We start from the raw sequence: 104,811 nt of genomic DNA, 5'->3' as shown, positions 1-104,811 counted from the left end.
TGTTCCCTCTGCCTTCTTTATCCACCCCACCCTCTATGGATGCTGTGTTTGCTTGTTGCTTGGTTTGTTTGTTTTACTGTATTGCTAACCCATTTAATGAAAATGTTTACATCATTTCCGCTTAGATGACTAGTTGGCTAATAGAATTATCTATTAAACACAAAACATAATGGGAAAATAAGGTTTGTGATTCAGTTTGACCATGAAATATTGACCAAGATTATTCTAAATTTCTATGTTTAAGGCAAAGAAAGGTTTAGTTCTCAAACAGGACATAGATTCCCTTCTCCCAGGTTTGTAGTTTAAAGAACTTAACAAATCCCACCACCCCACCCTGCCACACACACAGTGACTTATTTCCATCCCAGATCACAGCTACTCAGTGTTAGCCAGGAAGGATAATATAAAAGTACAACCCTCTGAATTTCTCATCATTGAATGGGAACAGAAGCAACTCAGCCTTCTTGCTTGGTATTCCTGGTGGCCTGATGAGACATAATTAGTGTAGAATATTAGATAGGGCAGAAGAGTGGGTGGCTTGCCAATCAAGTTTACTATGGACACAGTAGATGTGGCCACTTTTGACAGTGCTATGAGGAATTGAGCAATGACATTCACTGAACGCTATTAGACTATGGAGACCTAGTCAGTCACCAGTTTAGGCCTCTGCCCTTCACAAAGTGGCAGGGAGAGATGCACTAGCCACGGCTAATAACTCAAGTAAGCCGGAGGCTCTGGCCAGTGGGTAACCATTTACAGGGCTTTGTTTTTTCTTTAATTCATCAGGCCATATGCTGCCAGGCTTTCATGCAAATAGACAAAATTATAAGTAATAAAAAAGAACCAACTGTTTTAGGGATCAGCTATTTTCTGTCCTCAGTGCTATCCATGTGAGAGACCAGTTAATGAAATGGAGCTCTTGGACTCCCAGCGACACCCACCTAAAGGGATGGATGCTTCAAAAGCCAAGCCTCGTTCACACCATGTTAAACCTCTGCCCTGGAGTACAACTGTGCCAAGTGTCTATTTGGCTGGGAAGCAGGGATCCTAGCCCTCCAGCTGGCCCAGACACCGGGCACGAGGCTCAAGTGTTCCCTGCAGCTGAGGCCCATTGTCCACTGATGTGAGAAGAGATAAGGTGTTACCGTTCATTTAGGCAGGGTTAAGTTGAGGCTCATGGGTTTTCCAAATTCATACTCTTCGAATAATCACCTTTAGAACCAGAAAGGACTGGTTAATGCAATTTCCAGTTCTAAAGCTTTAAGGAAAATAGCAATCATGGGCTTTTTAGAAACCTCCAACTCTTTAATAGCAAAGACTGCAAGAAAATTTCTTCCCTGAAACACTTGCATTTAAAACTAAAATATTGTTAAACTTTTGAATAATTTCTGCTATCTCTTTCCTTATTACCAAGTCTCCTAGTCTGTACAAATAGAGAGTTTCACACCCTTGATAGAATTCACACATTTGTTCCCATTTTAAAGTAGTAAGCCTCCAATCAAAAAAAAAAAAAAAAAAAAAAAAAAAAAAAAAACTCTAAAAACTAAAAACAAAGCTGGCCAACTGAATTCATATCTGTGTGTTTATTTAAATTTGAGCCATTCTAGAGATAGTATGCTACCATTCATTTACACCTCTATTAGGTCACTATGAGACAATAATTTACACCTTTTTAGAGATGATTCAAAACCGGTTGTAGTCAATTAGTGTGCGACATGTTGCAGTTCGAGAATTGTCAAAATAAAGGTATCACAGAAACACATTCAGATGCACGTAGGTGTCCTGTGGCAAAGGGAGGGTGTGGCGAAGACAGCCAAGGCCTGCAGACTCGGGCAGTGCACTTTCCATGTTGTCCACTCCGTCCACCATGCCACGAAACCTTAGTGTCTTACTGGTTTGCTTTGCCCTACTGGCTGATTGTAAGCTAACCAGGTCTCTGGTGTCGAGAATGGTCACTGAAACCGCCAGGCACATATAATCCATGTGCTCCACCAAAAGGATGATTCCAGTGGAGAACATTTATTTTAGTACATAGAGGAAATGAATGTTCCCAAAGAAAAGGAATTCACATTGTAGATAAAATAGAGACAGAATATATTACTAAGTCTTAGGGACTCCCACAACTAGAAGTAGTGGCTTCCAATGTTCCAATGTTCATGATTCCGTGTTCCAAATCCATTGAAATTTTCTTCTAATATGCAAGTAAGCAATAGCTTGGCTGGAAAGTGGGCTTCCTCAATGATATCTACTGCATAGGGTCTTACAGCAAGTGGACCACCTTTCCAATTTAAAGCTAAGAAAAATAAAATTCAGACTGACTCAAACTTGAATGAATGTGAAAAACAGAAATATTACACTTAGTTCATCAGGATAAGACAAAAATTTCAGACATTTTTCATGTTATGGGAAATCACACAAGCAAGGGGTGGAAGAACAAACAGGCAATAATATCTTGTGGTGCTGGGCACTTCAAAGTCTAGTACTTTTGACACCTAGAACTTACAATTTGCATTTAATGGGGTAAACATCATTCTATTTTAGGAAAATACATGCCAATAAAAGGCAAGTTTATTTACATGGTGCAAACTAGTTACTATTGTCTGCTCAAAGTACAAAGTAGTTTGTGAAACAGCACTAAAAACGTAAGCACATGCACAACATATTAGTAAAACCCTAGTCATCATGTAGACTATTAAAGTTATATATAAATATCGTTACTCTGATACATATGAAGCAAAGTTCTTACATCTTAATTATTTCATCATTTCATATATTCTTATTGGACATTGGCAATATTGTGCTTGGGGTTTTGGGCTCTGAGATAGGCTCTTCTGTATCCCTTTTCATAAGCTAAGGATGGCCTTGAACTTGTGATTATGCCTCCTCCACTTCCAGAGTGTTGGCATTGTGGCCCCAAGCCTACATACCTAGGACAAGTGATTCTTTGGACAGAACCCACAATTTTGTACATGCTAGGAGGCACTCTAGCAACTGAACTATATCTCCAGCCCCAGAATTATTATTTCACATCTTAATTTACATTAATTTTCAACAGATACCTATGAACATTAAAATTATATCGTGAAATTCTATAATACATAGTTATGCAAAGTTATGTATTAAAGGGCCAGTGTAATATTTTAAACTATGTATATATTATACAATGTTTGAATGTGGTTAACTATTCCTCTTAAGTTATTGATCATTGCTTTATAATGTTGACTTTCAAAGTCTTCAGGTCACTTTTAATCTTGAGTCTCTCTACTAGCCCTCATTTTAAATCTGGAGTCACCCTACTAGTCCCTACTTAACTTCAGTCCAAGTATGATGCTGATCAATCCCCTCATCTGCCTCCATACTGCTATTGCTAGCCTCTGCCAACACCATTCTACTCTCGGTTTCTGAGACTGGCTTTAGTAAATTTCACATATTGCTGAGATTGGGTGGAACCCATCTCTCTGTACCTGGCTTACTTCACTATTTCTATCTCTGCTCCCATCTGTATTGTGGTGCTGATAAAATTTTACCTATTCTAATGACTGAATAGTATTCCACTGCAAGAATTCCACATTGTCTCTATCCATTCATCAACTGATAGATACAAACTGTAAACAGAACTGCAGTGGAAACTGTGTTGCAGATATGTCTCTGAAGCACTGATTTTGTTTCCTTTAGCTGTGTATCTCCACAAACAAGCATTACAGAGCCGTCAGATACTTAAACTACTGCCACAATCCAGGGAAGTTGTGAAGAAACTGACTCAGCCATTATTCTCTAGGAATTCTTCATATGACTACACATATGACTGCATTCATCCCCATACCCACTGAAATGGAGAACTTACATGGGGACCGAAGGAAGCATGCCCCTCTGTCCCTCTGCCCCTTTGCAGATAGTCTCTCTGCAGTGTGTCATTCACACATGTCTTCCTCTCAAAATGTTGCATTAGCACACTCTCGGCCATTTCAGTTCCCAGTGTTGGAGCATTGTCTGGCTGGCTTATCTTTTTCCTTTCTAAGGATACTCCAAAAAGGCACATGTGAGTAGTTACAACAGAACAATTTGCTTCCAGCATAAACGTAAATGTAATGTGTTTGAAGTATTACAGGCAGTCAGAGGCAATAGAAACAGGAAGATGCTCTGGGTATCTGAACTGTTTTATCAAACAGAACATCTGTCCCACTATGGTAAAGAAATTCATAGCTTATAGCCAACACCACTAATATGTGAGTCAAGTTCAAGTCCCTAACACAAATGATTTTACCTTGGGATTTCCAATGGCCTGCTCACAGCTCCACTCTAGTCTGTAAAATCGCATGGTTCAGAAGCACATCACGACCCTGACTTCTAGAAGAAGCATGGATAATTAATTAGGCCAAGGGACTCTATTATTTTGACACTCAGCTGCACCGAACTAAGTTAACAGGCAGAGGCCATGTGAGGTGCCACACTGTTCCCACTGATAAGTGTTTATTCTTTCTACACTCACACTCTTGTCTTCCATGGGCTTGACTTCAGTGACCAGTCACTGGCCTGACATTCCATCAGCCCTCGGGTTTTTGTTTGTTTTTCCTTAACTGGGAAAGCTATTTCTACTCATTCTCAGTGGTGGTGCTCTGATATGGTGGGAAAGGAGCTAGAAAGAAAATATTAGCAGGAAAGAGACAAGATACAGAGCTGACACGTTTCATGCCCAAGGATGCTCAGTGGGTGTAGGAAGAAGGACAATGTTGACTGAAGGTAGAGTAGATGCTCACTCTACCCTGGTTTTCAGAACTGCGGTTGACGGACCCTGATGAGCTGGCTATCCGACAGCTCCATTTTAGGGAAGAAAGAAAAACATTTTTTTTCCTTGATCTCTGCTTTCTTATTCATTGATTTATATATTCTCATTTTGATACACTGAAAAGAATCAAGTTAGAACTTCTGTTGTCAGGAGTGATTAGTAACGGCATGCATAGTTCAACCTTCACTAGTGAAATAATGATTGTTTAAATAACTCATAAGCATGAAACCTGCAGAACAATGAACCATATTGGGGACAAACTCCCTAGAGAGCATCTTTTTCAGATGTTTGATGCTATCAGAATTTTAGAGAAAAATCATAAACACAGCACTGGGGCCATTTGCAACTTAAATACAGAATCGGGTAGTTGGAGTCATATTTGGAAAATATTCAAAATCCCTTTCTTACAAAACTAGAAGTAGAAATAAAAGAAAAATCTGGTCACTTCAATATTTTCTATTTATTCTTTGCCAGGACAGCTAATAACTCATTATATGAGAGAACATTTCTGTAGTTATGTAGAAAAAGCTCATCCTAAATTATGGTCTGTCTAAATTATGCTAAAATAATTCATTTTTGAAAATGTCATTTTACTGATTAGATAACACACCTAATTGTATGGACTCTACTTCCACATAGAAAATGCGTCTTTCACATCTCTACATGGTCCCACTTACTCCTCAATTTCCTTATAATTATAGGAATATGTATATTCCTATTTGTACAAATAGATAAATACATAAATAAATAGAATTACTTCAAGATGCTCCACTCAAAGAAAAGCACCAGCTTTGTCCTGCTGAGTGTGGAACACCACCACTGCAATTATCCCATGATTTTCTCTGATCTTTTTAAGGCGACTGCCCAAGACACCGCTCTAGGGTCTGTCTTGCTGATTAACTCTGTCGTTTATTGGAAAGCCGCAGGCTTCTCCCTGTCAGGTCAGGTTTCTGTACAGATAAGTCATGTGTTGAAAGCACACTGAAAGCCACCTAACAGATGTCCAGAAAACCTAAAATATAGAGGTCGGTTTCTAAAGCATCCTTGGAATGAAATCATTTACTGGGACAGTCTCAAGGGCCCATTGAGGAAAGCAAACTTCCTACAGTTATCGCAGAGCTGACTGAGTTTGTCAGAGCTGGAAATATCAAATTATTTCAACTGTATGAATGGAAGAATACTTATGACAGAGGGCTGAGTTTATAAGACAACAGAAACCACTTGACATGATGTCATAGAAAGATTCATTTGAGAAGGTCACCAGTCACTCAAGATTTCACTTATTGGCTTAGAGCATAAGAGTACAGTCAGCAAAACTATAGACATCACCAGCAGATGGTAACAGAGAATACCGAAAGGACTATGAAGCAAGGATGGGTGCCTAGGCGAGCTTCATTTGATGAATATTATTAGGGCCTGCCCTTGGTTATAAAAAGAAAACTCACTGTAGATTGAGATGTAGACATTTTTTCCCACATTAACTTTCTTGCATTTTGAAGCAAGATTACTGGTTGAGATGATCTGAAACACTCCTTTTTCCCCCTCAGATTCACATTTTCGTAGTTAGATATGCTTGGGAAAAATCAGTGTACATAGAATGTTGTACCTTGATTTGCATCTTCTTATGGACTTTCATTATTGTTGAAAATTAACAAAAATAAGCCCTGATTATTTATTTACAGATCACCTGGGAAACGTTAATGTTGGCCTCCTCTTGCCTGGGATAAGAACGTCTAGTCTCCAGCACCTGTGTCAGCACTGCAGCCAACTGATGCTCCGAGAGTAGACCCTTCACTGCTCTCTGTGTCTTCCAGGCTTTGACCTTGATCCTATCAATCTGTCAGCACATCCTCTCGGAGCCCTGTGATCCTTCAACCTGCTTCTTTCTGCCACTGTTGTTGTTTTGAAGACACATTCCCAGTTAGATCCCCAAATGTTGTATTCTGAATCAGGTTTCAGATTCTATCCAGTTCCCCTCTTTAACTTGCTCAGATTTACCTTCTTTCTCCTTTTAATAAAATTCGGTGATTTCCATTGGCTGGTGTTATCTGTAGAGCAAAAGTGCTGGTATCCTCCAGTACTTTTCAAGCTTTACTTTGAGCCACTTGAACACTGTGTTTTACAGTTGCTTTTCTGTACAGTTGAATGGATCAGACCTTGTATTAGCTATTAAGCTTCTAGTTGATGCTCAAGTTCTTCAGGCAGACCCAGTATGTCATGGTATCCACTTGCTCTAAGCTCATCCAACTCAGACACCATGCATGGTTTAAGTTTCTATCTCCAATGAACCTAAGACTGCTAAGCATATCACAATACTTAATAAATTCTTATGAAATGCAGAATGGGTAAATATGTTATTGATATACCCTGGCATTTAGAAATTTCTAGCTAGAACAGACTATTTTTAGACTTCCACAATCAACTATTGTTTTTAACTAAGACTGAATTGGGGACAGATATCACATTGTCTTCTCAAAGAATTATATATGCCCTTTGTGTGCACAGAAAAATAGACACTGAATATAAATAGTAAATAAAAAATCAATAAATACAAGAGTTGACTGATTAAATCACTAAAAAAAAAAAAAAAAAGTGGTGCCTTGAGTATAGCCTGTACATGCGGTACCACATTTTGGAATAGGAAACCTCAAGTCCAGTGAAGGAAGACAGAGAGGATAGGAATATTCAAATGAACAACCAGGAAAATGACCTTTTGTAGACACAGACGCAGTCTAATGAGAAAAGTGCTTCAGTTAGTGGAAATGCCAAGCCAGGGGTTGATATGCTTGGGAATAAACCCAGCATTATCACAGGGGTAGGCAGATGGCACACGTTCCCTTAATTCAAAGCTTCACTTTTGTAAATAACAATGGAAATTGAACAACTGGCACATTCCGAGATTTGCAGGCTATATTAAGAGTTCTCAGAAAAACGAACCTTCTCAGCCATTTCTGTCTTTGGAACATTTAAATATACACTACCCTGAAGGACTATTGACTCATGGTTCCCACTCATGTTATATAGATCTGTTCCAACAGGCTGGAGCCAGCAAGAAGAACCTTATGTGGATGGATACATACATACATACATACATACATACATAGAAACATAGATAGATACATAGATAGATATAGAGGTGATACAGAGATAGACATGTGACATAGATTTGTTCCCATGAAGGCTGTAGCCAGCAGGAGAGACCTTATCTAAATATCTCTATATAGACATCTAAATATGAATATCTCTAACAAATATCTACATAGATAAATAGATTGATAGAGACATCTAGGTAGATATAGATATATATGTGCTAAGTGTAGAGTGATGCATATTAAATGAGTGAATAATTTTAGTAGGTCTTGGATGGCATATAACCAGGTTCCAGATACAGCTCTGGAGTTGAGGAGAGGAAAAAAAAGGATGGGCCAGGAAACAGAAGTTGAGATACAGCACATGAAGGGATTCTCAGGCTAGTGACAGAAAGCTACACAACAGCTATAGAGTTAATTTTTCAATGTTTCCCTTGCTTTGTTCCTTTATAAGGTAAACTAGCTTTGCATTCTGCCATTGGCAGCCTCTTTAAAATACTATCGTGAAAGTAGGTGAAAACTGGGTTGTTCCTGAAGCTTTCGCAACCATTTCACCAAGTACCGAGTCTGTAACCAGATTACTAATAAGTAAGCTAGATGCAAATACTTTACAACAGATGCAGTAAGCTTTTAACTACATTATATTTGTCAGGAAAGTTACAAAGGCATACACATTCTATTTACAGAGAGTCATATACATATGAACAGCACAGGTAACTATATGGTTTGAAATAGACTGTCGATGTGATGATGTCTCGGGCTCATGTTTAATCTATTAACTACCTACCTATTATATAATTACTGAGAGAATTATGCTTTGATTCTGCTCAAAGCAGGGACTCCTGCAGGAGCCTAAGAGCTTCTTATGTGTAGAGTATTTAAAACAGAATGAAATTAGCAATCTGTAACTTAAAATTATACATAACATTTAGCTTCATTTAAAATTAAAGCAGTAGAAGGAACAGATTTTCATGGCATTTCCATTATGCAGAGAGGTAAACAACAAATAAATATGGCACATATGAATATGAAAATCACAGCACGGTAATTGCTGTACTCCATCAGCGTGTGCAATATTAAATCCTCAAATAAACACTTACTTAACCTCATCCTCACACATGCCTATTGCTTTTATCAGAAGGAGAACCACCTGAAACATTCAAACTAACACCCCATCCCCCAATGAGGTACAAAGTCAACGGGAATCACTGCTGTTCCTGAGAGATTTCAGTTGTGCTCCTCCACTGGCTCCAGTAGTGCCAGTATTTCTAAGAGACAGGGACAGGAGAAGAAATGTGGAAGTCAGTTTGAAAAATTCAGCCCTCCTGAGACTGTCTTTTATGTCACATCCTAACTCCACTGCTGATTCTTAAAGCCTTGTGAGGATCATTAACATTGCAGCCATGCCAGGAACCTCTGCCTTCTGGCTGAGACCACACTCCAGCTCTCTCTTTCTCTAGCAGAGAGCAGAAACTCTTTTTGTATACCCTTAATAATAGCTAACGTCTGTCTCATGCTCTGGGCCCGAGCTTGCCCTAAATTTAACCCTCAGCAATGGTTCTCTGTTTTACTCACAGCCACGACCTGACTCATTTATGAAGAGACCTCTGCTACCCTGGAGTTTTTCAACAGGCAAGGGTTAAAAGGTCAACCACGGTGTCGTTTCTGTCTTTATGAATAACAACTGTCAGAATTCAGTTATGCAGAGTAACACGCTGAAGATATCTTATCATTTTACACAGTATGACCAATGGTTCAGATGTGTGGTTTGTGTGCACATGAGACTATGTCTCCTAGCAGGGGACATCAGCGACTTTATCAGAAGCTAGGAACCAGAACATGCATTGATTCAATTCAACTTTAAAACAGAAACCAAAGACGTATGAAATCCAAAGGAAGGAAAACTGCTTTGTTCCAAATAAATACCTTTCAAGTTTACCAATATTCATTGTCCCAGTGATGAAATTAATACATCTTTGCTGCTCTAAACTTAAATTTGACTGGATGGGTAAATTCAAGCCTGAGGCTTTCATGCCATTATCAGAGGCTCTGTCAGTGAGTGCTTTAACCTAATTACATTTGATGCAGCAAATCAAGAAAACCACTGCTGGTTATGACCTCTGCCAAGAGCACTCATGAGCTAGACAAATGGAGCTTAAGATGTTATTAGTTGTTCGTTGCAAAGTTCCAGATCCTGCCCGACAGGAGGCTGCCGCCTGATGTGGGCACGGACCCTCCAGATGGCATTCTGCATTGGCTTGTGGCAAGGCTCTCGGGGACGCTGGCACATTTTCTGCGTCAAAATGAAAGTTTTCCAATTACAAGGAGATAATGTGAGGAGATGCAAACTTAATCTCTTGAACAAAAGGTTGCAAGCTGTGTAATAGCCATTTCAGGGGAGAGATTTCACTACAGTTCAATTGATTTAAACGTCGTAGATCACAAAATGGGCTATCTTTCCTAATAAAACTGAGGACGCAGCTGCAGTAGATTCTACCTCATGGAGCAGGGTGCCAATGGGCTCATCATCTTAGGGACTGCTTCTCTTAACTCCGTGTTTTGTTGAATGCAAGTCGGTGATTATTTTTGCCTTCCCTTATGTGTGAATGAATAACAAGAAACCATCTCCTTTTAGTTAGACAGCAAATGTCTTAAATGAAGCCTTCCAGGTGTAACAGTTTAACAATGTTACTACATAGCAGATCATAGAGTTTCACCAGGGCATATTAAGTGGTAAGAAAGCCTTATTACTATCCAAACCTTTCAGATAGTTTAGCTAAAATGTTAATCTTTCTTTTTTTCTTTTTTACTAAGTCAGGCAACCCTGATGCAAATGGGGTGATATGCCTCAACACTGGTCCCCAAAGAAATGACTCATAGAAGCTTTTAAGCGGGAACTTGCTTGCAAGAGCGCCTCTCAGGAAAACACATGCACTTGACAATTGACAGGAACATGCTGTCGCAGAGCAAGAAAGAATCATATAGCCATCCCCACAAACCACATAGAGACACCGCCAAACAGGAGAAGGAATCCACACCCTGTCTGCACAGAACATTTGCAGAGTGGGGTGTGGAGCGTGGGGGAGAGGGGCTGAGCACACAGCCTTGCATTTAGCTGGTTTTCAAGAGTTTAAAATGCTAAGCTTAGCATGTAGCTCTATAAGCAAATGCCCTTCAATGTCACAGGATTCTTTTCTTCTGTGATTTAAGAAGAATTTACTGATACAAACATTCACAGCCCAGATTTCCATGCATTCCCCACAGAGAAAACATATACTTCCCAAAATCAAAAATTATGCAGTGCACGCATAGAAAAGTACTTTTGTCACAAATTCCAAGATATTAAAAATACATTTTATACATTGAGATGATGATGGATGATACAGGTTTGTATGAATCTCTGAACTGCAGTGGATCGGGCTAACCAGAGTAAGTAGCTGCCTTTTGTCATTGTAGGAGATCGCTAGGGAACTACTATTTCTTCATAAAATTCAGTCAACTAAATAAAGCAAGATTATAAATTCTAAGTGGTCTCAACTGCAACATCGTAGGTTCTGTAAATCAGTCAAGAATATAAGCAAGCACTTAAAATCACTCAGGAAACCTAACAGATGCCTACTGAAGAGTTAATCCGTGCAAGCAATGAGCATTCTAAAAACAGTCTCACCATCAACATAAAGTGGTCCACGGCAGCTGCTATAAAAGCCCAACATCAGTGTTATGTTGGCTCAACTACTAAGCAGCGACCACAGTGATGTCCCTTAGGAGGCATTTGAGGGCCCAAGTGTACAGCAATTTAAAAACTAAGCAGGAAATCAAAACTAATACCTAGTCTGTTTACAAAATATTTCTCCCTGTGTGCTTGTACCACCATCTAGTGGTTACATAGCTCTCAACCTGATCATTAATAGGAAAGTAATCTGGAAGAAGAGGAAAGGAAAGAAGAAAGAGGGATAGAAAAAAGAAAACAGGAGAAAAATGAAAAAGAAAACAGGGAGAGAAAAGAAGAATATAAAAAACAAAACTACATATACATATAATTTCCAGATCATAAAAAAGGAAATGCAGAAAACCCATGGCTAATACCAGTTAAAATGAAGATGTTATTTTGAATCATTTGCATGGTGTATTTCTATAGATATGATAATTTTACAATCGACATAACAAATGTCTGGATTTTAAAATACAGCTGAATTTGTAAGGACTTATCTCACAACTTAGAACCTGCAGGAATGTTTGCCTGTGTGTCTACAGATATGAACACAAGATCATATGGTTGTTTGAATACCGTCATTGTTGGTAAGTAGAGCTCTTTACATAAAGCATGGTATATTCATAGAGTAAGGCACCAAGCTGGCCTTTATGGTTAATACAGAACCATCTCTGTTAGTTATTGGAGGAAAAGCAGTTACATGGAATGATGTGTTTTCCAGTTTATCACTTCTATAGATCATATATAATGTACATGTGTACCATGACAGGAAAGACCCAGGGGTCTAAATGAGTTGGAAGGCAAAGATGAAAAGAGATACACTATAGCTTAAATTATATGAATGCATTAGGTATTCAAGACTAAATGTATTTTAAATCTAGAATATCTGCATGATTAAAAGAAATCGCCACCTGTGGCAGTTTTAAGACAATAAAATCTCACTGGCAGTTTTCCATAGGAAGAAGCATATGGAATATTTTTATATAAGTGTACATTTATTATAAAATGACAAAGATTGAAGCTTCACTTTTTCCAGAGAAACAGAAATTCAGGGGTCTGGAAACATGGCTGAACAGTTAAGAGCACTTGCTGTTCTTGCAGAGGATCTGATTCAGTTCCCAGCACATACATAGCAAGCAGCTCACAGACATGAGTAAGTACAGTTCCAGGAGATCTAACACCCAACTCTGGCCTCTACAGGTACCAGGCATGCACGTGGTGCACAGACACACATGTAGGCAAAACTCTCATACACATAAAATAAAACAAATAACTTTTTAAAAGAAGACATTCAGTAATCCAAAGGAGCAAGGTTATCTGTAAATGCCATAGAACCAGGTGATGAAAAATTGAAACTATGTTACCCCCAGTCTTGATGTGGAGAGCCTGGCCGAGGCACATTTGTGTGAGGAGATTCAAGGTGTTAGGACTTCAGTTCCTGGCTACAATGATTAGGACCGGGAAGGGAGGGCACTGGGACAGCAACAGCTAGCAAGCCAGTGACTAAAGGTAGGATTGGGCTCCATGAATTAAAAACAATAAAAAGAGACCATGGCATGAGGAGGAAGACCTTTTTGGGGGTAGAAAGATACGGGGAAGATTAAAGGAGGACATGGGGTGGAAATGCTCAAACTATACTGTGAAAAGGGACTAGAAAGATGGCCCAGGTGTTAAGAGCATTGGCTGCTTTTGCAGAACCTGATTTCAGTTCCTAGAACCCACATGGCAGCTAATACCATGGATCAAGCAAGTTACAAGGGATTCAACACTATTTATTTTAACCTCAAACATAAAAAGGGTTCTTGTGGTGCACATACATACAGGCAAAACACTAACCTCAGACACATAAAATAAATATATACAAAATAATAATGATAATAAGCAGAAAGGGTGGGATCGGTTATGAGACAGAAGCAGCAGAGATTTGTAGAAGGAGGTGTTCAACGGTTGGTTCAAGGATGCGATCAACATGGGTGTGGTTTGCCTTTCACAAAGGACTTTAGGTCAGATCTTCTAAAGGCCTGTGTGTGCTTCCATAGCCACAGCGAACTAAAGACACTGGCAAGAGGAGAGCCATGGAAGACCTCCGTGTGTTTTTCATTCATGAAGTAGAAATGCTTAATTGTATATACTATCCTTTCTTTATGGTCCAGGCACTCCTGTCATCATCATGGAGGCTTTATGCCATGAACATTGTGAAAAGTCCTAGAGAAGACTGTGAGAACTGTGAGAACTGTGAGAACTGTGAGAACTGTGAGAACTGTGAGAACTGTGAGAACTGTGAGAACTGGGAGAACTGGGAGAACTGGGAGAACTGTGAGAACTGTGAGAACTGTGAGAACTGTGAGAACTGTGAGAACTGTGTGAGAACTGTGAGAACTGTGAGAACTGTGAGAACTGGGAGAACTGGGAGAACTGGGAGAACTGGGAAGGCTAGTTTCAGACAGAAGAAAGAGAGCTGTTCTCCAGTCTTAGTTCCCAGATGATGAAGAACATTCTACTGCCAAGAGACTTACTTTCTCCTTCTATTTCTTTCTTCTTTCACTAAGATCATGATATACCACACCATTTTTCAGGCGCTAATTTCCGTAAATATTTCTCAAGTAAATATGTAAACTAATCTCAGAACCTACAAAAAAGAGAGTTGTTGGAGACTTGGCATCAGAGGTAAGCATATCCATAGACAGGTTACAAGCCTAGTATCAGATCACCGAAGAGGAGCATAAACTAAAGTGAGTAGGTTTTCCTTGGGCAAAGCTGTAAGGAAGAGCATGCTAGCAGGGCAACAGAGTGAGGGCTTTGCCTGAGGTTGGTCCAGCTGCACAGCTTTGCTTGGCACTTGGCTGGCACACACTAGCAGAAGAGCTGGCACATTTCTGTATCAAATTTATACACTATGTTCAACAGGACTTTTTTTTTCAATCAAACTTCTCACTTCAAGAGCTTTTTATATATTTGCATCCATTTTTAGGAAATTAGATTCTGTAAACACCACACCCACTTTCTCTCAACAAGTAGCATCTTCACGAAATTAGAGTGCAACATTACCACTAGGGTGGAGGCGGAGGACAAGATACAGATGTTCAACATCACAACTGTCATTTAAGTTGCCGTTCTCAAAGCCTCACTCAGCTCTCACCCATCCCAACTATGTAATACTCCATTACCATGAAGTGTTCACAAGTACTATAATCTTAAATCCTTGAGAGTGTTGTATAGGCAGAGCAGTTGAGATACAAACTTGAGGCTTAGTTATGTTCACTCACAGCATAATTCCTGGGGGAAATACTTGGGTTGTTGCCTGTACCCATGGTTTATTCCTTCTCCCTGTGAGGCAGTGATGCCTCTCCATCATATAGACCACATGATGCACCATAATTTGTCTAACCGCTTACACATGTAGGGCATTTAAGGTTTCTTTTAGCATGGGGGAGATGTGGTTACTTTGAAAAGGGTTGTGAAAGATAATTCCTCACTTTTCTGGGTTTCTAGAAGCTCTGCTGTCATGCTGTACAGTAGCTCGATAGCTCTTTTCTCTGGTTTTTAGAATGTCTTATAGTTGAGATAGAGTCTGAAACCTTTCAGATTGTCCTCTTTCACGTAGTGATGGGCATTTAAGTTCTCACCATGTCTTCTACAGTTAATAGCTCAGTTCCTTTTTAGGGATGGATGGTATTTCATTATCTGGATATACCACACTTTATTCATCCTTTCTCCTACTGAATGACATCCTGGTTGCTTCTAAGATTTGACAATTGTGAGTGAAGCTTCCATAAACATTTGTGTGTACATTTCTGTGTGGCAATAAGTCTTCATCTCCTTTGAGTAAATATCAAAGCGTGTGATCATGGGAATGAACGATAAGCGTGGGCTTACTCTTTGAAGCATCTGCTAGACTGCTTTCCAGAGCGGCAGAACCATCTTAGAGTATCACCAGCAACATGGCGATTCGGTTTCTCAGAATCCTTGCCATCAGTGATGTTGTCACTTTTAGTTTTGTGTTTTTTCCAATACATATGTAGTAATATTTGGGATCTTCATTTGCATTTTCTAAATGACTCCACTACTGCAATGGGTTCATGTCTTCTGTCCATTTTCTTACATATTTATGTTGTGAAGTTTTGATATCTAGTCCAGGAGTACTGGGACAACAGGTGTATTTCACATTTCCAGCTATTTAAATTTTCTTTAAAATATGAAATTTTAGGTGTCATCATATATGTGATCCTGTCATGTGTTCTGGTCCTCCCAAAACCTTGAGCTTTCCCTATCTTTCTGCCTTCTCTTCTGAAATGGTTCTCACGTCTTGCGAGTTGTGATAAAGATGTTTCATTTATGGCTGATCACTCCACTGACAGTTATTCTCTGTATTTTGATCAGTTGTGAGTTTCTGAGTTACCCACTGTTCACTGCACAAAGAAGTGTCTCTGTTGAGATCTGAGTGCTGCACTAATCTGTGTGTATAGAGATACAAATTTAGAAGGCAGTTCAGTACTATGTTCATTTAACAAAATACTAGTGACTCTATGAAATCTCCAGCTATGAGTTCTTGGCACTAGTTACAATAACAGGTATGTGTTTCCTTCTGTGGAGGGGCCCTGAAATCCAATCAGGGAACAGTTGGTTACACTCATAATATTCTTTGCAGTATTGCACCAATGAGCATGTTTATAGTTACCATTGTAGTTTGCAGCATTACTAGATGGGTAAGACTGCTGGTTTCTTTTCCACCTCAGCATCCTTCAGGTGCTATTAAAGACAGTGAAACATCTAAGTCAGCACCAACTTGAGTTCTCCATGTTCTCTGACCAAAGTATGAGGTGACATCAGGAAAAGGGCTTTACCAGAGAGCTCTGGTGGGGGATGGGAAGCAATGGCAATAGCCTCTTTAATTCTGGAACACCCCTAACTAACAACTTGAGGTGAGAAAGCTACAACCAGCACTGGCAACCTATACCATCTGGGAGGAGCATTATACAATGTACAGGGAAAAGGCAACCTATCTCTTTTATACACTTTTCAGTAAGTCTTTCCTATCTTTCAAGGTTCAGCTCAGGTGTCTGATTCCTCTACAGAGATGATAATGCCCCTCATTAAAAAGACTAAGTTTATATGTGGCTTTTTCAAATATTGTTAATGTTAGTTATCATTTCCTCAAACCCCAGCTCTGCCCTACCCTCACATCAGCTCCACACTTAAACCTTCCATCATCCCACTTTCTCCTTCATACCACCTATGCTCTGTCACAATCCCCTTCAGTTTTTTCTTTCCTCTCTCCATCAATGGCTTATTTCCAGCTTCCGGAAATAGAAAATTAAAGATTATAAAAATAACAAGAGACAATGTAATAAGGCAAAGAAACCATTTTAAAGAAAAGGCACTGTTTGTGAGTGCTGGAGATAAAAACTCACAAACTTCTGAGGCGGCGCCATCTTCGGCTCCAGACAACCGGCCACCTTCCTGGTGAGTGCACAGGGATCCGCCAGCCCAAGAGGTTTGTGCCTCAGGCCCCTTCGGAGGTAGTCTCCTTGGCTCCAGGACTCCGCGGAGGGCAGACTGCACAGGTGACGGTGTGGAATACAGAGGCCAGCCATTTCTGGGACAGGCGAGAGCCACAGAGCTTCTGAGGTGGCGCCATCTTCGGCTCCAGACAACCGGCCACCTTCCTGGCCAAAGCAACACAGCTTCTGGGAAAGATCCTGTTTTGGGCCTTCATCTTCAGCCAGGAGGAGGTCCAAACACCAGATAACTGTGCACCTTCCCTGAAAGAGGAGAGCTTGCCTGCAGAGACTGCTCTGACCACTGAAACTCAGAGGAGAGAGCTAGTCTCCCACGTCTGCTGATAGAGGGTAACAAAATCAACAGAGGAACAATCTCTAAACAAAGACAACTATAACAACTAACTCCAGAGATTGCCAGATGGCAAAAGGTAAACATAAGAATCCTACTAACAGGAACCAAGACCACTCACCATCCTCAGAACCCAGCACTCCCACTTCGCCCAGTCCAGGACATCCTAACACACCTGAAAAGGTAGACCTGGATTTAAAAGCATTTCTCATGATGATGGTAGAGGACATAAAGAAGGAATTTAATAACTCACTTAAAGAAATACAGGAGAACACTGCTAAAGAGTTACAAGTCCTTAAAGAAAAACAGGAAAACACAACCAAACAGGTAGAAGTCCTTATAGAAAAACAGGAAAACACATCCAAACAGGTAATGGAAATGAACAAAACCATACTAGAACTAAAAAGGGAAGTAGACACAATAAAGAAAACCCAAAGTGAGGCAACGCTGGAGATAGAAACCCTAGGAAAGAAATCTGGAACCATAGATGCCAGCATCAGCAACAGAATACAAGAGATGGAAGAGAGAATCTCAGGTGCAGAAGATTCCATAGAGAACATCGGCACAACAATCAAAGAAAATGAAAAATGCAAAAAGATCCTAACTCAAAACATCCAGGACACAATGAGAAGACCAAACCTACGCATAATAGGAGTGGATGAGAATGAAGATTTTCAACTCAAAGGACCAGCAAACATCTTCAACAAAATTAGTGAAGAAAACTTCCCAAATCTAAAGAAAGAGATGCCCATGAACATACAAGAAGCCTACAGAACTCCAAATAGACCAGAAAAGAAATTCCTCCCGACACATAATAATCAGAACATCAAATGCACTAAATAAAGATAGAATACTAAAAGCAGTAAGGGAAAAAGGTCAAGTAACATATAAAGGCAAGCCTATCAGAATTACAGCAGATTTTTCACCAGAGACTATGAAAGCCAGAGGAGCCTGGACAGATGTTATACAGACACTAAGAGAACACAAATTCCAGCCCAGACTACTATACCCAGCCAAGCTCTCAATTACCATAGATGGAGAAACCAAAGTATTCCACGACAAAACTAAATTCACCCATTATCTCTCCACGAATCCAGCCCCTCAAAGGATAATAACAGAAAAAAACCAATACAAAAATGGGAACCACGCCCTAGAAAAAACAAGAAGATAATCCCTCAACAAAACTAAAAGAAGACAGCCACAAGAACAGAATGCCATCTTTAACAACAAAAATAAAAGGAAGCAACAATTACTTTTCCTTAATATCTCTTAATATCAATGGTCTCAACTCCCCAATAAAAAGACATAGACTAACAGACTGGCTACACAAACAGGACCCAACATTCTGCTGCTTACAGGAAACCCATCTCAGGGAAAAAGACAGACACTACCCCAGAGTGAAAGGCTGGAAAACAATTTTCCAAGCAAATGGTCTGAAGAAACAAGCTGGAGTAGCCATTTTAATATTGGATAAAATCGACATCCAACCCAAAGTTATCAAAAAAGACAAGGAGGGACACTTCATATTCATCAAAGGTAAAATCCTCCAAGAGGAACTCACAATTCTGAATATCTACGCTCCAAATGCAAGGGCAGCCACATTCATTAAAGACACTTTAGTAAATCTCAAAGCACACGTTGCACCTCACACAATAATAGTGGGAGACTTCAACACACCACTTTCATCAATGGACAGATCGTGGAAACAGAAACTAAACAGGGACACAGTGAAACTAACAGAAGTTATGAAACAAATGGACCCGACAGATATCTACAGAACATTTTATCCTAAAACAAAAGGATATACCTTCTTCTCAGCACATCACGGGACCTTCTCCAAAATTGACCATATAATTGGTCACAAAACAGGCCTCAACAGATACAAAAATATTGAAATTGTCCCATGTATCCTATCAGACCACCATGGCCTAAGACTGATCTTCAATAACAACATAAATAATGGAAAGCCAACATTCACGTGGAAACTGAAAAACACTCTTCTCAATGATACCTTGGTCAAGGAAGGAATAAAGAAAAAAATTAAAGACTTTTTAGAGTTTAATGAAAATGAAGCCACAACATACCCAAACCTATGGGACACAATGAAAGCATTTCTAAAAGGGAAACTCATAGCTTTGAGTGCCTCCAAGGAGAAACAGGAGAGAGCACATACTAGCAGCTTGACAACACATCTAAAAGCTCTAGAAAAAAAGGAAGCAAATTCACCCAAGAGGAGTAGACGGCAGGAAAAAAGCAAACTCAGGGGTGAAATCAACCAAGTGGAAACAAGAAGAACTATTCAAAGAATTAACCAAACGAGGTGTTGGTTCTTTGAGAAAATCAACAAGATAGATAAACCCTTAGCTAGACTCACTAAAGGGCACAGGGACAAAATCCTAATTAACAAAATCAGAAAGGAAAAGGGAGACATAACAACAGATCCTGAAGAAATCCAAAACACCATCAGATCCTTCTACAAAAGGCTATACTCAACAAAACTGGAAAACCTGGATGAAATGGACAAATTTCTGGACAGATACCAGGTACCAAAGTTGAATCAGGATCAAGTTGACCATCTAAACAGTCCCATATCACCTAAAGAAATAGAAGCAGTTATTAATAGTCTCCCAGCCAAAAAAAGCCCAGGACCAGACGGGTTTAGTGCAGAGTTCTATCAGACCTTCAAAGAAGATCTAATTCCAGTTCTGCACAAACTATTTCACAAAATAGAAGTAGAAGGTACTCTACCCAACTCATTTTATGAAGCCACTATTACTCTGATACCTAAACCACAGAAAGACCCAACAAAGATAGAGAACTTCAGACCAATTTCTCTTATGAATATCGATGCAAAAATCCTCAATAAAATTCTCGCTAACTGAATCCAAGAACATGTTAAAGCAATCATCCATCCTGACCAAGTAGGTTTCATCCCAGGGATGCAGGGATGGTTTAATATACGGAAATCCACCAATGTAATCCAGTATATAAACAAACTCAAAGACAAAAACCACATGATCATCTCATTAGATGCAGAAAAAGCATTTGACAAGATCCAACACCCATTCATGATAAAAGTTTTGGAAAGATCAGGAATTCAAGGCCCATACCTAAATATGATAAAAGCAATCTACAGCAAACCAGTAGCCAACATCAAAGTAAATGGAGAGAAGCTGGAAGCAATCCCACTAAAATCAGGGACTAGACAAGGCTGCCCACTTTCTCCCTACCTTTTCAACATAGTACTTGAAGTATTAGCCAGAGCAATTCGACAACAAAAGGAGATCAAGGGGATACAAATTGGAAAAGAGGAAGTCAAAATATCACTTTTTGCAGATGATATGATAGTATATATAAGTGACCCCAAAAATTCCACCAGAGAACTCCTAAACCTGATAAACAGCTTCGGTGAAGTAGCTGGATATAAAATAAACTCAAACAAGTCAATGGCCTTTCTCTATACAAAGAATAAACAGGCTGAGAAAGAAATTAGGAAAACAACACCCTTCTCAATAGTCACAAATAATATAAAATATCTCGGCGTGACTCTAACTAAGGAAGTGAAAGATCTGTATGATAAAAACTTCAAATCTCTGAAGAAAGAAATTAAAGAAGATCTCAGAAGATGGAAAGATCTCCCATGCTCATGGATTGGCAGGATCAACATTGTAAAAGTGGCTATCTTGCCAAAAGCAATCTACAGATTCAATGAAATCCCCATCAAAATTCCAACTCAATTCTTCAACGAATTAGAAGGAGCGATTTGCAAATTCATCTGGAATAACAAAAAACCTAGGATAGCAAAAAGTCTTCTCAAGGATAAAAGAACCTCTGGTGGAATCACCATGCCTGACCTAAAGCTTTACTACAGAGCAATTGTGATAAAAACTGCATGGTACTGGTATAGAGACAGACAAGTAGACCAATGGAATAGAATTGAAGACCCAGAAATGAACCCACACACCTATGGTCACTTGATCTTCGACAAGGGAGCTAAAACCATCCAGTGGAAGAAAGACAGCATTTTCAACAATTGGTGCTGGCACAACTGGTTGTTATCGTGTAGAAGAATGCGAATCGATCCATACTTATCTCCTTGTACTAAGGTCAAATCTAAGTGGATCAAGGAACTTCACATAAAACCAGAGACACTGAAACTTATAGAGGAGAAAGTGGGGAAAAGCCTTGAAGATATGGGCACAGGGGAAATATTCCTGAACAGAACAGCAATGGCTTGTGCTGTAAGATCGAGAATTGACAAATGGGACCTAATGAAACTCCAAAGTTTCTGCAAGGCAAAAGACACCGTCAGTAAGACAAAAAGACCACCAACAGATTGGGAAAGGATCTTTACCTATCCTAAATCAGATAGGGGAATAATATCCAACATATATAAAGAACTCAAGAAGGTGGACTTCAGAAAATCAAATAACCCCATTAAAAAATGGGGCTCAGAACTGAACAAAGAATTCTCACCTGAGGAATACTGAATGGCAGAGAAGCACCTGAAAAAATGTTCAACATCCTTAATCTTCAGGGAAATGCAAATCAAAACAACCCTGAGATTCCACCTCACACCAGTCAGAATGGCTAAGATCAAAAATTCAGGTGACAGCAGATGCTGGCGTGGATGTGGAGAAAGAGGAACACTCCTCCGTTGTTGGTGGGATTGCAGGCTTGTACAACAACTCTGGAAATCAGTCTGGCGGTTCCTCAGAAAATTGGACATAGTACTACCGGAGGATCCAGCAATACCTCCCCTGGGCATATATCCAGAAGATGCCCCAACGGGTAAGAAGGACACATGCTCCACTATGTTCATAGCAGCCTTATTTATAATAGCCAGAGCTGGAAAGAACCCAGATGCCCCTCAACAGAGGAATGGATACAGAAAATGTGGTACATCTACACAATGGAGTACTACTCAGCTATTAAAAAGAGTGAATTTATGAAATTCCTAGCCAAATGGATGGACCTGGAGGGCATCATCCTGAGTGAGGTAACACATTCACAAAGGAACTCACACAATATGTACTCACTGATAAGTGGATATTAGCCCCAAACCTAGGATACCCAAGATATAAGATACAATTTGCTAAACACATGAAACTCAAGAAGAATGAAGACTGAAGTGTGGACACTATGCCCCTCCTTAGAACTGGGAACAAAACACCCATGGAAGGAGTTACAGAGACAAAGTTTGGAGCTGAGATGAAAGGATGGACCATGTAGAGACTGCCATATCCAGGGATCCACCCCATAATCAGCATCCAAACGCTGACACCATTGCATACACTAGCAAGATTTTATTGAAAGGACCCAGATGTAGCTGTCTCTTGTGAGACTATGCCGGGGCCTAGCAAACACGGAAGTGGATGCTCACAGTCAGCTAATGGATGGATCACAGGGCTCCCAATGGAGGAGCTAGAGAAAGTAGCCAAGGAGCTAAAGGGATCTGCAACCCTATAGGTGGAACAACATTATGAACTAACCAGTACCCCGGAGCTCTTGACTTTAACTGCATATGTATCAAAAGATGGCCTAGTCGGCCATCACTGGAAAGAGAGGCCCATTGGACTTGCAAACTTTATATGCCCCAGTACAGGGGAACGCCAGGGCCAAAAAGGGGGAGTGGGTGGGTAGAGGAGTGGGGGTGGGTGGGTATGGGGGACTTTTGGTATAGCATTGGAAATGTAAATGAGCTAAATACCTAATAAAAAATGAAAAAAAAACTCACAAACATTGGTCTTCATGCTTGGGCTGCAGTTACATTTCTGACTATAGCCCCAAGGCTGGAGTAGGGATGGCTGATCCCTGGGGCTCGTAGGTCATCCAGCCTAGCTGAATCAGTGAACTCCAGGTCCAGTCAGAGACTGGAGCCTACATGGATATGCATGCATTCCTACATGTACACATGTGCACCACACATGAACCTGCATAAAATACAACACACACACACACAAAACACACCAGGAGAAGTTTGGAGCTCTAGCAAATATATTGGAAATGTGTTCACAATAAGAACAGAGATCAAAATAAAATTAGCAAATTTAGTAAAATTATCAAGTTCCTTTTTGAAACGGAAAAGAAATGGAATTAGTATTCTATATTGCCTTGCTTTAGAAGGTGTTTAAAGTATCAATGATTCAACACTGAGTGCATTTCTTCCACCAAATGTGAGATGATTTGAGGAGAATGTGATGAGGGAAAATGAGAGAAGGTATGGTAAGGAGCACAACAGAGGCCTGGGGATGTCTCACGAGCTTGGTAGTTCAATTTCACTATAACCAAACACTGATGTTACATAGAAACCAACTTGAAAATAGAAGTAATGGGGATTACAGTTCTTTCTGAAAATACTTGACCAATAAAGAGCAACCTACTCAAAATACAAGTATCTCCTGCTTCCTCACAACCAAAGGGCCCCATTGCTCCTCTCCAGTCAAGAGTCTAACATGTATACTTGCAGGTATTTGTCTGCACACACAGGTAGATACTTACATAAAAGAAGAAGCTCAACAGTAAGTAGCTATGATGGTGGAATTCGTTAAGCACTACAGTTACATTGCTGTTCCCAGACATTCGATCACATATAGGTTCAGATGCTCTGGGAAGGTCTTTTTGTGGTGTGACTGACATTTAAATCAGTAGATTCTGAGAAAGGCATGTTGCAGTGTATCGGAAGCCTCTCTCACCAGCTCAACACAGTAGGGAACCATAGATGGATGTGTCCCCGAGGAAGAAGGAATTATGCTTCCAAAGTATCTTCAGACTCGAGCGATGATTCTCTCTGAGTATCCAGCCTGCTGGAAGTCACTGCAGTTTGGACTTGCCAGCCTCATAATGACATAAAACAATGACTTAAAATTAAATTACAAAACAGGCCCATGTGGGTGTGGAAGGAAGAAGGAGAGAGAGGATGGGATTCGATTTATCTTCCATACTATGTACAAACATGCAAAGAATGAACATGGATGCCAAAATGCATTTGAATTTGAACTAAGTAAATCGGAGCATGTTGGTAAGAAGGCCTTAGAAAATGGGAAAATCAACTGGCAAGAAGTTCTCCATAAACACAGATACATAAGGGTTAATTAGCAAGGCATGCTTGTTGAAAGATTTAAATTTCAATTTGGGGAAACTTTTCACAATAATCTAGTGATAAATCTTTTTAGTTGAGTCACACACTGAAATAAAATGTTAAGAAGAAGCTTAAGCGATGGAAAATAGGAAAGAATTAGATCAACCTACTTTCAAACACTGGAAAACACAGTTTCAAATCCCCACTGTCTGGAATTTGCTGTCTTGTCTTGGATCTGTTATTTCATCCCTCTAATCTTGTATTCCTGCATCTATCACAATGGGGACGATTATTGCCTCTCATATGCCTATGAGGATAATTAAATAAGAGCATGTATGTGAATATAAAACCCACATTACACTGGACAGGAAGCCATTAAATAGTAATGAGTATTAGTTGCTTCCAGGGAGCAATTTAAAGAACATCAGGTTTTAAGGTGACTCTTCCTGACAGAGTGAGTTTAATATCTCACTCACATCTCAGAGGAGGGAAAGGGGAGAAAGGAGAAGGAGAGACAAGGCACTGATCTCTGAGAAATAGAGCAACCACCATGGGCAGAGGGAGTAGAATGCAGGTGGAAGGTCTCTTTAGTACAAACTCCATCTATAGGAGAAAGATAAGGGAAGCTGAGAAAATATATTTGTTCTTCACTGAACGGGTAATGGGGTTAAATGTTTGAGATTTTAACAGCACCGGAATTTCTCTTAGGAGGAGGAGAATTCTCTTCATTTATGAACATACTTTGGCCACTTGGCGCATCATGGTGCAGAGCAGAGGTCAGTGACAAAAAACATCATAAAGACAAATGGCTGTTTTGCACAAGGGAAGGGTTCTTGTCCTCTCTCTCTCTCTCTCTCTCTCTGTACTTAACTGGATAAAAGATGAATAAATGAGTAAAGGTAGAAGAAAGAGAAGCAAGAAGAGAAAAAACAGAAAAACAAAAGCTCAAAAGCTGCCTTGAGAGAGGTCAGATGAAGAACGAGTGAATTCTCAGGTTTCAAGGTGATGAGAGGACAGCGTGTGGATGTTCTGAAACTTCATCCTGATTGACAAGTCTGTGCACATTGAAAGGCTCTCCTATGTATACATGGACTTTCTTTATTAGGAACATTTTTGCTTGGTTGGTTGGCTTTTGGCCATTTCAAGATAGGGTTTCTCTGTGTAGCTCTGTCTGTCCTGGCTTTGTAGATCTGGCTGGTCTCCAACTCAGAGATCTGCTTGTCTCTGCCTCCTGAGTACTGGGGTTAAAGGCATGTGCCATGACTGCTCAGCTAAGAACATACTTTTTTAAGTCCCTAGGACAGAGGTGTCATGGACAAGTCCCAGGGAATCTACACATTTTCAATGCATTTACTCACCAATCTTATTTCTTCTTCAAACACACATACTCCTGTCACTGTTTTAAGTAAATCTACCAAATACGTGCATCATTATCACTCGAGCCACCACTACTACCTCATTCGACCTCCTGCTCTTTAATTAACTCTTTAATACAAGGTTTGACTCAGGGCTCCATCATCCAGGAAGTCATCTTTGATTGCTCAGGCCAAAGTTACTCTCCTCACCCTAATTTTTAATCCTTAGGAGAAACCCCTATAATTTATTTGATGACATTTTAAAATTTTTTCATATGAATCCATTTTGTTGATTGCGGTATCTGAAAGCCTTACACATGTAAATAATTTTTTATGATTGCTCCCACCTTAATACCCTCTCATTCCTGTAGGCCCACAGACACCTTTAGGCCTACAGACACCCCAACCCATACCAATTCCTTTCCCAGTTTCATGGCTCCTGGCTTGGTTTTGTGATCCATTGAGTTTAACCAAGGCCATCTGTATGACCATTCATCAAAAGTATTTACTTGTCTTAGTTAGGGTTTTGCTGCTGCAAACAGACACCATGACCATGGCAGCGCTTATAAGAACAACATTTAATTAGGGCTGGCTTACAGGTTCAGAAGTTCAGTCCATTATCATCAAGGTAAGAACATGGTGGCATCCGGGCAGGCATGGTGCAGAAGAAGCTGAGAGTTCTACATCTTCATCAGAAAGCTGCTAGCAGAATACTGACTTCCAGCCAGCTAGGATGAGGGGCTTAAAGCCCACATTCACAGTGACACACCTACTCCAAGAAGGACACACCTACTCCAACAGGGCCACACGTTCTAAAAGTGCCATTCCCTGGCTGAGCATGTACAAACCATCACACTACTGGAACCCAACTCACAACTAAAGGCAGTAACTTTTCCCTTCTCGAAACTCTGAGTAGCAAATCGTTTGACAGTGAGAGATGGGCCCTCTGAGTTTCTCTTTCATGTATGTCTGAATCTTCTAGAGCAGACCCAGTGCAGGCATCTACATAAGGACTGTGAAATAAGATATGCAACCTTTGACCTCTAAAATGACTCCAAGCTTTTTCGGGGAAGGGACTAATTAATTCAGTAATTTGCTAGTTAATGACAAGAATGAGTACTGCTGCTTGATGTGGAAGAGGTAAATAGAAAGGAATGTGTCTGGGGGCTTCACCTTTCTATATTTAAAGCAGAGGATTTTTTGCTGAAAATCATATAATATGGTTATTTCCTTGAAATTATACACTAATTGTGAGACACGGTGGATAATAAATACTAATCCAATTTCATTATAAACCACAAACAATTTAATATTAGAGAGCAAAGGTAGCCTCCACCAGTGAGAACAACTAACTATTGTGTTTATTTATCAAAGAATATGACTGGCTCTTCCTAAGGAGTCTCTGCTCACACAGTTTCCTGGAAACAACATATTTTTAATGGGTTCTCCAATTAACAACAGCCAAGCCTTTAACTACATGAAATGAATCAATTATTGTATTGATTTCTACAAACAGTAAGTGCAGTGGAACCAACAAGCCATCCCTACAAATAATTCGCTCTACTTTGTGTCAGCCACTCACCTTCAGTTGCCTATGATACTGGATAAGAAACCAGAGCATCCAGTGAACATCTGTTTCCTACAAGACACTTTTTGGTTTTCATTGACTAAGTCTTGTACTGGGATGACATTAACCAGACATAGTACAAGTACATTTTTCGGGAGAAAAGTGCTCTTGGCTAATTCCATCAGAAATTACTGCAGATTGCCATTACCAAAATTTAAAATGGATAAGCCATGAAGGGTTGAACCCTGGTGTTTTGTGAAATAACTTGCTCTGAGTTCTAAGCCCCAGGAGGATTCCATTATGAGGCTGTCAGAATAATATAGATGTCTTAACTACATCTGGATTCTTAATAAGTGAAAATGACAGTTTTCTTATTTTTGTATCCTGATTTCAGACTACAAAGAATAAAAAATAAACCATTAACAGTGGGAGAAAACCACTGGGGGTGTTTCTGGTCTGTAACTCTGGAAGGAAAACCTCTGATGTCGTATAGCATTGTATTTGAAAAAATAGCCTGTCTCTATGTTAGCCACTTGTTTTAAACATTCATGTGTATGGAAATCATTTTGAGTGTTAAAAGTAGACTCCTGGGATTGGAGAAAAGGAAATGGGTATAAAAAGTACTTGCCACACAAGAATGAGGATCTGAATGTGAGTCCTCAATACCGATGTAAAATAAGGACATACAGTGTGAGCATATGTAATATAGAAGTCCTATGGGAGGTAGAGGCAAGAGAATGACGGAAAACTCGTGGACCAGCTAGTCTGGTGAATGCATCAGCCAAACAGCAAAGAGACTGACTCGGACAAGGTAGGAAGTGAGGACTGACACCTGAGGTTATCCTCTGACCTCCACGTGCAGCCCTTAGCATGTGCACAGCCACATTCACAGACAAATGAATGTGTATGTAGGCACAGGCACAGGCACACGCACAGGCACACACACACACACACACACACACACAGTAGACTCCCAAGCCATTTTGTAATGCTGCTCCAGAATACTTTGAGTAGGCCCGGCCATTGCTGTATTAGCAACTCAAGTGATGAATCGTTGGATGGTGTTTTAAGAAACACTGCTTTTAGCTGACTGTGAGCATCCACTTCTGTATTTTCCAGGCACTGCCATAGCCTCACACGAGACAGCTATATCAGGGTCTTCTCAGTAAAATCTTTCTGGCATCTGCAATAGTGTCTGGGTTTGGTGGCTGATTATGGGATGGATTCCCGGGTGGGGTAGTCTCTGGATGATCCATCCTTTCGACTTAGCTCCAAACTTTGTCTCTGTAACTCCTTCCATGGGTATTTTGTTCCTTATCCTAAGGAGGAATGAAGTATCCACACTTTGGTCTTCCTTCTTCTTGATTTTCTTTTGTTTTGCAAATTGTATGTTGGGTATTCTAAGTTTCTGGGCTAATATCCACTTATCAGTGAGTGCATATCAAGTGACTTCTTTTGTGATGGGGTTACCTCACTAAGGATGATATTCTCCAGATACATCCTTTTGCCCAAGAATTTCATAAATTGATTGTTTTTAATAGCAGAGTAGTACTCCATTGTGTAAATGTACCACATTTTCTGTATCCATTCCTCTGTTGAGGGACATCTGAGTTCTTTCCAGCTTCTGGCTATTATAAATAAGACTGCTATGAACATAGTGGAGCATGTGTCCTTCTTACCATTTGGAACATCTTCTGGGTATATGCCCAGGAGAGGTATTGCTGGCCCTTCTGGTAGAACAATGTCCAATTTTCTGGGGAACCACCAGACTGACTTCCAAAGTAGTTGTACAAGCTTGCAATCTCACCAGCAATGGAGGGCCCCCCAATGGAAGAGCTAGAGAAAGTACCCAAGGAACCGAAGGGGTCTGCAACCCTATAGGTAGAACAACAATATGAACTAACCAGTATACCCCCCCACCCCCAGAGCTTGTATCTCTAGCTGCATATGTAGCAGAAGATGGCCTACTCAGCCATCACTGGGAAGAGAGACCCTTAGTCTTATAAACTTTATATGCCTCAGTACAGGGGAAACACCAGGGCCAAGAAGTGGGAGTGGGTGGGTAGGGGAACAGGGCAGGGGGAGGGTATATGGAACTTTCGGGATAGCATTTGAAATGTAAATAAAAGAAAATATATAATAAAAAATAAAAGAAAAAAAGAAACACTGCTTTTGGTCTTATATGGTGTAGGTTCCATTGTGTCTGCAGTGAGAAGTAGAAAAGATGCAGATGAGCCTTCTTCCCCCATAGGACCTGAGCCAGCCAGGCCTCAAAGGCAGTCAATCAAACTGCCCGAGCTAAAAGGGACTCATAATTTAAAAAACCCAGAAGGATGGGTTATGTCTTACACTTACCACGATATTAGGAAAGGTTGACATTTGCCTTCTGTGTGATCAAACCTAAAATTAACAAGACAAATCATTCCAGTGCTATATTTTTGGTGCAGAGTGAATGATGTGCCTAGGTTCCACTAAATATTCAGCATTTGGTCAAGTGCATCTGGGTAGGCTGCTGCAGGCATGGTAATCTTGTAGTAATTGTCATGTTTTGGTGCAGTTGCTACTAGGAGATTCTGCCTGGTTTTCCCTTCAGGGCAGAGCACTGGCAGTGTAAACAGTGTCCAAATTATTAGGGTGTTCATTATGAGCCTGGTTACCTTCTGGCCTTATAAGTTATGGTCCAGATCTTAAGTTCCAGGGTTTTTTTTTTTTTTCACTTTAGTGTTATAACAGTGTCAAAGCTTTTATATTGGGACTTTGAAAGGACTCAAGGCAACCACACTTATATATGGCAATACTCAGTGGTAGCAAGTTCTCACTCTGTCTCTGTTTCTTGCTCACCTCTCCATGAGGATTCTTCCATGGGCTTGCTATTCATAATAGCAATTCTGAGACTCAGCCCCATCTCTGTGGCCCTTAGTTCACTAAATACCAAGTCTACATACTCTGTTTCTTACACCTAGCTTTACGAGTTGCCTTTGACCTTATTCGGCCTGTATGCTTATTGTGTCTGTGAATTAGAACATCCTCACATATCCCTCCACATCTGACAGGGGTTTCTGCATCAGAATGTCACAAAGCCTTTGATTGTACACACTTTCCTATGGGAACAAATTAGCTGACTGACATACGTGAAAGTCCAGGAAATGACCTTGTTCCTTCATGTGCCCTTATATTCTAGCATGGACATCAATAATCCTTTGCCCAGCAAGACCACATATATTCTTTAAGAAAGAAGAGAAAAGAAAAAAAGAAAAAGAAAAGAAAATGAAAGCCTGTTTCAGATCATTCCTCAGAGATCACAATTATCTCTTTTACAGACAGTAGGCATAGACAGTCATTGTTTTGATGAATTTCAGCACATTTAGAACTATAATCCAGATAGAAAGAGGACCTATATTAGTTAGAAAGTGGCCAATGACTCATTGCAATGAACATTTGCAGGTAAAGCTGTGTGGACAAAGGGGTAGACTGTGTGACACACTGTGACACAGTATGGCTTCCATAGAAAGTTTTTTTTCTTTTTAATTCTACCTTATTTTGTTTCATTTGGGGGGTGTTGCAAGGGCAGAGGGTGGTGAGTGGGATTGGAGTGTATGATATGAAATGCACAAAGAACCAGTAAAGAGGCTTTAAAAATAATGAAAGAGAGAGAGACAGAGACAGAGAGACAGAGAGAGAGAGAAAGAGAGACAGAGACAGAGAGAGAGAGAAGAAAAAGAAAGGGAAGGGAGGGGAGGGGAGGGAAGGGAAGGGAAGGGAAGGGAAGGGAAGGGAAGGAAAAAGGAAAGAAATGTGACCAGGGAGGTAGCTCATTCAAAAAATGTTTAACAAGTATGAATGAAGAAAAGTTTCCCTAAGAACCATGGGAAAAAGACAAACATAATGAAGTGAAGTGTGCATCCAATGGCAGTTCTGAGAGGCAGACAGGCAGGCCCCTGCTGCTCATTAGTCAACCAGTTTATCCCATCTAGGGAATTCTACACCAGGGAGAGACTCCGATTCAAAATGCTAACCCTCAGAAGGCAGAGGCGGCACGTTTCTTGGGAATTTGAGGCCAGCTCGGTCTGCCTAGAGGTCTAGGCCAGCTTAAGTTAGAGAGTGAGATCTCATCTCGAAAACAAAACAAATCAAAATAAAGCAAAGCAAAACATACCCAAAGTGTATGGGAGCTGAGAAAGGACCCATAAAGTATGTATATGTGTATGTGTACATATATATTAAATGTTTTTTCAAAGTTTTAAGAACAGCAGCTTTGGCTGAAGAGATGAGATGGCTCAGTGGTTAAAAGCACTTACTGTTGTTATAGCCATCTCGATTTGATTTGGTTCCCAGAACCCACATGTTACCTCACAACCATCCACCACGTATAACTGCAACTCTTGAGACTCTCATACCCCTTTCAACACCAGGAACACAGGAAGCACACATCCACATATGCAGGAAAGCACTTAGACCCATAAGATAAAAACACAATTTTATAAAGGGACAGCTACCTTTTCTTCTCACAATTCATCCAAATTAGTTTTGAAAGCAAAACAAAGATTATGTTAGAAAACTAGCAATACTTATTAAATAATTTTCATAAATTATATGACCTGTTGGTAATGGCAGGCATAAAAGTTAGAGCACAATTAGGCAACATAAAATAATGACCAGACCTATGAACTTTGTTGCCTTATTTTTCTGTTGCTAGTTCCAAGAACAGAATTCAAAGGTTTGGTTGATATTACTATGGGTGCAGTGCAAACTAAAAGTGGTGAGCTTAATGCTGGTAGCAAAAAAATAAATAAATAAAAATTTAAAAAGCTGGCTTTAGGCCCCCAAACAAGTGTTCTATTCATGGCACAGAAGCCTGCTCTCAAAAGAGTAATGGGGGGCGGTGATGCTCAGCCTTCACTGTGTACTTACCTGAAGATGTCTTTTACCATGCACAGTACATTGATACAACCAATTTTTCAAAATAAATAAATAAAATTAACATCGGAAAAAAATGTCATGTGTGTTTAGGACTTAATATTGATGTCACTTATTAGATATGGTCTCTGCGATTCAGACAGAGGCCTGGGTGAAGAACAGCAAGAAGGTTTTCATGATGGACGTGGCATTGCTCCAGCTTTTATCTCGCACTTCCCACAGCATTTGTTCGAAAGTCCACCTGTGGTTGGAAATCCATCGGCCAAATAAACAAAAGGCACTAGCTGTGGATTCAGTTACGCACGAGGCTGCAGCAATGAAAACAAGTAGAAAAGTTAGTCTAGGAAAGAGGGTATTTTCCTGAAAATAAAGACTGCAAGGGACTGTTTGCAATCATTTATGTTTCATTCGACCATTGTCTCACTCAATCCTACACAGTAAGTACTACTGGCATTTGCATTTTACCAATAAAAATATAAACCTCAGAGCTAAGAAGTTTAGCTGTGGCTAAATAGCTGGTGTGGGTGACAAGCTTTCGGTGGTAACTACCAAACTGTATGCCAATCTTCCACTATTAGAAATTTCACTGAAGCAAATCTGGTCTGTTTGTGATAAACCGAATACCACTTTTTGCACCGCTTAAAGATAAACATCAAGTAATTCTTCCTTTCTGTTGAGTATAAAATTGAAAAATGAATCCAGTTAAGGGGGTGAGTTGTAAAAAGCACAAAATACTGGGTTCTTAATGTAAAATACCAGTATATTTTCTTCAAGACAGAAAGAAATACATGGTACAGATGGTCCACAATTGAATGCAAATCTGGTAAATATATCTTTTTTGTGTGTGTTAAACTTACAGAACCATGTATTTTACATCTACAACCCCCAAAGAATAATATTAAATGTAGAACTAATTCAGTGTAAAACATTTTTTTCTATATATCCCCCTTGTTGCCCATGCTGTTATGAATTAATGCATTTGTAAGGAGTGCATAGGATCTAGAGCACGTGAAACAGGACAGAGAACCCTAATCTTGTCAGGGTTGGATGGAGCACAGAAAGACTGCAAACGATATCTTCAGAGACAGTAGCTCCTAGGTGAGCTTTGGGCCTGCTTAATTGGAGAGGGGGGGAAAAAAGGCTAGAATTCTCAAATTCTTGGCACAAAAACCAAATAACATTCTTCAAACATACTTTGTCAGACAGAATTTATAAAGGACATGTGTGTCAGTCACACATGTGTGTCAGGTTAGACACATGAAAATGGCAATTTTTTTTTGGACTGGTAGACAAATGGGAGTGTCCATAGCAGTCCCAGGAGAACAGTGGTCACTGGGTCTTAGAGAATGGAGGCAGATGTCTTTCAGTGAACAGAGGAATTGCACGCTAACATTCGTCTGCACTCACCTCCCTAGCCGGGCAGCCCTTGTGTTCAGGGAGGAAGGTACAGGGTGGAGCAGAGAGGTAACAACTGCAGGCCTACTTGGGAAGCCAAGAGACAGTCAAAGTAGCCACAATGCAAGGAAAAGAAGATAGTAGTGGGGAGATTTTAAAGCAACCATTCCCTTCTTTGCTTAGGTAAGAGAGAGAAATTTTGAGGGACTGAAGTAGAAGACTATTGGTGCATTTTCTGATTGTCCTAGGCTGTTAGGCTAGGATAGTGCTACTGTAATATAGGAACATAGAGAAACTCCTGATACCAAATGCCTAACGAACTCTGATAGAGTTCTAGGTGTCAAAAGCGAAAAACCTCTAGCTTTTGTGTTTATACACTTAGAAGGGTAGCCAGGAAGACCATTCAGATGGTCATCTCAATTACACCAAGATCCCTGGCTATGGAGAAGTTGGAGAAGGGATTGAAGGACCTGAGGGGGTTTGCAGTCCCATGGAGGGAGCAAGAGTGACAACAGGCCAGAATCCCCCTCTGCCCCCAGGAGCTCCCAGGGAGGGACTGGACCACCAACCAAAGAATACACATGGAACAACACATGGTGCTGGCCACATGTGTAGCAGATGGCCTTGTTGGACATTAGTGGGAGGAGACACCCTTGGGTCTGAGGGTGTTCAATGCTCCAGTGTAGGGGAATGCCAGAGTCGGAAGATGGGAGTGGGTGGGTGGGGGAACACCTCATAGAGGCAGGGGGAGGGGGAGATGGGATAGGGGGTTTCCAACGGGGAGAACTGGAAAGTGGAAAACATTTGAAATGTAAATAAAGAAAATATTCAAGAAAAAAAGTGAGCTGCATCAAAAAGAAAGATGAAAAGAGAACAGAAGAAAAAAGAAAAGAAAATTGATCTAGTTGGGTGCAGTGATGGAGGTGGCTGAACAGTATATACTGTCACTCAACTACTAAAGCTGAGTGAGCTCAGAAATTCTTGATTGTAGCAACAGAGTTTTCTGCTGTATGAAAGGACCTATGCTTGGGGCAGATCCCTTCAGTAGCATCCTCAAGCCGACCAGGCACCAGTGATGAATACTGGGTTAATTATATTGCCGTTTCTCTTTTTATCTTTCTGGTTTTTTTGTTTGTCTGTTTGTTTTTGTTTTGTTTTGTTTTGTTCTGTTTTTCAATTTGAAAGGTAAAGTGGCTTTAACCTTTTGGGCACAGGCTCATTAACGTTTGTAGAAAATATCCATTATTAAGTTTTAAAAGAATAAACCTATTGATTTTTTAAAATATTTTTATTAGGTATTTTCCTCATTTACATTTCCAATGCTATCCCAAAAGTCCCCCCATACCCTCCCCCCCATTCCCCTACCCACCTACTCCCACTTCTTGGCCCTGGAGTTCCCCTGTACTGGGCATATAAAGTTTGCAAGTCCAATGGGCCTCTCTTTCCAGTGATGGCCAACTAGGCCATCTTTTGATACGTATGCAGCTAGAGTCAAGAGCTCCGGGGTACTGGTTAGTTCATATTGTTGTTCCACCTATAGGGTTGCAGTTCCCTTTAGCTCCTTGGGTACTTTCTCTAGCTCCTCCATTGGGGGGCCTGTGATCCATCCAATAGCTGACTGTGAGCATCCACTTCTGTGTTTGCTAGGCCCCGGCATAGGCTCACAAGAGACAGCTATATCAGGGTCCTTTCAGCAAAATCTTGCTAGTGTATGCAATGGTGTCAGCGTTTGGAGGCTGATTATGGGATGGATCCCTGGATATGGCAGTCTCTAGATGGTCCATCCTTTTGTCTCAGCTATATTTTTCAAAAAATATAGTTCGACCATGCTTCCCCTTCCTGCAACTCATCTCCATCTTCCCCATCTCCCTATTCTTTCAATCTCATTTTCTCTCTCTCTTTCCACAAATAAAACCCAAACCCAAACCAATCAGAGACAGTCTAGGTGTCCATCATTTGGTAAATGAATAATGAAATATGGCATACAACGGAGTATTAGTTAGCTATTACGGAGTTGCTCCTCACTGTCTCTGACTGTTTGTACGATACATTTCCAAGTTCTTAAGGTATCTTAAAGCTTTGAGAAGATTTGGTAAAGAAAAGCCTATAAGATCTAGCATCAATTCTATCTTTTGTACACTCTTCAGTGTGGGTCTCTAATAATACAACTCACTACAGCAAGGAAATGAAGATCTACATAATTTTGAGGCCCTGTGCCTACTGAGCTTTCTTTTATCCTCTTGACAGTATTACAAGTGATAGACTCCATAGTCCTGGCTTCTAAGCTTGCAAAGATAAGAAGCCACCTTGACAGCTTGATTGGGGAGCTTGCCTCGGTAATACTTTTGGCCAAAGGGGAAATGCTGGCTTACCTTTGCCGCTTGTCAGCAGCTCTACATTCAAACCACAGGTATCTGCCACAAACAGGGTGCTGTCAGGACTGCAGCCGCCTAGGGCTGTGCTGTCCAAAGCATTGTTACTCAGTCAGGACCTAGCATCATTAGGAATACAAATTTGCAAGCCTTTCCAACTACACCAAACTGGTAGCTGTTTTAACAAGACAGTCTAACTTATGTGCTAGAGCTTCTGAAGATCCCTAGGTAATGAGTACAGGAGTTGCTATAGACAAAGATGTCTGTCCCTGCACACTGGAATTATAGACTCATGAGGTAGTTTATTGGACAGACTTTCTTGTCCAAGGCTCATAGATCAATGTCCCCAGGGGTTCCTTCACAGGTTCATGTTGGAAGCTGAAAGATGCTGACACCCCTTGCTCTCTTCAAGGATTTTTTCCATGAGCAATCAGTTCCTTGGGGGCCTGTTGGATCAGGCAGTAGCTGGAAGGCTTTGGGCATCTTTCATGCTCAGTCAGAGTCAGAATCCCTAAGACTTGTCTCAAAGCAGATGTGGGCAGTGAGTTGTATGTGCTAATGAGTTGTGTAGTCACTAATAAAATTCAAGTGTGACCAATTCCTGTCACAACCACATTTAAAAAAAAAACCTTGCGCAATAGTATTTTTTAAACTACAGGATCTATAATGATGAGGACAAAGGTTTGTGCGTGGGTTTGGACTTAGAGTAGTAACAAATCAGAATGAGAAATGGCACTGATTGGTTTTGTCTGGTCTTGCGCAGACTTCTTTTCCTCCAGATTTAACCAGAATTGACTGGATAAAAAATTCACCTAGGATAACCTGTCACTTAAATTTGCTTCAAGGATGCACCTGCAGACTACCATGAATTCCGATTTTCATACTGATGTCAGTAATATTTCAATGGCTTGAGTTGGTGAGTTAGGGTTAGGAATTGATGTCATAGGGTCTTACATCCACCTCACAGCCCCTCGCCCCAAACTCCTGAAACTGTACCATTGTAACTCAAATACCCACACCTACAGGCCCGGAAACCAGGGATTACAAGCATCATTACAGGATAGAGGAGCTGGTTACGGACCACAGAGATATGTCTTTTAAATTTTCTAACCAATTCTGATTCATATGCCCAACCCTCATCTGGTAGTCACTAACCAGCTGATAAGTTTACTACCTACAAAGACTTTACACATAATCCAATAATTGCTACACTATCATTAAACACATCATTGATGTGCGAACAGAGACACCATCAAAATTTTTTATGCATACCAAAAGTTATTATATGCCTCAATTTGATGACTGTAGTATTTGCTATGTACAACTTCTGAATGGCAATATATCTATATGTGAAAGTCAGTAGTGATTTAAAATTTGATAACCCAATTCCTTTAGCCATACACCATCTTACATTTTAAATACTTTCTTACAAATATTTTTTGAATTTTTTATTAGCTATTTTCTTCATTTACATTTCCAATGCTATCCCAAAAGTCCCCCATACCCTCACCCCCTCCCCTCCCCACCCACTCCCACTTCTTGGCCCTGGCGTTCCCCTGTACTGGGGCATATAAAGTTTGCAAGACCAAGGAGCCTCTCTTCCCAATGATGGCCGACTAGGCCATCTTATGCTACATACGCAGCTAGAGACACGAGCTCCGGGGGTACTGGTTAGTTCATATTGTTGTTCCACCTATAGGGTTGCAGACCCTTTTAGCTCCTAGGGTATTTTCTCTAGCTCCTCCATTGGAGGCCTTGTGATCCATCCAATAGCTGACTGTGAGCATCCACTTCTGCATAGCCTCACAAGAGACAGCTATATCAGGGTCCTTTCAGCAAAATCTTGCTGGTGTATGCAATGGTGTCAGCATTTGGAGGCTGATTATGGGATGGATCCCTGGGTGTGGCAATCTCTAGATGGTCCATCCTTTCGTCTCAGCTCCAAACTTTGTCTCTGTAACTCCTTCCTTGGGTGTTTTGTTCCCAATTCTAAGAAGGGGCAAAGTGTACACACTTTGGTTTTCGTTCTTGGGTTTCATGTGTTTTGCAAATTGTATCTTGTGTATTCTAAGTTTCTGGGCTAATATCCACTTATCAGTGAGTACATAGCATGTGAGTTCTTTTGTGATTGAGTTACCTCACTCAGGATGATGCCCTCCAGGTCCATCCATTTGCCTAGGAATTTCATAAATTCATTCTTTTTAATAGCTGAGTAGTACTCCATTGTGTAAATGTACCACATTTTCTGTATCCATTCCTCTATTGAGGGACATCTATGTAATCCCAAGAAGGTATTGAACTTTACCACAATGTATTGTTGGATTCAAACAAGCATTTACCTCTATTTGAAACTTACACTGTTCAAAAACCCGACCAGGTACGTCTACCTTTTTACCCTTGGATGAAAATTGTTTAAAATAGACAAAGGACATTAATCCCATCTCCTTCAACTACAATCCTATTCAACGTACCTGAATATGAATAAGACCTTTCAACGTTGATGTTGTGTCATATTTCAACGACATGCACAAAAAATTAACACACTTTCATCTGTTTATGTTATAAAACATTATTAATCCATAAAAAGGAAATAAATTTTCCAATCGCCTTTTCTATTTGTTTGTTTTTGGTTTTCGTTTTGTTTTGTTTTTTCGAGGCAGGGTTTCTCTGTATAGCCCTAGCTGTCCTGGAACTCACTTTGTAGACCAGGCTGGCCTTGAACTCAGAAATCTGCCTGTCTCTGCCTCCCAAGTGCTTGGATTAAAGGTGTGCACCACCACTGCCTGGCTCCAATCGCTTTTTCAACCTAACTTTATTGTTATGTGTATTTTTTTTCACAAGCAACATTTTTACATAGGTGCAAGCTATGTTATAAAAGCAAGGAAAAGGCATCACTATTTAAGTTGTAACATTCAAATTAAAAATTCTCCTGTAGGAAGCTAGTGTAAACATACAATATAAAAATAAGCAAAACAATCTATTAAATAACTACCAGTTTGAGCCTTCATCCCAGGTTAAATTTTCCTCTCATATCTCCCTGAAGTAAATGGATTAGAATGAGACTCCTGCTGGTCCGAGTTCACCATCTACGGAACACTGTAGAGAAATCATTTTCATGGTTGGTTTGCATTTTGTGTGGTTATAGTTAAAATTTTAAGTTTTTAGTATAAGTATTTCCATGGTGTCTTCTGACTAATTCTTATGCCAGTCTTCCTGAACATTTTACGGGAAAGGCAGCTCAAAGGACTAAGCATGGATGCAATACAGTCACCAAGAGAGACAGAAGGACTTAGGAGAGCAGCCTGGTTTTACTTCATGGGAACCTCAGGCCAGTCGGTGTCTCCATACAACTCTACTATAAACTGAACATCATACTTAAGAGTTTCTGTGGTATTATCATGGAAAAAGTGAACGTATGTAAGCATCTGAAATTTTCAGATAAAGGCAAAGGATTCCTTACTTGAAAATGGAATAACAGTTGTTAGAAAAATAACACTTAGTAACATCTTATTAAAGATGTCTTTGTATTTTTCTGAATCAATGGATTCACACCTCTTAACGGTTTCTATAAGTTCTGGAAGGCTGGACTGGATTCACTTAGTCACACACTGACATCTAGTGGAGATTTATATTGCGCTGTGGGATACCTTACACCCTAAAACCATTGCTCTCAACCTTCCTAATGCAACCATCTAATACAATTCCTCATGCAGTGGTGACTCCCCTCCCCCACCATAAAATGACTTTCATTGCTACTTCCTAACTGTAATTCTGCTGCTAAGAATTGCAATGTAAATATCTTGATCTGTGATCCCTGCTAAAGGGTCATTGACCCACAGGTTGAGAATCCCTGTCCTAAAAGGACCCATTAAGATAGAGACAGACAGAAGCAAAACCACTTTTATCTAAAACATCAAGAACAGATATGAAAAGATGGATCAGAGGTGCATCTTCTCTAAATTGTGCTTTTAATACTGGCCAGTGCATGAGGCAGAAAGTAGCCAAAGAGCGGTGGAAGCTGAAAGGTGGAAGAACAGTGAAGAGCTGTTTGGTAGTGTGAGGCTGCAGAGTTCCCCCAAAATCTCCCTTTAACTTACACTTTTAAAGGACACATGACTACACTCATCCTTCTTTTCAATATGCAACTAAATAAATTTTCTCAAAAATACATGTAAAAATGACCTGAGAAGTGAGAAAGACTTTCCAGGTTTTTAATTGCATACTGTTCTCTGTAGTTAGAATTTTATTAATTCCAGACAAGCATATGTATGTGTATGCTTGTCATGTCAGTAAGCATTTATCCTAACCTATTTACTTAACACTTTGAAATAAAATATGTAGAATGTTTATTTTATTTTCCTAAGCGTTCCAAAGTGTGTAGTGCCATCAATACAAGCATGGCATTTTTTCTAAGAAATAAAACCTAGAGTCCAGGAGAAAGTCAATATAACACCTTCATATTTTATTTAATATACAAGCATTCAAACCAAGTAAAATCACTATTTAAAGACTGACATAATCACAATTTTTATCTGTAACAAAATGAATTTAAACCACATCCCCTCTGCATAAAGCTTTAGTGAAACTGGGATGGTCCAATCCACATCAGGCTACTTCTTTTTTCTCCACTAGTTCCAACTGCAGGCAGGATGGGCTTCCTTGTTGAATGGAAAGAGAAAGTTGAAGAGGAGGAATTCTGGGAGCTGGAATGAAGAAGTATGTATGTGCATGGCTGTGTGCTTAGCTTCTGCTCAAGGCAGACCTTCCATCACATCACTTCTGGGAACAAAAGATAAAAATAAAACAACAAAACAAGAAACAAAGAAACAGAAAACCTTACTGTTGGTCTAGAAGGAACAGTACTAAACAAATGCTGGAATTCTAGGCCCAGCATGCTTTCCTCCTGAGAATGTATTATGAGTTTGTTGACATTACATCCAAAATAATTCTAATTCCTAAAATGTTTCCCTTCTTCCATTGCTTCTGGGAATCTGAATTATCTAGAAATGATTAGCAAAACCAGCCCTGGAGTGTAAAACTCGTAAGTGAACCTTAAGGCAACCATTGCTTATATAAACTATCCATCCTTAAATAAACATTACTGTTGGCATTCTTAAATGTAAAAGAGGTAACACTCATGTCTGCCCTCAGCAGTTAATAGTGAATTCCAATCTTCAGAGCTGAGACAAAAATAAGCAAACAAAGGCAACGAAAAGGATAGGTCACACAGTCAGAGACCAGGCAAAACCATGTCCTACAGTGGGGCGTCAACTCAATGTCATTTTCTTACATTGGCTCTCCAAATAATTTACAATGCCCATTGTTTTGCCACTACAATCTTCTCTGGCACTACATTTTTACATTTTTGCAGAGCTGTTCATTGGTCTTAGCTCAACTACGTAACTGTAAAAAGTAAAAAAAAAAAAAAAAAAAAAAAAATCAGATTCCAAGAAGTAGGAAAAAATATCCTATAGAAGATAGTAAATAAAACTGGTGGTAAGACTGTTTTGTCCATGAAGTTCAGTTTACTAAAGACCCAGAAATAAGTATCAGCTATCCGTAGACTTATTTTATTCCCTAGGTATAGATAACATTACTTCCATGGTTTACTGAGCATACACTGAAATTTAGAGGTTATGTTTGTTCCTTCCAAAGGAAACTCTCAAGTATGACAGGATGCAACCTCAGTAATGTTTTCATAAATGCATACTGTGATTTCTTTATTGCAGGGTAGGTTTTGATAGCAATTTAAGAGTCACGGGCCAGGCCCCAGTTTTCAAACTAAGGCTACTAAACCTGCTTTGTAAAATAAGCAGATTCTGGTCATTTTCAGAAGCCATCCATCATCCTGGGAGCGGGTGATGGGTTGGAAGGTATAGTACCACTTGTATAAGCTAGTCTTCTAGCTCCATTTTCTGTGTTTTGGAATAATTTCCAGATGTGTTCAAAACTGTAAATGCTAAAGAGGAGGCAACCTTTAAAAGACCAGACCATGGCATGTTATGAGATGAATCTAGATGTGGTTAAAGCACCCATGGACAATGTGTTTAATTTCAGAAAATGAATTTAAGGCAACATCCCAGAATTGATAACCCACCACCCTGTGTGACCTTGGCTTCCCTGGGGAGGTGTTCATTCCCAGTAAGCTGGTATTCTAATTCCACTATACACGGATACTTTGTTTATGGAATAGTTTTCCATATGAGTTCAAAGTTGTAAATGCTGAGGAGGAGGCGATCTTAAAATGAGGCACCTTTATATGTGAACAGACACTTGGTTGGAGCACCCTTGTACAATGCATTTAATCACCACTGAATCAATAACATTTCCACCAGAAGAACCCACCACCCTTTGTGACCTTGGCTTCCCTGGCTCGTTAAGAAAATACAGACAAGTGTGACTTAGAGAAGCAGAGGAAACTTTATTGATCTCGTTATGCTTCCAGCAATGAGAGCAAGCAAGACAATCTTTTTAACCCAAGCTCAAAACAGTACATCTTTTCTTTTTTTTCTCACCAGAATTTAAATGGGTTGGCTGGTTTCCCAAGTGTGGTGCCTCCCTAAATCATACCTCCTGATCCACCATCACCACAGGCAACACCCACACCCCAGTGCCAACGGGAATGTGTTTGTACTTTCTCTGCAGGAGTCCTGCTGGAGCTCTGTATCTTCCTGTGGGCTTTTGGAATCCCATGATAATTTATAGCTAGTATTTCTGAATGATAAATAGGTTATGTTAATCCTACTTTGAAAATACACGAGGAAAAAAATACACTGAGAGGATATAACAATCTACAAGTCAAAATACAAAGGGATTGCCAATTTTAGTTACCAAGTTACTGGACTTCAGAAACGCTAATGGATCTGTGACATGCCCTTCTATAAACACAGACTTGAGAGATTCTGTTAGCTGAGATCCTCCAGCCCAGGCATATATGGAGAGTGCAGTCTAAGTAAAGTATCCGAGAGGCACTAGGGGGAATAAACTGAAACAGGGGTGGGGGCACTTTGTTCCTTTAAATCACATCAGTAATATATGAACATTTCAGTTTACCGTGAGTTTAATGAACGGTTCCCTTTAAGCCTAGGTTTTGTGTGCACAATTAAATAGAAGCAAGCACTTGCTAGTCTCACTAGAAACACCATTATGACAGAACAAGTGATACATGCCGACTGATACACAGGACTTAGCCACCGACTAGGTACTTGTCTACTCACAAAGTCTCATTTTAGGAAGGTGCTTATACATAGTTAAATACGGTTTTATGTAGTTTGAGTCATTGGAAGCTAAGACTTCCAAATACTCAGAATCTGAGGGAAGAAAAGTACAAAGTAGCCCACTCATCACTGAATTATTTTGAACTAAACAGAAAGCTCAATTTTAGCACTGCCAAATGCTCTTAGGTACAGACAGCAATGTGCCACCTCACCATCTGTTTCAAAGCACCAAGTGCACATTTAAACTATGAATGTGCCTAGCAAAGGTGTTTAACAGAAAGTTACACATGCTAGGGTTCACAGGGTTACACACATCAATGTTTAACTACTCCAAGGGAAGTACAGAGATGTCAGAGAATCCAAGGACTGCAGTGTTATTAACAGCAGTAAGCCTTGAAGAAGAGTCTGGAGATTAGCAAGTATTCACAATGTATCACTGTCATTAGTTTTTTGAGCAAGTATTTGCAATGTTGCCGGTAGCAAAAGTGACCCTTGAATTTCACTGCAAAACAAACATCTGGGGCTACTGAGCTCATGGATGCTGCTTCATTACAGAATGGTACAGTGACAGAAAGCAAGGCTTTTGCAGAGTGTAGACTTCACCTGTTCAAAACCAGGCAACCCCTGAAGTCATGAATTAAGAACTGCCAGATGGAGCTTGTATGGGGGAGAAGTGTGAAGGATGGATTGGAGTCTGTATAGACAAGAAGGTATTCTTTCAACAAGGTTCTTGAAGGTAAGGGATAACCAAGCACTGGATTTAAATAGGGCTAGAAAGGAAAAAGAAAAAAAAAGACTCAAAATTCTTTGGAAATATGGAAAATAGGGCAATTATCAAGTTGCCTCTGTAGGAAATATGCTAAAGAATAATACAATTAATTTAAGAGGAAAATAGGCATCACCTATTTAAGTTCAGACAGAACATTTACATGAGCTTAAAAATGAACGATTACAGCAAATAGTAGCTTTCTTTTTCTCCTTTGGTGTCATCTCCAGGCAAGCTTGGACCTAATCATAGACTTGAACAAAGCCACACTTGTTAAAGTCAGCTATGCAAAACTGCCCTAGGTAGCTAACGAAAGTGGCCATTTGAGTCCTGACTTGGCTCCTGAATGCCATCTGATGCAAGGAAGCCATTCCAACATCCCTAAAACTCCAGGTCCTTCCACACTCCTGGGTTCCTCACTTCAGCTTCTTTCTGACGCAGAGTTGAGTGCTCCTTTCCTGCCCTAGCAGCACCCATCCTGCAGACAGCCTTAGCAGACAGGCTCGGGTATTTTCATAGTGCAGACACTCCATCTTCACATTAGAGTCCTGAATGCACAAGCCTAAACCAGATAGGATTGCAACCCAGCAGATCTATATAGGTCCACTGTCCCAACACACCCACTGCACTTAAGTCAGGCACTTCAAAACCAGACTGTCAAAAATAAAGCTCTTAGCCTCTTCCCAACCCTGTTCCCTCGGTTCCCTCAGAACTATATTCTTCTGGTCTGCTCAAGTCCCACACATTGGTTCCTTTTCTACATCACACAGTCCAACTTTATCAAATACTGTTAGCTCTACCTTCAATCCAGACCCAGGGATTTCTTATGAAGAACACTGTCACCCAGGTCAAGGCCACTGATAGCACGTATCCAGTCTCCTAACTGCTCTCAAATTTTGGTACGTGTGTCCTCTCCTCTTACAGCTTCACTCTCCCACTCAGCCTAACAAACCTAAATCATATCTTGCATCTTTGGGTGGAAAAACACCCTCCAAGAGCTTTCCATTTATGAGAGCCAAAGCTCATGCAAGACCTGAAAATCTGTTCATCTAGCTCCCCTTAACCTAGTGCCACCTACTCTTCCCCAGAGCTCACTACTCCTGTCTCACACACACACACACACACACACACACACACACACACACACACACACACTCTCTTCTTGAATTCTTGAGTGCTCTCATGCCGTAGCCTTTCTTTTCACCTGCCATCCCCCCTGGGACACTCTTACCCAGCTTATCTCTCACATCACTTTTCTGCCCAAGTCTTTCCTGGCTACTCTCAACTGAGACTTGGTTTCTAAAGAAGCAGTTTTATTGGGGAAGTAAAGATAACACACAATCTTAAACAACTAAGTTGTACAAGGCTCTGAAAATTCCTTTTCATGTCTTTGAAGCCTTGGAACCCTGATTTATACACTACTCATTCCTAAGTGAAGAGTGACTTCCTTCTTCCTCCCCACACCCACTCCCTAATTCCTTTTCCTGCTTCTGTTTTCTGCATACCACTTTCTACTTAACAAATACTTTCTTTCTCATTAGAACTCCGTGTTTAAGGATGGGGTACTAAGGATAGGGGTTTTCTGATACTTCTAAGAATCCAGAGCAATACTTATTTTCTGAAGTACACAAATAACAATGTATTGACTGAGTAAAATTAATTTATTTCTAAAAGTCTCATTAATGTAGATGATACACACAAATAAAGTGTAATATGCATTTTAAAATGTGCCATTAAAAAACGTTTTCATATATACTATATAGTAACTGTTACCACTGGAGATTTTATATATATAAAAGCTTCACTGTTTGGTAAAAACACATTGTGAAGGCCAGTGTTCCACTAACAAGGAAGCAAGCAGATAAGGAGATGAGCAGATCACTCACTCTCTACTCGCTTAGTCCTTTATATTCCACACAACTTATTTTTCATCACTTTATAGGTGATAACAGAAAGCTTGACATAATGTCCTCAATCTCACATCACTAGAAAACACTCGACTTCCCTTACATTTTGGGGGCCTTGTCCTGTCAGGCTTCTGACAGTGCTGGCACTGTTCAACTACCCACTTCTCAGTGGGTTTACGTCCTGACCGTATTGCATCATGGTGGGCCCAGTTTGCTCAGATGATTTGAATGCTCATTTGTAAGTGAGATAACTAGAATTAGGGAGTCACCTTCCAATTAAGACTTATTAGAACAACACTGAGCAACAGAGTAAAAAGAAGCCCTTTGTTTTGTATGTTATCCCATTTCCCTCTTTCATAGACCATGTAAATAGGGAATTTCATTAACAGCTTTCAACATTCAAGAGTAGCTCCCTCATAGAGAGCAGCACACAGCATATTATATACTTTTATGTAGCTCTTTTGCTTAAAGTATTTTTGTTAAAATAATTCCCCAAAGACCATCCTTTCCATTTTTCCTACTTTCTTAAAATACAGGTACAGTCACGAGTCTCTTAACAAAGGCAATATACTCTGAGAATTCGAGGACAGCTCTTCACCACTGTACAAATATCAGAGTACACTTACACAAACTTGGGCAGGTAAACTAGGCTACTTAGAAACTAAGAAACACCATTGGTAGATTTTACTCATCAAAATGCTAGCACACACTACACAAGCCTACATATGCTTCTTCGCAACATTTTTCTTTTTACCAGTAAAAGGGAATTAAGAAGATACCAATGATAACAGGAAACTGTGTACAGTCAGAATGATTTCTGGTATACTGATGAAGCTTTATAAGATTAATTTATTCTTCTAAAACAGGAATAATCTAAACAGCATCTACCATGTACAAAGCACTGCAGTGTGCTGAGGAATTAAAGAAGACTTGGTATGGGTCATGTAGTATGGGTCATGTGGTATGTATGGGTTAGCCTTAAGTTGAAAGTTTACTTCCATGATAATCATTCAGTTGGCAGCTAATATTAGATACCAGGCTAGGTACTGAGACAGAAGGGTATGTAATATCTTCCCAGGGCTCATTATCCAAACATTCAAAAAGGAGGTTAAACTGAATGATGTAAAACGCCAAAATACAAGACGCAGATATGGAATATTAAGAGTGACTTTAAAAACTATTCTCCTTTTGTATGTATGTACACTAAGTGGAAGGCAAGGATATGAGGTATTTTTTTCTTGCATTTATGTGGACTCTTGGCTACTTCTGGTCTTCATGCTTGTGTGGCAAGCACCTTTCTCTGATGAGCAATCTTGTGAGCCCAAGAGTATTTTCAAAATGTCAGTTAGCATTACATATATTGAATGTTATATAGAGTAAATTTACTAAACATTACACTAATTTTTGTTGTTGTTGTACTAGCAGAGTCAACTTCTCTTTCAGCAGAAAAATGAATATATTTTTATCAAAAATGTGTTTGCTAGGGAGAAAAATCTATCTGGACAGGAAAGTGATAAACTGCCTAATAAAGATGTGAAAATGTATTCATCTCTGTACATTTCCTACTCTCTAAATAAACCAATTGATTGGCAAGCACAAACTTTGCAGAACAAACCCACAATGTAAACCAGTTAAGGGGTTATTCATATCCACATCTTCTAGTCACCACCCATCCCTCCACCTACTCCCTGTCCAAAAAGAAATAGAAAGGGAGTTCTTGACTTTTCGGAAGGAGACCTGGTCTGTTGCTGATAATGGAAAATAAACACATGCTTAATTCTTTGTAACGTTTGTATGGACGTTATCTCAAAAAAAAAAAAAAAAAAAACCTGACAAACAGGAGTTGTACAACAAAAATGTTCACTGAAGGGGTGGACTGGAGATAAACTAAGGGGGTTTGAGAAGAAACCTTTTCAGTGACTTGCATGCAACAGACCTCCCTCCACAAATAAGATAATCACTGTGTCTACTGGTATGCACTGCTCTACTTACATTAGAATATACCAAAGCTCTGCTGTCTAACCTACACTTAATGAGGCTAATAAAGGATGTCTGTAACTATCTTTGTGCCCAAATCTGGGTCATAAGCTGCTTCAAGTTCTTCCCCCTACAAAGTTTCACTTCTTAGAATGTATGTTGACACTGAAAGTTCTTCCTTAAAATTTACTCTGGACTGCCAGTAAAACACAAGCAGTTGCAAACACAGAAGACAACAAACTGGACGATGCTGGTTCTAGGGCATTCCCTACAGAGCTGCTTATGAGATGAGCACTCAGGAAGGAAAGATGAGGTAGCAGCAGGAGTAGAGACGCACGCACATGCCCTTGACAGATGTGCACATGCCCGACAGGAGGATCACCTCGCCATTCTAGTTTAACAACGTGGACGCTGTCTGACAGTGAGCGAGACTTTATTACCACTACTCATTACCATTGGTAGAGCAGCACAGAAGCCACTCAGCAATGTACTCTATGACCATTTTGAAAGCACTATCAGTCTACCTTGCGGGAATGCTCCATTGCACACTGGAGATAAACACAGAAGACACTGAAGAATTTCCTAAGGAAAAGCTGAATAGCTAGTGAGATTTGACTCAATAACTTATATCTACTAAGATGTAATCATTTTTATTTGGGTATTACTTGCAAAACCTAATGTGACTAGATATAGAATAAAGAGACTTATACATTTATTTACTTTCTCTGAGTAAGAAACAGTAACTGAAATATAACCATGATGTAATAATTGCAAAATTAGTTTCTTAAAGTGGTTTGACAAAAAAAAATTGATGTTTAAATGATCCGTGTGCCAATGTGTACATTAATGTGATGATAACGGAAACTGCCTCACACTTATACACTACTAGTCCTTGTACACCACTGAATACCATGGATTGACTCCAGTTCTTTACATATCAGAGAGGAAGAACTCGTCTGAAAAAAGGTAATATGGGTCAAAATTACTAATTCTGGTGCCCATAATTAATTAAGATTTTTTACTTTAAAGTAACATAATCAATATAGCTTATTAATACAAACATTTCATGTGTTTATATATAAGATGTTTTTGTTTTTAGTATCATTTGTCTCATTTCAAGTGTTTAAACAAGGGGGACTATGCTAAGTGTTCCTGTGACAAATATTAATAAACTACCCAATATTCATCAGAAATAAATCTGAAACTAAAATAGATTCTTAAAGATCTACTAAAATATTCTTTATCTAATTGGAGGAGTTGCAATTAATCCATGAATAATTCTTTTACAGGTAATAGTTACAGGCAACATGTATAGTCACCATCATTTTGTACACTGCCCAGTTCCTCAGAAGGTTTGTGGCACGGTCATTAGCATACCACAGGTCTGGTGGGATATGCAGAGGCTCAGCCACTTTCATACTTACAAGCTACAGCTGGATTGGCAATGCAACAGCCCAGTATTCAGAATAAGAACCTTCCAGCACCAAGAGAAACTCAACTTTAGGGTATAGAATGGCTCATTTCAGTGATGGCAAGCAGTCCTTTCTACAACTCACCATGGTTCACTTTCATATAAAACCTCCACCCTCATCACATTGACTTGAACTGTGGATTTTTAATTTCTCCATAAAATAAGACTCAGTTTTCAAAGATACAGCTTAAATCTTCTAAATATGTTAGCTGTTCCCTTATAAAAGGGTAGTGTGTGTGTGTGTGTGTGTGTGTGTGTTTGTGTGTGTATAGAACTTGCAGGAAAAATAGACAACTGCTAAATTTAAGCCTTCCTATAATTTAGATTTCTATCACCAAATACTTGAACAGAAGCCCCCTATGGTAGTAGTCTACCTAACTATAAGATTCACTTTCCTGAAGAAATCTTTATCTCTGCGTACATGGTGCTGGAGATGCCGAACTAGCTTCTACCACTGAGTTAACATTCTCCAGCCCAAAGCCATGTTTGCTTTTATCCTAATAATTCACCTCCATAAATTTTATTATGGTGCTGTATTACCATACTTAGGACCGGAAAAGACATTGACCACAGATAATTTATTCCAGGCACAGGGGAAAAAAATAGTACAATTATATTACAATTCTCTTAAGCAAGCTTAATAATTACAAGCTTAAAAGTATACCTATTAGTTACACTTAGAAGGAATTTAACCTCTAAACTCTTACAACTTGTTTGTCTTCAACTGAGAGTGTCACGCCTGCACACTAACACACATTCTACCTTCAGGGCAAACAGGACTGTTGAGCCTCTGGCTACACTTGCCGGCTATGTATCACAGTAGCAATAATGCACCATAAAAATTCAAGATCAGGAATAAAGGGAAAAGCACCATAGAAAAGCAATCACAGCATAGCAATTATCTGACAATATTGCCCAGCGTTGAACAGAAATCACCAATTTGGAGACAAAATGTTCTGTTAAGACACGGAGAGAGTCCTAAATAACGCAGGACTTCATTTTCAATTCAAATGCTACACTGTCAATGTAGAATTTGTGTGTTATTGTTTTTTAAGACCAATGGTTAAAATCCAGCTTCATATTTAAGCCCACTGTATTCTCTCCTTAAAGGAAAAAACTCTACACACAGGATTTTTAAATGTTTTCAATTTAATAATTCATTTGTACTAGTCCTTAATAATCAATCTTCATAGCCACGTCTTTATTTCATCAACAATCATCTCAGACACACCTTCTGACAAGACTTTCAACATTATGACAAGAAACTATGCCTTCAGGAGCATGTTTATTGTGTTTGAGATGATACATCAGTGCTCTCTGAGCTACAAAGGGTAGAAGGAAATCCTCTCATTACAAACTGACAAAGGTAAAACATTTCACAACAGCATGAACCACATACTCAGAAATAGATCTGGGCTTAATACAAATGACATAATTCCTAGTCATCTACAGCTACTTTTATAACTTCATACAGATAATGAATTAGGCTAAAATGCACTATAATATTTGGTAGACTTCAGGACCAGTATCCTTAGTACATCACAAAATACATTTTGATATCCCAAAGAAGCAAGACTTGCAAGTAGGCATTTTAAACATAACTAATCTACAGCTACAAAGTTCTACTCTTGGTAGCTTTTACCTTTTGGGGGAGTCTCCCAGTCTCCAAAGGATAAAGACAAGAGTAGAATCAGTATAACATATACACAGAAGTCCGTATTGTAAAGGCTATAAAGATCCGCAGCACAGTGGGAAGAGGCCTTCTGCTCCTTCACACTGCATACAAATGATGTGAATTATGTTGCGTATCTCTTGGTCCACTGTCTGGCTATCCTGTCATGTTCTGCTCTGTTGGTCAAATACTGAGTGGCTATGCTTCCGACCAGAGGATCCGCTGGAAAAGTGAAAAGGACATTAAAACATGTATGTTTTAAACATATAGTTCTAACAAGGCATTATATAAAAACAGCTACAGTTTGGCAGCATTTTAATTCAGAATGTTTTTACTTTTTCATAAAAAATAGTCAAGAAACAGCTATACAGTTTAATATTTGGAAAAGATATGTGTTTTAACAAATATTTTAGACTTAACTTTCTGTTTTTTGAGAATCCTACACGACTATATTTACATTACGTTTACTTCTAGCTCTATCCAAAGCCAGGACTCCTTTCTTTAATGTGCCTTCCTTCTTTTCTCCCTCTCTCTTCAGTCTATGTCTTTAGGGCTGACCGTTTAGGAATAAAGATGTAACCTATCAGGGGCTCATCACTAGAAATGACATCTTCTTGCTCCCCTAGCAGCTGGGGTAGGGACTTCTGAAATTGCTGATGACATTGTGTGGGTCTTGCTTAGGTGCCCCAAGATATTCTGTTGAGATGTCAAGGATGCAAGTTCCCTGTCATGTTATTCTTGACACTTTATTCAACTATGAAAGTCTGAGGCTGCATTTCTTGTTAAGCATCGTTACCTAAGCTTCACATAAAGCCTCCATCTTACAATGTTATTCAGAATGAAACGATCCCTGACAGTCATGAAGTAACATCTATAATTGTAAACATAAGCAGTCTAAAAACTTACCTGTCATCTTATTTTAAATAGAATTTTGAAGTAAAAGTTGAATCTGAGGTTAAAACTTTTATAAGCAAAGCATGCACACATGCTTTGTGTATAGAAAGTACACCAAACAAAGCCAATACAGACACAATAAAACGCTTCCCTTCTGGATGCCCGAGACTCAGAACTCAATCCTTGGCATACAACTTTTTTTCCAGATATTCTATATATGTCTTGCACCTACAATTTAACATTACTACGGTGTGTATATATCTCTCAAGGTCCCTGTATTACGACATACTATTAAAGACCGTCTCCCTGTGAGTTCAGAGTTGTCTCATTAACACCTAGTCTCTTACTAGATACTCTATTTCTGATGCAGCTCTTCCTAATAGTAACATTTATGTCTTGACCAACATTAAAAAAACACATTTTACTTGTAGATTCATAAAGATTTGCTTACCAGGGTTGCAATCTGTCAAAAGGGAACAAATAGAGAGCAAAACCTTTGAAATAGTCAAAGCAGGACTCCAGTTGTCTTTCAGAATATCCAGGCAGATGACTCCCTGACTGTTGATGTTGCAGTGATAGATTCTGGTACGGAAAGTAACCTATACACAATCACAGCAAACAGGAAGCAAACACGGCTTATTCCCAATTCATCTCAACAGTAACACATTACAGACGATGCTGACCGTAAATAATTAACCAGTACTGTTCTTACATTGGATGTAATAACAGTTAAGTAGTTTTATTCAAAACTATTTTAAAAGTTACGTAGTTGTTTTTTAGTTAAAAGTATTGATTTTTGGCTTTATTTTGACTTAACATAGAAAGAACTATTATTTGGCTCATTTGTTTTTGTTGTTTCTTTTTGACACAAGGTGTCAAAAAAAAAAAAAAAAAAAAAAAAAAAAAAAAAAAGAGGTGTGTAAGTCTGGTGACATGAACCTGCTGTGCACATTGCACTGGTTTCAAACTTACAGCAATCCTCCTGCCTCTGTTTCTTGAGTACTGGGACTATCAGCATGCACTACATACAATACCAGGAATTACCCTGGTTTAAGAACAAAGTGAACAGGTGAACAACTGATCAATTAAATCTACATGAATGGCATTATATAAGCGTGTATATGTATAGTCATATATCATATATCTTTGTGGACACACATGAACATGGAAAATGGAGAAAAGTTTTGACATCAAAGTACGAAGATAAATGATTCTTGAAAGGTTAGGTCAGCTTCTAGTGAAAGTGGTGAGTATCACCAGCTCAGCCAAACGTCTTCCTATGTCAGAATAAAGTGAAGGACTGGGAGGAAGGCTGCGGCCATCATCTGTGTTACTGTCCTTTCTTAGTCACTCTCCTATAGACACTGACATAAAAAAAGCAAGGTTTTCAGTTACTGCACCAAAGAAACTGACATCTCTTTTTCAGGAATAAATACTTGTATGTTTCTAAGCAAATACAAAAAGCAGTTGAGAGAGTAAACTCATCACTTGGACTTGTAGAAAAAAGAACTTTCTATTTTATAATTAGCAGTGTACTGTGAGCTTCAAAGGAGCATCAGGGGACAGGAAGAATACCCAAAAGTGCTTTTTCAGGGGGTGGGGGCACAAAAAAAAAAAAAGGCAGAGTGGAGGAACAATAAACATACTACCTAATGATGGCTTAATAGGGGCTATAGATGATATCATGATACTCTGTGAATACAGAGATCTGAATTCTAACTAGGCATCTAACTTTGAATACCATGTTTCAAAGACTTAGTACCAAAAAACACATTAATAATATTCTTATGGATGTTACTTATAGCATGTTGAAATAGTAATATTCTCAATATATAGGGTTAAATATACCTTTAAAATTAATTCACAATTAGTTCCTCTTATTTATTTAATGTGGCTATGGAAACTAAAACTATACATGCATTTTACTTTGTCTATGCCTCTAATAGACAATGTTTTTCAAGAAAATGGAATACTTGCTTGTCCAAAAGACTGAGCTTATTACTTAAAAGACATAGAAATTATTTACAATTAACAAAATGTTTATTACTCTTTAGGAAGTTCAATACCTTAACTGAACTTCATAAATACTATAGAAAAGCCAGGTGTTAGTGGCACACATAGATTTCTGTGAGTTTGAGGCCAGCCTGGTCTTTTCCAGGACAGCCAAAGTTACACAGAGAAACCCTGCTTCAAAAAACAAAAACAAAAAAAGTATATATTTGAAAGAGGGAGGGGAGAGACAGAGTGAGAGGGAGAGAAAGAAATAAGACTTATTACCAAGATACCACAAATTTTATTTGTTTCATTTAGGAATAGGGTTTAAGAATGGAAAAATCTGTCTTAACAATGAGAGAAACATTACAAAGTTATAAATTTAACACATTGGAACTTCATAGTATACTAAATCTATAAATAGCCATATATTAATAAAAATGACAAGCCATATACAGGACTATAGTTCCAAGCCCTTCTGCTAGACAATTTCTATTTCCATGAACAGTGCTAAGAAAAATGTAAGAATCTTTTAGGTTACATTATTTCTTCCTCACATACAGAAATAGTATCATAACTATATCCTGTTAACTTTCCCCCTATTTTCTAAAGTGTTAAAACCAATTTTCAATATGAAAAACTATGCATGTGGAAGTTTCACTATTTATAAAAATAGGCATACAGTTTACTAAACATTTATTATACAGAAAACAGCAAAAGAATGAAAATTGAGCAGCTGGTAATAAGCTGACATTATATATGTACCATTCTCCATGAGGATCTAATTTATGGAATGAAGGCTCTGACTATCTGACTTAGCAAGGGGAACATGGAGACTTTAAGAGCTTCTAAGATAACTTTTAGGATCTTAGATTCTAATGGGTCACACTGTATAACACTTAAACAATCTTAATTTGAAGTAAGTTTGCCCGGGTTGTTAAAGGACCATCTTGTCAGAAAATGTAGCACACAGTGAAGTATTACCTAGCTGATCAAAAGAAAAAAAAATGACATCATGAAATCTGTAGGCAAATGGATGCAACTAGAAAAATACCTTCCTGAACGAGGCAACCCAGACCCAGCAAGACAAATATGGTATGAGCTCAACTTATAAGTGGATATTAGCTGTTAAGTAAATGATCATCAAGATGCAACCAATAGACCAAAGAGGTTATGTAAAGAGAGCTCCAGGGAAGACAAATATTCTCACCTCCATGGGAAGGTGAAATAGAATAGATTTTGCAGGTGGTCTAGGGAGAGTTAGAGACAAGAGTAAAAGAATCCAGTCAGGCAGGGAGGGATGAAGGGAGAGAGAGACAGCTTGAACTCAGGAGCACTGGGTGAGGGTGGAAACAGTTCAGAGAAAATCTTCTGGAAGCTATGAAGGTGGCCCTCGTGAGGATTCTTAGTAATGTAGGCTATCGAGTCTGAACTGGACATCTTGTGTAGCTAGGTAAGTGGGGGAATTGGGTAGCATTCGGTTTAGCTGTTGGTCAAAGGGGGCCCATAGAGATCCTAAACATCCCAGGCTGACACAAGGACTGAAGGGGTGCTCTCTGCATGGGGGAAACAATAGCTGAGGCAACATTCAATTCACGAATGCAGAGAGGTGAAACTGGTGCCTGCATGGAGCCTTCAGCCCTACATTCTAGTTTCTTTGGCACATGACAATTCTCTACAGACTACAGAAAAACAAACCTGGACACTAACCCCGCCACAAAAGCCTTAACCTACACTCTGCTCAGCCTTCCAGATGTGTTGGAACAATGGCAGCAAAGAGTATGTGGGATGACCAGCCAATTTAACTTGAGATCCACTGAGGGAGCCCATGCCCTACACCAGGATGGTCAGGAACCAGAGACTGGATAGCCTAGAGACCTACGGCAGAACCAAACACATTTGACAAAACACAAACAAAAAGCAGTGATATGATTTCCAATGATGTTCTGCTATACTCATAGATCAGTGTTTTGCCCAGCCTGTTTTGGAGACCCTTTTTCTCCAACTGGGTTCTTTCCAGCCTCAATGAGGTTTTTCGCTTAGTCTTGTTGTATTTTGTTCTCTTGGTGCCCTATTCTTTTCTGATGAGGAAACAGAAGGGGAGGAGTGGATTCAGGGAGGGGAGAAATGAGGGCGGGGGGGGGGGGGCAGAAACAGACAGAAACCATCTTGTCTGTAATTTGAGGTACACACCACTAGGTGGAACCATTGTTACACTGTGTTAGAGAATACTGTCCAGAAAAAGGTCCTTTCTAAAAGTCATGAAGTAAGCCTTTATAGACTTTACACACACACACACACACACACACACACACAGAGTCAGAGAGAGAGAGACAGAGAGAGACAGAGACAGACAGACACATGGAATTGGATAGATAAGATAAATAAATAGATAAATACATACAATGAATCACAAATATATTTAAATATTTTCAGGATTTGAAATGGGAAGCATTTTTCACACAAGGAACCCCATAAAATCAGAAAATATCTTTGACTCTCTTGTTTTGTCCTATTTTGGTTTGTTTTTACTGTATTTAATTTAATTTCATTTTATTGTATTTATTTATTTTTCTTTTTTGGTTTTTCGAAACAGGGTTTCTCTGTATAGCCCTGGCTGTCCTGGAACTCATTCTGTAGACCAGGCTGGCCTTGAACTCAGAAATCCGCCTGCCTCTGCCTCCCAAGTGCTGGGATTAAAGGCGTGCGGCACCACGACCGGCTAATTTTATTTTTATTTTTAGATGGCTGTTTGTATCCTAAGGAGGGAAAGTAGGGTAGATCTGGGAGGTATTGGAGGAGAGTACACCATGATCAGAATATACTGCATTAAAAGTTTATCTAATTAAAAAGGAAAGCATGTTACGAGTTGGGAGCTGGATTTCTCCTTAGGAAAACTCAGATATACAGACTAAGCTCTAGGGTTTCCTTGACTACTTTATAAAGAGAAGTCAGAAGTTCTTCAAATAAGTATCCTGTTTAGGCTTTGCATAGCCATAGCTTTCCGTTTGTTACCCAGGTAAACAATCTGTTTAAATGAATTAAGAAGAAAGTACAAGTGAGCCTGCCACTCGTCAGTTTTGTATCACACTCACAAGAAGGCACAAAATTAGTGTCAAAGTACTGGGTTTCCCTTTGTTAGTTTCCTAGTTTTCACTTATCGAGGAATAAAGACAAATCCTTATTATTAATCTATTTCTGAAAGCTACCAATGACTTTATTTCAGAGGGAGTTTTACATATGTTCACATTTATGTTTTCTTCAGTGCATAGATTTATTTACTAGTAACAAACTATATTGAATATAAGATGATTTAAAGGCAGAAGTCAGTGACTTTTTGGTTTTAAAATTTGGTTCTGAGTTTCCTATTAATTCATGAACAACAATTAAATACAAATTATTACAGTAATACACATATAAATTCTAGAGTAACTAACTGGGTTTTGAAGGAGGATAAATATTAACCAATGGACACATAAGCTCTTACCTTTGGTGGCTTAAATGGATAATCTGAAGAAAATGTGATATCCAGAAAAAAAACACCACCTTCATATACAGAACCTGGTGGACCAAGTATAGTTGACCTCCATTCATAAATGTTATCTCCTTTAGGCCCAGCACTATTTAAAAGAAATTAAAAATCAATATTTACATCTATAAATAATATAGGTTAACATCCTAAGATGAATGCAAAATTAGAAGTTAAATAAGCAATCTAAAAAAGCATTAAGACCAACATGTTTCTGCACACATGTATAAATTTTGAAATATTCCAAATGAACAGAAAAATTATAATGAAAACATAAAAACTATGTTTATTGGATACCTCTGTTAGCATTTTACTATTTGCCCCCATTCCCCTCCCCTCTTGCTACCCCCCACAAACACATGAACACGTACCCCCCACACACACATGAACACGTACTAGTATAATTTGCTGACACTGATCCTTTCCACAGTAAATACTTACATGTATTCTTCTAAAAATAATTTACAAATCAATAGTTACTAAATGTCAACCACACTAATCTATAATTTGCATGATAAAATTGTCAACTAACTCTGTAATACATTCTTCCTCCCAGATAAAAGATCCAGTCTGGGGGGGGGGGGGGGCGCAAGAAAATCTTATAGGTTAATCTAGTCCAAGACAGGATTTACTGAGTAACTCCGGCTGGCCTAGAACTTGCAATCATCTTGCCTTCCCATCTGAGTACACAATTCAGCGTGTGCACTCAGCACAGCCACCTTTAATATGGGCTCTATCAGAACTTATTTTTTCTGACTTTTATTTGACAGAATATAGTCCTTTAAAAAAATAAATACACAGCAACACTTGAGTTTGCCTGTGATTCTCTCATGAGACTCAAGTACACCCCTAACCAAAACACTAAATAAATTATATGTCATTTTGGAGTCATGACATTTTGAAGCACATGATTTCGTGTCCTGTCCCTCACTGGTGATATTAAGCTTCACCTACTGAAGATGCTTTCCAAATTTCCTACTGCTTAGTTACTATCTGTTCTGCATCCAATATGTACTCTTTGGTTAGATTACTACCATGTAAATACCTTTCTCTTTATTCAAAATTCTCCTCTAGATTTAACACTCAACTGGAATCCTCTGAACATTCCTATAACAACTGGCAAATCATGACATTTCAACTCCAGCTATTCCTCCACACTTAACAGCACTCTTCAGCTCCCTCTTGCTTTGTGTGCTTACATAAGTATTATGTTATTGATATGAACTTGTAAAGTACTATTTCTTTCTAATACTTTATAATTCATTATTGCTTTTAACTATTTTGCTGCTTGAATCATCATAGACTGTTGCCCAGAGGGAGAGCCTACAAAGCAGCTCCAACACACTTCTAACATGCTTCCTCCTCCCAGCCCTGGAATCAGCTTCAAGAATCCTGGGTCCTTGTTGGAGAATGTTAAGAAATCGAGACTTGAATTCTACTGAATCACTGAAACACTTTAATGCAATGTGCTAAACATCAGTATTATTTATACAATAAAAATTTAACAGTTCAATATAATCTAAACTCACAATTTCTGGCTGGTAATGCAACTCAATGTAAACATTGTTCAAACATACCTTACAAATTACCATTTTCCTCTGTTTAGAATGCATTTTCACATTAATCATGTGCATATACAGGTGGGAGTGGGTAGGAGAACATGTGCATATGAGTGAAGATACTGGGGCACTTGATATAGGTGCTGGGAATCAAACTCAAGTCCTCTGCAAAGTCATGTACCCCTAAACAGCTGAGACATCAGTCCTACCTATTTAACTCTAGGCTTTTACACTGAAAATTTCTTGGCTTTCTGTAAGCAGGTACATGCTTTTGTTCTTTTAAACTGCCCATCAATTTAGAAATGATCTGGAAGACCTCTTAAAGTAGTTAGTGCAAAACAGTACTGCAACCATGTGTAATAATAGGGCATCAGCTTAACTACATGTTATTAATTCTGCAAGACTGACATTGTAAAACTAGTGAAGTTCAAATGATAAGCCTCAACAAAGGCTATTCTTATAGTCCTCAAATATTTCTATTTGCTACTCTAATCTCACTGTGGTTATCTCTCTTTCCCAGCAGACTATAAATACTTGTGTAAGTACCCAAAGAGAACCAACTTCCAAATAACCAAATTCAGATGATTGAACAGAAGATAAATTGAGGTCAATGTATTTTAATGGACTTTAGAATCTTAGATTAAAAAGATGATGCTTTGGACAAATCTACCAGCCCCTGGAAGAAACAAAGATGGAGAGGGTGACGAATCCATCTTAAATCCTGTTACATGGTAAAGCCGGGATTCCCACTGTGAAACCAAATTCTTGATTCTAAAGTTTGTTTTTCCCCTCTTATGCTGCACGAAAAGGGTTCATTTAACTCTATTACATCAGGGCTTTCAATACAAGAGAAGCATCTAGCCTAAGGAGTCTAATTTCACTTCCTTTACAGCATCACTTAGAATATGGAGAGGCTGGGACAGACCCACCAAGAGACATGGGAAAGGAGAGCTTCAGGACTGAGTCCATTAACTCAAAGCATTTCATAGCCTAGCAGCAGACCTGCCACTGAGCTGACTGGAAAAGACATGGGTGAAACTGACCAGCCATTCCCTGTATCTTTCCTCAAACCTCCGTACTTTCTACTTCTCTCCTTCCATAGGGCAGAACTCTATAACCTTCCTTCCATACACAATCAACTTTTCTTTCTCAAGTGAACAATAGCCACAAGAATTCAGCAATGGCATTTTCCAAACTTGTCTAAAAGACAAACGTTTCTCTATCCCTTCCAGCTTTTATCTCAAATTATTGTCCCTTTAACAGAAAAACTCCTTTAAAGTATTCCTGTTAGGTGACATCTCTAATTTCTCTCCTCCTGTTTTTAAAATAGTTTCAAGCTGGATTTTTTTCCTCATTTTTCTATGGAAACAACTTTTTACCTAAGGTCAGCAATGACATCACTGATGGGCCCAATGGTAATTTCTCATGCATCAACTAACTAAATTTTAAAGTAGTAAATCAACTGAAAAGAAAAGAAAACTCAAGAAACCAGAAGAGGGGGGGTAGTCAACAAAATGAAGTATGTATAAAAATCTCATATGGAAAAGCTGTTGCAAATTTAAAAAATAAAAATAAATTATTAATAAAATTAAGTGGCTTGAGTGATGACTCAGCAGTTGAGAGTACCGGTTACTTTGTAGAGGACCCAGGTTCTCTTCTCAGAACCCAACTCATGGCATATCATCATCTGTAACTCCAGTTTCACAAGGGTCAATGCCCTCCTTCTGGCCTCAGTGGGCACTGCATGCACATAGTACACATACATATATACAGGAAAAACACTTGCCCATAAGATAGAAATAAATAAATGTTATGAAGATAAAATTGGATACTCTGAATATCAAGTTTGTAGGGAGACTTGTCAATTCAATTTCAAAATGTTGAAATGTCAATTTCAACATTTTGGCTTGTCAAAATGTCAATTTAACTTCATCTACGTATATCAATGCTAACCCCCAAAAAATCCCACAGCAAATTATTCTGTAGATCCCAACAAACATGATTCTAAAGTGTATGTAGAATATTGGTCAGGAAGGATGGAACAAAAAAGACAAGTATTGCCCAAATTGAAGACTTGCAATACAACTGCATAGCCACAGAAAGGACATCGGTGTGTACAGATAAAAAAGACGACCAAGAGAACAAAATGGAGAACCAAGAGAGTCACCCAATCTTTCTAAGTGCACAAGTAACAACAGAGCAAAGGCAGCAGCATTTCAGCAGAGGGTACAGAACTAGTAAAGCAAAATGACAGAGGCAATACAAAATGTCTACATTTCCCTCTGAGTTTGCCTGTGGATAATTCACTTTGGAAGATACTTTAACAGTTTCTTAGAGACTAAGTATATCTTACTATATGATCCAGCAGTAACATTTGTTGTTATTTAACCAGAAAACAGAAAATTCAACACAAAAACCTGTGCATAGCAGGAATATTCGTAAACTGTCATAACTGGAAAGCATTATTATAGTTTTACTGCTGTGAACAGATACCATGTCCAAAACAACTCTTATAAAGGATATTTAATTGGGGCTGGCTTACAGGTTCAGTTTCAGCCCATTATTATCAAGGCAGCAGCATGGCATCTTCCAGGAAGGCATGGCAGAGAAGGAGCTGAGAGTTCTACATCTTCTTCTGAAGGCAGCCAAGACAAGGGTCTTAAATCCCATGCCCACAGTACACACTTCCTCCAACAAGGCCACACCTAATAGTGTCATTTCCTGGGCCAAGCAAATTCAAACCACCACAGCAACCATTGAACTAGAAGCTGCTACATCTAGGTGATGAACTATTACTCAGTGCAAAAGATAGGTCAAGCCACAAAAATACACACATGTACCTTAAATCCTTATTACTTGGTCAAAGAAGATAATCTGAAAACCTATATACTGCTATATACTACAAGATTCTAAACATACCACATCCTGAAACAGGCAAAACTATGGAGAAAATAAAAATGTCAGGAGGATACTAGAGAGTAGATGCTGATGTGAAGCTACATAAATGTATCACTATATATCTACCTAAATTCATAATGTGCAGCACCAAAATTAAACTGTCATGTGCTAGGGACTTTAGGGACTTTGTGTGGCAAAATATGCTCAAAGCAAGTAATACACAGCACCCACGCTGCTGGTGTGAATGCCAGTGAAGGTCGCATGAGGGAGGTAGGAGACAAAGGGGCATATGGTAATGCTGCAGTTTCTATTACATTTTGCTGTGAAAATTTCCTGTAAGAATAAACTAAAATATATTTATTAAAAAGAAAAACTATAGATAGTAAATATTATTCAAGTCTTGGCTTCTGAATTACAAAAAGTTATACTCTAAAGTTTCATCTTGAAACTAGGTGTCCTGAACTATGGAAGCATTCTAACCTTCCATGCCAGCCCATCAATATGAATGGGAACAACTTTCTCCATAACAATAAATGAATAACTTCATATTTTTTTAAGTAACCAATACTTTTTAAAAAAGGTTCAATGCTTACCGTGCTTCCAGGTTAAGCATTTAAAGCTACATTAACCATACTACCTCAGTTTAACCAGCATGGCTTCAAGTTCATGTAGTTGGCAAGTATTCACTCTGGCCTCTTTCCTATCCTTACAAAAACAACTTGACACCCCAGGAAAACAGAGACAAAGAGTAAGATTCTAGTCACAAAGAATGGAAGGCCAGATTAAAAACTCAGGTGACAGCATCTGTTGGCAAAGATGTGGCGAAGTGGAGAAAGAGGAACATTCCTCCATTGTTGGTGGGATTGTAAGCTGGTACAACCACTCTGGAAATCAGTCTGGTGGGTCCTCAGAAAATTGGACATAGTACATTACATATTCCCAAAAGATTCTCCAACATATAACAAGGACACAGGCTCCACTATGTTCACAGCAGTTTTATATATAATGGCCAGAAACTGGAAACAACCCAGATGTCTTTCAACAGAGGAATGGATACAGATGTGGTACATTTACACAATGGAGTACTATTCAGCTATTAAAAACAATGACTTCATGAAATTCTTAGGCAAATGGATGGAACTAGAAAATATCCTGAGTGAGGTAACCCAATCACAAAAGAACACTCACGGAATACACTCACTGATAAGTAAGTATATATTAGCGCAAAAGCTCGAAATACCCAAGATACAGCTCACAGACCACATAAAGCACAATAAGGAAGACCAAGGTGTGGGTACCTCTGTCCGTCTTAAAAGAAGGAACAAAATATTCACAGGATCAAATACAGAGACAAAGTGTGGAGCACAGACTGTGGAAAGGCCATCCAGAGACTGCCCTACCTGGGGATCCATCCCATATACAGTCACCAAAGTCAGACACTATTGTGAATGCCAAGAAGTGCTTGCTAAAAGGAGCCTGATATAGCTGTTTACTTAGAGGCTCTGCCAGAGCCTGACAAATACAGAGGTGGGTGCTCTCAGCCACCTAATGATTGCACTGAGCATGGTGTCCCATTGGAGTTAGAGAAAGGTCTGTGCAGCCCCACATGAAGAAAACAATTCCAACCAACCAAACACCCCAAAGCTCCCAGGGACTAAGCCACCAACCAAGGAGTACACACGGGGACCCAGGGCTCCAGCTGCATATGTAGCAGAGGCTGGCCTTACTGTGCATCAGTGGGAAAAGAGGCCCTTGGTCCTGTAAAGGCTCAATGCCCCAATGTAAGGGAATGCGAGAGCAGGGAGGCAGGAGTGGGTGGGGGAGCACCCTCATAGAAGCAGGGGGAGGAAGGAGGAGGGGACAGGGAGTTTCAGAGGGGGTGGGAGGAAACCGGGAAAAGGGATGACATTTGAAATGTAAATAAAGAAAATATCCAATAAAAATTTTTTAAAAAGAGAATGGAAGGTTAAAGATCCTTCTTATTTAATGATTAGAAAATAAAAGACAGAGGATAGTACTGTCAGAGTGACAGATATGTGGGCTATGAACAGGGAGGAAAGTGGACAGCCTATCTTATCAGCCTAAGACAGGAAAGAATCCAAGGAAAGGTGAGACAGGAAGTTAGGACACTGAGCAGCAAGCGTGTCACAGCAAGGGTAAAATGGAGGAGTTTCTTTTGTGACAGAAGAGACAAAGGAATCAGGACAAAGACAATAAAGAAGGAACAGATGAAGGAAGGACACGTCCACCGCACACAAGATGAGGACAAGTCCTGGGAAGACTGGAAACCAACATCTGGCTTTTAAACAGGAAGGAAACATCTATAGCTATTAGCCTTCTAGTAAAAAAGAGTAAGCCAGTTACTGTTAGTGTTAATAAAATGTGTGGAATAAAACATATTCTCACGGATGTCTATTTCTAAAAGCACTCAGACCATTTCCAGATTTTTTTTAAGTTTCTAGAAGTTAGCAAGTATCCTAGCAGTTTAGTCAATGCCTCAAACTCAAAGCAAACCCCTACTTTTGCTTCTAAGTTCTATAATTAGCTCATCTGTTCATTGTAAATAAATACTTCAAAAAAGTTCTCTGTATCAGAACTAATATGTATCTATCCTTAAAGGACACTTCATAATTGGTTCATTTCATTTAAAAATGAATAATCCTGGACATGAACAGATTTCTATTAATATCCCTAAGATAAGCAGTGACTTCTAATACTGGCACATGTTCCCACAGGAGACAAACACCACTTAGCATGAATTACAAAAGGAAAGAAAGAGAGCAGAGAAAGGAACCCTTAAGTTAGATTAAAAAAATTTTAGGGACAATTAAGAGTAAAACAAAAAGTTCACCAAAAACCTTCCAGTCGGCTGCATACAATTCAGTGATTAAGGTAAAGTTTAATAAACACATGTTTATGCACTTAAAGAATATTAAAGGTACAAACACTGGCATCTACAGCAGAATAAACTTGCATATCAAAAAGAAATGCATTTGCTAGTCATGTTGTTACCAACTGTAATTATAGCTGGCACTCTGCCTGCCTACACTCAACAATTCCTGTGCCCCAAATCTCCTTCCCAAATTCATGACTTCCTCTTTAGTTCCTACTAATGTCCATATGCTCACACTTAGACGTAAATGTTTAGCAGGCTGCATCCTCTTACAGCCGTTCATATGTACACATATCCAAGGTAACCACTGGAACTTCATGAGCCCATCCCTGAAGGACACTTTCTCCCTCTCAGCAGCCACTGACTGCCTATAGCTCATCATCTAGGGGAGGAGCATACTAGTAAGATTTCATGTATGCAATTTCCATGTCACGTCTAGGGAACACACTCTCCTAGCAGGAGCCCTGGGATTATTGACTTACAACCCCTCTGACCCTCTTCTGTGATTTTCCTGAGCTTTACGTACAGGGGTTGGACACCCTAAAATCACTTATCCTTCACATTTTTAACAATGTGTGGATCCCTGTTATAGTCTCTATCTGATGCAAAAAGATGCTTCTTTGATGAATGGGTGAGAGCTACACTTACTTATAGGTATAATGATAAGTCTTTAGAATGCAGTTACATATTATATTGATTTAGGAAAATGGTAGGTTCTCCTCTCAGGTCTATAACCTCTCTGCTTATGGGTAGTCCGCTGGTCTATAGTACCAGGCATGAACCCCTTCCTTCTGAGTAGGCTGTAAATCCAATTAGACAGATTTTCATTATTCTCAAGATAAATCTGCTACTGGACCATTGTGACTATCTTGTCAATGTGGTCGTTGTGTCTTGTAGGTTTTTCACCTGGGTAGAATTGTCAGTTGCTCCTTTACCTTGGCAGGCCACACACTACCCACCAACATCATGAGAACCAGCCCTCAAGAAGGCAGTTTCCAGATCAATTCCAGCTTAATACCTCCTAGTCCTGTGTCTGAAGAGTATAGAGTCTTCAGCAATAAAGTGTTAGCCTTCAAGCTCTGGAGAATAACAATAGGCAATAGAAAAAGTCCATACTGTTTGGGGAGATTTGTGTCCCCCCAAATAATGACTTGGGGGAGGGTCTCCATGCCTGGCATCTGTGTAGTTGTTCAATAGTGTTCAGCGTCTTAGCAATTAAAGAAATGCAAACTGAAACTATTGTAAGATTTCATCTTACTTCACTCAGAATGGATGAGATAAAGAAAAGACAATGAATCCTGGTGAGGATGCAGGGAAAAGGGGACCTACACTCACTGTTGGTAGGATGAAAAACTGGAAATCAGTGTAGAAAAATCTCAAAAGGCTAAAAACAAATCCACCATGACCCAGCTATACCTCTCCTTGGCATATGCCCTAAGGACTCATTATCATTCAGAGACACTTGCTCAGGCACATTTGCTGCTGTCTATTCACAACAGTCAGGAAATATAAATAACCAGAATCTCTTCCAACCGAGAGGAATAGAAATATAATATGTATGCATCATGGAATTCTATTCAGCTATTTAGAAGAAAAAAAAATGAAGTTTTCAAGTTAAGTTGAGGGGGGCTGAAAATTAAACACTGGTGAGGTAACCCAGACCCAGAAAACAAATGCCAAATATTCTCACTTGTGGGTCCATCTCCAAATCCTTAAACTGGAGTATATATATAACCTGACATATCCGAAGACACCAGAACAGAAGAAACGGTCCACGGTGAGGGGTACTTAGTGCAGAAGGAGCTCTAGAAATGAGGATAGAGGACAGAAGACACAAAAGGGCAATGGACAAAATGTAGGGAAGATTTCAAACTGAAGAGGGGTAGGAAGGGGAGTACAGGGAGAGAAGAAGGAAGGAGAAATAAGCAACACTGGGAATATTTGAAAAAGCCAGAAAAAACAGTTTGCAAACTTGTTTTAAAATCCCAATCTCCCCCACCCCTCTCTCTCTCAAAAGGAGTTATGTGGCATGGGCTGATGGTGTTTCCTAAAAGTCATGCACTATTCGGCAAACTGAAAAAGTTCAAAGAGCATCACCTTTCAAAAACAATGTAACTCATCTACACTGTAAGGCTGTACACTCCCTACTCTGTATGTAACACTCTGCTGAAACATGTTTTACAATTCCACAAACTGCAACTTAATATACTGCCCTATAGAGTGGACTCTTCAGTAAGATCTATCTTAGGCACCATCTAAACCCTGTTATATGTTACCACAAAAGCACAGGCCTTCTAGAATTATGAACCACCCCGTACCAGCAAAATGTTTTACACAAATTACTACAAAGTGCTGTGTAATCTCCAACCTTTTTTGTAAATTATTGTGACACATGAAAAGTAGTTATGTTTTTTTGGGGGACTTAATCTCTTTGTCTCATACTGGGAATGAGGCACATACACTGCTTTCCTCTTTTTTCTCAGCCCTGACAATGTTGTACAATGTTTTACAAGAGAAAAAGTAGTATTTATTTTCATAGCTTTTTCTTAAAGGAGTTAGATTCAACTTGTTTTAAACAGACACACACATTCCATTGGCAGGATTATGCTTATGAAAAAATTAATATTTCTGACAGGTATACACATAAAAAAGACTGAAGGGTTCAAAAAAGGATATATGGAACCTGTCTAAAGATGTTCCAAATATTCAAACCTTTCTTCTCCAGCCAGTATTACTATAGAGCCTTTGGTCATGCTTTGTCTATGTTGACATTCATCATCCAAATATAGTCATAAATAGTAGTAAGAAACATTTTAGAAGATAGTTAAGAATGCCAGTCACAACTCACTACACAATACACTAGTTTTACATAAGACCAACTCCAGTTATCTATAATATTTCAGTGTCTAAGAGATGATGCTAGAAGGACAGATTCTAAAGAGAGTAAAGTCAAATTATCAGCAGCTGTCAGTACACTCTTAAGTCTTCATGCTCACTGTAGTATGTAATAGTAAATTTAATTGAAATACTTATTTGCAAAAAAACCTATTTAAGATATCCTTAGTTTTTCTCACTAATGGAGATAGCAAAATCCCCTCCCTAAATTACATCTCCCCTTGCCCATTATCCCCCTATTTCTAAGCTGGGGCCTATAAATTTCTAACTTTACCAAAACACAGGAACAGAGAAAGAAAGTAACTTTAGTTATCAATGATGGCTAATAGCTGGGGTTTGGAGTATTCCTAACATGTAAAACAGATTACATTAACTACATCAAATGCTTTTGAGTGACCGCTACGGGAAACCTAGGAAAACTTCCTCCTAAATGTTCCTAAGGAAAAACCATGCGTCGTTATTTCTCGTCCCAAACTTTGTATTTTAAGTAAACAGTTGCTATTATAGGGGACTGTAGGAAAACCTGTCTTTCTCTAGATTGACAATGAATCAAATCTTCATGATTTATTAAGGATAAGAGAAGACAATAGCAGAGGAGATGGTGGGATGACAGGGAAAAAAAAAAATCAGCCTCCTAAAGAGTAAGTTGTTTCTTTTTTTTTTTTTAATTAGGTATTTTCTTCATTTACATTTCTAATGCTACCCCAAAAGTCCCCTAAACCCTCCCCCCCTACTCCCACTTCTTGGCCCTGGTGTTCCCTGTACTGAGGCATATAAAGTTTGCAAGACCAATGGGCCTCTCTTTCCACTGATGGCCGACTAGGCCATCTTCTGACACATATGCAGCTAGAGACACCAGCAGCTGGAGGGGGGGGGGGGTACTGGGTAGTTCATATTGTTGTTCCACCTATAGGGTTGCAGATCCCTTTTGCTGCTTGGTTACTTTCTCTAGCTCCTCCATTGGGGGCCGTGTGACCCATCCAATAGCTGACTGTGAGCATCCACTTCTGTGTTTGCTAGGCCCCGGCACAGCCTCACAAGAGACAGCTATATCAGGGTCCTTTCAGCAGGAGCTGAGAAGAAAGAATGGACCATCTAGAGGCTGCCATACCTGGGGATCCATCCCATAATCAGCCTCCAAATGAGGAGGTTGTTTCTAATTGCTTTTTATTCCTGCTCTCCTCCTACACAACATGCATTTAAAAAATGGACTTCTAAATTTTAGTGAGTTACCAGTTCTACTACAACAAACCAGGCCAGAGTACCACGTATTCCCCCAATATTGTGGTTTGTTAAAATGAATGCACAATGAATTTAATCTTTATAATTTCACAATATTGTACTTAGTAATTAGATTCATTGGCAATTCACTAGAGATTTACTGACTCCTACTATTTTATTATGGGTACCTTTACCAAGAATGATACAAAGGCTCCTAATGTCAAGACTATAGCCTACCTGAGGATAAAGACCTTAATTAAGCAAACCCACAACAGACAAAGCAGAAATGTGATATGCATTACAAAGGAGATGCTTGCCTTGATGAGTGCCAGGGGAGTATGAACATGTTAGAAACAACAAAAGTAATGACCAGAAGGAAGCAGTGCCTGGGGAAGATAACTGAGACCTACATGTATCAGTCGGTAAGAAGTAAAATCTCCAAAAGACTGAGCAGCATTTGCAAATGCACTGGGGCAACTGGAAATCAGGACAATGTGCAGAATCATGAAAGCATGACAACACAGTAAGAGTTGAGCTTATGAGGAAGTAACCAATGTTCCAAATGGACCTGCATCTTTATCCTGAAGACAAGAGTACTGGTAAGCTTCACATCATATCAAGATATATCTGAGGTATTAACTTACCAAGAGATAATTAATATTGGATCATTTTTGAAGACTTCAGTCCAAGATTTGGAGACTCAATTGCTTTAGTCTAGGTGGGTGCCATAGAATGACGTACCATACACAGATGGCATAATGTGTGGCTCACCTAAGCCGTCAGGAACAGGCACGAGATAAAGAAAAGATAATGACTTCACAACTTTCTTACAAGGCACATTCTCAGTGGCATACAGCTCCATTTTCCAGTAGTGTCACCCAGGGACCACCCCATTGCTCTCTCTCTCTCTTTAGCCTCATTGCTAAGTACCATCTACTTGCTATGGATTACTGCAATAATCTAAGTGAAAGATGACAGTAGGATGAACTATGATGAAGGAAATGCGGAGAAAACAACAAAATCGAAAGGATTTAAGGTTTTAACAGGTTTGGGAAGATGGCTATTAAAGCATGAAGACTGGCATTCAAATGATCGTATACCTACATAAAAAATGCCAGTTATGGCCCTGTGTGCCTATAGCCCCAGATTTGAGTGTGCTGTGAGTCAGGGTGGAGACAGGCAATTTTATCCCAAAAAATTCACCAGAGTCAGCCTAACTCAAAGCTGAAAGCTTCAAGTTCAATGTGGAGTGGTGTCAAAGGTAATAAAGCGAAGAGCCTTAGTTTAGAGAAAGACACAGCAGTCTCCTTAAGCTCTACTTGTATGCTCCCAGGAGCATGTTATCTGCACATAACACCAATCAATAATTGAACTTTTGTCAGATGTGAACAGTGACAGAAAAAGAGTATTAGAAATAATTTGTAACTTATAAGACTACTTATACAATTCATAATTATTCAGTAAAGATGATAGATGCCATTCACTGCAATATAAAAGTTAGTTTTGATATAATATGCTAAAAAGCCTTTAAAATATCCAAGGAATTCATATGTCAAACGCATATAAGTAGGTAATATATATCTCTGTAGCCTGGACTACAGCATATATCAAAATGTTTCAGACCTGGTACATGATTAACTAAGAGTCCTAAAGGTGGAATGAGACTGCCTTGGGAAACACCACAGAGAAATAAGAGGAGACACACCAGGCCTATAACAGATATATACTAGAGGGACTACTGCCACCACACATCCTAAAAAGATGAGAGCAAATCAAAGGGAATTTCAATTACATGAGGTTGGAAAAGGGTGTTCTAGATATAAGGAGAGAGCTGAGTGAAGAAAGAGAAGTGCTCCAGTGCAATCTTCCAGACAGAGGTCAAGAGGAAAGGATCATCCAACTCATACAAGGTGTCTTTACAAAGGACCAGGTATTCCACAATGAAAAGGGAAACCCACTTTTTCTTGTCAATCTACCCTGCATTGTCTCATATGGTTAGATAAAGAAGTACTGCAGAAGAAAAGACTAAGCCATAAAAATAATCAAATAGAGTAAGCTATATGGCATACTTAAAAACCCTTAGTCCTTGAAGTCCGAAGTCCTGTATTGAATTAGGGAAAGGCTGGAAGAAGCTGAGGAAGAGAGCAACCCCAAAAGAAAACCAGCAGTCTCAACTAACTTGGACCCCTGAGATCTCTCAGATACTGAGCAACCAACCAAGTAGCATACACCAGCTGATCCGAGGCCCCCAACACAAATACAGCAGAGAACTGCCTGGTCTGGCCTCAGTTGGAGATGAACCTAACCCTCGAGATTCGAGGCCCCAGTGAGTGGCCCCAACGCTGACTACCTGGTGGAATAAAGTAGGGAATGTTAAGATTATTGCAAGCTTGTACAACCACTCTGGAAATCAGTCTGGCGGTTCCTCAGAAAATTGGACATAGTACTACCAGAGGATCCCGCAATACCTCTCCTGGGCATATATCCAGAAGATGTTCCAACCTGTAAGAAGGACACATGCTCCACTATATTCATAGCAGCCTTATTTATAATAGCCAGAAGCTGGAAAGAACCCAGATGTCCCTCAACAGAAGAATGGATACAGAAAATGTGGTACATTTACACACTGGAGTACTATTCAGCTATTAAAAACAATGAATTTATGAAATTCCTAGGCAAATGGATGGACCTGGAGGGCATCATCCTGAGTGAGGTAACCCAATCACAAAAGAACTCACATGATATGTATTCAGTGATAAGTGGATATTAGCCCAGAAACTTAGAATTCCCAAGATATAAAATACAATTTGCAAAACATATGAAACTCAAGAAGAACGAAGACCAAAGTGTGGACACTTTGCCCCTTCTTAGAATTGGGAACAAAACACCCAAGGAAGGAGTTACAGAGACAAAGTTTGGAGCTGAGACGAAAGGATGGACCATCTAGAGACTGCCATACCCAGGAATCCATCCCATAATCAGCCTCCAAACGCTGACACCATTGCATATGCCAACAAGATTTTGCTGAAAGGACCCTGATATAGCTGTCTCTTGTGAGGCTATGCCGGGGCCTAGCAAACACAGAAGTGGATTTTCACAGTCAGCTATTGGATGGATCACAGGGACCCCAGTGGAGAAGCTAGAGAAAGTACCCAAGGAGCTAAAGGGATCTGCAACCCTATAGGTGGAACAACAATATGAACTACCCAGAACACCCCCCCCCCCCCGCTCATGTCTCTAGTTGCATATGTAGCAAAAGATGGCCTAGTTGGCCATCATTGGGAAGAGAGGCCCCTTGGTCTTGCAAACTTTATATGCCCCAGTACAGGGGAATGCCAGGGCCAAGAAGTGGGAGTGGGTGGGTAGGGGAGTGGGGTGGGGGGAGGGTATGGGGGACTTTTGGGATAGCATTGGAAATGTAAAAGAAAATACCTAATAAAAAATGAAAAAAATGCAAAATAAAAAAAAAAGATTTATCAGTCTCAGTCCCTGCCGCCCCAGCTCCAGCAATTTTGATTGAAGGATTTGAGTTTATAGAGAGATCTCAATAGGTGATATAAAGTGAAACTATATGATTCAACATTAAAGAAAGGAGATCTGATATGCATAATGAATGGAAAATTAACTAAATCAAAGTATTTCATTCCTCAGAAAAAAATATCTACCCAAGCTTTGTAATGGTTACTGCCACTGTGCAGATAAATGTGATATGCTATGGTAACTTTTTTTGCCAAAACTCATTATATCTGTGAATGGTGGTAAAGTTATCAAGGTAATATTGTTAAATCTCAGCCAGAAGCATGCCTGATGTTCTGGAAAACTTTCCTGTTATAACCTCAAAAAGCTATGGTGAGAAATAGCTTTGAACTTTCTCTTTAAAGAGATACATGAGTGTCAACATTAGCCTTTAAAGTACACTGCTAGAACATTTTGGGGTCCTTGCTTTTTCTGGTTTCATACATTGTTTTCCTCTACTTAGAAATCTAAAACATACTTAAAAGCTTAAATACTAGGTCTAACTACTAGATGATATATTTAAGTTAGGACCTTTAACACCTGACTTTAAATTCTAATTCACACAGTGGGGAAATGAAGGAAAGCTTAATCATGCACAATTAATTGTAAAACAATAACCAATAAATGCTAGCAGGTAATACATTAACTGCTATATTATAAGTACTTTAAATGGAACATAACAGAGCTGAAGCATAGAGTAGTATTAGAAACTGAGCAGGTAATAAACATTTAACATATTGGTCAAGATAAAATCATTTAAGTACTTCAGCAATATGACATCATCTACAAACACAGAATAGCCCATATGATATAAAAAGTTCTATTTAAGAATGTGTAAACCTAAAAGGTGACTGATTGCAGGTCACAGTGCACACCACTTATTTTATATAAGTGGAGAGACTGAAGCAAATGACTTGCTCAAGCCAGAGAACTATAGCAGAATCTGAATTGTACCATTCTTTTATAACCAAGTACAGTATTACTTTATCAGCATTTTTGGGATTTCTTAGGTCTTTGCCACAAGTTTTTTTGTTTTTGTTTTCCTAATTCCTCGATCATTCCTGCCTCTTTTAATGGTCTTTATTGAATTCAAGGGAGAAATGGAAGGTCCTGAAGAGTGCCAAGACTGACTTCATCCTTGTTCTGAATTTATCTATACATATACCACCATCGGACTTTTTAGTTAGATGGAAAACCTAAAGACAACAGTGTGCCCTCAAGCTAGAAAACATGAAAAGTGTGAAATATCACAGCAGCTTCAAGGCTAAGAGAAGACTCAGCAACCCAATATTTGTTATATCTTTGCTTTGTAACAGGCAAATATATCAATTTCAAATAACCTTAGAATGACTGAAAATTGATGGGCTACACTAATGAATAAGACAGAAGATGGTTAATGAATCTCATAATAAAAACAACCAAAAACCTTAGAAAAATCTGAATATGCCCCAGACTTTAGCTATAATTTACCAACATTAACTTGCTACTGACAAGTCTAAGAGCAGAAATAACATTTCTACTATTTCATCAAGCACTGGCTTCCTAAATGTCTTGGACAAGTAACTATAAGCTTTTACACTCTGTAGACCTGCAAATGTAAGGTTTTCTCAGATCACCCTTCACCTCATGATGGGCATAAGTCATTTTCATATTCCAATGCACTTTCGAATCATACTGTTACAAGGGGTCTTAGCTGTCATTCAATCCATCAAATGAAAGCACAGGTCATCAATGTAATTCTACAATCTGTACTATCCTTGTGTGACACAGAAGTTTTAGAATCTTTCCGCCTATTTTAACAATTAGTAGAAGTACAGTGACCATCTGTAAAAATGTTAAAATTGAAACTTTTGTTACTGCCCATTCTCTGTGAGGAGAGTCAAAGGGTTTTGGCTCAGGTGTTAATACTCCATATAAAACCTAAAATCTATTTCAGAAGAAGACCACTATGAATTCGAGAAGCATTACTCTCCACCACATGCCTTTAGAGATGAGAGAGTGTGCTAGAGCACCAGAGGGAAGCTTTCAAGGCATACTTTATGAAAACCAAGTCTCCTGTTCCTCTCAGGAGTCAGTGTACTAATTGTATTATCTCCACTAGCAATATGATGGAAAAGAAAACATTTTATTTTTTAAAATCTCAAGTCGTTTTGTTATGTGACATTTTAAATGATGGTTGTTTTAATTATCAGTGACTTTGTAATGAGACTTTACAGTATTTTAACCTATGAGACTCCTGAAAGTTCTAGTGACCACCCACCCACGTCCTTTATATTATACCTTATATTAAATAAGAACTGCATTTTACTCTAACTTAAATGTGTGTATGCTACAACATCTTACACATCCACAAACACCTTATAAAACATTTGCTATTTAACATGTTACTAAATAAATGCCTGTTGATTGAATAACAAACATGATAAAAATGCCAGGGCCAGGAAGCGGGAATGGGTGGGTCGGGGGGGCGGGGGGGGGAGGTCAAGGGGAGGGGGACTTCGGAGGGAGACCAGGAAGGGGGATAACATTTGAAATGTAAATAAAGAAAATATCTAATAAAATTTTTAAAAAGAAAAGAAAAACCACAATGAGTGATAGAGATAAAAAAAATGCCAATTGATTAAAACACAGATATAAAAATGGCTAAACGTAATACAGTATAACAAGTGGAACACTGGAATGTGAAGGTGGCTATGTCATTATTACTTGGCACAGTGGTTCTCAACCCGTGGGTTGTGACTTCTTTGCTGGTTTGAATGACCTTTTCTTTCAAAGGGTCACCTAAAACTACTGGAAGACATATTTACCTTAACAGTAGCAAAATTACAGTTATGAAGTAGCAACAACAATAATTTTATGATTGGGGTCACCACAACATGAGGAACTGTATTAAAATGTCCCAGCATTAGGAAAGTTGAGAACCACTGACTTAGAAACTGAAGTTAATGAATGCATGACTGTAAGGCACTGTTATTTTCCCATTAATATGTTATTCAAAACATTATCCTTAGTTTATCATATAAATTAAAGATGTTGAGATAATAATATAGACATGTCTAAAAAGGCATTATGCTAAAGGAGTAAACCCAGTCACTGTTTTCAGACAGGCATGGGTACTTCACCTCCAGAACACCTTAGAGCAGACAAAAAAATCTACTTCTACTTTTAACAATGTCACTGTTGAAGAAAAAAATAGGTATGTCGCTTTGTGTGTCTGCATGATGCACATACATAAGAGTAACTACAGGTCCACTTCATGTGTTTTCCTTCACCTGGCTCTCTACTTTACTTACTGACACAGGGAGTGTCACCAAACTTGGAGTTCACCAATTAAGACAGACTGACTAGCCAGTAAGCCACAGGGATCCACCAGTCTCCAATCTGTCAGCACTAGAAATACAGGCATGTACTGCATGACTGGTGCCTGGCTTTTATGTGAGTGCCCGCTCCAAACTCAAATACTCATGATTCCTTGGGACATAAACCACTTGGGGCTGTTCCCTTTTCTAACTGCTGTTTGAAATATTTAATTACAATTGTTAAATGTCATGACTTGTTTCAGCATTTTGGTGACCACCATTCTGTATTACTGAACTCTGTCATAGAAGTGAGAAGAGAGAGTATTATAGTTATTCTGGATTCAAATTATAGTATTAGCTATTAATAACTACCCAGAGTCATATCTTCATATAACAAGAGTAGATAATCATTAAAGTGAAAATCTCATAGGTTTAAAAGAAAAACTGCTGACATGCTGTGGTGCAGCAGAGCAGGGGTGTGGGCACACTACTCCACAATGCAGCCAGAAAGCAGAGCCTGTGCAACACAAGTCACTCAAATAAGATTCAGGGACCTGTTTCCTCCAAACAGCCCATACTTTGCCTACATCTACTACCTCCAAACTATTCTCATCTTTATTGGGGGGAGGCGGCAAGAGACATCAGTGAATTAAACCATCCATTAGGTCAGGAATTCAGGATGGCACCATCTCTGGGAATGCCACTGCAGAAGCAGAGCTAAGCTTTACTGCACTTAGTATAACCACACTGGCAATCCAGACAAACCATCTTAGCTTCTGTCCGATTGCTAGGCATTTACTATAAACTACACCTTCAACATATTTCAATGGAGCCATAGTCATTCTGTTACGCAGATTTTTTTCCTCGATCTAAGTTATAGTTTTGTTATCTCTGAATAATTTTCATTAGGTAAAAGAAAGAGAGAGGGAGGGAAGGAGGGAGCGAGTGTCTTACTGATTCTACTGTTTAGGAAAATGAAGTCTTAAGTTGAATTCCTGTCTTCAGGATTTAAACTATGATTCAAACCTTTAATATTTTGCTTTTGTTTATACTCCCCCACACTTTTCAGACAGGGTCTCATATAGCTAGGCCCCCGTTTGAATTTAATACACAGCTAAAGATAACTTTGACCCTCTGATCCTCCAGTCCCCACTGCCTAAGTGCTAATCACAGATGTACAATACTATGCCTGGTTTTATGTGGTACTATGGGATCCAATCCAGGACCTTTGTCTAGTACTCTGCCAACTCTGTCTATTCCCACCCCTAAACCGTCCATGCTTTAAATGATGTACCCTCAGGGATGTTTATTGCTATTTCCACTTAAATTCAACATTGTAGTGGTAAGATATAGGACTTGAAAAGACGAAAAAGATACGTCTATCCAGAACACATCTTAGCCAAGTGTTCTTGCTAGACTAGTTTGGGCGTTGTGGAACTATTTTTGCAGAACGAACTGCCTAGCAGAGCTACCTTTCCTTTGAGTGACACCAACACTACCCATTTCTTTCAATCAGTCTTATATAGGCTTAGATAAAGCTGGAGTTGTTCATAATAGTATTCTCACTACAAAAGAAGAGGCTTTATAAACACGGAAGGAAAAACTTAAAATTCATTATAAAAATGTCAGATAATCGTGAAACTTGAATATACTATGCCATTAAGGGCCTCAATACCTCAATTCAAACTGCATATTTTAAATTTCAAAAATCATACATCTATAGACAAACAAAATTGGTAGTATATCTCAAACTCAGTGCACATAGAATAGAGTCAGGTAACGAACTTTCAAAATCTGCTTTAGGTGTAACAATGTGAGAGCTGGGATTATAACATGTTTAATTCACCTCTGTGTGAATGTCAATTAAATTACTTAGGATTGCACACATACTCTTGACTTTATAAAAGTACTTGCATGTGCATACCAACCCCAGACACATTTTGATTCTTAAAATTGTAGTTTACTTTAAAACACTAGAACTAGGGCCTACACTCAGCCCAATGACATAAGTTTTATGCCTGGAACCCATATAGTGAAGATAAGTGACTCTTGTCCACAGACACCTCTCACACACACCAAACTACATAAAAAAGTTAAGGAGGAAATAATGAAAATAACAAGGTGTAACTAAAGCAGCAAATGAGGCAGACAAGTACCTTGATAACTGAACATATGTATTTGAAGTATATTAAAAATTACAGTATCCACTATTTATGTCACTGAAACAACCAAATCAGTGCTTCCAATACAATACATAATATTTAAGTTATTTGTAAAATACACAGTACATAGTACATGTAACGGTTCCTAGGGTCCCCTTATATATAAAGGTGTTTTACTTCCATACACACATGCAGGTGCATATGCATCCTTAGTACCTGCAGAGGCTAGGACATCAGAGCCCCTGAAACTGGAGTTATTTGTGAGCCACCATGTGGACGCTGGGGACTGAACATGGGTCTTCCTGACTAGCAACAAGTGATCTTAACTGTTGAGCCAAATCATTCAATCTAACCAAGTTAGAGTTACCAATCTAGTTTGTGTTGCTGCAAGACAGGAAGAAAGGTATACTCTTCAAAACTGGGAGCCCCTGCAGGTGCAAAGTGCGGAACTAGCAGTAGCAACAAGCTTGTCCAGTATGAACACAGCCCTGGATTTGATCCCAAGTGCCATAAACCAAACCAAATCACTGCAGCTTCCTCTGCAAGACAATATTTGTTTTCCCAGGAGACTAGTAACTAACTCTTCCACTTTGGAGTTCAATCAAGTAGAGTTTCCCTTCTACATAAAATGACAATTTAATTCTGACAATGGAAAACACAACCTATTCCATGAAATATATTTTGTCTAATAAAACTCCAGAAATCTACACTTTTTTCCAGATTTTATTAAAGTACCTATTTGTGTACCCAACTCAGGGAATCTCTGCTTAATTTTACTGAAAAGCCTGAATTAAATTAGCCTATAAAGATTTTATCTATTATATGCTAAGTTAAAGCTGACAAGTCATCAAAAAGTTTTAACTTTACAATAAAGAATTTACAAATAAAAATATATTATCAAAATTAATCAGAAACAAATCTCTATATTACAATGAACTTTTGTAGTTTGAAAAGCTATTCTTAGTCTGTGGAACTTCTCATTAGATTTTACATTTTCACTATCAAATATATTTGTATGCACTTGTCCATGACCATAAAAACAAAAGCTGTAAAAGTGAAAACTAGAAAATGAGCTTTATAAACTCATCTGTGGTGACTCCTACACTTTACCCCTATTCAGTCCTTATCACCTAATAACTAGCCTTCCTTATTCTCCTTCCTATGTTACATAGGACCCAGATTTACATTTGTTTATATATACACAAGCAAATGCACACATATATATGCATATATATTATTTCTTTTGACTGAGAAGCTTGAATTAAGTTAGCCTGTAAAGATCTTACCTATTGTATCCCAAGCTAAAGCTGAACTGTCCTCAAAAATCTTTAACCTTATTATAAAGAATTTACAAATCACACATACAGATTAGGATCCACATGAGGGAGAAAGTGGTTTTTTTTGTTCTGAGATTGTTATTTCACTTAAATATTACACATTCTAGTCTAAGAATACCATACCCAACAAAGCCATTTTTCATAAACAAAGAAAAAGTTTCATGACAGGTAAAAAGATGATATAAAATTATCACAAGAGTGAGACCCTCCAAGATATGCTTAAGGGAGACTTACACTAGAACAAAGGACTAATAGAAAATATCACAAAACTGGTGCGCAACACTCAACAGTACAGCAAATACAGGCAAAAAAGGAAAATTCAAACTTACTGTTGCAGAATGCCCCAAACCAGGAAGATAAGAAACAAGAGGGGAACAAAGAAAATATATACAAAGCTTAAAAACAATTAACAGAATGATACAAGTGTGGCTTTTTCCACCAGTTAACATACCTGAATATAAACAGATAAAATTTATCAGTCAGAAGGCATAGGAAAATAAGCCCAATAGCTAAAAAAATAAAAAGTATGCCATCTACAAGAAAATTCACTTAGCACTAATAAAGACACAAACAAACTGAAAAAGAATGAAGAAAACATAGAATATACAAAAAGCCAAATGCATGAGGTACTACTTGATATATATAAAATGTAGAAATTCTAAACCAGATGTCAAAAAGCTAAAAGTGGGCTGCAGTTGTACACAACTGTAACTGCAGTCCTTAGAAGGGTGGGCAGAAAAAGAGGATCACTAACTCAAAGCTCACTGGGGCTATGAAGCAAGGCCTTTACTCCAAGCAGAGGGACATGCACAGTATCCATCATAAAGGATCAATGTAAAAGAAGAAAATACTTTAACTGAGAACCTCAATACCCTAGATTCATCCCTGACAAAATACACAGACCCCCCCCCATACCAAAAGAAAATTAGCAAAGAAACAGTTAAACGATATTAAAGTGAATCCAACAGTCCTTTATCCAAGTTCTACAAAATACATTCTCTTAGCTTACAGAACATTCTACAGAATAAACCACATGCTTTCAGTGTAATTAACACATATTTTCACTCATCATTGATTACTCTTGAATGGATCTGTAGGGGCTAGGAGATAGCTGAGAATATAAAGCACTTATCTCCAAGCCTACGGACTCAATCACTAGTAAAAACTGGGATATAATGGCCCACACTCTTATAACCCAAAGGACGGGGAACAGATGGAGCTGTGAGACTCCTTGGCCAACCAGTTGTTAAATCCCAGGCCAATGGGATCCATCTCATAATAAATTGGAAGGTGTTCCTTAGGATAGTTACCAAGACTGTCTCTATCCCCCATATGCACATACATGCATGTGCACATATGCATCAACTCACACATACACACAAACACAAACAGTAAAAATGAATGTGTGTTTTGATAATTATAAATGCTTGTGATGATATTGGTTGTAAACTTGACAGGATCTGGGATTACCCAGAAGGCAATCTTCTGGGCATGACTGGAAAGAATTATCTAGATTAGAGTCACTGAGGTAGCAACACCAATTTAAGTATACCCAGCACATGTCATGTGACACATTCTCCAGACTGGGGACCTGGACTGATTAAGGAGACAGTGAGCTGAGCATGAGAATTCATCATTCCGTTTCCTGACTGTTGATGCAATGTGACTAGGAGCCTCGAGATCCTGCTGTCATGGCTTCCCCATCATAATGGACTATATCCTCAAACTGTGAGCCAGAAATGAACCTAAACCTTTCTTTCCTCCCCTAAGTTGCTTCTTCTCATGGTGTCACAACAACAAGACAAGTAACTAGTACCAATACTGTTTATATTTTCAGGTCTAGTCTAGTAAACGGGGCAAGTATTCAGGTTTACTGAAGCCACGGTGCACACGCTTTTGCCATCACAGAAATAAACAAATCTTTAAAAGTTGTACAGAGAACTAAACATGGTATTTAATGAATGGGACCCTGGGGAATTTTTTTAAAAAAAAATCGTGGTAACAAGATGAAAATAAAAATAACACACACAAACATAGCAAGCAGTGATATTTGCAGCAATATATATGCATGATAAGAGAAAGGAGTGGGGAACAGTAAGGAGCAACCTGAAGATACAATTCAGGCAACAAAAGCAAGAACAAACTAAATCCAAAATTAATTCAAGGAGAGATAACAAGTTCAAAGATAAAGTAAATGAAATAGAACACTAAAAAAAGATGAAACAAAAAGTGTCTTTTCAAAAAATAAATACAATTGGAAAAATATTTTGACAAGACTAAGCAAGAAAAGAGAAAACCCAAATAAAATCAAAGAGGAAATATGATATACTGCAAAAAACACCACAGAAATGGGAAGATAACTTATAGGCTACTATTAACAATTAAATGCTGACACAAGAAATGTATGTAACCATAAAACACATATCATATGTAATAAACAAATTTGAAGCATAAAGATATGGAAAACCAGTCCAAACCCTAAATACCCAGGAATATTTAATTTGGTTTAATTTGTATATAATTATGTCCTATGCCTTCATATATACCTGGGCGCACACAGGCTGGCTTGCTCACACACAAACACACACACACACACACACACACACACACACATGCTCTGTCTCGAGCTCCCTTGCTTGCCCTCCCTCCCTCCCTCCCTCCCTCTCCTTTCATGTGTGTCTGTGTCTGAAATAATACACTGTTGATCTGAATTTAATTTTAATTAGAATCTCATTTATCTTGCCACCTTGGACTCAGAAGTAGCCTTCATGAAATTTAAGAAAGACAAAATCAGGCCAAATCCCTAAGAAGAGACTGTATCCTAGATGTAAAAGTGTAGCCATGTTAATATAAGTCAACTTTATGCCATTGAATTGAATAAGAGAGTCTTAGAAAAACTTTTCATACAAGAATGTTTAATTCTAGCTTTTATTGTCTCTGTGACTGCTGTAGCAGCCTCCAACAACAGTCCTAAGCCACCCACTGGTGTTTAGGTCAGGACTCTTGGTTTATTTGTAATCATATACTCGCGTGTGTGTGTGTGTGTGTGTGTGTGTGTGTGTGTGTGTGTAAAATCTTAACCTCATCCTGGTCTACAGCTATTTATGACTTCCACCTGAAGTTAACTAATTCTAGGAGTAAATCTGTTTTGGTGTTGTCATTTGAAAAATAAAACCAATTAACTCAAACTGTTATAAGCATTTTTATTACTTCATTAACTAAAACAAATAACTTCAAATTCACAAAAACATATTAAGATATTGAGACCTGATACCCAAATTATTAAAAGTATAAAAGTAGATCTTTGCATTAAATGGAATAAAGATGTATAATTCCATAGCCATAAAGAATTCATCCACAGTTCTGACAATAGCTATAAGTCAGAGATTCATACCTAAATGTCTTTATGGTATGAGAAACACAATATAAATTAATTAAGACAATATAAGAGGGAAAGCTGAGATGAAATGCATGTTTGTGACTCTCAAAGTCACAGATGCTGATTCTGCTATGCTATTTCTTTCATTAAACTTACACAAGCCATTGCAAATGCATGTCCCTTTCTAACAGCCACCTTGACCTCAGGGACAAGCAACAGCTGCAGCACAAACCACATTCATATGTCAGCTTCGCTGCTCTCATCCCACAGCAAACGAATGCCTGATAGGTTGAATATATTAACAAAACACATAAAGGTTATACACTACATAAACCAACTTAAGAGAAACGACATAATCATTCTCAATGTTGAAACAGCACTGAACAAAGTTTAAGAACACACTGTTTCATAACACAAGTACTGGTGACACTAGGAACTGATAAGACATAAATCACAATGATAAAGACTATATACAGCAAACCGACAGCCAACATCACACTAAACAAGCAAACTGAGAAGACTGCTTCTTTGTCCTCTCTTATTCAGTATACTGTGCTCTACATCTGAGCTGGAAAGACAAAAGGTTTTAAAAATAGGAAAGTCAAACTATTCTCACATGCAGATGTGATCTTATCCTTAAAAGACTGCAGAATCTATTAAAGAAAGACTTTATAGGATCTACTAAAAAAATTTTTTTTAAAGTAGTTAAAAGATACAAACATTAAAGATAGCAATGACCCCTCAGAATAAAAAGTGTTTCATGCACATTAACTCAAAAAGAAAAGAACCTGAAAATATACCTAGCCAAAGCAAGAGAACCTGAAAATATACCTAGCCAAAGCAAGAGAACCTGAAAATATACCTAGCCAAAGCAAGAGCCCTCTACAATGAAAACCTCAAGACACTGAAAAAGAAAAATCAAAGATGACACTAGATGACAAAAAACGTTTCATTCTCCTGAACTAGCAGAATTAATATTGTGAAATTAGCTTTACTACAAAATGTAATCTATAGACTGAGTGATACAACCTAAATTCTGAAGTCATACTTGATGGGTCTAGAAAACTCAATTCAAGAATGTATATGGAACCACAAGGTAAACAAAACAACACAGCCACCATCATCCACAGCGATCCTGAGGAGTAGGAATCCAGCTGGAAGTAACATGATATTTGACCTCAAATTATACTACAATAAGCTATGGTAATAAAGATATCCTGGTATTGGCATAAAATCAAACAGATTGTTGGGAGCAAAATAAGAGGGTTTGGCAATAAACAGACAAAGCTATGGTCACTTAATCTTTGACTAAAGTAACAAAAACTACATTGCAAAAAAACCCAGCCTATTCAATAACTGTTTCCGACAAAACTGGATATCCAGGTTCAGGGGAATAAAAGAGATCCATATCTTTCACCTTATACAAAAATGAAGGAGAATTATATCTCAGACCTGAATTAAAACCCTGAAACTACCAGCGAAAAACACAGGGATTTTTGGAGTCAAGCAAGAACTTTCCAAGCAGAAGTACAAGGGCACAGGAATGAGCAAAGAGACATCGAACAGGACTCCATAAAATTAAACTTCTAAACAGGAAGGCAAAGAGTTACCAGGTTGGATGCACCCTAGCAGGCCAGAGTGGAGAAAATCTTTTATCAGCTATATTTCAAACAGAGATTACCCAAAATTTAAAAGTAACTCCAAAATTAAAATCACCAAGAAAACAAAACAGAAAATCAACAATAAACAATTCTTTAAAAAAAAAAGTAACTAGTGTTAAAAATATTCAGCATTTGAGTCATCAGTCAAACATATTTTAAAACTACTTTTGAGACAACACCTCACCCCAAAAAGAATGCCCATCATCAAGAAATCTGACAACAAATGTTGGGAGCATGTAAGGGAAAAGCAACCCTTAGCTCACTACTTATGGGAGTATAATTAGCATAGTCACTATGGCAATCAGCTGGAAGGTTCCTTAAAACTCAGAAATGAAACCATTGTACAAAACAGCCATTCCGCTCTTAGACAAGTGCCTGCAAGGCTCCATCCCTATCACCAAGGCATCTGCACACCATGCTGTCCCTGCCCTAGTTACAACAGTAAAGAATGGACCAGCCTGAATGTCCATTAGCAAATAACAAGATAATGAAAACGTGGTACAGACTCAAAATAAAATATAACTCATCTGGAAAAGAAAAGGAAATCATAAAATTTTCAGGAAAAAGAACAGTGTTGGAAAGTATACTTAAGAGAATGGATCCAAGCTAAGAATGAAAATACATGTGCATCTATCTTCTCTCTTATACATGTAGCCCTAGTCTATAATGCATACATGCATATATGAAATATGAAAGCAGGCATAAGTGTGAATATAATCTAAAAGTTGGAAAAAAGACCAAGGGAAGATACTGAGGAAAGATGGCCATAGGCAAGAGCATCCTCTTGAAAGAGGATGTACAACTTTTGTTTTATTTTTCATTCCAAAAGTTCTTTTTTTGTATATGCAAAATACATACTTTCTCAAGTAGCAAAAAAACCTTTTTTTTTTTTTGTTTAAATTTCAAATGAATCCAGCATGTTATCCCTTTGAGGTGGTGATGATGAATGCTTGGCTGCTTTTTTACCTTCTCTGACTATTAAGAAAAAAGGAATTAAACATAACCTATCATGGAACACATCTGTCACACTGACCCTCTTAGAAAAAAATGACTGAAAAAAACTGTTTTGGTGGAATAGGTACTGTCATCTGAAATCTTTTTCTTCTGTTCAAAACGTATCAAGTCATTCTGTTATAGCATTACTTAATACATAAACTGCATTGCTCTGTGTAAAGTATGCTTTTGAAAAATTAAAACAGATGCTGAAGAGATGGCTCAGCAGTTAAGTGAACCTGCTTCTCTTCCAGAAGACCTGGGTTCAATTCCCAGAACCTACATGGCAGCTCACAACCATCTGTAATTCCAGTACCAGGGGATCTGATGCCCTCTTCTGTCCTCCAAAGACACTAGGCACACACATGGTACACAGACATATACGTAGGTGTTTCACCTACACACATAAACTAAAATAATAACATGACTTCTCTAGGGAGGAGCTGGACTGGAGAAAGAGCACATGGCAGGTGACCCATGGATGTACTCAGTGTAAAGAAAGAGAAGACAGGCCACAGCACAGAGCCAGATGAATACAAAAACATTTCCTAAAATAAAAATATTTAAAGACTGCTAATGAGTAATTGGCTGCACCAAGCCCTATACACACTGTGCTTTTCCATGTACACATTACGGTGATACAATTTAGCTAACAAAGGTAATCAACAAATAAATAATCATCAACAACAATAAATCAATTTATTATTTAATAAATAATATTAAATAGATCAACACTAATTATGCAATGAGAAAACATTTGTGAAAAAAAGCCTAGGGTGGAAAGTCACATTATGTGAAAAGGTAGCTCAATCTGAAGGAGAAAGCTGGAAGTATTATCAGTTGTTTTATGAAAATAAAAAGGGGTGTTTAAACTGGGGTTAACTGAGAAGTCGTCAGTACAGTTTGAAAGTAATGAGATACTGATGGCCAAACAGACCCTGAGCTTTTTAATCCTGTGAGCCAATTTGTTTTGGGTTCCTGTATCTCCAACACTGACTTGATATAGACATGCTATTTTTAAAAGCAACTCACACAAAAACATATTGCCAATTTTGTCTCATCAACTGCTAGAATGTTTCTACTCACAGACACTAACTTTGATTTTATTTAAAATCATTTGAAAGGGCTAGTGAAAAGGCTTACCAGGTAAAGTTCAATCCCCAGAACCCACGCGAAGGTGGAAGCAAACAACTGATTCCACAAATATGCTGGAGCTGGGGCCCATGTACCCCCACCACCCACACACACACTCACATCCACATACAGTCACATCATGAGTGCACAAACTTTAAAATATCTACTACACTGTAAAACATACTCCTGGTATTGTGTTAAACTAATGAATCACCCTCCATGCCCCACTCCCAACCTCACATAAACATGCCATGCACACATTCACAATGCCAATCTGTGTAGTGATTTCAAAGAGAATGGCCCTATAAGTTCATATATTTGAATACTTGGTCCTCAGGTGTTAAAAGTATGAAGAGCAAGAGACTAACAGGCATTAAAAACAGGTTTTCTTAGAATACTAAAGAAGCTAATAAAAGAGATTAGAAAGGCACATTTTCAAGTAACAGATAAAAATCCTATTAACACAGGTCTGCCTGTAAATAAAACTCACTAGTAAGAAAAACAAAAACAAACATACAAAAAAAAAAAAAACAAAAAAAAAAAAAAAACAAAGAGATTCAGTGGCATTGTTGGTAGTGGTAGTAGGAGTACTAGCAGCAGCAGCAGCGTCTGTGTCTGTCTGTGTGTGTACACCCGTGGACTCATGCACGTAAACAGCAGCACCTAATAACCCTACAGCCCTCAAATTAACTACAAGATTTCATAATGAAAGAGGTCTAAGAAGCGAAATGTTGAGGGAAGAAATTATTTTTCATACAGACACTTAAGACAATAAAATTGGGCCTGAAGAGATGGCTCAAAGAACACAGCACTCAGGCATGACAATAAGAGTTTCGATCCGTGGACCCAAATAAAGAAAGCCAAGTAGCTTCAGCAGCCTATCATAGTCCTAGCGCTCTGTAAAGATACAAAGATCCCAAGGATAAGTAGACGAGGTTGGCTAGACATGCTAGGAAGTGTCAGGTTCAGCTAGAGACACTGTCTCAGTAGAGTAATAAAGGAACAATATCAACCTCCACAAGTACCAGGTACAAACATGGTGCACACACAAGCCAGCAAAGCACCCATACCTAGAATATAAAAATTAAGAAGAAAAACAACCCAACTTTTAAACCAGAGAACCCATTCTCAGCAAAGATATGAAGATGCTTCTATTGTTCTACTGCTAAGACTTAATTTCTCCACAATAACAAGGGCCAGGACATCTTGTTTAAAGAAATAACTTCTGTTAACTTCTCTGAATACATTTACTTCTAATTTTTCCTAAGGCACAGTGATGTATTTCGTCTGAAGTGTGCTTATTTAAAAGTAACAGGGCTTAGGAGATGGTTCACCAGGTAAAGTGCTTCCTGCTGAAGCACAGAGACAGAGCTCAAATCCCCAGTACTCACACAAGACAGGAATGGTGAACTAACCCCAGAGGTGAAAGGAGAGAACAAACAGTGGTTAGGCATTAGGCTCCTGGTAGCTCAATGGCTACCTGTTCTACTCAAACAAGTTCCAGGTTCAATGATGGATCCTGTCTCAAAAAATAAAGTAGGTCACTGCTGTAGATCACAAGGTTCCTAGCTGGGCGAGGCTGATTATCTTTCCTTCCCAGTACATCACCTCCCAATACACAAATGCAAGTCAGAAGGGTTTGTGAAGCTTCTAGCTGGACGATAGCTGGATTTCTACATTTTCAATGGTTTTAAGTGGTATCTTCAGCAAAAAGACCTAACAACTATGTTGAGCAGGAGGAACAGAGGGCAATATGACCAAAATATATTGTATAAAGATTTTTTAAATGTCATAAAAATAATTAAGTAAATAGAGAGGTGACTCAGCAAGTAAAAACATTTGCTGCTCTTATAGAGGCCCTGAATTTGCTTCCAGCACCCTCACAGGGCAGTTTACAACTGCCTGTAACTCCAGTTTCAGAGGACCAGACACCTTCTCCTGGCCTTTGCAGGTAACAACACACGGATATATATGTACATACACACAAATTACTGTACATACAAATAACATTTTTTAAATTATCTTTTATTTTTGAGACTATAATTTAAACATTAAAAAACAGCAAAAAAAGATATCTGTTAACATATGACCTTCACATGCACACACATGGAAGCACACCCATGCACATATATACACATATGAATATACACATACACAAAAAAATCAATTAATTTAATAAGTTCTAAAAGGATAATAGTGACATTCTAAAGCAGTACAATTGACTGAAAGACAACAACTAGGAATTACTGACTCCACAAAGAACAGCAGAAAACTGACTTTCCTGAAGAGAAAGAAGAAACACACTGCTAACCAGGACTACCTTACACCACTGCTGTGTGATGACTTTCACAGCTGTTACAAAACCCTTGACATAAGCAACTTAAGGGGAAATGGGCTTAGGCTCACTGTTTTAGAAAGTTTCAGTCCATGAGAGCAAAAACTAACTGGGGGAGGCATCACTGCACCAATGGTGAGAGCACACAACACAGGTCTCTGCTTAGAAAGCAGAGTAAAAAGCCAGAAGCAGAAGCAAGGCTGGACTACCTATGCTCAAAGACTGGCCCCTTAGGGAAAACATCTGTCAGCCAGGCCCCACCTCCTCTAAGTTACATAACCTCCCCAAATAGTCTCACCAAGCCTAGGAAGGGCTGTTCAGTCACGAAACATCAAAAAAGGCTGTCACAGCTGAATGTCTTCTGAAAGGCATTCTGTCTAGCAGTTTTGCTTTAAACAAACAAAAAACAAGCAAACAAGCAAACAAACAAACAAACAAGGAAGGAAGGAAGAAAGAAAGAAAGAAAGAAAGAAAGAAAGAAAGAAAGAAAGAAAGAAGTGGGAGTCAATGGTCAATGAGTGTCTTCGGGTTTCTATTGCCAAAGGCATTCTGCCTAGCAGTTTTGCTTTAAACAAACAAAAAACAAGCAAACAAACAAACAAAGAAAAAAGAAAGAAAGAAAAGAAGTGGGAGTCAATGGTCAATGGGTGTCTTCGGGTTTCTATTGCCATTGCCAAAACACCATGAACAAAAACACAAGATGGGGAGGAAAGGGTGTATTTGGCTTACACTTCTGTGTCACTGTTCATCACTGAAGGAAGTCAGGACAGAGCTCACACAAGGCAGGAGCCTAGAGCAGGAGCTGCTGCGGAGGCCATGGAGGAGTGCTGTTTACAGTCTTGTTTCACAAGGCTTGCTCATCCTGTTTTCTTTATAGATTGATGGGGCTTTCCCCCATCAATCACCAATATAGAAAATGTCCCTACAGCTAGAACTTATGGAGGCATTTTCTCAATTTAGGTTCCCTCCTTTCAGATAGCTCTAGCTTTTGTCAGGTTGACTAGCCAGCACAATGGGACAAAAGGAAAGAATAGGGTAAAGTATGAATTCAGTTTGTCTCTGATCAAGCCTCTTGACCTAACTCCCAAATTTAATGATGCACCAAGGAAATAAAAGATCCTAAATTACTTAGTAGGAGACTAATAAGCAAAATACATACTACAGCAAATTCAGCTCAGTTTCTCTAATAAGTAAGATGCAAAATGAAATGAAGAAATCTTGAGGTCAAAAGACATTATAGCTGTGGTTCTCAACCTTAACACTGTAGCCCCTTCGTTTCTCATGCTGTGGTGACCCCAACTATAAAACTATTTAGCTGCTACTACATAACTGTTATGGATTGTAATGTAAAAATCTTATACCCAGGATATCTAAAAAGGAACCTCTGTGAAAGAGCTCCCAGGGAGAGGAAGCTGATTGCTCTCAACCAATCCTGATTTACCTGCTGATTGTGGCCCAAGTTAACTCTGGGAAAAGAAAAGTTATTCATAGCCCATTTGTAATTCTGAATAATGACTAAGGAACTATAGCCCTGTAGTTAAGTTAAAAGTAGTCTATATGTTTTGAAAAAGAGTACTGCAATATCTATTCTGAAAGGGGAAAGATGAAACAATGCTAATATCTGCTAAGTGATAAGGAGAGTTAAAAGAATGGACTGTGTAGAGGAAACAGAAAGCCACTGATCGGTGACTACTGCAACTTGATGAAAGCTACATAAAAAGTTTATTATACTGCTGTTTTCTTCTACATGTTTGACATTTTCCATAAAAAGGTATTTTTTTAAAAAATTCAAATGCTTTAGCAAGGAACAGTTCATTTGCAACATATTTCAGGGTTAAAAGAAAGAAAAAACAAAATGAATACAATTTAAACAAAGCCCTTTAACAGAAATGCTAATAGCAAGCATAAGCAAATTTAACAAAAACCTTTAAATTTTTTCAAAGACATAAACAAAATGAAGAAAGCCTATTCCATTAAGTCATATACTTGCCTCAAATTGTGTTTGCAGTCCAAGTGGTAGATTTTACCTCACTGTAATAACAGCATGCATCTATAAGCATATATATATATATATATATATGCACACACATATATGTATATACCACAAATCCAACCAATAGCAAATGCTCTCATATGAAACAAGACTAAAGTCATTAAGCCGATGCCTTCCTACGTCCTCTACATTTTGCTGCCACTACTTTTTAAGTTTAGAAAACTATGGAAAGCATCAAAAGCCATATAAATAGGCAGCCACACACTTACAAAAACTCACTCTCTTGGGGACTCTGGATTCTCGACTTAAAATTTAATGTGGGGAAAAAAGATATATTTGTAAGAAACCTATATAATTTTATATAGCAAAACTATCTAGAAATCATGAGCTGGAGAAGGGAAATAATGATGTTTATAAACACTAGGGCATGGATGTGAAGAGGGAATCACCGTGATGATTTGTGAGTAAAGGAAAATAAAATGAGGTAGCAAAATTCATGTTTCCCTAGGCCTTTCATTCAGCCCAAAAGATATGCACTTACACTCCCAAAAGCAATTTCAGGCTAGCTACGTCTCTATTTTTCCCTAGACAAACTGGATGTTAAACAGATGACAAAGTATATTTGCTCTGGGACACTGAAGGAGCAAAAAAGAAAAACGGAAAGAAAAACCTTTTATGAATGACATACAACTGGTCAAATCCCTCCGACCAGGCTGTAACCTACGACAGTGAGACTGCTACTGGGATTCCTTCCAATTTTTTCCAAAGGTTTGTTACAAAAAGCCGTAAACGTAAAACAACTGTTCACAGTAAAAGCCAAACAGAGGACGAGATCTTTAAACTTTACAAACTTTAACCACCAACCCATAAAGTTGAACCATTATTAGTGAGCGATGCTACTTTTATCACAACTGAGCATCACAGGTGTCATAAATGAGCCTAAACCATTTGCTTATAGATCCCTATTAGCTGCTACAACATTAAGAGATGAGCCCTCAGAGTCAGCATCTAAATACATGTATGGTACAAATTTGAGTGATAGGTTCTATAGACCTGGCCTCTCGCTCTGAGAACATTATATCGATAAGAAAGAAAGAGAGAGAGAGAGAGAGAGAGAGAGAGAGAGAGAGAGAGCCAGAGAAGCTCTTAGTGAAAAAAACTGTAATAATTTATGAGCTATTTTTATATAAAATTATGTTTAGAAGAAATATTTTTTAAATAGACTGTGGTACTACTGAAAACAAAATTATGAGGAATCTAATATAAAGCTAACATCTGCAACAACTTGGATCTGGCACAGGTAGACTACCATACATGCACACGCTATCTGCTTTAGGCTTCCCTTAAAATTGGTCCTGATAGCTTTCCCCAGTGAAGCACAGAAATTCTTAACAACACAAAGCCTCTCATCAAATTCAAAACCCATAAAAATGGACTGCTCCTACAGTAACCCAAAGAAAAATGCAGATCTATCATTTGTGCACAGGAAAGCCATAAGCAAAAAACAAAAGTTTATTTTTTCCATTATGAACACATTCAACCCTTTACTCTGTCCTTACAAGGGGAGAAGAACAAAGAGCTGGCAACCTTGGGAATGATACCTCACCCCCTAAAGAGAGGCCCTCACCACTAAGCTAGAGAAAGAGGCTTTTCCCCCCAACTTAACCACTTGAAGCTCACTTTGGGACAGATTCTAAAACCATGCAGTACCTTCACAGAGTTTGTTCCTCTGTGAGCAAAGGAATACACTTACAATAAACACACATCCAAAGACTCTCAAACTCTGAATACTTTTCATCAGATTTTCAAACAGTATTGTTTGAAAGAGAAAAAGCTTACTTTCAAATCTGAAGTTAGCTAAGATGTATGCCTGACTTTTTCATGTACATAATATTACGTCTTTTAGATTTCTCAACAACTCTTAGATTTACTTTTTAATTTTAAACCAAAAGAAATGTTATCCAATTATGATTTAAACAAAACACTGTATTAAGTAAGAAGTTACTGAACTGCTAGGCGCCATCCTTCAGCGCCAGGCTGCTACTCAACTACTTAATCATTACTCTTAGAGAGAATGCCAGTCATCTATCCTTGGCATTCATGTTTTGTGTCAGAAAAATTGGTTTCTCATGGAATGCCCATGAACTCTCTCACATTTCTCAGTCACCTTACAGTTTTGTTAGGCACAGCTGTGAAACCAATTTTTTTGTCTTATTTCCAAACCAAAGTCCTTAAACCTGGCACGTGACTCCTTCAATTCTCTTGATTAGACACATATTTCAAGTGGCAGAGCCACAGGGTGGAAGCATGGACCTCAGTTTGCACCAGAAGAGCAACACAGAAGTGTCTCTGGCCCATACCAGGTGTCTTCTGAGTAAGAAATGCACCTTTCTATGCTGAGCCAGCAACTCACCTAAGCTTCTCTGTAATGGCACCACAACTATCAGAATCTGCTGTTTCTCTTTACAGCCTAATTGCACTAAGATGCTTCAAAATAACACATATTTGAAAATGAACCATCTTGTATGTGTTAAAGGATATATTCTCTATGTAATTTTCTATATCTAGAATGAACAGAAAAATTAAGACAGTATTTTGAAAGCCAAGGGAAAAAAAATCCAACTTAAAGAGAACTTTAAAAGAAATACACTAATAAATAATTACACATTAAGAGTAAAGAACACTAAATCTATTTTTTTTCTAGTAAGCATATAAGATATAAAACAACAACAACCACCTAATAAGCCAAAACTAACAACTGAGAAACTGGAATCCACTAGTAGGCACTGTGGCTGTGATGACCACTGTTAAGAGCTGAACCTGCCCTGTCCAGCATCTCCTTATCCACAGGCTGTCTTTCAAGTGCACTGAAGACCCAAAGATTTTAGTAAGGTTTGCACAAAATAACTTGGTAGCAAAGCCAAACTAAGAGCTGGCCTTAAATTGCTTATCTTTTCTACTTATCCCACTTAGTAAGAATATGCACAAGTCTTTAGTGTAGAAATATCCACATTGTGATTATGGAGTGCTGCCTCGAGAACATATAAAACACAGTTATCAGATCACACTACCTTTGCAAACCTGACAATTCATGCACCGTGAAACATAAGTAGTATGAAACTGTGGCAATATGCCAGTCAGGCAGGCTAATATTTTAATAATGAAAAAAAAAGCAAATAAAGAGCATGGCTTTCTTGCTTGTGAACAACTCAGTTATTTTAAAACTGAACTTTGGTAATTCTTCAATGGCATTTTTTTTTTCCTGTTTTGGTTTGTTTTGTGGTACTTGGAGTTAAACTTAGGACCTCATCCATGCTAAGCAAGCGCTCTACCAGTGATCACTATGTCTGGCCCTCACATACTTCTCCCTTATGTTTCCTTAGTATTTCTTTGAACACCATAGATACAATCAGCCTAAAGCCATGCCAATGGTATTATCAACAGTTATAAGACCTAAAAGAAACACTGTTGAAAACATTTTTGAGTTCCAAAGCTGTGGCTTCATCATACATTGAAATAATTGTAATATAAGACACAAGCTAATACGGGACTGACAAGAGATGGAGGTTATCAGTTAGGAAAGAATCATATGAGAAAATAGCAAACTGTCCGCAGAGTGAAAGAATAGGTAACTACAACGCCCCGCCCCTCCCAGTGTTACTGATGCTTTTGTTCTGATCATTCCTGGGGGGGGGGGGGGGCTGTCTTGTGCTTTGCAGGGCAAAAATCCAGTGGCCTTCTTCCTCAATTCTCAAGAATAATGCTATCTCTAGGCATTGGTAACTGTTCCCTAGACAGGTGTGGGAGCCCTAAGGCACTGCCACAATATAAAACCACTGATTAAGATGCAAAAGAAAATTATTAGAAATTTAATACAGCTTATCCCCTAGAATCTAAGCCTCTAAAAAAAAAAAAAAAAATGCCCGGATGCATTTTTCCTGTTGAAAGACATGGGAAGGAAGAAAATCCTATGTCTATTCTCTAAACCTGTGCCTGGTTATAATAATAATAACAATAATAATAATAATAAATTTAAAAAGGTCATGTTCTACTTTCTAAACTTGAACACCCAAGCAAATCTGATTTTTCTGATAACCAAACACAATACATCTGCTGTTACAGAGTCACATTCAAGATGAGAATATGGTATAGAGTACCAAAAAGTTTTGCATGGAGAATATAATTTACAGCATGTAACTTTTCAAAAGTGCTTATTGTTCCCATCTACTTCCTGGCATTATCTGAACAGAGCATTAGCAGATACTAATAAAGCTATGGCCTTTGCAAAGGTACTCTTTCACTTCCTCCTCTGGGGGCAGAAATGGCTTTATTCTTACAGCAATCCAAGTCTTTCTGTACTGGTTCACATGCAAAAATTAAGATTACTGTGAATTTCAATTTCTTCTTATAATTAAATAAAAGTGAAAGCTTAGAATTATATTAGAATAATCATCTTAAACACCACTACTGAAATAAAGACAAACATATGTACTCCTTAATGTTTTCTTTCAATCCAAAATAATTATTTTCCTGGAACTTCATGCTGTTTAGACCTGAGAAAATGGAAGAATAAGAATAAAGCATGACTTGTTAGTGCAACATGCTACTGAGCAGCAGAGCAGGACCTGCACCCAGACAGACTGACTGCTGTACCAGGACTCTGCAAACCTTAACACACAAGTCCTCAAATCTCACTCAACTCAAGGTTATGGTTCCTCACTTCTGGGAGAGGGCGAAGTGGGGTGGGGACAGTACTCAGTACTTCTCACAAGTCTATGTGATGCTCAGGTCTGCTCTGCAGCTCACTGATCTACCTAGAAAAGCAGGTAACAACCTCCAGAAGATGGCAGAAGAAAATCCCAGACTGAGTCAGAACACGTGAGGAGTTACCAGCTTCTCATTCAGAACTGAGGTTTCCAGTTTTACTTTTCTTCAGGGGTAAATTGTCAAAAATTGTAAACACCTGCTTTTAGATTTTACCAGAAAAATATTACAAACTTCAACCCCAATTAGGCATTTCCCACATCCAAAAACTATACCAATACCCTAAATGTTTGCATACTAATAGATTCTATCTAAACATGCTAAAGAACATTTAAGAAACATACATTTGTACTTGTTTATATAGAGAGAAAAACTAGGGGCTAAGTTAAAAGCATAGGACCTTCCTAAACTCGGTGTGTCTACAAGCTGTGCCAGGAAGGTAGTCAGGTGACCCTTTTATGCATCACTCCACGGTCATTATCAACCGGTTTCTCTAAAAGCAGAGCAATGCACACACAATTTTCTTTCCAACATCCTTAGCATATAATTATAGTCTAATCTAAAGCCTAGAAGGCAAAACTATAAATGTAAGCCAGTAAGAAAATAGTGCATCAGTGGGCTAATAATCTTCATGGGCAACCTGCTTGGTTTGAAGTCACCCAGGAGACATACCTCTGGCCATGTCTGTGAGGGTGTTTCCCAAGAGAAATGAGGAGGGAGTCCAGTCCTACCCTGCCTGGGAGCAGCAGCATCTCATAATTCCAAAGTGGAAACACAATCTTATCGCCGGAGATAACACCTTTATCCATGTACTACCAAGAAAAAGAAGCAATCCACCAACCTAGCATCAAGCTTACTTAAGGGTATACAACTCAACAATTAAATCAATACTCGATCACTCTTGGTGATTAGGCCTAACTAAAGAATGCTAAATAAAGGGGGAAATTTAAGAAAAATCTTCATAGTTGGAGTTATTTGGCTTTCCCCCCAAATTTTTCTGCATTTCATTCAACTTTTTTTTCCTGAGATACACAGATAGATGGTAGCCTAAGTAAAAAGTAAATTTAAAGCATACAATCTCCATTAAACCTCACAATAAATATTTAAACACCTTGGAATATTGAGAATATAGTGCTGCTCTTTCCCAGATCTGACATGAAGGCAAAAAATGTATATATATATATATATATATATATATATATAATATAAATTTAGACTTCTCTGTCAAAATTCAACATTGCCTGGATTAAAACAATCTGCAAATTTCCTACCCAGTAAGGAACAGACCTTCCACACAAAATCAGACATACCAAAGTATCTGGTCTTTTTACAAGTAAGGCATATAAGAGAAGAAAGCCTAACTTCAAAGTGCGAGGAAACAATTTATAAAGCCCACTATTTTCTAATGTCTTATGCAGAGAACTGACCGGCATGGCCTGCAGTTACTGACAGCTATCAAGCCCAATGAGGGAAAACAGACACAAGGCTGGCTACAAGCACGAGCCAAGCCTCACTTTCCCACCAGTCTAACTGCCAAATGCCAAACACTATCTCATGGACTGATACACAAAAGAAAAATTCAGGACAAATCTAACTCTGCACCATAGAAAGGTTCTAAAATAATCCTTGGTGACCTTGAGGAAACACCCTGGGTTTAATACACAAGCTGCTTTCAACACCACTACAGCTCTGCTCTGAGGGCATTCAACACATCTACCACACTCTGTAGATTCATTTCTGTCCCCTGGATTTTGCTATTTGCAGAGAAATCAACTACTTTTGTAAATGTTTGATCTTACACACAATTTTTAAATTGCAGAATTTTTTTCTCTGATCTTTACATCTCTCTTAGTGGGAGAAATAAGTATATATGTTGTGAATTAAGTTATTCTTTCAGAGAGCAAACAACTTGACCTTCTTAAATGAACACAGATTCCACAGACCATTTAGGAGGGTGAACAGAAATACCTCAACTTACTTATTTTAAAAGCAACAAAGATATAACATTAGTCATTCATAATTAGTTGTAAATTTCCTAACTAAAAAAAGTGAAAGCAATTTTAATTTTATTTTTATTCTATTAAACATAGCCACAATATAATCACTTCAACATATAAAAGCAGACTTTTATGCTCTGCTAAGCTTTTAAAATCCGGTGCATATATCACACTTTTAGCATGTCATTTTGAACTAGCCACAAGTAAAGCCATCAATGACTACATGTGGCTAGTGGCTGCTGTATTGGATAGCATAGCTCAGAAGTTATTACTTTAAGGTTAGACATATCGACTTTTAATAAGCAAACTATTAATTCATTGAAAAATGCAAAATCACATCACCTTATCAACAGATCTGATTAACATACACAGTAAGAGGTCAATGGATCACATTTGTGTTTATAAATGACTTCAAAGATCTGTCTAATCAACACAGAAAACTACAGAACTTGTAGCAGAAATGGATTAAACACTGAGGAATTTCCCCACCAAAAGGTAGCATCACTTCAACTGTACCAGCAACTCATAGTTTGCAAATTATTTGAATTTATCTCTAAATCTTACTCATTTCATAAGCCATATAATCAAAAATTTAAAAAGTAACATATATGATAAAACAAACAAAAAATTGCACTAACTAGCTACTTGGGTTCCAGTGAAATTCTTTCTACAATTATAACTTACTCAGTACTTACTAAGAATTTTCAAGTAATTAGGACAACTGCTTAAAACATAAATAATTCCAACAATGCATCCTCCAGAAAACAACTGAAACCAATCGTTTAGCACATAAAATTTACCCTTCAGGCAAGTTACTGAATAAATCAAAAAGAACCGACGATACTCTTGTTTACTGCAGTTACATTTTCTAACACTGCATTTAGCAATTTCTAGATTTGGAAGGTCAGTTCAGATTGCACACAACAGTTCTTTAAGGATGAAAATTTTAGAAATCACTGAAATCTGTGTTGCAAACCAAACTGCCCTACAGACACACAGGCAAAACCAGCCCCATCGCACTGGTCTCAGAAGCACACAATCCTGTACTCAGACGCTCACGATGTGGACATGCTAGCGTGTCGTTTCTCCCCTTTTTATTTAGTTAGTGCACTTTTAGTCTGTGCACTTCAGAAGATAAAAGGAAGAAACACATGAAGCCAGCTCTTTGGGCTGCACATATATTCAGGCAAGATCATTCATCTCAAATCATTATTTTCCCACAACTCACAATCCGAACAACAAAATTTGTTTCTTACCTGCAGTTAGGAGGAGGATCAAGGGTTATCTCTGCTAGCTCCTTCTGAATTCTGTTAGTGAAATGAGAACAAACAAAAAGGATCTGAGGTAGTCTACAGAATAAGCGGGGAATCACACTGCCCTCTACCACCATGCAGTTAAATGCAAGGCTGGCTTTGCCTTCAGTAATGCTAACATGGCTGCTTCCTCTTTGTTCTCAGAGGCATAACCCAAATCCCTTAGCACAAACTTTGCAGCTCTTTTTCTCACGCACAAGTGTAAGTAAGTGTGCCATTCACACCTGATTTGGGAAATAGCCCCTTCTGACTGCTCAGTGAAGGATAGACAATCTATTTAAAAACATTTTTTACCAAAGAAATTCTCTTTTCAAGCTTATATGCAAATGAGACAAAAGGGGAGGAGGGAAAACAGCAGAGAATTTGACAATGACTTCAAGTCACTTTTTACTGAGCTAAAAATTAATAGACTGCTACAAGAGCACATTAATGGTTCTGGCAATATTTTAGCTGCCAGAAAAGTTTAAAATGTATAAATATCTCTGCCAATGAAAATTTCAAACTGGAAGTCAACAGAAGTCATATGAGCTATGAGTGTCTTCTCTGATTTTAGATACACCTTTAAGGGTCAATAAACCTGCAGTAGGGAAGACAGATAAATATGTAGGCTGAAGTATAAGCAAAAGTCAACTGGCTGGTTTTCTTCAAATTCAGGGCATTTTTCAAAACTGAGAGCGTGCTTAATACGTTCCTCCAGGAGAGTGCAACAAACTGGACACTTCAGATTATTTCAAAGGCTGTTCCTGGTTAATAAAATACTCTAAAGCTGCTAGCACTTCAGCGATGGTTTAGATCCAGACAAAAAGTTTGAATCACAATAAAAATGTAACATATGATCAGTCTTTACATTTTTCTTCCTCCATTTATGTCCAATAAAAACCAATGAAACACCTGTCCTGGGTAAGGCAGGCACATTTCACCTTAATCACTAGTTTCTCTAGGTATCCCAACACTGCTACCACTTGGAGCCCCATTGACAGGATCTGTTCAGTCACCACAGAAAATAGAAGTCAACAGAGAAGAACTGATCTCTCACTTGGACTCAGAAATGTTCCCCCTGTTGTTAACCTGCCAAGCTCATCCACAATGCTGGAGCTACGCAGAGGAAGGCCGAGGGTGTTTTCAGTCACTGGGTGACACCTAAACTGTAACAGCTACTTCCGAGTTGTATCTGCCCTCACGAGGAGGTGGGATAGCAGTAACTCACTCAGTCACACCTGTGCCACATGATTTAAAGTCCTCTTCTTACAGATTGTAAGCCAATTTAAAGCACACATTAAGAACTGCTTCCCACTAGAGCCAAGCCTGGAGTTTACCAATTTTCTGGTAAATATTGTTATTTCTGACAATTCCGTTTTCTGGAGAGAAGCTCTGCTGATCTCTAGAACTGTCAACTTCACTCACACATGACTCACAGAAGGAAACCTCTCCTACAAGCCATTTCACTGGGACTCACCAGATTTCCCTTGCCAAGCCCTTCATCTGTCAGAATGAGTGCCCAGCTCTTCTTGAGGCCATCCTCGAGTCACCACAGCACAGAACAAAGTCTGCTGGCTTTAGAGTCGATAGTTGCAGGGAAACTGCGTGGCTATACCACACACAGAATGACAGCCCACTCAAGTTCACATACGTTTGATGGAGAACTATTTCTGAACTATTGCCACTGAAGTTAAGCCAGCAAAAGCCACCAATGGGAAGGGGACCTGACCGTGTGAGTCCTCCCCTTGTAGACATTACCTTTTAGCACTAGTGGATAACTTAGCAGTCGTTTTGCTAGAGAGTTTGGTGTTTTTCTTCTGCTGGGTGGCAGAAGGTTTTCTTTCTTCCTGTTCCTCGGGCTCTGGAGCGGCAGGGTCTCGCTGATCTGCATCTGAACTGCCACTGCTGGTGCTAGGGCTCTCATCATCCGACCTTTGCCTGTCACTGGACATCTTGGTGAACTTATCTCTGGGAAAACTTCTAAGGAGAGAAGAGACCCATGGAGAAACATTAGATCTTTAAAAAAAAATAGCAGCATGCACTTCTCAATAAGCACCTTTGAGAGTATTTTATTGAAAAGGATTCGAAAGTCCCTGTACTTAGGGTGCAGCACGTTACAGGGAATCTGATACGTATCATAATTTATAATGCAGGCGTTGAGGGATTTACCAAAATGCAAGTTGGAAAACCCACTCACATTTTTTTCCCATCCCTTGGACAATCTATCAATTGTCTACTTTCTCAGAAGGCATGAAACAGATTTGCCAGGGAACTTGGGCAACGGGCATTAATAACATATGACAACTGTAAATAACAGATCTCGCCGAGAATGTTCAGAAGTCACTAATACCGTCTAAATATTTACAGGCTGACACCGGTCTGAGCGATCAAATCCTCCTTCCCAGAGGAAAAACATACCCCGTTAGTCGCCCATATGCTTATTTACGGTGACGGGGTCCTCCCGTGCGCACCGAAAGCCTTTGAACACAGCACTCGAATTTAAAAAAAAAAAAAAAATCAACTGGCAGCCGCCCCACAGCCGTCCCCACGGCCGGCGGCGAGGATTCACCGGGCCGAGCCCGAGCTGCCACCCGGGGAAGGGCAGGCTCCAAACTGCACCTTCTGCAAAGCTCCCGGTGCCATCGACGTTCCCCGCTCAATTCCTCCCTCACCGACCGACATTTTGTTATTTTAAAAAAAAAAAAAAAAATCCGCAAAGCGGCCAAAACCCCGAGGGCAAAACAAACAAACAAACAAAAGCCCTCCCCCACCCCCCACCCCCAGAAGTGCAACAAATTGGCGCGGCCCGCCCCGGGGCGAGCACTGGGCCACGCAGCTCCGCGGTCCTTTGTGGGGAGGGCCGCGCAGGGGACCGCGCCACTGCGCCCGCCCGCCGGGGGATGCGGGACCCGCCGCCCCGCGCCGCTGACTGACTAGCGCGGCGGACTGAGGAGCGCGGCGCCCGGCGCGAACAAAGCTGCCGCCCCCGCCCCCGCCGCCCCCCACGCGGGCCCCGGCCCCGCCGCCTTACCTCGGCCGCCCGCCCGGCCCGCTCGTGCGCCGCTACGCTGTGGGGGAGGGAGAGCGCCGAGGAACCTTCCTTGAGGAAATGGAGGCAGCCTGGGGGGGGCACCGGGGGGGCGGGAAAAGAAGCCGCCGCCGAGGCTCCGGCCCGGGAGTGTGGAACATCGAAAGTCGCAGGCGGCCGTGCAGTGCCGCGCTGCGGCCGGAGGGTGGCGCCGCCCCGCGCTCCGGGAGCCACGGTGGGGTGGGCGCTCTGCCGGCCGAAGGCGAAGGCGCAGGGACGCGGGAGCCCCCCGCGCGCTCAGCCTCCCGCCGCTGCGCTCGGCTCGGCTCGGCTCGGCTCCTCCCGGTCGCGCAGTCAGCAAGTTCCGAGCGAGCGGGCGGGCGGGGGAGGGGCGGGCGCGGCGGCGCGCGTGCTCGCTGCTTGCCTGGCGGAGGGGGCGCGAGCGGCTCCCGCGCGCCCCCGCGCGAGCGCGCTCCCGCTGCGCCTTCTTTTTTTTTTTTTTTCCGCCGGGTGGGGGGTGGCGGGCGGGGGGTGGCGGAGGTTGGGGAGCTGGGGGGCGGGGGGGCAGATGCGCACGCGTCCGCCCGCGCGCGGCCGGGACAAAGAGCGCGGCGGGGACCGGCGGGCTGGCCCCTGCGCCCTTGGCCGCCGAGCTCGTACTGGAAGAGGAGGACGAGGAGGCGGGGGCGGGGGCGCGGTCTCGCGGGGCCGCGGGTGGCTTCCGGCCTGAGCCCGCCTCCGGGCCGACGCTGCCCAGTGGACTACCCGCCCCTGAGGTTAGGGGCCGGCGGTTACCCCGGGAATCCCGTACCTGAGCGAGAACCCTGGCGCGTGACTGGGGCTTCCCCGGTGCCCCGAGAGGCAGGCGATGAATGGTGTTATTGAGGAGGCCAGGCACGCAGGCAAAGGAAAGCTGCTTCTGGCCCCTCTGAGCTGAAGGAAGTAGCAAGGTAGAGTCCTGGGCTTCTGAGCGAGGTGAATAGGATTTTGAGACCAGGGGACCTACCTCGGCTAATCTCTGGCTCCCGTCCTGCAATGGCGCTGCCAAAAGGGGACTGCCCTCTGGACGCTTTGGAAACTTACAAAATCCCAAACTGTGTTTTAAATGTCCCGCTCAAGATGTAAAAAGTGGAGTGAGGAAGTTTAGGGGCAATAACCCGATGTGTCTGGCGGCGGGCTCTGCTTTGCGAGAGAGAGAGAGAGAGAGAGAGAGAGAGAGAGAGAGAGAGAGAGAGAGAGAGAGAGAGAGAGAGAGAGAGAGAGACCACTTCTGGATAGAGAAGCCATGGAGGGACTGACTCTATATGACACTGTCCTCATTAAAAGTTTTAGATAGGAATCAGGAAGGTTGCTGGTTTACTCCTGCCTTGCTTTTTGCGGAATCTTCCAAGTGGAGTCCAGTTTTGCCCCAAGCACAAAATAGACAGAAGTCCAGAAACTTCCTGTTTGCCGCTCCTGAGACCATGTTCCAGTGATGGAACCTCGAAGGAATTTGTGCATTCCTCTCTCAAGAGTGTTCAGGGCCAGGGGTCCTGGGAGGAGGAGTTCACAGAAGAAACTAGAATGGCGGAGCCATAAGACATGAGCCAATGCTCAAGAGAAAGGAAAATGAAAAGAAGTGAGCCAACATACTATTTTTCCTCCAAATAGAAGAGCTTTGGTAAAAAAAAGAAAAAAAAAATACTCGAAACTATAAATAAGTCACATCTGTAACGTTTCAAAGATACAGATTCAGTGAACTTACACAAGCGAGCTATATCCTGGTATATGCTAAGCACATAAACTGCTTCGTGTGTCCAGAGCCGTCTCCTTACTCCCTCCCCGACAAGAGCTCTGCCAAGTGACTGGAAAGAGACCCCATTATTGACATTCACCTGGATGGGGAGAAGGGTGTTCCAGTTTGAACAGAGTCATGTGTGAAGAGGGATAATGGTCTGTTTGTGGATCAATCCCCCAACACTTCGATTTGACAGAATGAAAGGGAGCAGATGGGCAGGGTCTGAATCAGACATCTCCCAACTTTACATTAAGTAACACTCTTAAGTAACTTTACATTAAGTAACAGACACTGCTTGAGTAGCAGGCAGCCAGTGTTGAGTCTGGGCATTGTTGTGGATGCAGCTTGGCTGTGTGTTAAAAGGTGAGAGGCTCAGGGAAATTCAATACCCTAGAAATAGCCTGAAGGCCCAAAGGCTAATTGTTAACAAAAAGTCCATGAATCTTTGGCGAGTTTGGTTTCATGGAGCCCAGATCGATGGAGTATTTGGGAACTACCAAATTCTTAAGCAGTTGGGAATGCACTTGTTCTGCTCAGTGTGTAGTTGGTCAGAAAGCAAATAGATAAAGACTAAGAAATACTGTATTACAGGAGAAAGAAAATGAGATTGGAGAGTGAGAGCAACTGTGTACAAAGTAGAGAGGTGTCCTGTGCTAGGTCCACAGGACCTAGAGAGGTGTCCAAATATGTGACAACCTTTATGTAATAAAAGTTTCTTTAAAGTTAAACAACTGAGTTATTAATGCAGCTCAGAGTTGTGGTGATGGGCTTGAACCAAGACAAGTTATATTAGACTGAGCCTGGAGGGATCTGTAGGCCTGGAGAAAGTATATACAATAAAGAAAACGTTCTTGGTAAAATATCTGAAAACCATTTGGGGATATATAGCTCAATAAAAAAGTGTTTGCCCACATGCTCATGGGCCTGGATTTGATCCCTAACACAGGGCAAAGGGAAAGCAAGAAAAAGAACTTACTAGGCATGTAACAGGTAGTACTTTCCATGTCGTTAAGCTAGGAAGACCATTGAAAGGATCTGTAAGGTTAGAGAAAGAAGCCTCTGCCACTACAAGACTAAGTACTCAGACACACACACACACACACACACACACACACACACCCATTCAGTT

The 104,811-nt window shown here is 39.3% G+C and overlaps 1 protein-coding gene and 1 long non-coding RNA gene across 7 annotated transcripts; both read right to left on the bottom strand.

The window, feature by feature from the left end:
- Positions 1 to 42,527: 42,527 nt before the first annotated feature.
- Ube2e3 (ubiquitin-conjugating enzyme E2E 3) lies at positions 42,528 to 103,078 on the bottom strand. Of its 6 annotated transcripts, none has more exons than NR_151457.1 (7): positions 101,296 to 101,636; positions 100,636 to 100,857; positions 98,842 to 98,892; positions 57,508 to 57,640; positions 52,480 to 52,627; positions 51,105 to 51,356; positions 42,528 to 44,111 (listed from the first exon to the last, which is right to left on the bottom strand). NR_151457.1 is itself a non-coding variant. In XM_006499162.4 (6 exons), the coding sequence occupies exons 2-6, from the start codon at positions 100,827 to 100,829 to the stop codon at positions 51,259 to 51,261; spliced, it is 624 nt and encodes a 207-aa protein (XP_006499225.1). In that variant the 5' UTR covers positions 100,830 to 100,857; positions 102,912 to 103,078; the 3' UTR covers positions 50,026 to 51,258. The 6 variants fall into 6 exon arrangements, 4 of the variants coding, with proteins under 4 accessions (XP_006499225.1, XP_006499226.1, NP_033480.1 ...); NR_151458.1 differs by having other exon boundaries at positions 100,636 to 100,854; XM_006499162.4 differs by lacking the exons at positions 42,528 to 44,111; positions 101,296 to 101,636 and adding an exon at positions 102,912 to 103,078 and having other exon boundaries at positions 50,026 to 51,356.
- Gm51431 lies at positions 75,992 to 97,269 on the bottom strand. Its single transcript, XR_003953862.1, has 2 exons — positions 83,528 to 97,269; positions 75,992 to 83,496 (listed from the first exon to the last, which is right to left on the bottom strand). It is a non-coding gene; the product is annotated as a predicted gene, 51431 (long non-coding RNA).
- Positions 103,079 to 104,811: the final 1,733 nt, after the last annotated feature.

Source organism: Mus musculus, chromosome 2 (assembly GCF_000001635.26).
Source record: "Mus musculus strain C57BL/6J chromosome 2, GRCm38.p6 C57BL/6J".
NCBI classification, from domain to species: Eukaryota; Metazoa; Chordata; class Mammalia; order Rodentia; family Muridae; genus Mus; species Mus musculus.
The sequence above is the reverse complement of the archived record's forward strand: the minus strand, read 5'-3'. Positions and strand labels throughout refer to the sequence as shown.

Coding starts and splice junctions, on each gene's coding strand:
- Ube2e3 (XM_006499162.4), bottom strand. CDS start 100,829: ATGTCCAGTGACAGGCAAAGGTCGGATGATGAGAGCCCTAGCACCAGC. Junction 98,893..100,635: donor TTATCCACTAGTGCTAAAAG/GTAATGTCTACA, acceptor TTTCACTAACAG/AATTCAGAAGGAGCTAGCAG. Junction 52,628..57,507: donor ATCCATTTAAGCCACCAAAG/GTAAGAGCTTAT, acceptor GATTGTGTATAG/GTTACTTTCCGTACCAGAAT.